Here is a 114964-nt window from a genome sequence, read left to right as displayed (position 1 = left end):
AGCCCAGCCTACTATCAACTAGCTAATGAAACAGGTAAATGCATCGGTACTTTTCATCTCAAAGATATACAAACTAGTAACAAGTTCTAACTCAACAGTTATTATAGTTATTTCAGTTTATGTCCCGCTAGCAAGTAGCGCTGCATAAACTGTGGTGTAGTGGCTGCTTTGCACTCCCCAAACGAATCTGCTTGTTGATCAGCTGCTCTAGTTTAGTTACTGCTTTACCGACCGCGCTGGAAGCCAATTCTTCGTTTATTGCACAGCTGAGGGCATGCGCAACCGAATAGGGCGAATAGAGAGGAAAAAGGTGATAAGATCAGGCCATAGTACCGTTTTAAAATATAATCGCGTGATGTAGAGCTTTTGAAAGCTTCCTTATTTTTTTTGTCGTTGGGAAGTAGTAAAGGTTAAAAGTACAGCTCAGCATGTCAGATATATTTGAAGCGCGTGCGAGTTAAGTTCATAACATTTTTTCTTTCTTTGCAAATAATTCTTGCAAAGACATCAACGACCAAGGCTGCAATTGTGGTACAGTTTGGAAGTGTTCTTTTGGTACGCTAATAGAAACCAAAAACCTTCATAACAACTCGACCCACTAACCTAATTGTGATTCGGGGTGACCCTTAAAGAAAAGGTATTTATATGTGCTAGTGTTGAGACTTGGAACTAATTAAGGCTTCCACAGTTTCCGTGCCTGCTCAGTTGACTAGATTTAGACGTACTAGTCGGCACTACCAGAGGGGGAGATCGGACCAGACAAGGGCAACACCAAGAGCACGTGTCGCACTTAGCAACCCAGCAGAACCAATTTTGTTGCTATTTTACTTATCAGCCGCTGTCTTGCGAAGAACAACATCTGGCATAGCCTCGGAAAACGGCGTCAAGCGGGTGAAACGCTTACTATTTATGCAGCACCATCGGGACCGCATGCACTAAGCATATAGTATAACCTGCAGAGAGTAACAAAGGAGCCGAGTCTGTATTACTTTTGGTGTACCCCTTTCGCTTGCTTAGCAGCATTGCCATATAATTCCATTAATTGTTTAACGTTGCCAAGATGGACGGCTAATAGATCCTTAGTTTTAATTTTTATTTCCTTTAATTTTTTTTTCTTTTACTAATTTCTTTAAAACAAAATGTGCAATGAATATGCCTAAATAAGTTAAAGCGAGAGGAAATTCCTACACCACCGACCTTGACCGTTGCTCATATATATATATATATATATATATATATATATATACATGTGTTTATATACTTATAAATTTCTTTTGTAATATTTAGCAACAGCGATCATAATCGTCGTATACGTTGGGCCCAACGTCTGCTTCGAAGGATATCGCGTGAGTAAGAGTTTAAACCAATGCCTATAGATATATGTAGTTATATACACACATGAACATTTAAATGCAGTTAATTTAGCAAGACGGTAAATTAATTACTATCCGTCAAGTCTCAAGATAATGTTGGTGAATTTCTCCTTCCCCTTAATTTCTTTATGGGATTTAAACTAGTTATTGCACATTCATCATATTAACTTTGGATTCAAATTTTGTTTGGAAACTGTATATTTATTTCTTGTAAATAGAGTTATACTCACCTTGCTATTAATTGGCAACAAAATTGAACAATGCGTGAATAAACGAATTATATTAGCTTATATGATATGATATCCTAATTCCATAATTAATTGTTTTATCTGTCAAGTACCCATGTTAGCCGCTTGCAATTTATAGTGATGGTTTAAGAACCTGAAATAGGGACAAGCATCCACATTCCATTTTTTTTTTTGCTTGTCAAGGTAGGGAGGGTAAAGAGAAAGAGAGACGATCAACACCTTAGTTCTCTCACTTACGCGAAATTGAATAGTTTGAATTTGGGTGTTCGGTCGGAACACATTAATGGTACCCATACTAGAATCCGGTTTTTTTTTGTTTCAATGGATTTACTTAAATCAATAAGTTTTTTTTTATTTTTTTTGATCGCACTTAAACTATGTGTTTATGGTAAGTGCAAAAGGGAAAGGAAAAAACCCCGACCAGTCCGACGAGCTATTGTCCGAGTATTAGCAAGAAGTGCGAACCTCCAATCCCTATGCACCCGGTTAGGCAACAGCCACGGCCGTTTGTTTTTATTTTTGGTAGATGGCCAAACGAAAGGCAAAAACTGAACCCGAACCTCCCCACCATTACACACATCATAAGCACATCCTTATGTAAATCTGTGTGGGTGTGCTCATGTGTTAGTTGATAAACAAAATGTAATTTAGTACAAACGGCCAAAGGACTCGGGCACCTTGCAGCGTCTTTGGGGCAACGTGTTGCGCCTTGCGAGATGCGAATCTGCGAGCTGTGAGTTGACTCTCGACAGCTGCCAGGACATGGCAAGCGGCAGCAGGACCTATGCCCTCCCAGCCGGGCAAAGACAAATGCCTGTCTGCTGCTGCTGCTGCTGCTGCTGCCAGCAGCTCCTTGTCGAGTGGCCTCGACAATGGCAACGGCTGTGCAAAGATGATGATGATGAGTTTGTTTGAGGTTGCTGTTGTTGCTGTTGATGGAAGGACTGCGAGGGGGTTTGGGGCTCGAGGCTTGTCACACATGTCGCCAAATGGCAAACACTTTGGACTGGCTGCTGCTGCTTCTTGCTGCGGCCATGTAAGCGATGTGTTTATTTGCTTTGTTTCCCATTGTTAAAAAACATTTATGCAAACAGAAAGCCGAATGCCGCAAGCTTTGCAACTGACTTTTCAATTCAGTTGTTTCTCATGAAATGTCACTTGCAAACTTTTCAAGCGAAACAAAAGCAAAAGCTTCAACTAAATTGCATTTCTTTTGTTGTTGTTTCCGTAATAGTTTTGCTCACTCTCTTTCTCGCTCTCTCTCTCTCTCTCTCCCTCTCTCTCTCTCTCTCTCTCTCATTCTTTCTCGTTTACGCACTCATTCTCTTTTCCTATTTGGCATTCGCTTGCGCTCGCGCCTGCCTGCTTTCTCTCTCACACACACACACACACACTCAGTCTCACTCTCACTCTCTCTCTATCTCGGTCTCTCTCGCTCTCGCAAAAGCTCCTCCTACATTTATGTGCTTTGTCGCCGCTGCTGCTTTAGGGATTTTTATGACAACAGTAACAACTACAGCAACTACAACAGCAACAACAAACAGAAGACATCGGCTACGAGAGCCGAGCTCGTCCCGTTGGTTTTTGTTGTTCTTGTTCTGGCTCTCACAGTTGATGTTGTTGTTGTTGTTGTTTCTGTAGGGGCGTCGCCATTTTGTATGCGCTGCGATGGCTCCACCCATTTTGCTAGTGAGCTCAAATAACACAATCAAAGCTCAAGTTTGTACATTATGTACAAAGATCTATATACTACACACAGCCACATATGTATATATCTTTTCACATAGCTAGTCAGCCACTCCTTATATGCACATACATAGCACGTTCGTATATACACATACACATACATACATATGCAGTTTAATATGTACTGTGCAAATACTGCATATGCTTTTGGGGTCTTTGGCCCCCGGCATTATTTTTCATGTGCTGCACTTTTTGCATATTTTTCATTTACTTTGCGTTAAACATAGTAAATTATTTATGTTTATTTAACCACAAGGTAAATGCGATAAAAACTGGTACATAAATATTATCCGCAGCAAATTATTGAAAAATAAAACTTTATCGAGCAAATGATTTAAAAATTAAACTAAATTAGAAGAGATTTACTGAATATTTATGTAGAGAAAATTATGGCCTTATGCTTTTTAAAATGGATTTAGTATTACAAAAGTTATAAAAACAGTTTTCGAAACCTAACAAGTAAAGTTATTTGGGCTTTTGACAAAAGAAAGTCTGCTTTTGTTTAACACAAACACTGAGTTGTCAAATAGGTTTCATATGTACATTTTACTTACTTGAAAAAAATAAAATAAAAAATTTATTTTTAATTTTTAACATAAAGAATTATGCTTTAATATAAATTTAATTGATTCAATGACGAAAAAATACTTTATACAAAAAATAAAAATGGTTTGAAACTGTGTTTAAACCTAAATAGAATTTATGATAAAAATTTATATATATAACAAAAATAATTAATTATTAAATGTTAACAAAGAAAATTATGCTAAAAAATTATTGCAATTTATGAGAAGAATTAACATATAAAACATTTGGAAATGTTAACATGTTAAATGTGTGTTAAATGTTAAACACTTACAAAGCTTACTTTGTGGAAATGTTGTACTTAGATTTTTGCGAAATCAATTTTAAATTTCTATGCAATTTCAGTTAACTAATTAGAACTATTTATATAATTTTTATAAATGATGCTGACTTATCATTAGAAAATTATATAGCAGCTTAATAGGAATGAAATTTTGAATAAGTTATGTAACTTGCAAATTAGGAAAGGGAAAAAAAATACACTTGACCTGTTGCGCCTTCTTGGCAATTAGAAAAGCCCATAGAAATTGAGCCAGAATAAATAGGAAAAACATTTGGACAGGCCGTTAAATGAAATTCGTGAGCGTCTCGTCAGAAACAATCGAAGAAATTCAATTAGACACAAAAGTGGCCTCTGTTCTCTCTTGTTTTCTGCTTGTTTTTCCCTTGGTTTTTTTTTGGTGCATAATTGGTAATTGGATTTGTGGCTCAGAGTCTGCTCGTCGACTATTTAACTTGTTAATTTTATTGTTGTTCTTTTGAAATCGTCTGGAGCTTTGGGCCACTCCGCATCCCGATCGGCGTCTCGGCTGGTGTCTCGAGCCCCCCGTCTAATGAGTGGGTAAACAGTAAAATTTTGTAAATTCGGTAAATTTCGGAGGCAACTCGTCAGTTGGGACTTTGATTTGAGGAACAATGACGAGCTGAAAGAAAGTAAAACGAAATCCTTTTGTGCTGAGCCGAGTTCATTTATAATTAAGTTGTCTAATTCATTTCGGCTTTTGTTGATATTACTTCTTTTTCCTTGGCACTTGTTTCTGTTGTTCCCTGTTATTTGTTGTTTTTATTGTTGTTGTTGTTGTTGTTGCTGCTGTTGTTGTTTCTCATTACCACAAAATCCACTCTTGACTCCCCGCCTCGCTAAATCAACAAAAACAAACGCTTTTTTTTCTTCTTCCATTTTGTGTTTTGTTTTTAATGATTCTTATGGCATTCAAGTGGCTTTTTATGTGCACTTCAGTTTCAGCTGGCAAAGCGGAGACCTACCCAGACCCAGACCCAGACGCGGGCCCGGCGGGTCTCCAAGTGCCCAAGTCGACGCGAACGGAAACGGAAATGGAAACGGCAAAGGCAACGCCATGAAGTTAATTTTATTTATGCGCTCACTTTCCGAGCCAGAATTAGCAGGCAGATAAAACAATGGCCAGAGCCAACATGGAAGCCAGAGTCACCTGCTCCGGGCCCCCAGCTCCAGCTACAGCTGCTCAAGGCGTTCGCCGGGAGACATACTTAAAATGCAATAAATACAAATGAAAACGAGCAAAGGATGTGCAATATGAAAAGCACTCAACAATGCCGCACGCTGCCAACCAAGGACACAAACAAAATCCAATGAAATAAAGCAATTTTATTGTGTTTCCAAGTGCAATCGAGAAGCGAGGTAAATATACTTTTGAAATAAGCCTAATTGATTTAATTAAATCTCGCTCTAAATACGATAAGCTTAGGACTTGCTCAATTGTGTTATTTTTGTCCTGCATTCCACGTAGAACGGTTTGTTTAAAAAAGTTTAGCTATTACCTTTGCACTAAGTTCACGCCCGTCAAAAATCTAAATCTATGCATCTTGATCTTCACCGAGTAAGCTTGGATATGGTAAAAGTGTGAAACACGTCTCCAAAACTTGAAAATGAGTTTGGGGCCGATCAGATGATAAGCCAAAAAGTTTCATACAAACGACAAGCGGATGGAATTCCCCGAAACCCTGCCTTAACGTACACCTTCATCACAAAAGGTAGCTACAGTGAGAATTTACAGCATCTTAGCTCTTCCAATTTGGGCTGTGCGTTGATCACCAATCATTGAGGCAATCAGTCAGTCATATATATATGTTAGATTTTCCGCTAAGCCGACATTTAAAATTGTCTAACATTACGAGAAGCGTTTACAAGCTATGAGCACTCGCTTACATTGTATTACACCCTGATGTTAACACTTTAAATATTTACGCAGCATAAAAGATAAGACAGTTTTTAAAGGGTATTAAGCTTACAATCAGTTCTCAGAGCGCTTTTATTTAACAGTCGTAAACTTGATTTGCATGGATTTATTCATATGCGTAGTCTAGGCAAGACCCTTAGTTCGTGGCCCACACAACCCACAGCTGGCGCTTTTCTCGATTTTCCGTCTATTTTATCAAAGTTGTTTTTCAATAAGATGACTGAGAAACGCGCAAAATGTGTCGCCTAATTTGCCATTAGCGCTATAAAGGCAAATTATGAAGTCGTACTGGGTCGACCCCCAGCAATAAGACGACCACCTTTGCTGCTCCCCTTTTGAGCATTTTCTTGAATTTTTTTTTTTTCGTTTTGCCAGCTTATCGCACTCTTCTCGCGCTGCTCTAATTCGCCAAATATGGCCAAATGACACGAGGCACGTTCCTTTGGATGGGCGTTTAGTCGACTGGGCGTGCCATTTTTCACGGCCCCTGTTATGCTTATCCTCATGGCTCATAATAGCTTTTCATTATTGTTATTATGCCGAGAGCTCCACTCGTGAAAATCTCCGTTACAACATTAACAAACGCATAAACAAAAGCGCCAAAGCGAACAACAAGAAGAAGACGACGACGAGGGACAGCAACAAACAGCGAGAAAAGAAATGCCAGGACTTAAGCTCCGCAGGAACAACAGGAACAAGAGCACAAAAAAAAAAAATACCAAGAATCCTTAAGGACAGCAGCAAATATTCAAATGAAGTCGCGCGATAAGCCGACTTCAAATCTGTGAAAAACTGTCGCCCCCGCAGCGCCCAGTCCTTTGCTAGTCCTTCGGTCCTTTTGCTCCTTGCGGCAGCCTGTGCTATGGAATTTCTGTGCGTTCCTCTGTACCGCCTGGCCGCCCCTCCCTTAGTCGAGCTGCAGCCAGGCCGTCCTGTGCGTGTCCTGTGCCGCTGGCTGGGACTAGGCTGGGCGCCCCTCCCCCTACTTGTAATGGGGTGTGATTTGTACACTTTTCTTTGCTTGCTTGTTATTGTTGTTGTTCTTGTTGTTGTTGTCTCTGGCCTTGCCTTTTTGGCCGCGAGTATAAAGATTTTTTGGCCCATCCTTAACTAAGCCATAAAATTCCATTTTACAAACTGTGAATCCTTCATGATCGTTTTAAGTGGTTCGCGCGTATTTTTTTTTTATTTCTTGCGTTTTTTTTTTATATATATTTTTTCCAACCCCTGCCGCCCAGAACCCCCTCCGCGGACAGTTGACGGCAATCATTGCCGGATACTTAAGCGGATTTGCATCTTTGTTTGGTATTCTTTTTGGAAGCAACCGCGAGCGCGCGCGCTTGCCTCCACTGTGCCGGGACGAAGGACGAAGGAAGTCTTTGTCTTGTTTGTTGTCAGAATTTTTTTCTATCCTGCTGTCGTTTGGCTGGTTGCAACTTCTGCGTTTACTTTTGGCGACGTCTTCATCAAAATAGACAATGTTGCCGCCCAGGCGCCCGGCTCTGCCTTCTTCGGTTTGTTTGGCTCTGTCATTTTTATGCGAGTTCTTCAAAACTTTACGCCCAAATGGCGTTTACTTAACGTTTTGCACTCGCCTTGGGCTTGCCCGCGGCCGCGGCCAAATACGATTTGTTATTAGGTTAAGTGCTTTGTCCTGCCATTGCTCCGCCGCCTGCTCCTCTTCGTCTCCTGCTCCTCTTTGTCAGTTTCAGCTGCGGGCCATTTGTTGCTCGATTGCAGTCTTGAGTTGGCGGGAGTCTTGAGAGTGTTCCAAAGAGTGAAACATGAGGGCCAACATAATAAATCATATATACCAGGAATCAATGCTACCAATCATAAAGCTCTATCTGTCCTTCTCCCCTTCTTTCCATAGCTATCTATTAGCTCTTCTCGACAGATCTTTAACTTTGTTCATACTATGAAAATAATCTTCAGTATTCCCATCTCTCTTCATTCATATTGGACTTATTTATTTGCTCTTCCGTACAGATCTATAACTCGTTCATACATATCTGGTAAAACTTCATACCTGCCTTCCCTCTCCTGTCATCAAATATTCTTTGCTTTAAATGATACTTCTCGAATATTTCAGCTTCTCTTCTTTTCTAATACTATATTCTCTGGTAGTTCTTTCCTTCATACAATCTTTCTCCACCCATCCAACTGTTCTTCTATAATCACAATCAGTTCGTAGTGAATCTTTTCGCATGGTGACTCCTCAGATATGGCCAACAGCTGGCCCATCCGATGCATTCGCCCATTCCAGCGCTAAGTTGCCCCGCGAAGTAGACAACAGTTTGCCAACAGTTCCAACTTAGCACTGCCGGCGTCTGCCATGGGCAGAGTAACCGTTGGAGTATCAGTACATTAGCCTAATGACACGAAGGAGAGAGCGGAAGAGGAGCAGCGCGAATGAGTTGGGAAAAAGAAACTGCATGGCCGTGATGTTGACGATGTTACGCAGCACATTTCATAATTCCCGCGCCATGATTAAGTGAGTAGATTGCCGATGGAAGAGAGTGAGCAAGAGAGAGAGAGAGAGAGGAGCACGAGGTGGGCGCTGAGCGGTCTGAGTTGAGCTTTGAGTTTTTCTTTGGCAAAAGTTTTGCAAGTTGTTGCAGTGGCTCTCCCAAAATGGCGGTCGCATAATTAAGTAGCTGTGTGGGGCAGGTGGGCAGCTAAAGGCGCGCTGGTGCGGAAGTGTGAAAGTCCTTGCTTTCTCACTCCCTCGCTTTCTGTTTTCTCCACCTTATAGCTGGCAGCTGGCATTTCGTTCGCAATGGAACTTTAACTGGCGCAAAAGGCTTGCAACAGGGGAGCCCTGGGAAGAATTTTAAAACCTGTATCTTGTGTTCAGCATAATAAGTATTTTATATAATGCTGGCTTTGGGCTGACCATTCTTAAAATCTTTATTTAGCTGGGTCGAGGTGCCGGACTTTGCTGATGCTGATAATAGCATGCTGAAATTATCACTGCAGTTACCTTTTGCGATGAAGGCCCATGTTAAGACGGAGATTCGGGAGGTTCCAACCGCCTGTCTGGAAAAATCGCAAAAAACGTTTGTATGATACTTTTTTGTTCACCATCCGATCGGCCCCAAACTTATATTCAAAGATCTTTGTTCATACGGTTGTATGAAAATAGTTTGTTTTCTGTCCGATCGAGCAAGGCCGCTATTTTTTTTATACAGACATAGATGAACATTTTCTACCCCACAACTCGGTGAAATCTATTCCGATTTTCACGAGGTTTGGATATTTGTTCATGATTTGGCCTAGATTAATTTGGCATCTAAGTCTGGTGACGTTATTTTTGGTCCAAGTTCATTAGAAAATGTATTCTCAATTCCATATAGAGATAGGTCAAAAAGAATGGTGTTGAAGGTATCTTTCTAAAAGTTCTTCTGTTTGATTTATAATATGGCTATATCCAAATTTAAAATTCAGCTCAAATTCCAATAAGATGAAGAGCCATTTGGCTACTTATATACATATGTATATATATGCATTCTGTCTAACTAAATACCAAATTGAATAGGAATTGTTGCAGACACTCGCTTGGGAAAATTGTGTGCAAGCTGCAATTTGATGTAGGAAATATAAAAAGGAATATCTTGGCACTCCATCCAGTCCCGATGTCTGTTTACATGCATCTGCATCTTTTGCTGTGTATTTTATGTTTATTTGCTTTGAAATTCAAAAGCAAATCCAAGTCCAAATCAAAACTAATGAAGTGAAAACGGCACTAAAATGTCTTAATATGTTTTCTACGTAAAATGGGCAACCTGCAAAATGGTTAAACGGCTGCCGCAAGGACAAGCCTGGCACATAATATCCTTGTTGATTTCTTTTCAGGCGATTTACTGCCTACACACACATACACACGTTGTTGTTGTTCTTGTTGTGTTGTTGTTTTTGTTGCTATTGTTGGTTGGCTTTGTGCTTGTGCGTTGTTTATCTCAATGCGGGGATCAGCAACGGCAGCAGCAGCAGCCTTAGTCCTGCTGCTCCCCCGCAGCCCCTTGGCTTATTCTGATCGATAAATTTTCCATTAAAGTTATTTTTAAATGCCGCAAAAAACAAGACAGGAGTCAGACCGGCTGACTGGCTGGCTGGAGTTTGGCAGGACGAACGTGTGCCAGCCTGCGCCAGGATAATGTACTCGTTATGCCTGATAAAGTTATAAACTCGTATGTGCTGGCAGCGAGGGTTGTCCCTGCTGCCTATCGAATTGATTTACTGCCTTCCAAATTTCCAAACTCACACACATCCCCAAAAAAACATGTACAGGGTGATGGGCAGTGGAAAGGGGGCTGGCGTGGGTTTTTTAACGAACAGGTTTTTGAAAGCTTTTAGACGCTCGTGTGTTCTAAACGTGTTTCCGTTTTGATTTCAATTTATTGGCAAGATAACTAGATTCCTAATTAAGCTAAGATCTAAATTATTATCATTTATTTTGTTATATTTTTCTAAAATTATATGACATCCTATTTCAGGTAAGTTGAAATCTGCAATAATCTGGACTTGCCTCAATTTCGCAGTGAGTTAAATACACAATGTTCTGTCCTATTAAATCAGCTAAAAGAACAATAACAAACAGCTCACACACACGCACACGCTAACGCATTCACACACATGTAGATACACCTATCATATTTGTGGCTTGCGGCTGGTGAATTCCTTTGCCTTTGCCCAAAATTATCTGATTGAGTGCGAACTGCCAATGGTCTCAACACTCCCAGCTGGCAGTCAAGCAGCCAGGACATTGCCAGGATGCTTTACTCGCTGTACATGTGTCTAGCTTCGTGTATGTGTGTGTGTGTGTGTGTGTGTGTGTGTGTGTGTGTGTGTGTGTGTGTGTGTGCTTTGCTTGTGTGTTTTTTGTGCGATGATCTAAAACGGAAATCCTGTGGGCAGATAACTGCCGTGCATTAAGGCAACCCCCTTTACATGTGTGTGTGTGTGTGTGCCTTTGCTATTTAGATACAAGCGGCAAACACCCAGCCCTAACCCCAATGCCTAACTTCAAAACCAAAAACCTCAGTGGCAACGTTGTCCTTGTTGTAATTTTTTTTTTTACTGCCTGCCTGACGCTGTTGTTGGTTATTGAATTAGCCCAATAAACCAGAAAAGCAAGACAACATACACAAACACACACACACACACACACGCACGTGGAAGCCATCGCATGCCGCAGAGCAAAGCCCCACAAACCCCCACCCTCCACCCTCCACCAGCCTGGCCAACAACAGAGGCGTCAAAATAACAGAGAAGGAAAACATTTCAGCACTCGCATTTCAACGGCCAACGGCTGCCAGGCAACTCATTAGAATGTTGGCTGTCAGTGGGCGCTAATAGCCCCAGTTACCCAACACCTCTTCGCACCCACCACCCGCCGAACTCTGGTCTCCCTAGCATAATTGCTGGTATTGCCAGTGCGGCAAGGGGACGCTATTTGCGTTTTGTCATTTGTTGACGACCATTTTCAGTGAGTCTGCCAGTGTGTGTGTGCGTATATGTGTGTGTGTGTGTGTGTGTGTATATGTGTGTATGTGTTGGTTACACCTGTGTACCAATTTGTTTGCTAGATCAAAGCAACAGTGCTAAGGCTTCATTATCAGTCGGCAGAGGCAGGCGAAGCTGCATAAAACTGTCTATGATTGACATAATTAATATGTGCTGTTGATGTCTCAAATGTGACAAGAATGCTACTCCCTCTAAATAAAGTCTATATAAGTCTATGCAGACGGTCATCGGGATAAATAAATAAAAATACAAATTAAATGCAAACTGATTCATTCAGCCAGCATAACAATTGAGCTGAGTTGGACTCAGTTTAAGATAACCTTAATGCATTGACAGAAAACCTAAATTTGCTACAAAAGGATCGAAGCCCCAGGCTAAGTGTTGGGTATTTGGAAATCAGTTAATTTATTGTGCAAGGCTTGTTGATATACAGAAACTTTTGAGGAAACTTTAAGAAGAGTTCATCTAAAACGGCAACTGCAGGCTTAAACTGGGAATAATAATAATTTATTCTTCTTCAATAAAAATACAATCAGCAATTCATTTATGTCGTACATATCGAATCTTCAAATATTTATCATCCATCATCAAAATTGTAAATTTAATGTGAGACTTTCCTACGAATTTTGACCACCATCGGAGCAGAGATATTTGCACATCGTTTGGTTTAATCTAGATTGAGACAGCCTCCTTCAGATTCGGATTGATCAGCTTATCCTTACCTATAGCTTTTATCCCGTGCTCAACTCGACCTGGTTAGTGGATGCCTGAACTTTTGCCATTACCTTTTCTAAATTCATATTAAAATTACGCTTCTGACTTGGATACCATTTACCTGTTGGGTACATTGTAAGGCCCATGTCTTTGGCCAGCTGAAAGGGACAACGAATCCGACCTGGCTTAGTTCGAGCGGTTGCCGTTCCTATAATTACTGCATTATTTATGGTCCGTTCCAAATGGGGCATTCTGGGTGGAGGAAAATAAGAGGAAGACAAATGCCCTAATGCCCCTAACAAAGAGGAAAACTGAAATCTTGTTTGACAAATGTAAAAAAAAAAAGAAGTGAAACAAACAAACTTCAAATTCAGTTTCAGCTACTCTTCATTGTCTAGAGTTGTGTACACTTAAAGCTAACATATATGTCTAAGAGAAGTTTTTTTTAAAAAGCAGCTTTGAGGACATCACTAAAGAGCAATCCTGAGAATTGCATAGAAAGGCGCAAGAAAGCAAGTTAAATGGAAGCAAGTTTTTTATATACATATCATGAGCCGTAGTTTTGTTAATAGATTGTTGGCTTAAAAATGGAACTATTAGAGAACGAGCGCTTGGATAAAATTGTAATAGGTGTCACATAGAAGGGAACAAGAGTTTTAAGGACCTCAGATGAACAAATATTAATCAAATTTTTGATAAGTTATCTCAATCACTCAAATTCCCTATATATCTCTTATATTAATGCAGATAGTGTATCAAGGCAATGGCTTTGGTCTCGGGCTTGTTTTTGATTTGTTGGTTCTGTGCAACAAGTTAACCGGCTGGTATACGGCTGTCCTCTGCAGGACATCGCGGACGTTGAGCGTCCGTGCGTTGCGGAAGTAATTTTTATTTTGCCAGACAATTTGCTTATTTTGTGATTTCCGTTTGCCTACCCCAAGTTGGCCAAATATTTCCGGCATTTGGCTTGCTCTCTGTCTGCCCGTTTCATATATACATATATATATATATACATGTTTTTTTTCTTTCCATCTGCTTCGTTCGTCTATATTTTGTTTTTAGCAACGGGGAGTTTCTTAAATCCTTTGGGCGCATTTAGCGCTGGTGGAGTGTATATTTATAAAATTAATTTTTACACAAATTTCGAATGCAAAAAGAAAGGAACATATTTAAAAAATGTGCGTGGTGCCTGCAACAGCTGTTCGTGTTGTTCTTGTTGCCCGCCCAGACGAATATTTACATTATGCGAACGTGTACGACTGGCTGGCACTGTGCGCCGCAGACCGCGGACAGCAGTTGGGGGCATGTCAAACAAAAATATGACCATTACGCTTCATTTGGCCAACAACAGCAACGAGATTCATAAATAGCCGCATTGTTGTTGTCGTTCTCCGAAGTCATTTAACAATAATCGCGCACATATGAAATGGACCATGGCCCATCCACATGACGTTGACGTCGCCGTCGACGTCAATGAGGCTGACGATGGGGATGCATCTGCCCCGATGCCAGCTCCAAATGCGGCTCAATCGATGGCGACACAACCGATCCGGGCATGCGATACATGGCCGGATGTGTAGCCATTGTTGGGCACTCATAAATTGTAAATGGCCAAATACCGTTTAATGGTCACTGGCCACAGCAACAGCAAAATGCAAAATACTGGAGGGTAGAGCTCGAAAGAGTTACATTAACGTTCAGGTCAGGAATGTCAAATCTAACTGTTCACTTTAATTGAATTAATTAAATGATTTAAATTTTAATTGAAATTAATCAAGTATCAATTGAGTCAAGTATAAGTATGCATACTAAATGCAAGTATAACACGTTTACTGCACTTGCATTTTCTGTCAAGTGAATTATTTTGCGATTTGAATTCACCTGAAAACAAGTGAAACAGTGTTAAATTTTAGCGAATTGCCTTTAGTTCTTGCTGAATAGCTTCAAATATCAAGTTTTAATTAGAATTAAATAAATAATCATATACCATATTATCAGAGCTATGTATAAGTATGTATAGATGCACATGCGAATAGTTCGAATATTTCTGAAAGTGTATCCAGAAATGGTTTTAATTATTGTGGCACTTTGAGAGCACACTTGTTGTTGCCTATTTGCTTGCGACGGTTGATGCGGCGGCCGTTATTTTTATTGCCTGGCCGCTGGGCAGGATCTGAGTCCTGGCCACTGTTCGTTGGCCACTGTCACACATGGCCGGAAATCGGCTCCGACACTGCATGAGGCCAAAACATTTGCATAAAATGCCAGAACTGAGCCGCATCGCCCACTGCGGCTGCCAATGAAGCAAGGACCAAACAGCAGCAGCAGCACCCATGCACCATGCCAAGGACGTGAACTGTTCGGGCCGCTTGATTTTCGATTTTTCTCACTGATTTTGCCCATTTTTCAGTGTCGGCCATTTGAGTTTTTTCTTTCGCCTCTACTGTTACTTTTTGCCCCAGTCGGGGCAGCGCGCATGTTGTTTATGTGTTTATAGATTAATCGCTTTTTGGTTAAATGACTTCGATAGTCGACGTCGATGTTGGCCATCGGCGCACGCTCCACTTCCCACTGCACTACCCCTTTGTGCTGCAGTCGTTTAGTATGCGAATGCGTCGCTTTAAAGGTGCCGCATTTTGTTGCAAATTGCTGGCGACAGCTGTGGGAAAGTCCACGACAAACAACGCCGGACAATGGGAGGCTGCTGCAAAAAGAGAAGGCGTCAAGTGGAGCCGACGCAGAAAAAGACCATATAGATTGGTTTTTCATTGGCCTTTGTATAGCTATTCATTTTAAAAATGTTTTTCCCTTTTTTCCTTATAAATATTGATAAAAAAAAGAAGCGCGTGGTTATATGCAGATAATCTGTTCCTATTTCGGAGTAGGAACAGATTATTGTACTTTCTTCTGTTTCTATCTGTCTTAGAAAGAAAAGAAAATAATAAAGTTTAAGAGAGGCAAATAAAACAAAAAGTGCGTACGTTCATAAGTTCAAAACTCTTGCTACCTCTACAAGGTTCTAAGACCGACGCACTCATACAAACGGATGGGTGTACAAGCAGACGGACAGACAGACGGACTTGGCTATATCAAATAGGCTAATGCGGCTGATCATGAATATATACACTTAATGGGGTCGTACATGCTTCCATCTGGCTATTACAACCATTTGAACCCAACAAGTTCAGGGTTTATAAAGATGGATGAGCATGTCACAAAGATAAATGTGCAGACATAAACCATGTCTATTTTTATTATGTATATTAAATATATATATTTTATATTATTTGTTTTAATAATTTTGCTATTTACATAACATGCTGGAATCTTCATTGAACAAGCATTTCTCGTATGCGAAAAACATTCAAGAGTTTCCCTCAAGTTTCGATTTATTCTGTTTTTTATTTATATTTTTTTTTTTATAATTATAAGTATATACTATTTAGATAATTACAGTTATTATTATAATCAGCAATATCTTTAGTTTATTGGGGTATTTTTGCTGCTTGCTGTTTTGTATTTGTTCCAGGTGCATTTGCAGCTGCCTCGTCGCTTGTTTATGCCACACATGCAACATTTGCGAACCCCCCTTTGTCTCTGCCCCCCTCTCTGTAGCCGTCTGTCTCTTGAGCTGACTGTCCTGGTTTTGGCATTAACAAAAATGTTAAATACGTTTTTACAATTCTAATTATGCAGCCGCGTCTACCGCCAAATTACAACAAATGGCGGCAGCAGCAGCAGCAACAACAGCAAAAGCTCGGCTGGCACTTGGCATAATTAAGAGTGTGTCTCCTGCTATGTGTGCGTAGGTGTGTGTGTGTGTGTGTGTGCTGAGATTGTCGCTCTTAACATGCATAAAAAATAAGCAGCAACGACAACGACAACGGCGACGGCGACGGCATTTTAAAAGTTTTACAAATTAAGACATGCGATGAGTGGGCGGGCGGGGCCAGCGAATGACGTAATAGGGTGAGTCTCAAGAAGGGGGCAAACGGGGGCTTTACCAGTGCCAATGACTACTTCCGCCTGTGCCCGCCACTCCCGCCACACACACCAACAAGCTCCCCTGCGCTCACACTCGAGTGAAACACTTGCTGAGCTCATGTTAATCAGGTTATGATAATTATTTGTAACAAATTGTTGGGAAATGGGCGGGTCGAGGGCTGTCAACGAGGGGTGGGTGGGCGTGGTGGTGTGCTTTGCAATTAAAATGTGTAAAATCTACGACGCGACACTGAAAAACTTTATGAAAATGACAAGGCGCAAGCGACATTTTCATTAAAACAATTAAAATTTAAACTGGCGTTAAATTATACAGGCATTAAACGGGCAATGGGGCGAGTCGCCGGATGATAAGGGCGGCTCTTAAGTGCTCAAAGACTATTTCCGGGGGCACATTGAGCTCCTCAGCCGAGTTGCCCTCAATTATTCAGTGGCCCGAAACAGCAACAGCAACAGCAACATCCACAGCAACAGAAACTAAAACCAAAACCAAAGACGAAAACTGAAACTGAAAAGGAAATCGCAACAGAAACTGAAATGGAAATGGAAAACTTTTTTGGCCGCGTGCTGTCAGTTTGCCAGTTTGTCACTTGCTTTTAGTTTGACAAAAATGAGGTGATCGGAGGAGGCACGCATAGAAGTTACATTTGGCCAAAAATTAACTGGCAACTTGATAAACTATCCATGCACGAGCAGCTTACTAACTTGGCCAACTCACACAGCTCAGTCAAAGGCAAACAAACCGCAGCTGATGCCGAGAAGCGCCAAAAGCCAGCCAAGAAGTTGACATTTTCACTCTATCCAAATAGTTTTCCAGCACTCCCGCCCCCAACCGGGCCCCCAGGGCAGACCAGGGGGCCGGCTTACTGGCAGGTGCACGATAAAAGTTTTGAGTTGACAATTAAGAAATTAAGTTGCCACTTAGGCAACTGTCAGTGTCAGTTTGACAAGCAGTCACAGATATTCACGCACGCAACTTGACTCCTTTGAATGCTCTATCCGAAGGATTACTTTGACTTTTACAGTCAGCTTGGGTAATACCTGACATTTACCAATTGACAGTCAGACCAATTTTCAAGCCACTTCTGTATATAATTGTATTTTATCTTAAACGGTTTATGTGCATATTTATCTGTCATTCAGCACATATTAATTAAAAGTACAAAATTAAATGAACCTAACTTTTTTCTTGCGGTTCGTTTTACCTCCAAGAGCCCAAACCGGAGTCGGACAGAACCTAAGCTCCATGGCTTGCTACATTTTGAATATTTTGCAAAAGAACAACCTTATCCAGATCGCCTTTTAAGAATCGAATCTAGATCAAATTTACCTTGAATCATAATTCGCTTGTCAGAGCGAATGTTGACAAAATTTGACAACAGGTGAAAGATGTTGTCAAACAGTCAAACAATCTAATCTAACGTCTCTATATCTCTTTCTCTCTCTCTCTCTCCCTCTCTCTCTCTCTCTCTCTCTCGCTCACTATCTTTCTCTTTTTTGACTACAGCAAGCAGTCAGCTGTTACCTTATTGTGCACGCCCCCCTTTAGGCTGTTTGGAAGGGCATTTAACATTCGTTGAGTATATTGTTTAGTTGAACTTTTGCGTTTCTTATTTGTTGGCGGTTTGTTTGCATTATCAACAGACTAACACCTTGCCAACTGCGAGTGTGTGTGCGTGTGTGTGCTAACTGATAGCTGCTCTTAGCAATAGCTGCCACTCATAATTAAATCAAATGTTTGCCTGTCTTTCACTTTCTCTACACTTCCCCTCTCTCTCTCTCTCCCTCACATAGTCTGGGTAAAACTTTTTGCGTGAAGCTTAAACATTAATTTCCTACATGTTCAGTCCACCCCGACCCCCTCTACTTATGCCCATTTTCTCCTGCTCCTTAGCATAAGAGCATATTCACCTATCGCATTTACTTTATCATTGGCAAAAGGTAAATACACTCGGCAAAGTTATTGCCCCTGGGGAATAGCTTTTCATATGCCAAAACTGCGATGTACTCCTTCCTCCCCCTTCCTCCCATAATGCCCCAGCCCCCTTTGGAAGCGAGAGCTCATTCATAGTTTACTCTAATGAGCGGCAATGTGGCAAGCGTATCATTTTTGGCTGTAAATTTTTAGCATGTTGTGGCTGATGTCTCGAACTCGAACCCCGGAGCTCCCCGATCCCGGTCAGTCATATGCTCACTATAGTTATACCGTTATAGCGTTTGATATGTTTGCGTGTTTGTGCGCGCTTGGCATGCCAAAATGACATTAGTCACACAGCCAGCGAGTCCTGCGAGAGGCAACAAGGACTCACCCGCACACACTTTTGAGTATGAGTGTGTGTGTGTGCGTGTGTGTGTGTGTGTGTGTGTGTGTGTGTGTGTGTGTGTGTGGGCGGGCAGACAGCTTCATTTAGCATCCTATATGGTTACGCTTGCATGTAGCTAGTTTCCCCACCCCACCTCAGTTCTCCACACTCCACTTTCAGACAACATTTCACATCTCCATTGTTTGCTTGACTGTCTCCGCCGACGCGATGGAAGCTGCCGCCGCTGTTGCTGCCACAAATTTTGTCGGCACATTTTTGGTATACCATATGAATTTTGGGTCTTATGCGAGTGGTGAGCATTGTGCCGGGGAGTGGGTGAAGCGGAAAGTGTGTGGCTTACTGCACTTGGCTTTAAAGTGCGCGAGGAGCATAACAATCAGGCAGCAATTAATGGGTTAAGTTGATTCTCACTTAAATCAGGAGCAAACAGCTTCTAATAGCTATTTAACAAGAGGTTAGGCAGCAATTTTGGCTTGTTTTCAGCTAAAGGCCTGTGTATTTGACTAAAATACTTACATACATATCTGACAGCTGGGAAGCTCGAAAGCCCAGCTGGCTGATTGACAGACAGCAAAGACTATTAATTTATAGCCTGATCTATATGTATATCCGAGATACTTCAAAGGAACTTCTAGTCTATAGGTATGATATTTCTTGTTGAACTCTTTAAACTTCGGTTAAAATATGTCTGATTATTATCAGGTGGGGATCACGACTATCGTTTGGCACTCACTTAAAAGTCAGTTACTAAATGTTGTCAAATATTACATACGCAACAAGAACGTTCCCGCATAAATATTTTTATAAAAATAATAAACATATGGTGCTGGTGCTGGATACTGGGTTTTTCTTGTACATAACAGAATTTATCGCCTTAAAGTTAAGTTAAATCTGTTGAAGACTAGACTATTTGACTCACTTGCCCCCGCCTAGCTGCTGGGCAAGACCATTAGCCCATGCTCAAGCCAGAATTGACATGGACAATATTTCACAACAACACAAAAAAAAAAAAATGTTGGAGCAAATGTTTGGCAACATCCGGTTTAAAATGGCAGTCGCTGAGGCATTTTGACAAATCTACCAGTTATTATGCGCCTTTGCGAGCAGCGTACGAAAGGTCAGACGCTGGAAAGGTGCATAATGGATGTGGATGTGGATGTGGGTGGGAATGTGAATGTGAATGTGGCGATAAAAGTGCGGCAAAGGAGGCAACAAAAGGTAGCGGCGTCCATGTAAACGATACCTAATTTCCGTTGCATGTTGCGAGCTGCGTTAAGGGTGGCTAGCCAAGGCAGCCTCGAATGACCCCGAATGCCGCCCAGGCAGCCCGGGCAACTCGCAGTTGCTGCTGTCTTGCATTTTATTAACAGGAGACGCGGGCAACAGGACTGCGGCAAGGACTTGCTGGGACTGTCGAGCTGGCAGGAGCTCTGACAGGCTTTTGAGCGCAGCGAGCCGTGCGCTTTTATAAACTTATCTCATAACATTAATTGTGGTCAACACTTTTGGCCATTTGGCCTGACCAGCACATACAAATGCTGTGGCAGCGGCAGCAGGGCGACGGGCTAAGGGAGCTGGGCATTGAGGCAGACGCATGTTTACATTGTCAGTGATTTATGCAACAGCGCCACATGAGCCATAAATACCAAAATGCCAAAAGTTTCGCACAGGTGAATATGGCCCAGGGGCAGGAGGTGCGCGTGCGTCCATGTGTGTGTATAGTATGTGCGTGTGTGTGTGTGTGTGTGAGTGTGTGCTCCCAAGTGACCAACTAAGCAGCAAAAGGATCAACCACGAACCAGCTTTCCAGCCAACCAGCCAGGCAACAAAAGGCCATGGCCAAAGTTAAATATTTAAGCAGCCGACAAAACAACTCAATTAATTTGAAACGGTTCGCCGCCAGAGGGCGCCACCCATACAAATGGCAATTGAGCAAGTTTTATGGGAAACTTATTTCAGTGCCATTTCCATTTCCATTTCCATTTTCCCCACTCCCGACTAGCTCATGAAATGATATACTATTATATCAATCGCATGACGCGACAAAAAAGTGGCCAACAGGCACATATTATGGCCGGCAGCATTTTTGGCAGCATCAGCACATTCGCCAGTCCAAGTCACACACACACATAGTCACAACCGGAGTCACAGTCACAGTCGCAGTCATAGTCACGGTTTAAGTAACAGTCACATGCTCATTAAACGATTTGCAGCCTGCAGCGGCAAGGGAATGGCGGGCTGGAAAAGTAAGAAAAAGAGCCGTTAATTTCTTTTTATAAACCTGCTGGGAAACATTTCTCGTAGTGCCGCAAGCCAAAAGCAGCGGCAGAAACAAAAAGCACGCAAGACCCAAGTGAAAAGCAGAGGCCATTATGATAATGCGAATGCACGACTCGCATATACCCTGTGGCAGTGCCTACATGTATTGATAGAAACCTATTTGAATATACGCAGGTTTACGGATCGAAGGAATAGCGAAATAAGTAAAGAGTTCAGCGCGAAAAGGTTGCTTTTCTCTCTCTCTCTCTAGGATGTTATCCCTGGTCGAAAAGCAATATAGAAATTTAAATTTATATTCAGAGTACCCATTGATTGGCGTTTGTTTAGGGTATAAAAAGCATTAAGAAAATAAAACTTAGACACAAGATAAATATTATGTACTCCAAGGTTGCCGGCAGTTTTGTGGATGGAGGGGGAGGGGGAGGGGGGTCCTTTGGACCACCACCCCTCAGCATAAGGAAAAAAAACAACAGCCGAGCAGCCGAACAACTGAACAACTGCTGTAATCAGCAGTTAACAAAATATAAAAACAAAAAAGGACAACAGGACGCACAGGACGAGGGCCAATGCTGTACGCTAACGAGCAATTAGATTTCATTCTAAGCTTGGGAATTAATTGCAGCTTCCCAGCCAGCGCCACAGGATGCCACCAAGGCACTGGCCAAGTTCAAGGAGCCAGCCAAAGGGCAGGACTTGGGCTGTGGCAAGTATGTGCCATATGCTGTCCGTTTTGTGATTCATTGAGAAAACGGCCAATTGGCGTGAATTGGCCAGAATGCGGGCCGCCCTGGGGGAGGCACTGGCGAGTGAACCCATCTTCACACTACTTGACAACGTAAGCACCTTTCGGAATTGCACATTAGCACATTAGCTGAGCTGCCATCCTCGAGATAATGAGGTTAGGCGCCGAGCCAAGATGTGGCATTGAATGGTTTCCATTCCATTCGGCGTTATTTTTGGGGTATTTGACCACCGTTTGCGTTGCTCTGTGATTAATTTTTTATTGCAGACAGACTGCGAGGGCTGCGAGGTTGGGAAGTGATTGTTAGTTGTTCTTGCTGGAGGGGGTCGGGCGAGAGGGATGCGATTGCACAGACCCAAATAATTGGGGTATGTCTTAGTTACGCCTGTTTACGAGCGCTACAATGGACAATGGACTTTCGGTAACAGTCGGTAACGAGCTAATAAGCCGCAAAGGACTCTTATATATATGTTAACCGAAATGCTTATGAATGGGCACAAATTACGCTTAAGGATGGCCATCTTGAAATTAGTCCGAGAGGACTTAGCAATGTCACAATGAGTGAAGATCGCGAAGTTTATTAGCTATATTTCATTTAAGGAATGCCTCTTATAAAATATTTCGAGGGGGCTTAAGAATATCAGACTAAATACTGTCGAACTTGATTTGCTGAGTTTGATTAAAGGCATATCCATTCCGAGAAGGAAAGGATTTCGAAAATGATTTGTTTTATTTTGCTAAAGGAATACCTTTCATGAAATATTCCGAGAACTCTTAACAGAGAAGAGGATCTCAAATTTTATATTTCTTAAGGAATAACTCTACTGAAACATTTCCAGAGAGTTTACCAATGTTAGCTTTAGATATGATCTATAATGAAGTAAATTTTAATTTGAAAAACCGTTTTTACGAGAACAAATAATTAATTCTTAAGCAATGATCGTTGCGGAAGTGTAAGAGACCTTTTGGGCATTCTTTTTATTTTGTAGAAAGTTTGTCGCATAAATAACTGCGCTTTTGGTACAATGGAATGGAACACTTTAGAAATACTGTTATACTTACTTTGTATATATATATATATATTTTCTTAATCAAACAGAAATGCAGATATCAGGAGATTGAACTTTACATGAATTCATTTACCTCGAACTTTTATAGTGAATACATCAGTTTTTATTGCCACAATTAGCCAATTTTAAAACTGCTTCCTTGTGTAAGTTGCGAATGCCCATTAACAGTCTGGTAAGATCTAAGTAACTGCCTCGACTGGCTGCCTCAGGCCATCAAGGTAAATCACGCTGCTTAATAAACCCAACACAGGCCCAAATAAGATGAGGCGAAACCAAGTGAACCGCGTCGAATTCGAGTGGAATGCAATATACTGAAGGTAAGCCCGCTGCTCTAGATGGGCAGAGAGTAGGGCGGCTGGAGGCGTGGCCTTATCAATAACCATAATGATGTTCAGATGTTGAAATGTTGAGTACTCGGGCACATTCAAAGCTTGTCTAACGAGCGCGTAAACGGCGCGTGCAATTTCCCAAAGCCATTAAAAAGTCAAAAGATAGATGGAAGAGTGTGTAAAAGAAAGAGTGAGAGAGAGAGGTAAAGAGACAGTGGGGCATGCGGAGGAAAAGAAAAAAATTGGCAACACGAACATTAAGACGGCGCCAGGGCTGCGGGGCGGATTGGGGGCAGGCGTGAAATTAAATTGAACAACTTTTGACAGCTAATCTGAAGAGCGAAACTAGACTAGATGCTGCCTGCTGATCTCTTACACGCATTAAATTTTAATGGGGCACTCAAAAAGTCTGCCACAAGATGCCGTTAAAAGTGCCATCCAGATGGGGAGGCGGGCACTGTTCAGCTGTGGGTGGGGTGGGTCGGAAACTAATGAAGCCAGCTGCTGGCTGGTGGTTGCTTAACCGCAGATGCAAATCAGAGCAAAACCGAAAAAGAGCAAAGATTGCCGTAGACGGGACGGGGGCAGCAGTGGAACAGGACGCAGACCGAGACCCAAACAAAGGCAGGCGGACTGCGGGCTGGAGTAGCTGTTGGAGGGGGACCTTTGGTTGCGTCTGCCAATCGAACCCATGTCCAACTAATCCGCTCTTAATTAAAGATTGCCGCCCCGCACTCGCATGCGGGAAAGTTTTCAACGTTTCAACGACGTCGCCTTCTTGGCAAATAGACTTGTACTTAAAATTTTCCATATTAAGTTGTTTGGGGGAAAACTACGAGCAAAATGTTTTGCCTATGCCTTTTCCTGTGCCTGTGCCTGTGCCTGTGCCTGGCCAGCAGCCGTCGCTTAACCTCAAGAAATAAATCTTTGGCAAAGCTGCGCCGCAAACTTGTTTGTCTAAGCAGCAGTCCGCCAACCACCGACCGACTTGGCCAGCAGAAGGTGTTATTATAATGTACCAATATGTCTGGCCGCCCAGTTACGTTGCCTGCCCCTGCTGCTGCTGCTGCTGCTGCTGCTCCTTGGACGTGATAAGATCATAATCCCATTTATGTCTTTACTCGGGACGCGCAAACTTTTGTGGCCCTCCCCCTCACGAAGGGGGTAACACAAGACGCCACTGTTTATATTTAAACTCAGGTCAGAGAGCACTAAATCAAGTTGCCAGCGTCCACGTCCAGCCCCATCCTCTCGACCACAACCACGACCATGTCCGCGTCCACAGCCTCAACGGGAGGAGGTGGCATGCAAAGAAGCTGTTAAGCAGCTTAAAACTATTCTGGGCCTTCCACTTGGCCAATTGTTGATAAGCGCCCAGCCAAGCGACAGTTTTGCATTGGAACAAATTTGAGACTTTTGTTAAGAAAACTTTTTGCCCAAAGAAGCTGCAAAGATTTTCTGAAATGGGTAACGTCAGCTGCCGAAGAGGCTGTCTGTGTGAGTGTGTGCGGCTGTGGGTGTGTGTCGGTTTCTGTGTGTGATTTTATCAGACGACCACGTACGGCAAATACTTGCAAGCATGAAAAGCAGCCAAATATGTGTGGCCCCCAAACAAAAGTTGTTTGAAAGCACCTGCTAAACGACAGCCGAGGAATCGCCAGTGAAAATGGGCATACTGGAAATTATACTAGAAATAGCACAATAGCTTGCTTCTAAAGCTGTACATTGAGAATCTAGTTCAGTGTTGCAAAACGACGGTCAGTGTGGCAAATGCGACAGGTGGCAGCAACTATCGATTCCGATCGATTTCCAATTCAAAAATAGCTATCGGTACGATCAAACGTTGTCTAAGCTAGCTTTGTTAGCAGATAGTGTCAAAATTTTAAAAATAACTCCACTAAATTATCTGTCGAAAGGAATATTGTTGTTAGTGGGCAGCACTTCCCGTATCAAAGAGCATATGAACTTCAGCATGCAACTAGGTTTAATTGGAATTCGTATCTTTCGAAGTTTCGATTTGGTTTCTTGCCTTTTGTCTGCTGTGGCTCTTCCTGTTTGCCATAACCGCCAGTTGCATGTTGTGTGCGTGTGTATGTGTGTGTGTGTGTGTGTGCAGCTGACAAAACAAATGAGCTTTAATGCGATTTGCTTGAATGGACTCGGCTTGTGCGGGTGTTTGTTTTGGATCTATGCTCGGCCACACAGCTCTCGAGCCCAGTTAACTGTAACTAATTTGTTGCACAATCTGGCAGCTTGCTTCATGCCATGGCATGCTATTTTATGGTTGTGGCATCTAGCGAACAGTTTGTGCTGCAGCTTGAAATCAACTCACAACTTGGCCCTTAAATAACTTGATTACATGTGCATCGCATGCCTTTTGATCCCCTTTTAAAGGAGATCCCCTTCGAGGACCTCTGCACATCTGCAACAAGCTAAAGGCAAGCGAATTTCCTCAATAATTCAATTAATCCCTGTTGTTGAACGAGTCGACTTAAACAATGCAGCTGCACTGATAAGAATATGTTATATAATAGTAATTTCAGCTAATTATTAGAAATAATAATTTAATTTGCTGTAAGCACATTTACCAAAATGCTTAAGATCGATTACTCATAAACATAAATCATATCTAACCGACAAAAACAATATATTTCAAACGTTCAAGATCGATTATATCGAAGAAGTACTTTGCCATATTCAGCCTTGTACTTTGATCCTTTGCTGTTTAGATAATGAAAACTTGTATGGCTTCCGGCTCTTTATGAGTTTTGAATTTTAATTATTTTTACGTTTGTTAAGCTGGCGATGTTTATCAGATGACAGACGACAGCTTTCGTGTGTTTCAAATAGTTGCTTGTCGTGGCTGTTGATTGAGCTATAAACAAAGAGAAGGGCATGGCGCCCTGGCTCGTGGGTTTGTGGACAACAGACACAATTCGGGCACCCGCATGACACATTAGACCAGATCAGAGGAACAGACAAACAGGACACTGAGGACTCCCATACAGGAACTGTTATCAGCTGGCGAAAATGTTTGGCGACGGGTGAGAAATTTGCACGGAAGCTGAAATTGTGCGCCTGTCTGACTGCGTCAAGTGTATGTGTGTTTGTGATTGTGTGTGTGTGCCTGTGTGTGTCTGTGTGTGTGTGTATTTCCAATGAGGTTTTGTTTCAATTTCCTTTCGATAGGCCACAGGCATCCCGAGCACAGGACGCGGGCGTCGACAATTTCATGCATAAATTCATCCCATGTGTGTGTGTATTTGCTATTTGTGTGTGTGTGTGTGTGAGGGTGAGGGGGAGGGGCATGGTCGGGGGGCTGCTTCATGGCTGACTGAGATTCGAGTGAGATACTTCCTTCCGCCGCATTTGTTTGTTTTGACTGTTGCCCTCAGCCCGCAGCTGCCTCCTGATGATGATGATGATGATGATGATGATGATGACTTTGCATCTAAAACAATTAAGTTTCATTTAAAAAATAAAAAACCTTCGAATCGGTGCGGCCAAAACAATTTACATACTGCGCATAACTTGGCTTAAATGAGTTTTGCAACAAATTCCAACAGGACGCACACACAGGACGAAACGGTGACAGCAGCCACAGCAATAAAAAGTGTTGTCCAGCAACGTGGCTGCGATTTGCAGCTAATCCCTTATGGGCATTTTGTCATGCCACATTCCCGCTGACCCCCTGGTCGGATGGCCCACGCGGCCCATCTCGTATGTGGCATGCAGGCTGCAGGAGCAACGGCAGCGACGGCAACGACGGCAACGTCCTGGACAGATCCTTGCCAGCTCTGGCCGCTCATGCAAATTTCATTGGGCACGCAGAAAAAAGCGACACATAAAAAATGTGAAACACATTTCCTGTCGTCTAGTCACTGGGACGGGCGCGGGTGCGGGTGCGGGTGCGGGTGTGGGCACGGGTAAGCAACAGCAGCCAGGACATGGACAGGACAGCGTCGCTCACGTCGACGGCGACGGCGACGACGAAAAGTGCGACAAGTGCGCCCGGCTCTCTCCGGCTGTGGGCGTGGCACATAAATATATGTATGCATGCAACAGCAACAACAAGTTGTAAAAAAGCCATGCACACAATTTATATCCTGGACAAAGGACAGTCGCCGCTTATCCCAACTCCAGATAGTGGCCGAGTCTCATCCACATGCCCCACACACGCGTCTACCGTCAGCTCCTGCCAGCCGAACCAACCCGCCCACCCACAGGCAGGGCCTGGGCAAAAACTTTGCTGCCGAATTTAATCCAATAATAAATGGAATATTGCTGACCTCGGGCATTAAATTAAATGTTGTTATCAGTCGAGTGCAGAGAAATTATCAGGCGGCGGTTTGCCACACACACACACACAGCAGCAGGCAGCGGCAGCTGCATGCAGTAGGCGCAGGGGGCCGGTGAGGGGGAGCGGTGGCATCCGCATGCCACAAATGTGTGCGTCAGTTGAGTTATTTGTGCGCAAACTTGAAATGAAATGCTAAATGCCCAATGATAGTAGCAACAAGTTCAAGTATTCGCTCGACTTGCGTGTACCCTGTACAAAATATACGAAAAATCCTATGCAAATGGGCGAATATTATGGATATGGTGTCGTAAATACTCGTACTTCCTTTTCTTCTTTAAGATCATTTTCATACTCAATATTTAGTTTATAGATGTCAATAGATGAAGGTTTCGGCAAGAGGCTTACTCCAGATTATGGAGTATATGATGCCTGCGATAAAGGAAATGGTGATATTATTAAGTCGAAGTATTGTTTAAAATTATAATTTTGCTAAGCGAACTTACAAAAAGTCGAACTGGTTCCGAAACACAACTAGTTCAGCCTAAATAGGTTCAATTTGAGATCAGTTAAGAGAACATGCAGCTTCCCATTTAGCTCACTTAGTTTCTTATATTTTATTTTATTAAAAAGATAGTTCTAGTTAGGCTCAAACGAACTGAGTTTTAAAACTAAATCATCTTCATCGAAATATATAGGAGTTCACGTGTGGTTCGAGGCAGTAGCTCCACAAAAGTTGATGCGGCTCAGAGTTATGAGTGAGTGGGACGGCGGGTGGGTTGGACTGTGTTTGACTGTGACTGAGTGTGCGTCTGTTTGGCCGGATATTAAGCTCGTTTGCATATAATTTGCGTTGCAGAAACAGAAGCAGAAACAGAAACAGTTGCAACTCGACGCCCGTCGACGATGTTGACGCTTTTTTGGGGCTCGCCGCGATAAGAGCTGAACAGAGCTGAGCAGAGCAAAGAAGGCACGGCAGGAGCTGCTCCACGGCCCGGAGTGGCATTAAGAATCCGACAGTTGTTTTTTGAGGGCGGGCTGCCAGAGTAAAGCAATTAAGTTTTGTGGCCACTCGGTATTATCCGACTGCGGCTGTCCCATTTTCCTGGCCATTGTAATTGAGACTGCAAATTGTTTGCCCACCGAGCAAAATACGAACAGAATTTCATATGCTAAACTTATGCAAGGCAAATACTTTGTTTAATCTGGCAAATGTTGCTGTCCAAGACAGCTGGAGCAGTCACAAGCTTTGGTTTTTTAACTGCTTTTAAAGAATTTAAGATTTAATGAGTATTAAACTCAGTTACAAATTATTAATATTTCTTTTTGAATTTGAAGAACGAGTATCTTAAAGAAGCTTAGCATTCGTTGCTTTATTGATTGAAATATAAATAACTTTCAAGAGAATATACTGAAAGCCAGGATATAATTCATAACGCTATTACTGATAATAAAATGATGCAGTTGAAAGAATGAAGAACTGCTCAACTCTAAATAAGCTTTATATGGTTGTATATCTATGCGATTTTCAACCAATAAGGATGACAATTTTGTAGGCAAAATATTAGCTTCGACTGTCGCTTTGAATTTAAGGAATCTGAAATACAATACAATCTGAATGTTTTATATTCTTATAATCTAGAAAAGTATCGACTATAAATAACAAAATATATATGCGAAGCACATTCTTAGCTAGGTTTACTTTTCGCTTAGCCCTCGGCTAGAATTTCTCAACTCTTCCATATGCAAAGCAACTTTATGGAAAAATCCTCCACCCCAACTGCTTGGCCCAATGTGCTGCCAATCAGCTAAAGTCTTAAAACACTTTTGCATAAGTTAACGCACACATACACGGAGGCTGTGTGAGTGTGTATCTATAAGGATATGTGCATGTGAATGCTTTTTAATCCTTTTTGCGTGACGGCAGCTGCCAAAAGGACTCGCAACACGCTTCGGCAATTGTCTCAGTCGCAGTCTTATAAAGGAGCTGGGGTCCTGGGAGTAAGTCGGCCAGGCGTTGATTATAATTGACTTTGGCTGACTTAAGTGCCAAAATGGAAATACCATGTACCACATACAGTTCATAATTGTCTGAGACGCCTGCCAAAATTTACATAGAGCCCTCACACACGCACACTCACACACGTAAACACACACAGCATCTGCCTTGGGGCACTTTTGTCGCTTTAAGTCAGAGACTTTATAGCCAGACACCATGGTGATATAGTTTGAAAAAAAAGACGCATGATTACACCAAATCAAATCAAATGATGTGCACAAATTTTAATATATGTATTATCATGCTTCTAACGTTGTCCTGGACACTGGTCAGTCCATTCAATCTATTGCCATGGCGTTTAAGTGTTTGCCATTGTACCTTACACCCCCGCGCCATGCACCCTAATGGCCAGCTGAAAGACATTCCGCACTCCAAACAGGCACATGCCAAACATAAAGGCAACACGAATAGTTTCATTTCAGGCAAGGCACAGAAAAAAAATTGATAAACACATTGTCATGGCAGCCCTTATGCCCCGCCCATCATCAGTACCTGCAATGGGCGGGGAGGGGGGCTGGAGGTGTGCCAAACAAAAAGCGATTACAACTTCAACTGCAACTGGAAGTTGCACTTGCAGCACGACTGCAAAGTTTTCGATTGGAGTTTTCTGCCTTTCGCTTTATCCACTATTTGGACAGATAAAACGGGTATATTGATTTGATTGTGTTTAAGCGACCTTTAAGTGACAATAAATTTGTATTTTATTTTCATAAACTTCTACCTAACTGGTAAGTTGAGTTCTTTTTGGGAAATTACAACAAAAATGTGTTTCCGATCTAGTCCACAATTATTTTAAGCGAGATGTTTTTACTAGAATTTCTTCTTATTACTGAGAACACAGCATTGCCCAGTCGGCAGTCTTTCAGTGGGAATTTTTCTTATTTTCATTACATTTGATTTTCCTTTTCCTTTTTCGCACCTTGTTGAAAAAGTGCAGTAAACTGGCATAAAAAATGTGCGAGCTTGCGACGTGTCTCTTGCAACATCATCATCATAGCCATCATCATCATCAGTAGCATCATTATCATTATGCTGATGCCATCAGCATGATTAAAAAACTTTTGCATCAGCTGAAAAATCTGCATTGATCGGGTGGTTGGGCTGGTTGGTTCAACGTCCTTTCTCTTTGGCTTGCGGCAATGCGCCGACAAAATAATTGATCCCCAATGTCTCATTTAGCCTCCACAAACATTCCCGCCCACCACCCCGCCCTGACCTTTATGCCCACTTGCTCCTCTGGCACTCACGCGAAATCAAATTGAAGTCCATAACAAGCGACTGACCGCCTCATAAAGCAATTAAGTGCATGTGGCTGACCAAGCAGCAACGTGTTGGAATACACCCAACAACAACAACAACAACAACAACAACAACAACAACAACAACAACAACAACAACAACAACAGCAACAGCAACAACATGAGAATTATGCCAGCCAAGCCTGGCTGACCCTCGCTGTCCCCATTTGACGCCAGCTCTTGGATTGGGTGTTTGTGTGCGCGCGGTCAGCTTGGCTTAGTGCGGAGCACAAGTAATTCATAGCATTAATTATATTATACGACCCACAGCTGAACGAGCTGGCGCAGTGTGGAGGGCAGCAACATCTAGTGCGGCTAGTCCTGGCATCTGCCTCTTGAGCTGGAAGCTCAACTTGTGCTCGGCGCGCCTCTGCCCGATTGGACATATAAATAACGTTTGCTTACTTTTCGGCAACAGGCAGGAGTTTATTGCCTCATGCTCCAACTGGGCAAATATCTATTTACTTTATAAAACGAACATGTCTGGAATATGCATATTCTAGAATTGAAGCCTGTTAGTGACTCTGAGAACGGATTCCAATAACTTTAATTTTGATTATTACGAAATTCATTATTTTGATCTTATTTATGCTCTTGTATATTTAGAATTATTAGTTTCCCTTTGCTGCTCATACATATGCAAGATCCTATTAACATTGGGCCACTATATCATATCGTCTTTATAGGAAAGATCGATCTACAAGTAGGTTCTCATATGACAAACAATTATCTCTTCTAACATATTTTCACAACGTTCCCATATTTGCAAAAGGGAAATGTAAACAAGGGTATTTAATCTTTAATCTTCGGGACGAAGATATCCTATTGTTGTCGTTTTTTATAGTATGTATGTTTCACAGAATTTCTCCAAATGACATGGGTATGTAAATATGTAGGGAATATTACAATCCAAATATCCCTTGTTTACAAATATACCCTATAGCATAGATTATGCCTAAGGTATATCCAATACTATACTTAGCTTAGTTAATTTCGGCTAAAACTGTCTGTATATTAAGTCAAGCTTGGCATATTTGTAATGAAGTATTCAAGTAGTATAATTATGTCTCAACTCTCGATTGTCTGTAGCAGATCCACTTGCAATGAAAACAATACAAAAAATGAAAGCTAACTCATTGCAGTGAACAACAATTTATAATTGTGCTAAATGAGAGCTCCAAGCCAAGCCAAGCCTGGGTAAACTTTGACTTACAGATCGAACCTATAACGGTTTGTGAACCATCGGACATTTTTGGGTTAGCCCTGGCACTGGCACACTATTTGCTAGTTCAAGTTTACTTTAATTTTGAGTAATTTTGAATATTTATAATCAATTTAAAAACATAAAAACAAAACTACACCAAAAAACCAAACACCAATTGAGAAATTAATTTATGCGCCAAAAGCAAAGTAAAGTGCAACAAAAATAATAATTAATAAATGAATTTGGCCAGGAGCAGGCAAACATGGGGAACAGCTGTTGTTGTTGTAATTGTTATTGTAGTGTGACAATGCGTAGATAAAAGTAATTAACGCCTATTTGGGGCCAAATACACAGTACAGTAGAGTACAGCGGAGAGGGCAGGCAGGCAGGGCTGCTTCGGCTCTGGTCAATAATAGCTGCAATAAAATGTGGCAACAACAACGGCAAAAACGTTTGGCCGTGCAATAATTATTGACTTATTGGCCACAATGGCATTTAAGAGTCCGATGGCACCGAAAAATATTTGCATAAAATTTGCATTGACAACAGTTGAAAGCAATTGAAACAATAATTTCGTCATTAATGTGCGACAATCCGCCCAAACCGGCCACAAATCGCGGCAATGCAGCACCAAACTGCCCAACAATGTGGCAGCGCTCCCTTTCGACCATCCCCCATCCCTCCATCCATCATCCGGCTGATGTCCACCTGCAAATGCGAATTGAAAACGTGCTTATCGGCGCGCATCAGCAGGGTGGCCTGAACCTAGAGACCCGAACCTGAACTCGTGGACCATCAGAAGCAGCAGGACTCTTGGATCGCTGGCCGAGTTGCATTTTAACGCCATTACAGCCACATTGCAATTGTTTAATGCGTTTAATTACATTTGTTGGCTGGCACTTAATGTTTTTATAATTAATAGAATCAATATTGATATTGGAACAGGGTCTGCTGCCCGGGCACCGTCCCCGCCAGCCCCAACACCGCAGCTGGACCAAACAGTTGTGGTTAATTGTAGATTAAAAATGTAGCAATGCGGTCGCATTCAATGCGTTACCCGCTTGGTCATGCAGGCGTTAATTTTCTGGTCAAACTATAGCTTCCAATGAAAATGCATATACAAAATAAATACAAGTTTAAATAAAAATAATATTCAAAAAAAAAGTACAGTGAAACGCATTTAAGTGCAATAAAAGCAGTTGAATTTTATTGTTAAGACATATTTGTTCACAGAAATTCAACATTTATTAAAAGTACGCATACAATATAATGCCAACTCATTTTTCGTCTTACAAATAGCTAAATTTTATAAAGTTAACAGAAGTTTTATATGTCTGATATTTGGTATTTCGTATTTAAGTTAAATCGTGGCAATTAAAAAAAAGGGAAAATGTTGCGTCTGATATCAAGCTGATTAAAATGCACTTTTTTATTTGCATTTAAATTGTTTACCTGTAAACATTTTTATTTGTCTTTGTGCGACGCATTTAATTACAATTTGAAGAAAAAAGCGCGCAACACACATGTAGGAAGGGAGCTAGGGCAGGGACAGGGGGGATGGGTGTTGAGCGCAAGCATGCATGCAAAATGCAGACTGGTACTAAAAGCACCCCACACACCCCCTCGCAATCCGGTAATGTCTCTTCAAAAAGAAAATAAAAAAATATGAGTAGCGGTTTAAAATGCAAGCAGCGTAAAAGATTAGCCCGATTATTTCAGCTTGAAGGCGTTTAACTTTGCGCATTGCAACGCATACGCTGAGAGTTCAAAGGGTTTACAAATGCCACGCCACGCCACGCCATCCCACCCAACAGCCCCACCCTACCGTAACCACACAGCCCACAATGCACAACCCACAGCCCAAGGCACTTGAGTGTTCTGGGCGCTTGGCCCAAAGTCAGAAATTGAAGGGGCTTTAGGCTACGCTTTTCGTTACACGTAAAATGTTGAAAATGTAAACTTAATGCAGCGATTTGAAATTTACACATCGTTATATGAATATGAAATGATATCATATAGACCACACGGTATACCCTACAGAGAGCAGCATTTGCAAGCTGGAGGGTTGTTGCTGCTGTTGCGCTAATCTCTGGTGGTAACTTCTTTGCTAGCCATAAAATAAAAGATAAACGATACATCTTTTTTTTTTTTGGGTTTCCTTTTCATTTTTTTAATGTACGTGTGAGTGAGTGGATGTGGTGTGTGAATGTGAATGTGTATGTGTATGTGTGTATGTGTATGTGTATGTGTGTATGTGTATGTGTATGTATGAGTGTGTGTATGTGTATGTATGAGTGTGTGTATGTGTGTGTGTATGTGTATGTGTGTTTTACAGGTTTATTGTAAGTGCCAAATATTAGCTAATGGTAATTATTATTTTAAATACAATTGTGTTGTGTATTGAATAAGTTGATATTTCAATTCTTGCTACTGTAGATTGATGCTGATTGACACGGATTGATGAATGAATGGATGGATGGATGGATGTGCTTGTGTGCGTGTGTGTGTATGTGTGCATGAGTGTTAGTGTGTGTGTGTGTGTGTGTGTGTGTGTTTTGAGTTTCTTGTTACAATCTCAAAATGCAACAAGAAGAAAGCTCTTGCTTTAATGTTTGCTTGCAAATAATAAGTATATACATATACACATGTACATATGTATGAAGCATTTACGCATGCCATAAACAATTGGTTTGAAATTTAGCTTGACAACGATTGAGGACACGCGACAGAGATATGTATGTGGAAAGTAACAGTAATTGAACAATTAGTTTGAAAGTATTTTTGATAAGATTCGTGTTAAATGTTGACTTCACAGCTGATTGATCGGTCCGAGTAGTCGTCCTGCTGTATCTGATAATTGATGACGATTCATATCGATTGATGGCGAAGCATTTCGAAACGAATATTATTATTATTATAAATGGCAGTGTGTTAGTTTTTTTGTTTATTTTCTCGTTATTTAACTTTCCTCTGGCTGTTGTTGTGCAGCAGATGTGAGCTTGCTGATTGATTCACGCTCATTAGCTGTAAGTTCTTGATTGATGTTAGTCTCCTTGCAGTGATCAGCAGTGTTAAAGACTTCGTTGCTGCTGCACTCATTGATATTGCCATCATTGCTGACCAACAGCTCGTTGTTGGCCATATAGACATTGGGATTTAGCATCGGATTGATATCCTCGAGTGGGATCGCCATTATAGTAGCGTTAGCTGGGGGAAAGTTCTCGTTCATGTTCATGCCATCGTGCATGTCCATCGGGGTGTAAGGCTCATTTGGATTCTTATAGGTGGAATACGGTAATATCATAGCCGTGTTCATCATGGCCACATCTGGCATTAGCTGACAGAAATTGCCGGCCATATCGGTGGACATGACGTGGACATTGGACATTGAATTGCCCATTGGATTGCCAAACATATTCATGTTCATGTTCATGTTCATATTAATGTTGGGCAAAAACTGAGCATAGTTTGTATTCGGGCTGTAATTGTCATTCATATCAAAGATCATCGGAGGCATATCTCCCTGGCCGTTGCCCTGCGCCATTATGAAGTGCATCATCGGCATTGTGGGCATCACCGGGCCGGTGGGCTGCAGGAATATGTTGTTAACCTGCTTCATAACCACCCGATTGGCTGTTGTCGCATCTGCGTTGCCATTCTCATCGGATTGCGGGGACTGAGCTATCGGATTACGGCGCGGATTCTCGATAATTGGAACCTCGTTCTCCCTATCTGCATGTGGCAGTCGCAGATCCGCTGAGGTGCCCACTGCCTGTTCCACATTGCTGGTTTCTGCGTTCACCGTGGTACCGACGGTGTTATCGACATTGTTATCGTTATCGTTGTCGTTATCGTTGTCATCATAGTCATCGGCCTCACTGTCGTTATTGCTTATTATCGACGAGCTGTGACTGGAGGATCGTGGACTCAGCGAACTGGACTGGCTGCCGGAAGAGGTACTGGGCAGGCAACGGCGCGACTGCTGCTCGCCATGAAGCACGGGCGAGCTCGACTGACTGCCGGACGAGCTGCCAGACTGTTGCTGCTGATGCTGTTGCTGTTGATGCTGTTGCTGTTGCTGCTGCTGCTGTTGATGAAGTTGTTGCTGAAGCGGCGACTGATGCGATGAGTGTTGCTGCAGCACATTTTGCATTTGCATCTGGCGCTGCAAGCCAGACGGGTTGGCGTGCAGCAGGGATATGTTGCTCAATGACGTCTGTCCTGTTGCGGGCTGCGGCTGCTGCTGCTGCGGCTGCGGCTGCGGCTGTTCCATATATTGATTGGAGCTCCTGTCCGTGCTGGCATTGTCCTCGCTCTGGTGGCCGCCCGGCGGCTGCATGGCCGCGCCATACATGCCCATGTGGCGCGAACGTCCATTGCCAGCGGGGCCAAAGCGACAGGGCACACTGTACGTATTGATGCGATAGCCATAACGAGAGCCATGCGGGCGTGGCATCTGGTGGGCATGCGGATACGGATGCGGATGCATGGGCACTGCAAATTTAGAGAGAGATAGAAAGCCTCATCAGCTGTTCAAATTGGGCGACAGCTAATTTTTGGGTAGGCAAAACTCACCTATGGGTCTGCCCCAGAAACTTAGAGGCGCTGTGCCACATGGCGCCATCATGCGCGGTCCATTCGGTGTGGCAAAATGTGGACCCGGATTGCCTTGTGCCCGCGGCGGTGGCGGGCCATGCAACGGCGGCGGCGGATACATGCTTATGTGCATGCACCAACAATGGTAATCGGTCTGCGTGCCCACATTCACCAACATGGGACGTGGCTGTGGGCGTGGCGGTAACTAAACCAGGACTACAAACGAATGTCCGAGCATGAGCATACTCACATTTATGCGTGCCAGATCCTGAGGTGTCAGGCTGTGCGGATGACAGGGCGGCAGAAGGCCGCCGTTGCCCATCCAGGGACGAGCCACGCTCTGCGGCAAAGTAGAGTTGAGTATTGACTGGTGAGGCATCGCTGGCATGCTGCTGGCAGTACTTACCGAGGGCAGGAACAGACTCGGATGCAGAGGCGTCACCTCCAGAATTGCGGTCGTGTAGGCGGCCATCTGGACCTGGGTCATGTTGGCGAAACGGCCGCGCAGCAAGGGCAGCATCAGGTTGTGGGCGCGTATCATCAGGTTTCGCAACGTGGCAATATACTCCGAGCTGGACAGGCTGCACTCGCTCACCTGACGGGCAAAGTCCTCAAAGGATGGAAAGTCCGCCGTTTGCGTATCGCTGGTGCTGGTGCTGTTCCTGGCCTTTGGCATAGCTGTCGCTCCAGATTCCACCTTTCTATCCTCGAATGCGGCAGCCATATCCGATTTAGCTTCCGACAATGTGTTGGGCAGATTCAGCACTGACAACGATGCATAGGAGTAGGGCACCCAGTCAACGCTCGAATCAATACTGCGCGGCTGCACAGGCTGCACCGGCTGCTGTGAAGACGTCTGTTCCTGCTGCGGAGTAAATGCCGCCGCCTGCCACCATTCGCGTGGTGCTGCCGATGTTTGTGGCTGTGCCTGCGGCTGCTGCTGCTGCTCCATTTCCGTGAATCCAGAAGCCGAGCCTTGGTGCTGTTCCTTGTCCTGGCAAAGATTGTGAAATAACGGTGTCACCTGCACTGATGACTGCGCCATAGCTGAAGCCGTCTTTTGCTCCAGCTCTGGCCACCATTCGCTTGGCGGTGCTACCGACTGTCCCTGCACAATTGCTTGATGCGACTGCGATTGCGACTGCGGAGGTGTTGGCGGCTGTGTTGCACCAGTTGCCGGCAGGTGCTTCATATCGTTCCAGTATGCACAGGTCGAGGGAACTGGGTGAACGTGTATCTTGGGTTCATTCTCCGGACACCATTCCGGCACGGCAGCCTCGACCAGCTCATTTGCTGGCCACCATTCGCGCAGCGAGGGTATAATAGCACTTGCCTGTGCCGGCTGTGGCGGAAACTTTGGTGCACTACCAGCACCTCTTCCAGCTGGAACGCGCTCTTCCACATCGACTGGCTGATCGACCTTTTGCTCCACTTCTGGCCACCAGTCGGTACGGGACGGTATCGTCTGAGCCGCTGGCTGTGGCGCAGCTCCAGCTAAATGCGCCTCGTTCCTTGGCCACCATATTGGTGGCTGCGGTCCGGGCATCTGTCCCTGCAACTGTGCTTCGCCGCCGGCTGATGGCCCAGCCTGCTTCTCCGCTTCCCTTAAATATTCCCGAGCATGCGTTTGTGGCGTTACTGCAACTTTCTGTTGCTCCATGTCCTGCCAGGAATTGAGAGCTGCTTGGGCCGTCGCTGCTGCTCCTGCTGCTGTTGCTGCCGCTGCTGCTGGCGGCGGTGGAGGTGGTGGAGGTGGTGGTGGCGGTGGCTGTGTCTGTGGCGGCTGTGCGGCAAATGCGGCGATGAGCTGTTCAATGTCCCGCCAATAATCATATGAGGTAGGCTGCTGCGGTGTCTGTGTGTGTGCTGCAAGAGCTGAGCCATTCTGCTCTATATCCCGCCAAATGTCGCGGGTAAACGGCATCATCTGGGACTGCGGCTTGTGTTGATGCTGGTGCTGATGCTGATGCTGCTGCTGCTGCTGCTGCTGCTGTTGCTGTGTTTGCTGCTGTTGCTGTGGTGCAACCGCAGCGACTAGTTGCTCCACACCTCGCCAATATTCGGAGGATGGCGGCAGTGCATGTGCCTCCCGCCAATAGTCACCAGGCAGTGGCATAGCGGACTGCTTGTGGGCCTGTGGTGCCACAGCAGCGTTCTGTTGTTCCATGTCCCGCCAAAAATCGAGATGCAGCGGTGCTGGCTGTGGCTGTGACTGTGATTGGGCTTGCAGCGGTACACCAGCCTCCACATCCCGCCAATACTCACGACCCGGCAGCAGCGGCTGCACGTGCTGTGCCTGCGATCCTGCTGGTGCACCCCGATCGATGTCATGCCAAAAGTCACGGACTTGTGGTTGTATTTCGGGTTGTGGCTGTCCTTGTGTTTCTGCTTGAGATTGGGCGGCTTGCATTGCAGCTGGGACCTGCTGCTCCATATCGGGCAAAAACTGATGGGTTGGCAATATCGATTGCATCTGCTCCCGCTGTCCCATAAAGACCGCCTGCTGTTCCATATCTCGCCAGTAATCATGGTTTGGTGGCGCCTGCTGCACTTGGATCAGCATTTGAGGCTGCATTTGGACTGGCATTTGGACTGGCATCTGGACCGGCATCTGGACGGGCATCTGAACAGGCATCTGGACCGGCATTTGGCCCGGCATATGAGGCATTTGTATATGCATTTGCGGCGGCATTAGCCGCTGCACTGGCACTGGCACGCTTTGCGAATCCACTTCCGACCAGAAATCGCGATTTGGCTGCTCGTGCCAGTTGCCGCGTGGCCGCTGATTGGGAGGATAGGCGCGGGGATTTGGAGCCACCCGAATGGTTAGATCCACTGTGCAGCCGTTCATAACGGCGCCATCGCCGAAATCAGCTGGATACATGTGTGCCTGCATTTGGTGCGGCCCATTGTAGTTAAAGAGCTCCGTTATGGGCGGTCTGTCGTAGTAGTCCTCAAGGTGTGGATCCATCGGACGTGGTGGCGGCGGAGGCAGCGATTGCGGATTGATCTGTGCTGCCTGCTCCAGAGCCAGCAAATGGGACGCATAAGAGCCCATTGGATGAAAGACGGGCGCATAAGGCGACATCTGACCGCTCAAGCTACTCATCAACAGCGGCAGATCCCGTGTCGCCTCCGAGGATGGTCCCGTGGTATTCGTAACTTGGACATTACTTGCCGCTGGCAGCTCACTTACTATTTGACGAGGTAATTTGTCAAATCTAATTTCCAAAATAGAATTATTAATTGCTTACTAAAGGTGGGAATGAGTCCACTTGAGATGAGACTAGCCCAGTTTGGGGATGAAGAGCCAATAGATGGATCAGTCATGGTGTTTCACACTGCTGCTGAATGGAATATTTTTAATGAATGTATATTGGGGCTTTGCGCAATGTATGTCTTGCTATTCGTCTGTGCGTCCAGCCGTCGCTCCGTCCGTCCGTTTGATTGTCAGCCAGAAAAGTGAAAGACATTTGTCAACAAATTTCACAGGCAACAAGCTGAAAACCTTCTCTAAAGATGCACTCGTCTGGCTCACGCCCACCGCGGCCCCCAAGAAAGGGTATTTCGTCAAGTCACAGTTTGACTGTCACTAGTTACAGTTTGAAAGTCACCAGCCGAATAATCAAGTGGACTCCTTTCGATTTTAGCTGTTATGCGAACAGAGTATGGTGCAGTCGGTGACACCCGACTGCCACGTTATTTATTCATTTTTTTCTGCGGATAATACTAACATGTTAGAGTGGAACTGAAGAATCCGATCTGTAAGCTTATTGGCAATTGTGGCCTGTCCTATTCGTTGAACTCCCAATTAGGCGCTTTACAAAGAGCTGTGGGTTAAATATAGTTTACTTATCACGCTGAAAATTAGAAAATTTATCATCCATCTATAATAGGTGAAGACCTTTGGCGTTTTATGTTTTGACTTTTTTCATAATTTATATAAATATTTTTAATTATTCCAAAGTAGCTAAAGGGTTGTGCCGAGAGTTGGAACAACTAGAAACGAGGCCTGTAAATATCTTGGCTTTGTGTTATGTGAGACGTGTCTGCTCCAGTTTAAAAGGCTTTCAACTGCACCAAACGTGCCTGGCATATTGAGGCACAACAACAAGCCGAGCCCAACCTCGAGCCGGAGACTGTTTGGCAAGACGAACAATAATCTCTCCCCCATCCACGCCGTCCCGGCCGGCAACATTTTTGCAATTATTTCAAATATTTTTCAACACGGCTTTGAAATGCGACGTGCCGACGAGCACTATGCAACGAGGACCAAAGAAAAACCCTTTTTTTTTGGCATTGTTTTTCTTTGTCTTGCGCCAAAATATTTTTCCACATTTTATGCTGCGCATATTTTTTGCCGCAGCCTTGGCGCGAAATTAGCGGCAAGTGGCTGAGGAAAGCGTGGAAAAAGGCGGCGGAGATAAACTTTAAATAAAACATGGCACACAACACGCTCGCTGCTAGGGTTGGGGAATTGGGGGGCTGGGCCTGTGACTGAGACTGGGGGAAGCTTGTTTGCGTTTGGGGGGATGAGCCGATGCGGGTGCCGGGGCAAACGTCGAACGCTGGCGCAGACCGCAATTCAAATAAAATCCTTTAGGGCTTTTGACTTTTAACTCATCCGTTTAACGAGCGCTCATGTTCGTGAGACGGCGAATGGCTGGCTAGCCGTATAGAGGATGGCAGGATAAAAAGATTGCCCGGGCAAGGACAATACCCTTGACACCTACTCACACACACACACACACACACACACAGACTGACACACGCAAGTGAGCCCAGCACGTCGTCAGCGCAATTGCAAAACAATGCGCGAAACAGGCAAAGAAATTTGATATGCGGCATATGCGAATAACGAATGCTCTAGACTTCAAAACCAGAGATGATTCAATTAATAGATGTATTAACTCTAAAACTGGGACGAGAGCAGAGAGCAGCTTTCGGGGAATCCATCCCGGAAGAAGTAGATATAAGAAGCTGGGGTATGTTGTGGTATATTTGCTTAATGGAGAGGCACAATAATTCTAGATCTAGGTGGTAACAGTACCTAACAAAAATGGTTTGTTGGGGCATCCTACTACAAAAAACAAATATAAATTTGGTTAGTCTGAATCTGGCATATGAAAATATAGACGACCTGCTATATTTGCAGTAGAACAGGCAATGGTTGATAAAATATTAAATTGTTTATTTGAAGAATATCTATATCAAGGCTTGAACCAAAATTTTCGTTTTGAATGCGGAAAACCAGGAGTTGGTTCGCATGACCATGAATCGAGCTAATAAATATATTTTATTAATTTTCGTTTCTATGCAAATTTATTTATAATTATAAATATCCTTATAAATGACCCATATGGACATATGTAACTAGATCTGTACATCTATTGTATTTTTGATCTTATATTTCCTGTCTAGGCTTAACTACATCTCTTCTAAAGTTTTGGCTGTCTGCAGCACGACGCCTCCCCTTAGAATATTTGTGTTGAGTGTTTGGCAAGTCGACTTTCAACTCTTTGGCACAACAAGCACACCCGCACGCACACACACACACACGTTTTAACATTTTTATGAGCCTTTTTTGACTGGAATATCTCTATAACACTGTTGTGATTGCTTTTGCGCTGCCATTGCGGGCCCCAACACCCGTTCCGACCCGCCCGCTGCCTGCTTGCCCGTTGCCCCGTTCGAGCCATGAGTCGAATCGATTGATGACTGCGTCCCAAGCAGTTGGCAATTGGCAATTGGCAATTGGCAGTTGGCAGTTTGGCAATCGGCTTGTTGCCGTTGCTGCTGTTGCTGGCATTTTAGAATTTGAACAATTGCCACTCGATGCGCATAATAAACGTGGCCGAGTCCTGCCAAAGGATTCGCCTGACTGCTCCTGGCAAAAGGCGTCGATTGAGGCGCGTCTGCTTAAATATGCAATGAGCCAATGCATACACAATGCCCAAATCTCTGGCGGTGTGTACCGGGTCTCCGATTGCGACATTTATTAACTGGCGAAACACACTTGTCGCGCATACGCCCCGTGGCCACGCCCGCCCTCTACGCAAAAGTATGCTTCGTTTAATAAATTGAGCGTTTTATGCAATTTATGCGGCTGATTTGACATTAATGTGGCCCAAACAGACTTCCATGCCCAAGCCACACCACAGCATGTGTGTGCGTGTGTGTGTGTGCGTGCGTGTGTGTGCGTTTCTGTGTTGTGCTGCTTGTGTGTTTATTTACATGTTGCCTTCTTGCGTCTTAACGGGGGAAGCGCGTCTTTAGCTGCCGCTTCCGCTCGCTGCTTTTTATTTATGACAACATCTGTCGCAACAACTTGTGTGTGCGTGTGTGCCGGTGTGTGGGTGTTTCTGTGAGTGTGTTGAGGCGTTAACATCTATGCCACACACACATCATTAATCATTTTAACGGCTCAACTCCTTTATGTGCGCCCGTGTCTTAGTTGTCAGCCACCTTGCGCTTCATTTATTCCCAAACTTTCGCGTTTTATGCCCCAAAACTTGGGCCATAAAAAAAAGCAGACAAACACGTACATATTCTAGGATTTGCTATGCCTCTCTTCGTGTATATGTTTGTATTTTATGCTGTGCCCAGTTCGCTGCACTCACCTGACAAGTTTTCCAATTGTTGCCGCCGTTCACCTGAGGTTATCCTCGGATTTGTTGCCTTCAATTCTTCCAATGTTGTAATTTTTTTTGTTATTTTTATAAATTTTAATGATATTTTTTTGTTTTTGTTTTTCTTTGTGCACTGGGAAATTGTAAATAGAAATAATTTTTAATCCATGCTGCGTGACTATTTGAAGTTCGAACAGGGACTACTAAGATCTACGGGGAAAACAATTGAGGTAAAAGCAGTGTGAGTACTAATTCATGGCACAATTTACCCAGAAAGTATTCCGAATCACTCAACAACTTTCCGAATGTCCTAATTACAGTACTTGCTGAGCTTTGTCAATCTGCGAAAACAGAATATTCAATTGAGCCAAGGTTAGTTCAGTAAATGGCATCAAGTAAAGTCACAATTCTGTGCTACATATTTTTAACACAAACTATACTGCCTTGCTCCATAAATTGCACAGGTAACAACGTCACGTCCATAAATTAATACCTTTACACGAACAGTTGGCCATGCCGCGTCGATAAATAAGTAGCACTCAAATTAAACAGAGATTTCTAACTAGTTATATGTACATATGTGCATTTATTTTTGGATGACTTCTTGCCGCCCATAACCCCACTGGCCCCGTTAGGCAAAACGACGATATCAATTCCCAGATGCCAATCAATGTCAAAGAGTTGGCAAACTCTAGACGACAATAATTCACGTATGCGAGCTAATAAATTAGTGGAAAATTCTGTTGGGGGCCATCAAAAGGATAACATGGATAACTTTTGTGCTCAACTTAATGTCAAACACACACATATACACACACCTAGACAAATAATCAGCTGTAAATATTTTATGGATGAAATAAGCGACAAAACTTTGTGTCGCATTGTAGGGGTAGCTGCAAATATTTAAGGCATCTCTGTCCCCACACTCACTCTCTCTCTCTCTCTCTCTATCTAAAGCTCTCTCTCGTTGTTATGGTGGCGCACCGATGTGGCATGCCACAGAAATTTAGCAAAATCTTTGCTCTGGCTTAGTTTTATATATGGCATAAGCTTTGCTGGTCATTTGCGGGGTCACGGGTCATCCCGCCAACAGGACGAAGCTGATGATTAAGTTGCTGACGACAATGAGGCCGACGATGCGGCTTATGATAGGAGGCAAACAAATAGAAATGAATGTCAATTGATAATAAAAATAAATGCCTAACGGGGCTCAATGAAACTGAAACTAAGAGCTTGACAGATGCACAGATGCGAGCCTGGGGGCAGGTCTGAGGGTGGAATATAAATACAGATTGGTTGAAGATAAGAAGAATACCTTTATAAGAAAGGTGAGGCTAGCTGGCCAGGACAAGTGTCACAAATTGAATAAAATATGAACATAATTTATAAGTAACAAGTAAGAGGTTCTAGTCGGAAGCTCCCGACTAGGGTATACCCTGAACCCTCTTCTTCCAACATCAAATGCATACATATATTCTATTTTAGAAGCAACATAACATGTTTCGTGACTCTAGCTCTTAATATTTACCAAAATTGCCCCATCTTAAAGTTCAAGTCTATAGCTCTTATATATTCTGAGATCTTTGCGTTCATACATACGGACGGACGGACAGACAGACGGACATGGCTAGATCGAGTCGGCTATTGATGCTGATCAAGAATATATATACTTTATGGGGTCGGAGATGCTTCCTTCTGCCTGTTACATACATTTGAATTTTGCACAAATACAATATACCCTTATACCCATTTTTAAAGGGTTCAGGGTATAATCATCGAAAAAGTTTCGATTTTCACACCGACCTCTATTTTGAAAAAAAACGTGATGTAACCCTTGCCATTTTGTCGGTTTGGGTCAAAATTTTGGACATCATTTTTTTTTTATGCCAACCGATAGAACTGATCCTTACGAGTCAAAAATGGTATAAAATTCCTAAATCGGACATTATTTGACCGAAATATTCCAAAATATCATCAACAAGGTTGACTTAACGAACGAATCGGTTTTCTGTCAACAACATTTTTCAGCCCATCGATGATTGAATGTTGTTTGAATGCCAATTGATGGTAGGGATCCGTGCGCATTCAAAAAGGTATAGCATTTCAAAATCAGACATTATTTATCCGAGATATTAAAATAAAATCATCGAAAAAGTTTAGATTTTCGCAAAAAAAAACGTGGTGATTTGGAAGATCATATCTCCGCGGGGAGTTATGTCGTTTTGGAACGTCATATCTCCACGCGGAGTTATGTCGTTTTGGAACGTCATATCTCCACGCGGAGTTATGTCGTTTTGGAACGTCATATCTCCGCGCGGAGCTATGTCGTTTTGGAACGTCATATCTCCGCGGGGAGTTATGTCGTTTTGGAACGTCATATCTCCACGCGGAGCTATGTCGTTTTGGAACGTCATATCTCCGCGCGGAGTTATGTCGTTTTGGAACGTCATATCTCCGCGGGGAGTTATGTCGTTTTGGAACGTCATATCTCCACGCGGAGTTATGTCGTTTTGGAACGTCATATCTCCGCGCGGAGTTATGTCGTTTTGGAACGTCATATCTCCGCGGGGAGTTATGTCGTTTTGGAACGTCATATCTCCGCGCGGAGTTATTACCCGAGATATTAAAAAAAATCATCGAAAAAGTTCGATTTTCGCACCGACCTCGATTTTGAAAAAAAAACGTGATGTAACCCCTTGCCATTTTGTCGATTTCGGTCAAAATTGTGGATTTCCTTTTTTTGATGCCAATCGATAGAACTGATCCTTACGAGTCAAAAATGGTATAAAATTCCTAAATCGGACATTATTTGACCGAAATATTCCAAAATATCATCAAAAAGGTTGTCTTTACGAACTAATGGTTTTTTTGTCTTTAACATTGAACCCATCGATGTTTAATTTGTTTGAATGCCAATTGATGGTAGGGATCCGCACGCATGGTAGCGGAGAGGTGGCGATAGGTATAAAATGAAAGATACTTGACAAATATATAATATTGTAGAAGCAACATATCATGTTCCGTGACTCTAGCTCTTATTATTTACCAAAATTGCCCAAAAAACAGGATATTGATATCGATTTTTATCGATTGCTTGGAAACGGTGTAAGTTATCGATTATCGGAAACAAACTCGATCTGCGCGGGAACTAGGAGCATCTAAATCTATAATTTTAAGTCTCTAGCTCTGATAGGCTCTGAGGTCCTTGCGTTCATACATACGGACGGACAGACAGACGGACATGGCTAGATTGACTCGGCTATTGATGCTGATCAAGAATATATATACTTTATGGGGTCGGAGATGCTTCCTTCTGCCTGTTACATACATTTGGATTTCGCACAAATACAATATACCCTTATACCCATTTTTAATGGGTTCAGGGTATAAAAATGAAAAAATTAAATTATTAAATAAAACTTCGGTGGTTCTCTTTTCTATTGCTATTATAACTTTGTATATAGGGTAAAGAAGTGTCTGAATTAAATTTATATTATGTTATAATTAAAAATGATAGTTCATTTAAAAAATAAGACCTATTTTGTTTATACCCTATACATTTAATACCCTACCCATGATATTTATACCCTATACACGATTATAATTTGGTCAAGATCAAGTGTAACCTGTTCGTAGTAATAGATATCCGCTTTATTGCTATTCGTACTCTTGTATAGGGTGTAAATATAGAGTTCCAAAGCGAGTAACGCATAGAAGAAGAAACTAAGACGACTCCGTAGAGTATAAGTACATGAAGTCTCAAGTCCGTTTCTTGAAAATTTTGTTCTTTTTATTGCAGACAGCGCATATCTCAGAGTCGGTCCAATTGGGCAACTACAAGGATTTTGAAAAATATATAAGCCGAAATGAAGAATTAAGGCTTCAACCAAAGCATAAGTTCATGGATGTGTAAGACCAAGCTCACAAGCCCCGCCGAGAGACAGGTACTCTAAATTAACGCTTAGTGAAGTCCTTAAATTATCTTTAAGATATATTAAGATATTTTCCAAGTATCGCCAATTAACATCCTTGCTTACAGGGTAGTTCTATATTTAGCTCAGGGATGCATAGAAAGTCTGCCCGGCATGGTCTGCCCCTCGAGATATGCTGGAATGCGGAACTATGATTACATGCCGGACGAGCAATGGTTAGAAGCGGGTTAAGTCTGGAGGTGAAGGGCCATGCCAGGGGGCGAGTCCTGGGCCATAAATTCATTTTGGTGTCGGCTGCACATGCAAATGTCTAAATGCCTAAATGCCTAATGAGTGAAGCTGGCAGCAAAAACAGGACACGAATGAGTCCTTAAAGATTAATTAATCTTTGTGGCACATGCGGCCGACGCTGACGTCGACGGCGACGTCAACGCACAGCCAGACGCCGCTGGTGCCACAAACAACAGTTGCCTGGGGCACGCGTAGCATTGTGTTTAGCTGTGTTAGGGGTATGCTGACCATTGTCCTGCGTCCGCTCGGTTTCGGTTTTTAAGCTAATGACACAAAACGCCAAAAAGGATGCGAGTCCAGGGGGTTAATTTGCAGGCTGGGTCGGGCTCGGTCGCCTGGTCCGGCTTATCTTTTGCTTTTGAAGAAATAATTAATGACCTCGTTTTTGCCACTGTGGCCGGACTCGGGTGAGCCAGAGCATCAGGCACAGGAGCTGGAGCTGGAGCAGGACCAGGCGCGGGCACAGGAGCTAAAACTGAAGCTGGCGCTGAAGCAGCAGCTGGAGTATGAAACGGCAGCAGAAACAGGGAGCTGCACACTGCGTGCTGGCCATTAAAAATCGTTTATTTCGATTTGATTTAATCCAAAATAGATTGCCCCTGTCGGGCGATGCGGCCAATTTATGCACTCAATTTACGCGCGCGCACACTGGACGCACCGGACACTGGACAAACTCGACGGAACTCTCCTGAATGCAGGACTTCGTTCCTGCTGCTGCAGCTTACTGTTGGAGTTGGAGCTGGGGCTCTGGCTGTGGCTCGGGGCCTGGGCTCCGTATTTATAAATTTCATTGGTTAATCCTTATTTTCGCATTAAGGGAGCGCACGTGGAGGACACGGCGACGCACAGCTATGCAAATGTATGCATTGTCCTGTTGCGCTAGCACTCGATTTCCCTTCCTCACACCAGCCCCAGCCCCGCTCCAATCGCTCCTCATCCACACCCACTCAACGACTACTCTGGCAATTAAACTAATCGCACGCGAGGCTTAAAATGCGATTTGCGGCGTCGATTGCCAATTGCGGCTCGCATTCGCCATTGAAACATTTCAAATGTTTGTATGGTTTAGTGAGACGGGTAGATTGCGCGGGGGGTGAGATGCCCTTTTGCGCTTTGCCGCGAAATTTATTTAAGCCCAACACGTGGAAATATTCCATTTCCCCATTTGCTAGCAGCGCCGGCAAACGCCACAAATGACATTTAAACTGTTTGCATTTGGCGCCGCTGACTGCTTAGCGGTTTTTGTGGCTGTCCAAAAGCGCCCTGCCGCCCCTTACTTATACTACCCCGCATCGCACCGCCCTACACAAGCCCATCGTACGCCAGAGTTCGCCGACGCCGCCTAATCCAAATGTTTAGTTACGCTTGGACCTGAAATGTGCTCGGACAACGACAACAACAGGGTTCACTGCTGTTTCGGCTCCCCACACAACGCCTCTCGCCAATTTGCTGGCAAATACTCCACCAAATTTAATGTTAACCTCTGATCCACGGTTTAAAGTATATATCTAATGTAGCAACTCTAGATCGTGTTTCCATGCTCCACGGACCTAAATCTACTTGAGGTACCGCTTAAAATGTTGCCCTTGCGTCTTACCTACGGACTAATACTAGCCCAATCACAACTTAAAACAAAATCAATCTTATTATTAATATTATATACACGACTATAAGCCATGTTTTAAATCCAAGACAAATCCAGTAGGGTCTTTCCATAAGAATATTAATTATTATTATTATTAGTATTAGTATTAGTATTAGTATTAGTATTAGTATTAGTATTAGTATTAGTATTAGTATTAGTATTAGTATTAGTATTAGTATTAGTATTAGTATTAGTATTAGTATTAGTATTAGTATTAGTATTAGTATTAGTATTAGTATTAGTATTAGTATTAGTATTAGTATTAGTATTAGTATTAGTATTAGTATTAGTATTAGTATTAGTATTAGTATTAGTATTAGTATTAGTATTAGTATTAGTATTAGTATTAGTATTAGTATTAGTATTAGTATTAGTATTAGTATTAGTATTAGTATTATTATTATTTTTATTATTATTATTATTATTATTATTATTATTATTATTTTTATTTTTATTATTATTATTATTATTTCTTCAAACAAGGGGGATTTTATGACAAATGCGAAAATACTTCCACTTCCTCAAAGATCTTTAAGGGCCGTCAAATGTTGTATATAGCCATTGTCCACCAATTTTTCCCAATCGCTCGCGAAATTCCCCAAAACGCTGTCATATAGTGCAACACTAGTTGCGTCGTACTGCCACACTACCCACATTAAAGTGCCTCAAGTCTGGCAACTCTGGCAGAAGCTTTTCAGCTCAAAAATTGCCTGAAACGATCTGAACAACCCTAACTTCGACTTCTTTGATTAGCAGTCTTTCCAGCTTATGCTTAACCTGACTTCTAATAAATTACAAAAGATGCTAATTTTGTTGTTTTGTTTTCCTTTTGTTAAACTTCCACAAAGAAAGCCACAAAAGTGAAACAATTTGAAAGTCTCCTTTGAAGAGTTGTCACAGGCCACAGCAGGAATACAATTTTCATGTGATTAATGATGTCAACGCGACGCTGGCCACGCAAGTGGTTGCTGTCCCGGCTCATGGCCAATTCCCTGGTCGCTCTTTAGCAGAAGTCAAAAGGGAGATGTGCTTGGCTGGCAAGGCTGGCAAGGCTGGCTGCCTCAAAACGAATCCGTCAAGAATGCGTCAATTTAATTGCGCACGTGACGCGCGCGGTTCATGAATGATAAAGAGAACAAGTCGGCAAGGCCATGCCGAGGGAGACGGTGATGGTGGGGTTGGGAGGGGTTTGAACTGGACTCAAGTCAGGGAATCGCTGCGGCTATGCGCCACGTGACGCTGACATCCACATTGACAGCAAGAGTTCAGGATGTGGGCGCAGTGGATTAGCCCTGGCCTCAAGGAGCCCTTCAAAGCAATGCAGCGGCTAATAACGGCCCAAAATGTTTCCAACATGCTGCGCTCAACATTTGATTTTTCGCAAATTTCATTAAGCAAGATAAATGGTTGGCTATTAACAAAAACAGCATAAGCTTAATAGTAGCAACCACAGTGGTTCCAGGCGTTGCTGTCCTGCTTTGTATTTATGCAAAAATTCGTTATGGATGCCAAACAGCGGAAGCGGAAATCGCACGCACTTTTGTTCTTTCACACACACTACCATCGTTGCGGCATGTTGACTATGTCAGCCGGACTGTTATCAGCAGCAACTTCTCTGAATTGGCGCTTTAACCAATTGGGAATTTAAAACTCACAAAGCACCCAAGCATTGATAAATTCTCATCAGATGTGTGCTACCGGGCTTATTGTAGCCTTCCACTTCATGCTTTGTAAATGGTAAAAACTTTCTTATTGAACTTGGTATGAAGTCACTCGCTATATTTCCCAACATCGATAAATATCGATCAGAGAAAATACACGAGTATCGAATCTCCATTAGCGAAAGCATCAACATTCACAAACGTGCCACAAAACGTTCTAACAATATGCATCCATCAAGAAACCTTTGACATGTCGAGCCCCCAATCGATAAATATCGCTTTTGCACTTGTGTCCTTTTAACAATCACCCAAAATCGATATTTATCGAGCACAGAAAATAAACGTTTATCTTGTGGCCTTTAGCGGAAGCATAAGAATGTGCTACAGGTTGTTTTTTTTTTTGTCACACTCTTCTTTTATTTTGACATCAAGCTATTTATTGCATTTCCTCTACATAATATATTTCATATCGTATATCGTATATCGTATATCAAGTTTCTGTTGACAAATTTTTCTACTAAAAATATACGGAAAGTGCATTCAGAATTCGTTGTTTGACCAATTTGAACTGCGTTTGTGGCTGGCTGTGGCTCTGGTGACATGATAAATTGCATGAAATTATTTTCAAACTGCCAACCCCCGATGCAGGCCATGGACTTGAACAGAAGCGCGGCACGGGGTGGGGTGGGGGAGGGTAGGCTGCATATCTCGACGATATCAGCGGTATCTGTAAAATGGTATACTTAAAAGTTAATTGTAGCTGAGAGCTGAAACTTTTTGGCGGAGCCTCACGAATTTGAAATTTATTCAAATTTCGTATACAAAATGCGACATGTTGTAATTCTCCAAGCAATTGTTTGTTGTTGCTTGTTCGTGTTTGTTGTTTTTGTTGCTGTCGTTGTTTGTCTTGTTGTTGTTGTTGTTATTGTTGTTGTTGATGTCGTTGTGCTTATCTGGCCCGCATTTTGTTTGCTTGCCAATTTTTGGTAACTTTAAGATTTATCGCATTGTAGCTATAGAGTCTGATGAATGCGACGTTGTGTTAACCAAATCCGAAACGCGAATTGCGACAGCTGCTGCTGGCTGGAGAAGCTAACCGACTGGGCTGAGGCTGAGGTTGAGGTTGGCTTTCGACTGGGCCTGGCAAATTGGTCATTAACTGAAGCACGGTCAGACACAGCAACGAGCGAGGCAGACAGATGGAACGCAACGATAGATGATGGCAGGACATGGCGTCAGGACATTTTAATTTGGTCTGTCAACGACAGACGTTGACCGCAGCGTTGCAGTTGCAGCCAAAACTGATTTGTCCAGCCGCACCTGAAGCACAGCAAGCCCCCGACAACCCTCCCCACCAACACACACACCCGCACACCCTCACGCTGTGAAAGGACACGTTGTTGATTTCTAATTTCACGCTGTGTTGTGTGAAAATCAACACCGTTCAACACAGTCACATCAGGGTTCCGGTTTTCCGATTTTCCACGTTTTCACGTCGATGGAAATCGAAAACGCCGCCCGCAGAAAAATGCAGCTAATGAAGCCTAAGCGCTTAGCGCAGCCCACTTTCCGCAGGCTCTCCAAACCAGCCAGAAATGCAAATGGATATGCAATTTGGCTAAACATCTTAGGGATTGGGGGCGCATAATGAAAGGGCGTCTGTTTCACAGAAAAATATTCCAATTTGGCAAAATCCTTTACTCTTAGCCAATATCAAGTGGCATTTAGTCAAGAGCCACAGGGTTCAGGGTAAAGTCAATATGTATATATAGTCGAAAAGGAGGCAGCTGAGCAGCTGGGGGATACATTTTTTTTGAGACTGGAAACCTTCCGTCGAAATACAGTTCCAGTTAATACTGAATATTCAGAATGTCGTGGCATTTGTAAAGCAGCTTTAATAAACAAAATCAGATTTTTAGGTGACATCACAAGTCCTTGCCCTCCCTCCCCCAAACAATATGGAACTGATGCAGCTAATAATAAATAGTGAATGAGAAATAATGGAGCAACAAGGTGCCCGTTCGGCACTCACCCCACAATGCTCCAAGAATATAACAGCAATTATAAGTACGGATGGTCAATCCACCTCGCAGAGCCTTTTGTCAATCAGAAATTCTATGTATATATCCAATAATAATCAACGCACCTACACTTTCACAATTTGTTCGCAAAATTTTTTAAGAAAATTTATGTTTTGAATTTTTTAGATTGATTTTTTTTTGTGATGTGTTCACTATGAGATTGTAACTAAAAGTGAAGTTTTCACGTCGAATTTGCTCTGAAATCATTTCCGAAACACAACGAAAGCCTGCTATGATAGAAGTGAGCACAAAAACAGCAAAGCAATTTGAATCAGCTGATTTGTAGACTTGGTCTTCTGGTTCTAAGAGACTTCTAACCAAATTAGCCGAAAAATATGCGTCTCAATGACAGAGATCTAATCAGTTTTCGAACAAGTAGTTATTTTTCTTCCAACGATACTTTGGCATAGGAATTTAGTGAGCTTGCCTTGTGCAACGTCTCGTTACTTTGTCTTCTTCTTCGACGCACAGTATCGAATCACGGCCAGCGCTCATCTCTAGCGTGCACAAGATGGGCAGCACTGTGTCTTCTTTTGCAGGCTCTATTCCGGAGTTTCGCACGTGCTTCTTGGCAAAAGTCTTTCACGGTGATTATTTCGTGTTCGCTGCCGAGAAATTAAGAGTCTCAAAGCAAAAATGAGCAATATTGAGGAGGAAATTGAGACAGCAACCGAGGCAGCCGAGGAAATCGAACTTATAAATATCCCAGACAGGTAAAGCAAATATCACATGAAAAACTTCGTGTCGTCTACAAATCTACGTGGTGCTTTTTACAGCTCCGAGGAAAGCAACAGCAACAAGAATCTGGAGGATGACTTCGAGATGACATCAAGCGATGAAGAGCTGGAGACCAGCTTGTTGCAGCTTGTGCGCAATAAGAATCAAAATATGGAGGTACGATTGGAAAGCAAATCAAAATGCTGAACCTAACCTCAACAATTGGCCACCATTTTGATTTGCTAAAAGATTGAATTCGTTCAACGCTATCGAAATGCTTTTGATGTTTGTTTTCTCTTTATTTATATAATTTTATTTAGGACATTTGCAGCGAGTGGATTCAGCTCTACGTAACCAAGCCGGAAGCGGCGCTCATTAAGTTCATGCAGTTCGTCTTAGAGGCCAGCGGCAGCGGCTATCAAATACCCGAGGATTCAAATCTTCCATTGAAGAATGCCAAAATTCTAAACGCGGCCAATGGCCAATTCGAAAACGTAAGCTGTTTTACTGCATAACATTGTTCCGTCTAGATAATATTTACTTTTGCTGGAAATATTCTTCTTGAAATTCTTTCATATCTGATAAAAGCTTCATTTAATTAATCAGTTTTTATTACATAGGTTAGCGGGCGATAATTTAGTACTCTAGTTAAAATTTATTAGTAGCAACTATTTAACATGCCTTTTACTAGGGCAATGACATTTAAGCTTTTAATTATTAATGAAACTTGAACCATTTTTTTTAACTTTTCTTAATTGTAGCTGATGAATTCTATCACTTCTTTAAATTTGTATTTATATTAAAAAAAAATTGGAGATTATAATTTTTAAAAAGTTTATATTTTCTTAAATTTGTTTCACTTGTTTTTAGTTGTAAGTAAATTGATCTATATTTGAAGCTATAATTTTGAACGGTTATTAAATTTGTTCACTTAGAAAAAGGATTTACTTTTAAGTTTTTAAAAACCTTATGAAGCTTTCGGCTAAGTCAAATAATTAACTCGTATAGAGTGTAGAGTATCTAATCTGCTGCTGACAATGCTAAATCTTAAAATTTATACTTAGTATAAAATCTTTGTTCTTATATACAGAAGAGCCCTCGTTATCCGCTGAGGATGCGTGCGTCGCCCGCCCTAACCATGGACGTGACCCACTTTGTACAGCAGCTGCTGCACGCTGTGATAAGCACGGCCATCATATTGGATAATTGCTTTCTGAGGCACATTTCTGGCTTTTTGGTGGTCGCATCAGATTCGGACGTGCTACCCTTGCGGCATACCAGCACCTTGATTGGTATGGAGACACGCTTAGATCTATTCAAATACACGATCTTCGGGTACAGTACCATGTCCTTGCAGCACTCAAGATGATGACAACGCTGAGCGATCTGATGACGCTGCAGCAGGACAAGCTACGCACTCTGTGGATGCAGATGTTCGACGAGGTGTTCCTCAAGCGGAGGCGGGATGAGGTCGAGGACATACGTCTTTTGTGCATTACCGAGTGTGGCCTTTGGCTGCACAAGTTTCCGCAGTGCTACATCAATCCGATGCAAGCTCAGCATCTGTTCGAGGCGCTGCAGGATAGCTCCCGGAAGGTGTGCGAGTCCAGCCTGCGGGCGCTCATCAATCTGCAGAAGAAGCCAAAGCTGCGGCTCAATTGCCTCCAGCTGGGCTACAAATTCCGAACGACGCTCCTGAACCTGAGCATGCGGTCCGAGTCCGAACTGTCCGAGATGGCCATACAGCTGCTGGTACGCTACCACAGGGCGATGCCGCAGCTGCTCGATGTGCAGATGATTGAGATCATTGAGCAGTTGGTGTTTGCCACCAAACGGGGCGTAGCCCAGGCATCGGCGGAGCTGCTGCACCATCGCTTTCAGCAGGCGGCCACAGAGCGTGAACGTGTCCAGGCTCTGGTGCAGTTCTTTATGAAGTTCGAGGGACAGGAGCACGCCGCCTATCTGGTCGACTCGTTCTATGGCCGCAGCCAAATCGTACTCGATTGGAGCACCATGGTGGATATGCTGCTGAAGCCGGAAAACCTGACCAGCCAGCAAACCTCTGTGATTATTGAGATCCTGACAATCGGCGTCAAGCAGGCGGTAACCGGCGAAATGCCGCCCGGTCGCTCGACCAACACCCTGCTGCGCCAGCCCATGCCAGATGCCAATAAGCAGGCCTCCGAGATTATATTGCCCGCGCTGGCCACACTGCTGCGGCAGTATCGCATCGATTATGTTGATATCAAGAATCTGCTCGAGTTGCCACCGCACATGACCTGCTCGCAGGCACAGGCCCAGGAGCTGATCGAGCTGATCAAATCGCTCATGTTCAAGCACAGCAATTTTGCGGTGCTGCAGAAGAGCGCCACGGCACTGGAGCAGCTGTTCAGGCAGTGCTCAGCTCTGATACCCAACTATCGCAAGGATCTGCTGGAGAAGGCGGTGGTCAACTACATGAAGGCAGAGAGTGCCTGGCAGCAGGCAATTATCAGTTCACAGCATGCCCGCTTCAAAGTGTGCAACAAGCGTCTACTTGTCGCACTGCGTCTCATCTCGGCACTCTACGAACGATTCGACCTGCACGAGTATCAGCTAACGGACACCGTGCTGGCCAGCCTGAAGCGCGCCATTCGGGATGAGAACAAAGCACCGGAGGTTTCACTGCCCGATGAGGCTGTGCGACTCTGCTTGGAGATATACTATGTGGCCATCTGTTGGGATCTAAAGCGCGTCCAGGAGGCGGTCAGCGCTGGCAAGTATGTGGACGAGGACTGCCTTATGCTGGGCGATCACCTGGAGGAGTTTTTCCTAGCCGCCTTTCATATTATTGAATACTCCAGCGACACGAGCATCAGCTGCGAGGTGAGTATTAATGTTCCGCTTGTCTCTTGCTCACTGACTCCCCTCCCCTCAGGCCTTCGTCTCCACCTGTGATCTTTTGGTTCTGTTCGCGGATACACTGCGTCGCAGCGGCAACAATGCGCTTCGTTCGTTGGAGTACAAGTCGTCGACATGCGAGCTGCAAACGCTGGAGAAATTTGTGCTCCGGTATGTGTTCAACGGAGATGGAAGTGTCGCCAAGACCAGCGATGGACAAATGCTAGCCACACTCCAGAGCAAGCGTCGCGTCCTGGCCGGCTTCTGTAAACTGGCCTTTAACAATATCATACCCGTGCTGCGTGCCTCCGCTGTGTTCCAGTACTACGAGCAGGTGAGCAGATCAGGTTCCATCCACTCACTGTTAAGCCTCCAGTTATCCATATATATAAGTAGTTTCATGCATCCTTCGGTGATATTCTGCATGCCACCCTGGAGCGATGCATGTCCATCAATATGATCAACTTCGGCATGGCCCTGATGCACACATGTTTGATGGTGTACAAGCGCATTCGAGCAGACCATGCAAGCCCTGCCCAGGCGGCTGACTCGGCCCAGTTCACCAAGCTGATCAATATGGCCAGGCTTTTCGGGGATCTTTTGAGCCAGAACCTTATCAAGTCTCGTCCGGCTGTGCTCATTTTGCATCGCGCTGGCATACGTTACGCCACGGAATGGTCGACAGATCCAACTGAGGTGCCTGGGAATCTGCTCTATTTAAAGGTGCTCAGGCAGTTTGTGCCGCAGCTGCTTGCCGAGGATATGTTGGATGTGCTCAATTATCTCGATGGCACCAGCAGTAGGGAGCGACGCACTAGCTGCGCCACTGGATGGGAACCACTGCTTGCCTATCGCAATAGCCTGGAGAGTGCACTAAATCAAAGCTGTCGCCGCGAGCTGGATATGTAGTGTCCAACCTTTGGAATCCCTTTTGTAACCTACTCGTCAACACAATTGGAAGTTGCACCGAAAAACAACGACACGAAATTCAGCACTCAAAAGTAATAAAATCCAGTATTTAAACTGAAACACAAACGAGAAAATCCCTTCATTCTAAACGACCAATACAAGTATTCAAATCTCTTACTAGAAGTGGTTGAGAATGATGTGAAATTGGGTGACATTTAAGAGCATTAAAGCTATTCTTAAGATTTCAATCTTATTCGCAGTGTATTTTTTACGAATTAGAATCCTTAATCTCTTAATGGAAGGAGTAAAATTGAGCTATGTTAGAGTTAATTGAATAACTCTTAAGAACATACTTACTACTTAGTATTGGAGTGTTCAGAATTTCAAATCAACTCGCAGCTTTTTAATTCGAAGCGGAACTCAATCTGGATGATCCTTAAAAGAAGAGTATCCACAATTACCAATCTAAGTAGCTCATACGATTTGCATGCATCGTAGAGTATTGAGAATACGGAACTAACTCTTGCCCTTTACTCGAACCTCCTTGAGCTGCTCTGACTGCTCACCTGGACGTGGCGTTGCCTGCTCTCTTGTGTTCTCGGTGTAATTGTGCGTTGCGGCACGCGAAATTAGACAAGCAACGCGGCGGAGGGCTGTATGAGCTGAATGGGGCGGAGGGGAGGGCTCTGGGCATAGACAATGAGCTAGGGGTTGCGGCAAGTAGATAATGAAGCGTTTGCTGGCTGGAGGCAAATGGAGTTTGAGCTGGCTCCAGGGCTCGCTAAATTACAAAAGAATGACAAACGCCCAGCAGCGGCGTCTGCCACAGCCCCTGCCCCATGGCTCCTTCGGCTGCCTCCTAGCGGCTCTCACGGGACGACAAGAGGTGTTGCGCAAAGTTTTTGCCTTTTACACATTCAGATTGCTGATGAGAGAGAGAGAGAGAGAGAGAGCGCGGGCGGGCAGGGCGTCTATTGTTCCCCAAAGTGTTTTTATTTAGCTTAGCCAAGGCCAAGAAGCGTCCTGATGTATGGAAAGGGATGGTGGCGGGGGCTTTTTCTTGCCAATGGCGCACACAGACATTTCGTTTGTTTTATTATCTTTTATTATTATCTGCGCTTTGTCTTAGTTGTTGTCCTTTATGTGCATCCATTGCTGCAGCTTATCGTTTGTTGTTGTTGTTGTTGCTGCCACCCGCTAAATTGGCCGTTAAGATGCTAAAGATGCGGATTTTGGTGATTTAGCAAGTTGGTCGCCAGCATTTCCATTGTTCCCATTGCCATAGTTTTTGCTCGTTAACGGGGTTTTCCGGCCCCAGAAACTTGCGGCGGAAATCGCGCTAATTTCGCCACCTGACGCCAAACGGCTGGCGACAAAACCCACAAGGCTTGAGTCTGAGGAATAAGGGTTCCCTACTACGCTCTCCGGCGTTTGAGTTTGGATTGAATGCAATGCAATTATAGAAACCAAAGTTGCATCCCCTTTCCCGTTCAATTGCCATTAGATTAGTTAGCTGACGTGGCTTTTTGAATTTGAAATTTAAAAAATGGTCACACTGACTGGTGACTGGTCACAAGACTGACAAGACAGTCTTCCCAACATTTCCAACATCCAAAATGGGTTCTTTCAATTAATTAAATTTTTGTTCTTTAATTTTTAATTTGCCTGGCAATACTGGAGCTTTTTTTCGGAAGCTGGGGTCTGCATCTTGCTCAGGTCTCATTACAATTTTCTGCTTAGTCGGTTGAAGACCTCCGTAAGTTTCCAAATTTGTATTTTATTCTTCTATTTTCATTATTTATTTATACTTATTTTGTTAAATATTTCTCATAAATATATCGAAAATGCGTAGCGCAAATAAAAAATGGACTCGGGTGATAATCCAGATGATCGACAACAAGAACAACAAAAACAAGCAGAACAACAGGCTCCATCGGCCAAGCGTCGACGTCTGCGCCCGACTTTGGCTCAACAAAACGCCGACCTTAAAGAGAAAATGGAGCAGCTGACAGTGGAGTGCAGTGCGCTGAAATCCGAGCTTGGAAATGTGAAGATGGAGTTGTCGAAAACCAATTTGGAGAAGACGCTGTTGGCGGCCTCATTCGAGAAGGTGGAGGGCTATTTCCGCACCCTGCTGGGTGGTGCGCCGTTCGCCAGCTTGAAGACACAGTTGGATCTTCTGCTTGAGCAAGGTCAGCAGATTCACGCCCGCTTGGCGGTGAAGACTGAGCCGCCACAACTGAAGACGATCGCAACATTAGCCGTGTTGCAGAACCAATTGAACAAAAAGGACAAGGTCCGAGAGGAGCTGCGCATCCAGTTGCAGGAAACGGTCGCCACTATTGATGCACTTACTCGAGCATTCAGCAACGACATGGCACAGGAGTCGCAAAAGCGCGTCGATTTGGAGCTAACCCTCGACAGGATGCTGCGCACCATGGATACCGTTATGTCCTGCTCGGTGTGCCTGCTGCAGTGGACCGATGCTGGGGAACATCGGCTCGTCGCACTGCCATGCGGCCACATCTACGGCGAGAGCTGTATACTGAGATCTCTCGAGCATTATCGGCACTGTCCACAATGTCGCACTCCGTGCACCAGCTCCGATGTGTGTCGCCTGTTCATCAATCTATCGGATTAACTACGTGCATACCCAGACATGCACACAATGAGGCATGCAAGCATAAGCTTACACATTCACGCATGTATATACACACCTATTCGTTCACACATGCAGACGTACGCACACATACATAGACACATAGACATACACATACTCTCAGACACTTCAGATACGCACATATGTACATACACGTACATGCACACATAAACCTTTACATACAAATTCTGTAGAAGTACACATACATGCTTGAACATAATGATTGTACATTTGTAAATATATATGGTATATACATCTTTACATATACATATAGAATAGCAATAATATAAAATATAAATTTGGTTTAAGAGTTTAAATATAACATATATGCGATAAGGTTTAGCATATATGGTAAATTATAAAACTAGTTGATTCTTAATTATCTTTTACGATATATGTAATTGTCTTTTACGATATATGTACGTTATAAGTATCAACTTATATTATATTATCCTCAAGTTATTATAAGATTCGTTCAGTTCGTAACTCGGCTAGAAAATGTAGTCTTTGCTTAACGAATGTGTGTCTGGGCTAAGCAGGGATACGCACCTTCAAACTCCTAACTAAAAAAGCTTAGCAAATACACAACCCAAGCTTCAAAGCTCTTTAGCGAATAACCCAACCCTTTAGCTAATTTCAGTTCCTTTTCCAAGTGTAGAATCAGTTCATGTCTTGGATGAAAGTGTAGCGGTCTTTGCTTAACGAATGTGTGCTCGGACTAAGTGGAGAAACGCACCTTACAAAGTGCGCATGACGCAATCCGAAAAAAATTAAGCAAGTACACTAACCGCATATTAAGGTCCTTTAGAAAATTATCAAGCGCTTAAATATGTTTTCAATTGATTTCCGTGTGTCTAAGCATTGATTTTAAAACTTATCAAATTTTATTCTAACTCATTGAAAAGGACATAGACTCCGCAAAGACCTAAAGATTCGTTCAGAGATTTTCGATGTCCTTTAGCAAATTATCCAACACTAAAGCTTACTTCCGTTTCATTCCCACATGTTCCAGCAGTTTGTGTCTTGGCTGACAAGTGTCACGGTCTTTGCTTAACGAATGTGTGCACCGGCTAAGCGGAGACACGCACCGTTCTGCGTCCACGTGACGCCCAACGAAAGAAGCTTAAAAAGTACGCAATCCGAGCCTAAATTGCATAGCGAATCAACAAACACCTGAGCTTACATCTGTTTCGTTTTCGTGATTGCAAACATGGATTTAAAAGCTTCTTGAATCTTGCTCCACAATAATCGATTGCATTTGTATTTGGTAAATATGGGCAGGAATAGCACGAATGCCCAGCCAAAAGAGGAAACTTCCTTAATTCAATTTTAAAGTATATTTCATTATTTATGGTCGATTATAAAGTTTATAAATATGCATAAATGCAAACATTTACTAAATCATTAAATTTATTATAATTATTTATTTATTGCGCAGGAGTATTCATATAACTATTAAATAATAAATTTGAATTGAAATAAATATTGTAGATATATGTATATAAACATATTTTTTTGATCTAGGCGCATTCGAAAGCGTATATCTGGAATTAATACATTTAAATACAATGCAACATATTTTGTTGCCTTTTTTGCCATATTTTAATATATTTTGCATGCCTAATAAACACATTTATTGTTCAGACCAGTTTGGGCTCTCAATTTCACTCGGAACGTGGGAAATTCTAGAATTTCCATTTATTTTAATTGTCCGAGTGGCAGCCAAGCCAATCTAACGATAAGGGTTGAGCACAGGAAGCGCTCGTTGATCATTTCCTGGCGCAGCATCCGTTTCGGGATGCTTCGAATTCGCGCTGTTGCCAACGCGCGTAATGCATTTAAATTGTTTAAACAATTCATGAATAATTATAGACTTTGTGTGATTTAATGATAAAAACAAACCAAAGCCACAGCGCACGGCACATTTTGCAATTCTCGTATTTCCGCCGTGTCGCTCGTTTCTCGGCCAGCGGAAACGCAACGTCCAAAATCGTGAGGCCCAATCGATATGCCAAAGTGTATCAAACGCTGCTGCGCCACCAATTTTGGCAGCGTTGGCTAATTAATAGCCCCCTCCCCTACTCCTTTCACAAAAAGCGAACGCCTGTCGCATTCCAATGTGGCGACGTTTTCGCTTTGTGAATGAAACTCGAAACTAGCCCCCACACCCATATCCACACCCACTGGGCATGGCAGGCGTACGCTCATGGCCAAAACGCTGCTGCCATCAACAATTCCATTCAATAGACGCGTTCTTGGCGCTATTTCGACTACATCAATCGATTGGCAATCACGTTCCACAGCAACAGCAACAGCAACAGCTCGACACGATTTGGATTAATGGGCACGCCCTTGCAGCCCCCTCGGCGACCGCAGCGCAGCAGCTGCACAGCGCTTCAAGTGGTTCTTGTATTTCAATTGCTCGCGCCCGATGTTCACTTCCTTCCGCTTTCGTTTTTTTATGATCCTCCTCCACGCTTTATCAGTTTCAAGTGCAGCCCAGTTGCAGTGGCAGTGGCAGTCAGCATAGCATCTTGGGGCAGCTGTGACAATGCAGCCGCCTTCGTGTCGCATGTTTAAAATACACGAAATGAGTTGTGGCATGTGCCACAATAGCTCAGCACAGCAGCAGCGTCGTGCCACATGCCACATGCCACATGGCAATTGGCATTTGCTGTGCCAGTTCCACCTTCCACTCGAGTCCGGAACGCATAAGCAAGCTGATAAACTGCCTAATGCCCTGTAATCGACCTGTTGCCAAACATGAAATTGACGGTTTTTTCATTGTTAAATAGATCTTTTATTATTTATATTCATTTAACTTAGGAATAAGTACATGTATTTTCAAGGGAAGAATACAAGATAACTGCTCCTTATAATATACGATATTCACATACAGTTGCACACATTTCTAGCTATATAAAGCATACACAAATATTATATTTATCATACTAATATAAATGTAATTACAAATTTAGATTTCATGCATTCAATCTTATGAAATACTATAAAATCTAGAAATCTACGGTGTATATTGTAGTCGGTAACGTTTTACACAAATATATAGGAAAAATTATAATTAAAACTAGGTTGCCAAATGGTTTGGCATGCTGGAATTTCACATTTACTCGAGGAAACCCTGGCTTAGACATTGCTTCTCCCTTACAATTGCCAGAGATACGAGCCCAGCGATAATACAAGGCAATAAGGCTATCAGCTACAAATCAACGAGGCTGCGCTTTCATTTTGTCTTTGGAATTAAATGAGGATTGTCTGTATGATCGCCAGTTGTACGGCCCATGGACTATATAGCATAGAAGACCAGTCGATTCGTGGTTGGTAGCCAGCGTTGGACATGCGGGAGACTACGAGTGTTCGACGCTTCGTATTTGGTTTTCAGTTTTTGCTAATTTATGCCACGTCGCAGCTAATTAATTTCTGTTGGGCAGTCAAGACAAGGGGGCAGCATTGGCAAACCTACAGCAGCAGCAACAGCAACAAAAACCGCGGCAACAACAGCAGTAGCAACAAACAAGAAAGTCTGACAGCTCGTGCATTGAATAGCCAATGGGTGTCGATTGTTGTTGTTGTGGTTGTTGCTGTTGTTGTCTTGGGATTTTCATTAGAAATGTTTTCGCGTTTTTCAGTCGGCGCATCGCCATTTTATTTTTTATTATATTATTATTATGCCTTGGTCAAACCAAACGCGCGCTTTGATGTGCCAACAACAGCAACAACAACAATAATGTTGTTGCCTTTACAAGCATTTAATTGTGTAACTGCACAAGCTGCAAAAGCAACATTAATAAATTCAAAGGCGTTCGTCGCTTGCCATTTCCATTTTCAATGTTAATCAACAAATACAAAATGCAAAATGGAAAAAAATGAAAAATTTCAAATGCATTATGCAAAATGCAAATTTCGCCCATGAGAGCAACTTTGTCAGCTCAGCTGATACCAAAGATAGGGGTAGACGCGCTTGGATTGCCTGGGCCTGGGCATAGTGGGGGCATATCTCTGTCTTGCTGCCCATTTCCATTTTCATTTCCATTTGCATTTCCATTTTCGTTTTCATTTCCATTGAAAGACGTTTCCTGCCTGTCGCGTTCCCGTTGCATGCACATGCCCACTGCGCCCCCATGTTCAATATATATATATATATATGTCGTATATATATATATATATATATATAGGCTGTATGAGGTATGGGCGTGGCAGATCGCGCAATTGTCACAGACTTTATGGTGCCACATAGTAAGAGCGATAAATAGAGAGAGAGGGAGAGTAGCTTCTACTAAAGATGTGTATCTGGCATACTTAAAGATCGGCCTCATATTTTTGAATCAATTGAATCAATATGGCTATATCCCAATTTAACCACAGAGAGTTAAACAAATTAAAATAAATCAAGAAGGATGTTCTAGTCGGGAGCTCCCGACTAGGGGATACCCTGAACCCTCTTCTTCTAACATCAAATGCATACATATATTCTATTTTAGAAGCAACATATCATGTTTCGTGACTCTAGCTCTTAATATTTACCAAAATTGCCCCATCTAAAATTTCAAGTCTATAGCTCTTATATATTCTGAGATCTTTGCGTTCATACATACGGACGTACGGACGGACAGACAGACGGACATGGCTAGATCGACTCGGCTATTGATGCTGATCAAGAATATATATACTTTATGGGGTCGGAGATGCTTCCTTCTGCCTGTTACATACATTTGGATTTTGCACAAATACAATATGCCCTTATACCCATTTTTAAAGGGTTCAGGGTATAATCATTGAAAAAGTTTCGATTTTCACACCGACCTCTATTTTGAAAAAAAACGTGATGTAACCCCATGCCATTTTGTCGGTTTGTGTCAAAATTTTGGACATCATTTTTTTTATGCCAACCGATAGAACTGATCCTTACGAGTCAAAAATGGTATAAAATTCCTAAATCGGACATTATTTGACCGAAATATTCCAAAATATCATCAACAAGGTTGACTTAACGAACGAATCGGTTTTCTGTCAACAACACTTACAAACCCATCGATGATTGATTTGTTTGAATGCCAATTGATGGTAGGGATCCGTATGCATTCAAAAAGGTATAGCATTTTAAAATCAGACATTATTTATCCGAGATATTAAAAAACAATCATCGAAAACGTTTAGATTTTCGCAAAAAAAAACGTGGTGATTTGGAAGGTGATATCTCCGCGGGGAGTTATGTCGTTTTGGAACGTCATATCTCCGCAGGGAGTTATGTCGTTTTGGAACGTCATATCTCCGCGGGTAGTTATGTCGTTTTGGAACGTCATATCTCCGCGCGGAGTTCCGTCGTTTTGGAACGTCATATCTCCGCGGGGAGTTATGTCGTTTTGGAACGTCATATCTCCGCGCGGAGTTCCGTCGTTTTGGAACATCATATCTCCGCGCGGAGTTCCGTCGTTTTGGAACGTTATATCTCCGCGCGGAGCTATTACCCGAGATATTAAAAAACTCATCGAAAAAGTTTCGATTTACGCATCGACCTCGATTTTGAACAAAAAAAAAAATATCATGTAACCCCTTGCCATTTTGTCGATTTGGGTCAAAATTTTGGATTTCTTTTTTTTGATGCCAATCGATAGAACTGATCCTTACGAGTCAAAAATGGTGTAAAATTCCTAAATCGGACATTATTTTACCGAAATGTTCCAAAATATCATCAGAAAGGTTGACTTTACGAACGAATCGGTTTTTTGTCAATAACATTTTTCAACCCATCGATGATTAATTTGTTTGAATGCCAATTGATGGTAGGGATCCGTACGCATTCAAAAAGGTATAACATTTTAAAATCAGACATTATTTATCAGAGATATTAATAAAAAATCATCGAAAAAGTTTAGATTTTCGCAAAAAAAAACGTGGTGATTTGGAAGGTCATATCTCCGCGGGGAGTTATGTCGTTTCGGAACGTCATATCTCCGCGCGGAGTTATGTCGTTTTGGAACTTCATATCTCAGCGGGGAGTTATGTCGTTTTGGAACGTCATATCTCCGCGGGGAGTTATGTCGTTTTGGAACGTCATATCTCCGCGGGGAGTTATGTCGTTTTGGAACGTCATATCTCCGCGCGGAGTTCCGTCGTTTTGGAACGTTATATCTCCGCGCGGAGCTATTACCCGAGATATTAAAAAACTCATCGAAAAAGTTTCGATTTACGCATCGACCTCGATTTTGAACAAAAAAAAATATCATGTAACCCCTTGCCATTTTGTCGATTTGGGGCAAAATTTTGGGTTTCCTTTTTTTGATGCCAATCGATAGAACTGATCCTTACGAGTCCAAAATGGTATAAAATTCCTAAATCGGACATTATTTGACCGAAATGTTTCAAAATATCATCAAAAAGGTTGACTTTACGAACGAATCGGTTTTTTGTCAATAACATTTTTCAACCCATCGATGATTAATTTGTTTGAATGCCAATTGATGGTAGGAATCCGTACGCATTCAAAAAGGTATAACATTTTAAAATCAGACATTATTTACCCGAGATATTAAAAAAAATCATCGAAAAAGTTTAGATTTTCGCAAAAAAAAACGTGGTGATTTGGAAGGTTATATCTCCGCGGGGAGTTGTGTCGTTTTGGAACGTCATATCTCCGCGGGGAGTTATGTCGTTTTGGTACGTCATATCTCCGCGGGGAGTTATGTCGTTTTGGAACGTCATATCTCCGCGGGGAGTTATGTCGTTTTGGAACGTCATATCTCCGCGGGGAGTTATGTCGTTTTGGAACGTCATATCTCCGCGCGGTGTCCGTCGTTTTGGAACGTCATATCTCCGCGCGGAGTTCCGTCGTTTTGGAACGTCATATCTCCGCGCGGAGTTATGTCGCTTTGGAACGTCATATCCCCGCGCGGAGTTATGTCGTTTTGGAACGTCATATCTCCGCGGGGAGTTATGTCGTTTTGGAACGTCATATCTCCGCGCGGAGTTTCGTCGTTTTGGAACGTTATATCTCCGCGCGGACCTATAACCCGAGATATTAAAAAACTCATCGAAAAAGTTTCGATTTACGCATCGACCTCGATTTTGAACAAAAAAAAAATATATTGTAACCCCTTGCCATTTTGTCGATTTGGGTCAAAATTTTGGATTTCCTTGTTGTGATGCCAATCGATAGAACTGATCCTTACGAGTCAAAAATGGTGTAAAATTCCTAAATCGGACATTATTTGACCGAAATATTCCAAAATATCATCAAAAAGGTTGACTTTACGAACGAATCGGTTTTTTGTCAATAACATTTTTCAACCCATCGATGATTAATTTGTTTGAATGCCAATTGATGGTAGGGATCCGTACGCATTCAAAAAGGTATAACATTTTAAAATCAGACATTATTTATCAGAGATATTAAAAAAAAATCATCGAAAAAGTTTAGATTTTCGCAAAAAAAAACGTGGTGATTTGGAAGGTCATATCTCCGCGGGGAGTTATGTCGTTTTGGAACGTCATATCTTCGCGCGGAGTTATGTCGTTTTGGAACGTCATATCTCCGCGGGGAGTTATGTCGTTTCGGAACGTCATATCTCCAAGCGGAGTTATGTCGTTTTGGAACGTCATATCTCCGCGGGGAGCTATGTCGTTTTGGAACGTCATATCTCCGCGCGGAGTTCCGTCGTTTTGGAACGTCATATCTCCGCGCGGAGTTATTACCCGAGATATTAAAAAAAATCATAGAAAAAGTTCGATTTTCGCATCGACCTCGATTTTGAAAAAAAAAAACGTGATGTAACCCCTTGCCATTTTGTCGATTTGGGTCAAAATTGTGGGTTTCCTTTTTTTGATGCCAATCGATAGAACTGATCCTTACGAGTCAAAAATGGTATAAAATTCCTAAATCGGACATTATTTGACCGAAATATTCCAAAATATCATCGAAAAGGCTGTCTTTATGAACTAATGGTTTTTTTGTCTTTAACATTGAACCCATCGATGTTTAATTTGTTTGAATGCCAATTGATGGTAGGGATCCGCACGCATGGTAGCGGAGAGGTGGCGATAGGTATAAAATGAAAGATACTTGACAAATATATAATATTGTAGAAGCAACATATCATGTTCCGTGACTCTAGCTCTTATTATTTACCAAAATCGCCCAAGAAACAGGATATTGATATCGATTTTTATCGATTGCTTGCAAACGGAGTAAGTTATCGATTATCGGAAACAAACTCGATTTGCGTCGCAACAAGTCAAACCGGATCAGGCATATGACTTTATCTGAGTGCCATGTTCATTTAACCATTTTAAGAGCATTCAATTTGTTTGCCAAATCGGATTTCCGAAAGATAAACATATAAGATATCCGTCCTAGGTCAATCGTCAGCTAACATCTACATAAATTTCACAAAACAAATAAATAAATAAATAAAAATGCAAAACATTTGCTTCCATGGAATATAATTAGACACGTTCCCTGGTAGCGCTTGCCATAAATATCGGCCCAAAGATTCAATTCTCAATCTTCAGGGTCGAGTTAGCTCGCACAACCCCCCTCCCCATCCGCCCCCTACATCCACCCACGCAGCCGATACCCGGCCGTAAATCAATTGAAAGCCCTCAATTCACAGAATGAAAATGCCGAGCAACAAATGAAATTAAGTTGAAGCAAGTGAATTAATTCATAAAAGTTTTTATTGTTGCACACTTATAGCACTTAAAATATAAACAATTTTTCCATACAATTTTCTCTTCGATTTTTCACATTTTTATTAATGTTTCTTTTACATTTATATGTGTGTTCGATTTTTCGTTTTTTTTGTTTTTTTTGTTTTTCTACTCTTCTTGTTCTTGTTATTGTTATTGTTAGTTTGTATTTCGTATGCGTTTTAATAATTATGAAATATTAAATATTTATAATCCTAAATGAATATTTTTTGCATTTCGCTAAGAACAAATACAAAAAAAAGTCATAAAATATTTATAATTAATACACGTTAAATATTTTCTCAAATACGCCTACACATAAATATATATATTTATATAATCGTATGCATGTGTGTGTGTGTAAGTGTGTGTATGGGCTATGGGTGAACGATATTATGCATGATATACAATATGCACATATATGACTATATAGTAAGATATAGTAGCTGATATGCTGCCGATATTGCTTGGTTCTGTAGCACTCGTCCAGTTCGCTCGCCTTAATATTTACATTAAGTAGAAATTTGTTAATCATATTTAGATGGGCTTCTATTATAATGCATTCATAGTTTGTAACTCTTCACTCTCACCATTTTTCACACTCTTGCTCAAAAAAAAAAAAAAAAAAAACTCCCTTTTATATATACAAAAACAATTTACCAATTCCGCATATAGAATTAATGTAACGCTCAGTGTGGCAAATGGTTTGGGCAAACAGCTCCGAATAGAAAATCAAGTTCGAGTATCTCTACATATATTCCAGATTTTATGGAGTTCCTTGAGTTTTGAGAAAAGTTTTGCAGACAGTCGGCCCAAAATATTTACGTTTGAAGCAAATCTCTAATTTAGTCCAGCTATTTCACGAAAAGTCTTTTGTGAGTGTTGACAAAAGGCTTTTGAAAAAGTTTGCACAAATTTCCAATTTAGACTAACTCGAATTCATAAACAAATGCTTGTGCAAGCCGTTTGATACAACTATTTGCCAGCATGAACGTGTTGATTAATTAATAATTAAGAATATTAATTAATTGCTGTGCCTTTGCATTACAAACAAGTCAACATAACATTTAAATTAAATATCAGGCAAATATATATTAATCGTACACGTAGATAATTATCAAAATTTTGCAAGTTCTCGAGCTCCCTCAGCGTTCTCTTTGTACAAAATTGTAGTTGCTGTTGTTGTTGCTGCTGTTGTTGCTGTTGTTGCTGTTATTGCTGTTGTTGCTGTTGTACTAGACGACAACGTACACTTAAGTAGTTCCCAACAAGCTGCTGGCCAGGCTGCAGCATCAGCCCTTCGAGCCGGCAAAGACACCAGCTCCTAATCCGTTGCTCTCCTCGATGTAGACGTTGCCCGGTTGCAGGGTTTTCAGAATGCGTCGCTCGTGATGCTTCGCATGCTTTTCCACTAGAGAAGGAGAAAAAAAAACGAGAGAGAATTAGAGAGAGAGAGAGAGAGAGAGAGAGAGATAGAGCAATGCAGAGAGATTGGTGCATGTTTGCATGAGCTGTGTAGCCCACAAGCGTGGCTGTCAAAACTGAGTGACAGCCGTAGGCCCCATTGTATTAAAATTCAGTGCGGGCGCGTTCTCATTTGCATTTGCCATGGAATCAATTGCGATCGCATTGGATGGGCCCATTAAGCGGCTATTGTCGCCGCCAAGAGTCCGCCGCCCACGGGCTCAATGGCCAATTTAAATGCAAATTGGCAAACGCCTTGACCAAAAAGGCGCAAAAAAAAAAAAAACAAAAAAATAAAACGTAGCAAAAAAAAAATTCTTTCGTCTGTGGAATGCCATCCCGCAGCGCCTGCCCTGCCCAGGTCCAGTCCCAGTAAAGTTCCAGCCCGAGCCAGCCCCCTGCCAGGCGCATCATATTGGGCTGGAACGATCTCAAGTGGTTTGACCTTTGACACACTTACCAGGCAGCAGCACATGTTGCGGCTGAAAGATGCCCGACTGTGCAGCTGACGCTGACGCCGACGCCGACGTCATTGCCGAGGCGGGCAGACCGCGCAGCGCATCCGCATTGCCTATGAAGAAGGTGCCACCATCCAGACTCTGCACCTCGGCCAGCTTGGCCATCAGCTTCGTGGACAACTCTTCCACATCTGCAAGCATCAGAGAAAGCAAAAAAATGTATACTTTAAGTACCTTCTGGAATTTGGTTTAGATAAATTATACATATGCTATGCTATGCAAATCAACCGAATACATTTATAAACTAAACTAAATTAATTAACTACTGTTGGTATTATCAACAAGCTCTACATAATATTATGGTGGGATCAGCAGAGTCAATTGAACGAAAACAATTCTTCATTTTAACAGCATGGTTATTGCGACTTTTTTCTGTAATGCTATTTAAGTTCCTTTTTTATCATAAGTGCTTCATTCAAAATTTTTACCCAAATCGACAGAAAGGCAAGGGGTTACATCACGTTTTTTTTTTTTCAAAATCGAGGTCGATGCGAAAATCGAAACTTTTTCGATGATTTTTTTAATATCTCGGGTAATAGCTCCGCGCGGAGATATGACGTTCCAAAACGACATAACTCCGCGCGGAGATATGACGTTCCAAAACGACAAAGCTCCCCGCGGAGATATGACGTTCCAAAACGACATAACTCCGCGAGGAGATATGACGTTCCGAAACGACATAACTCCGCGCGGAGATATGACGTTCCAAAACGACATAACTTCGCGAGGAGATATGACGTTCCAAAACGACATAACTCCGCGCGGAGATATGACGTTCCAAAACGACATAACTCCGCGCGGAGATATGACGTTCCAAAACGACATAACTCCGCGCGGAGATATGACGCTCCAAAACGACATAACTCCGCGCGGAGATATGACGTTCCAAAACGACATAACTCCGCGCGGAGATATGACGCTCCAAAACGACATAACTCCGCGAGGAGATATGACGTTCCAAAACGACATAACTCCGCGCGGAGATATGACGTTCCAAAACGACATAACTCCGCGCGGAGATATGACGCTCCAAAACGACATAACTCCGCGCGGAGATATGACGTTCCAAAACGACATAACTCCCCGCGGAGATATGACCTTCCAAATCACCACGTTTTTTTTGCGAAAATCTAAACTTTTTCGATGATTTTTTTTTTTTATCTCTGATAAATAATGTCTGATTTTAAAATGTTATACCTTTTTGAATGCGTACGGATCCCTACCATCAATTGGCATTCAAACAAATTAATCATCGATGGGTTGAAAAATGTTGTTGACAAAAACCGATTCGTTCGTAATGTCAACCTTGTTGATGATATTTTGGAATATTTCGATCAAATAATGTCCGAATTAGGAATTTTATACCATTTCTCATTCGTAAGGATCAGTTCTATCGACTGGCAACAAAAAAAAGGAAATCCAAAATTTTGACCCAAATCGACATAATGGCAAGGGGTTACATCACGTTTTTTTTTTTTTTTCAAAATCGAGGTAGATGCGAAATCGAACTTTTTCGATGATTTTTTTTAATATCTCGGGTAATAGCTCAGCGCGGAGATATGACGTTCCAAAACGACATAACTCCCCGCGGAGATATGACCTTCCAAATCACCACGTTTTGCGAAAATCTAAACTTTTTCGATGATTTTTTTAATATCTCGGGTAATAGCTCCGCGCGGAGATATGACGTTCCAAAACGACATAACTCCGCGCGGAGATATGACGTTCCAAAACGACATAACTCCCCGCGGAGATATGACGTTCCAAAACGACATAACTCCGCGAGGAGATATGACGTTCCAAAACGACATAACTCCGCGAGGAGATATGACGTTCCAAAACGACATAACTCCGCGAGGAGATATGACGTTCCAAAACGACATAGCTCCGCGCGGAGATATGACGTTCCAAAACGACATAACTCCGCGCGGAGATATGACGTTCCAAAACGACATAACTCCGCGAGGAGATATGACGTTCCAAAACGACATAACTCCGCGCGGAGATATGACGTTCCAAAACGACATAACTACGCGCGAAGATATGACGTTTCAAAACGACATAACTCCCCGCGGAGATATGACGTTCCAAAACGACATAACTCCCCGCGAAGATATGACATTCCAAATCACCACGTTTTTTTGCGAAAATCTAAACTTTTTCGATGGTTTTTTTTAATATCTCGGACAACTAAAGTCTGATTAACTAAAAATCACTTTTTTTTCAAAATCGAGGTCGATGCGAAAATCGAACTTTTTCTATGATTTTTTTTAATATCTCGGGTAATAGCTCCGCGCGGAGATATGACGTTCCAAAACGACATAACTCCCCGCGGAGATATGACGTTCCAAAACGACATAACTCCCCGCGGAGATATGACGTTCCAAAACGACATAACTCCCCTCGGAGATATGACGTTCCAAAACGACATAACTCCCCTGGGAGATATGACGTTCCAAAACGACATAACTCCCCGCGGAGATATGACATTCCAAATCACCACGTTTTTTTGCGAAAATCTAAACTTTTCGATGATTTTTTTTAATATCTCGGATAAATAATTTCTGATTAACTAAACATCACGTTTTTTTTTTCAAAATCGAGGTCGATGCGAAAATCGAACTTTTTCTATGATTTTTTTTAATATCTCGGGTAATAGCTCCGCGCGGAGATATGACGTTCCAAAACGACGGAACTCCCCGCGGAGATATAACGTTCCAAAACGACATAACTCCCCGCGGAGATATGACGTTCCAAAACGACATAACTCCCCGCGGAGATATGATCTTCCAAATCACCACGTTTTTCTGCGAAAATCTAAACTTTTCGATGATTTTTTTTAATATCTCGGATAAATAATGTCTGATTAACTAAACATCACGTTTTTTTTCAAAATCGAGGTCGATGCGAAAATCGAACTTTTTCGATGATTTTTTTTAATATCTCGGGTAATAGCTCCGCGCGGAGATATGACGTTCCAAAACGACATAACTCCGCGCGGAGATATGACATTCCAAAACGACATAATTCCCCGCGGAGATATGACGTTCCAAAACGACATAACTCCCCGCGGAGATATGACGTTCCAAAACGACATAACTCCCCGCGGAGATATGACCTTCCAAATCACCACGTTTTTTTTTGCGAAAATCTAAACTTTTTCGATGATTTTTTTTAATATCTCGGATAAATAATGTCTGATTTTAAAATGTTATGCCTTTTTGAATTCGTACGGATCCCTACCATCAATTGGCATTCAAACAAATTAATCATCGATGGGTTGAAAAATGTTGTTGACAAAAAACCGATTCGTTCGTAATGTCAACCTTGTTGATGATATTTTGGAATATTTCGGTCAAATAATGTCCGATTTAGGAATTTTATACCTTTTTTGGCTCGAAAAGATCAGTTCTATCGATTGGCATCAAAAATAAGGAAATCCAAAATTTTGACCCAAATCACGTTTTTTTTTCAAAATCGAGGTCGATGCGAAAATCGAAATTTTTCGATGATTTTTTTTAATATCTCGGGTAATAGCTCCGCGCGGAGATATGACGTTCCAAAACGACATAACTCCGCGCGGAGATATGACGTTCCAAAACGACATAATTCCCCGCGGAGATATGACGTTCCAAAACGACATAACTCCGCGCGGAGATATGACGTTCCAAAACGACATAACTCCCCGCGGAGATATGACCTTCCAAATCACCACGTTTTTTTGCGAAAATCTAAACTTTTTCGATGATTTTTTTTAATATCTCGGATAAATAATGTCTGATTAACTAAACATAACTTTTATCTCAAAATCGAGGTCGATGCGAAAATCGAACTTTTTCGATGATTTTTTTTAATATCCGGGTAATAGCTCCGCGCGGAGATATGACGTTCCAAAACGACATAACTCCGCGCGGAGATATGACGTTCCAAAACGACATAGCTCCGCGTGGAGATATGACGTTCCAAAACGACATAACTCCCCGCGGAGATATGACGTTCCAAAACGACATAACTCCCCGCGGAGATATGACCTTCCAAATCCCCACGTTTTTTTTTGCGAAAATCTAAACTTTTTCGATGATATTTTTTAATATCTCGGATAAATTATGTCTGATTTTAAAATGTTATACCTATTTGAATGCGTACGGATCCCTACCATCAATTGGCATTCTAACAAATTAATCATCGATAGGTTGAAAAATGTTGTTGACAAAAAACCGATTCGTTCGTTAAGTCAACATTGTTGATGATATTTTGGAATATTTCGATCAAATAATGTCCGATTAGGAATTTTATACCATTTTTGACTCGTAAGGATCAGTTCTATCGATTGGCATCAAAATAAGGAAATCCAAAATTTTGACCCAAATCGACAAAATGGCAAAGGGTTACATCACGTTTTTTTTTTTCAAAATCGAGGTCGATGCGAAAATCGAACTTTATCTAGGATTTTTTTAATATCTCGGGTAATAGCTCCGCGCGGAGATATGACGTTCCAAAACGACGGAACTCCGCGAGGAAATATGACGTTCCAAAACGACGGAACTCCGCGGAGATATGACCTTCCAAATCACCACGTTTTTTTTCGAAAATCTAAACTTTTTCGATGATTTTTTTAATATCTCGGATAAATAATGTCTGATAAGGTATCACTTTTTTCTCAAAATCGAGGTCGATGCGAAAATCGAACTTTTTCGATGATTTCTTTTAATATCCGGGTAATAGCTCCGCGCGGAGATATGACGTTCCAAAACGACATAACTCCGCGCGGAGATATGACGTTCCAAAACGACATAGCTCCGCGTGGAGATATGACCTTCCAAATCCCCACGTTTTTTTTTGCGAAAATCTAAACTTTTTCGATGATATTTTTTAATATCTCGGATAAATTATGTCTGATTTTAAAATGTTATACCTTTTTGAATGCGTACGGATCCCTACCATCAATTGGCATTCAAACAAATTAATCATCGATGGGTTGAAAAATGTTGTTGACAAAAAACCGATTCGTTCGTTAAGTCAACATTGTTGATGATATTTTGGAATATTTCGATCAAATAATGTCCGATTAGGAATTTTATACCATTTTTGACTCGTAAGGATCAGTTCTATCGATTGGCATCAAAATAAGGAAATCCAAAATTTTGACCCAAATCGACAAAATGGCAAAGGGTTACATCACGTTTTTTTTTTTTCAAAATCGAGGTCGATGCGAAAATCGAACTTTATCTAGGATTTTTTTAATATCTCGGGTAATAGCTCCGCGCGGAGATATGACGTTCCAAAACGACGGAACTCCGCGAGGAAATATGACGTTCCAAAACGACGGAACTCCGCGGAGATATGACCTTCCAAATCACCACGTTTTTTTGCGAAAATCTAAACTTTTTCGATGATTTTTTTAATATCTCGGATAAATAATGTCTGATTAAGTATCACTTTTTTCTCAAAATCGAGGTCGATGCGAAAATCGAACTTTTTCGATGATTTTTTTAATATCTCGGGTAATAGCTCCGCGCGGAGATATGACGTTCCAAAACGACATAACTCCCCGCGGAGATATGACGTTCCAAAACGACATAACTCCCCGCGGAGATATGACCTTCCAAATCACCACGTTTTTTTTTGCGAAAATCTAAGCTTTTTCGATGATTTTTTTTAATATCTCGGATAAATAATGTCTGATTTTAAAATGTTATACCAATTTGAATGCGTACGGATCCCTACCATCAATTGGCATTCAAACAAATTAATCATCGATGGGTTGAAAATGTTGTTGACAAAAAACCGATTCGTTCGTTAAGTCAACATTGTTGATGATATTTTGGAATATTTCGATCAAATAATGTCCGAATTAGGAATTTTATACCATTTTTGACTCGAAAGGATCAGTTCTATCGATTGGCATCAAAAAAAAGAATTCCAAAATTTTGACCCAAGTCGACAAAATGGCAAAGGGTTACATCACTTTTTTTTCAAAATCGAGGTCGATGCGAAACTCGAACTTAATCTATGATTTTTTTTAATATCTCCGCGCGGAGATATGACGTTCCAAAACGACGGAACTCCGCGAGGAGATATGACGTTCCAAAACGACATAACTCTCCGCGGAGATATGACCTTCCAAATCACCACGTTTTTTTGCGAAAATCTAAACTTTTTCGATGATGTTTTTTAATATCTCGGATAAATAATGTCTGATTAACTAAACATCACTTTTTTTCAAAATCGAGGTCGATGCGAAAATCGAACTTTTTCGATGATATTTTTTAATATCTCGGGTAATAGCTCCGCGCGGAGATATGACGTTCCAAAACGACATAACTCCGCGCGGAGATATGACGTTCCAAAACGACATAACTTCGCGCGGAGATATGACGTTCCAAAACGACATAACTCCCTGCGGAGATATGACGTTCCAAAACGACATAACTCCCCGCGGAGATATGACCTTCCAAATAACCACTTTTTTTTTTGCGGAAATCCAAACTTTTTCGATGATTTTTTTTTAATATCTCTGATAAATAATGTCTAATTTAAAAATGTTATACCTATTTGAATGCGTACGGATCCCTACCATCAATTGGCATTCAAACAAATTAATCATCGATGGGTTGAAAAATGTTGTTGGCAAAAAACCGATTCGTTCGTTAAGTCAACCTTGTTGATGATATGTTGGAATACTTCGATCAAATAATGTCCAATTTAGGAATTTAATACCATTTTTGACTCGTAAGGATCAGTTCTATCGATTGGCATCAAAAAAAAGGAAATCCAAAATTTTTACCCAAATCGACAAAATGGCAAAGGGTTACATCACGTTTTTTTTCAAAATCGAGGTCGATGCGAAAATCAAAGTTTTTCTATGATTTTTTTTAATATCTCGGGTAATAGCTCCGCGCGGAGATATGACGTTCCAAAACGACATAACTCCGCGCGGAGATATGACGTTTCAAAACGACATAACTCCCCGCGGAGATATGACGTTCCAAAACGACGGAACTCCGCGAGGAGATATGACGTTCCAAAACGACATAACTCTCCGCGGAGATATGACCTTCCAAATCACCACGTTTTTTTGCGAAAATCTAAACTTTTTCGATGATTTTTTTTAATATCTCGGGTAATAGCTCCGCGCGGAGATATGACGTTCCAAAACGACATAACTCCACGCGGAGATATGACGTTCCAAAACGACATAACTCCGCGCGGAGATATGACGTTCCAAAACGACATAACTTCGCGCGGAGATATGACGTTCCAAAACGACATAACTTCGCGCGGAGATATGACGTTCCAAAACGACATAACTCCCCGCGGAGATATGACGCTCCAAAACGACATTACTCCGCGCGGAGATATGACGTTCCAAAACGACATAACTCCGCGCGGAGATATGACGTTCCAAAACGACATAACTCCGCGCGGAGATATGACGTTCCAAAACGACATAACTCCGCGCGGAGATATGACGTTCCAAAACGACATAACTCCGCGCGGAGATATGACGTTCCAAAACGACATAACTCCCCGCGGAGATAGGACCTTCCAAATCACCAAGCTTTTTTGCGAAAATATAAACTTTTTCGATGATTTTTTTTTAATATCTCGGATAAATAATGTCTAATTTTAAAATGTTATACCTTTTTGAATGCGTACGGATCCCTACCATCAATTGGCATTCAAACAAATTAGTCATCGATGGGTTGAAAAATGTTGTTGACAAAAAACCGATTCGTTCGTTAAGTCAATATTTTGGAATACTTCGATCAAATAATGTCCGATTTAGGAATTTTATACCATTTTTGACTCGTAAGGAGCAGTTCTATCGATTGGCATCAAAAAAAAGGAAATCCAAAATTTTGACCCAAATCGACAAAATGGCAAAGGGTTACATCACGTTTTTTTTAAAAATCGAGCTCGATGCGAAAATTGAACTTTTTCTATGATTCTTTTTAATATCTCGGGTAATAGCTCCGCGCGGAGATATGACGTTCCAAAACGACATAACTCCGCGCGGAGATATGACGTTCCAAAACGACATAACTCCCCGCGGAGATATGACGTTCCAAAACGACATAACTCCGCGCGGAGATATGACGTTCCAAAACGACATAACTCCCCGCGGAGATATGACCTTCCAAATCACCACGTTTTTTTGCGACTTTTTTGAACACTTACTTTGAATATCTCAGGTAAACACCGTCCGATTGTAGAATCGTATACCTTTTTGAAATCGTACGGAACCCTATTAACGATTGACAGTTAACCAAATTAACATTCCAATGGGTACATAATAATTTTTGAGAAAAACCGGATCGGTCATGTGTCAATCCTTCCTGATGCATTTTTTAAATATTATGGCCAAATACTGTCCCGTTTTGACATGATATACCATTTTTGACTCGTCAGGATCAGTACTATCGATTGGCATTCACAGATTGAAAATCTAAATTTTCAGAAAATTTGACGAAAAATACAGTTACATCATCTTTTTACCCAAAAACGGGGTCGGCTCGAAATTAAAAACCTTATGATGATTTGTTTAATATCTGGTGCAAATTAAGACTGAATATCAATGAAATCAAAAAGCTGTGTAGATTAACAACAATGAATCTCGCCATGGTTAACGGCGGAGATATTTCGCATCAAAGGAATCTCTTTCTCTTAATATCGCGTTGGACTTAGCCCTGCCGTTGTAGGAGCATATCTCTGTTGATTAAATCTGAGTTGCTTTATTAAGGATTTCAAAAACAAGGCTTAATTCAAAGTGCAAACAGTTTCGTTTGAACGATTTTGTTGATGCCGAGAACATTGATTATTTTGCACCATATCAGACTCTATTGTTTTTTGTAGATCAGGTCCGTTATGCTTGATTTACATTATTAGCTTAAACATTTGGCATTAGCACTCAAATGGAAAAACGTTTGATTGTATTTAGCGAGAAGTAACGAAAGCTTTCCATTTGCACGTGTTCAAGGTTCAAAATTCTCTCGGATCACGTCTGCCTATACTATAGTATAATGTATGTAATTTTCGCAAGCTGTATAATAAACTGTTATGGCCTTCATAAACACGGCCATAAGGTTGTTAAAATATTTATTATATTTTTGTATTCGCGCTGTCAGATCAACAATTATTACTGCCAGCCCATTCTTGATCGATGCCAGGAAATCGAAAGGGGGTCGTTCAGGGGCCTTTTGCTGCAGCATTTCCGACTTGTAAACAAGCCAGCGTGGGCGTAAATGCTGGGCGTGGCCATAACAAACACCCACCCAGCCAGCCAGCAGATAATTTATCATTTATTTTTAAACTGTAGTCAACAAAGAAGAAACAAAAAAAAAAACAAGAAAATTAAAAAGAAAATCGACATGAGCCGAGGAAAAACAGAAAACTGAAATGCGAACGAAAGAGAGAGGAAAAAAATAAGATCTACATGAAAATTAAGTTCCATTGCCCAACAGACGCGACGGCTGCCTTTCGGTTCTTTGCATTTTATTATAAACAATCCCAGCAAATTTTCACACAACAACAACAACAACAACAGCAAGAACAAGAACAAAAACAACAGCAACTAGAACGATGGAAACAGCAGCTACGTTGTACAATTTTTGAGGAAAAGCAGAAGGAAAATACCAAATTTGAAAAAAGCAAAACAAATTTTCAAATTTGCGCAGTTCAATTAGTTTCAAAAATTTTCAATGCGCCAAAGAAAATTAAGCACATATGGATGAGTAGTCTCTAGAGAGGTGCGAGTACGAGAACGGGTACAATGAGTGTGAGTATGAGTGTGAGTGTGAGTGTGAGTGCGAGGACGAGAACTCGCTTGTATCTGTTTATGTACTCGCATTGTATGCGTGCCTGTGTGTGTGTGTGTGTGTGTGTGTGTACATACTCGCTGGGAATATATTGGGAAAAGCGGCACAGTTGAATTTTCCATGGAAAACTGTATGCCAAGAAGATTCTAGCAAACTGATTAGTGAAAGCAGCAAATCCGAGAAAAAACAAAGAGCTCAAAATGAACTATTTGTACAGATCATGTGATTTAAGTGATCTCTAAAAGAATCTATACATACTATATATATGATCTATTATCATGAGTTGGATTGAAGATCTCTTTTGCAGGCTCTTAATAAAAAGACTTTGGCATTGAACAGAGATTTGGTTAATTATTCAAGATATAAATTAAAGATTCTGCATATCATATGTTTGACGTGTTCTCCGAAAGTAACCTCACTAAGATATATACAACCCATAATCATGTTTTTCAGTGAAAATATCTACTAAAGACCTAAGAACATAGATTAAGTTTATCAATAAGGAGTTCAGTTGAAAATTAAACAAATTATTTGACTCAAATTATTTCGAAAGAGAACCTATATAAGATAGGTCTTAATGGAAGCTCATTGACATTGTTAAAGAAGACTAAAAAGAAAAGGTATGGAAGAATATTGAAAAAAGATTTGGTTTATTCATAAACGAAAGATTCTATAGGTAATTCGATTCAAGTGGTCTCCCTTTTACCTAGCATTCACTTTTTGGCCCTGAACTGTCGAGTGGCATTTCTAGCCTTCTATTTATCTCTATCCGTCTCTCTTTGATTTCTCCCTTTCATTATGCATGTGCCAATATTATGTATTCGGGAATTGCAAGTTTGTTTGAGTTGCCACGCGACTCGTCCTATCGCTGGTAGTTAGTGTAGTCTCTGCTTTAGCAGCCTCCCCCTGCCTCCAGTTACCCTACGCCGCCGGCTGGAGAGAGAGAGGGGTGCGGGGCAAGTCAGGAACGGCATCGCTATTTTTGAACAAGCCGTAAAACACAGGGAACATATCGTCGAGTGTGTGACTGCAACATTTCTGCGATCTTCTTGCACTCGTTCACAAACGTATTAAGAGTATATTGGTTTTATGGAAATTGAAACAGATAAACCCCAAATATCTTAAATACTTAGTTTAAGAGCTGATATAAACAAATTTGGATTAAAGACTACTGTTCAGCTCTGCTTAAGATTAATCTAGAAATATTTTGATATTGTTTTATAAAAATGGCTTTTATTACACTGTAAGCGCGTTTTATGCAATTGGTTATACCCGACTGAAAATCTTTGTACACGTTTGGATCTGCATTTGCTCAGCTGGCACATTGAGCGAATTTATCGCCTGCACAATTCCAAGTTGAAGGAAACACTAAGCGCGTGCCAAACGACTGAATATAGAAATGGAAATGGTTATGGCCAGGGAAAAGCCAGAGAGCGGAAGAGAGTGAGCGGTAGAGTGAGAGAGAGCGAGGAGGGGAAAGGGCAACAGACTGGCAATTGTCAATTGAGCGCTTGAATGCGCCCAGTCACACCTTTCCTTGCCGCAGAGGCAACAACAACTTCCTGTACAACCCGCCAGGCAGCTGGTCCAATATTTAATCATCAATTCGCCAACTATTTATAGAAACGCTGCGACGGAAACAGCAGCAGCAACATGAGATGCAGCAACAGCCAGTTGCAACCGAAATCCAATAAGAATTCATTCAAAGGGAAGTACAAAGAAAATGCCTGCGCATGGCATTTTCCAAGTGCAACGCATGCCACATTCGATTACAGCTCGATTTTCCATGCAGTTGACATGATTTTCATCTGTTGCTGATCTACTGCAGTTGCAGTTGCAGTCGACGTCGGCGTCGCAGTCACTGTCGCACGGCATTTCCTGCCCTTCGTCTCTTTTATAGCACTTGGCTGGCTGTGACATGATTTTGGAATTTCATTACATGCCCGCGGAAGTGATTCGACTCTGCGGTCTACAAACATCCGCTTGTCCTTGAGCTAGACACGCCGCGCATGCAACAGGGGCAGCAGGCGGGGACCCTTACTCTTCCACTTGCACGTGTCTTTTACCTGGACAAAGTGGCATATGAATGTGCGTGTGTGTGTGTGTGTGTGTGTGTGTGTGTGTGTGTGTGTGTGTGTGTGTATGTCTGCTTCCGGCCGAGGGCTGAGTATTTGATATAGCTGAAAAATCTCTAAAAATCGCTGGGAAGTACATTTGCTACTCGCTCAGGCTGGGATCGTTAGCAAGTGCTGTTGTTGTTGTTGTTGTTGTTGTTGTAGTTGTTGGTTTCTCTCCGCCTGTCTCGCTTCTCTGTTTACGTTTCGTATCGTTTCGTTGGCGGCTTCATAAATTTTTCACGCTGGACATGGCTGCACTTTTTCCCTGGGCGCTGCGTGGGTCGACGGCGACGGCGACGTCGACACGCGCTGAATTATGATTACAAGAAGAAAAACAAGACGTGAACCTATCAAAGCAAGGCATAAATTTTCACGTTGGCCCCGCAGACACGGCCTGGTGGGTGGAAAGGCGCGAAAAGCGTGGAAAATTCACGCTCTTTACCAATGTTGTTGTTATTCTTTGCCTCTAGTTATTGTTGCGCATCCACACAGCATGTGTATACACATTCTCACAAAGGCATCCAAAATGCTACTACAACTATATACATATGCACATCTTTATGTATATATATATATATATATATATATATATATGTATCTATATTTGTATAGATTAAGATACAAGCGAAGGCATGAAGATCTTGTCAGATTTAGCTTGAGCTAACAAATCTCAATGAATTTCATTAAGTCTTTTGCTCCAATTTTTATTTAGCGAGCGATTTAAAACAAAAACTAATTTCATTTGAACTTCAGATATTTCTCTTGCTTGTCGCATTCAAAGAGGAAAAAATGCCAAATGAATGAATATATCATTGAACAGAAGTTGTGATAATGTGCTTATTATTTTGTTCATGAGCTCATGTATTTATTGATATTTTTGAAGACGTTTTCTGAAATTTGAAAACCTTCGGTGCCTTCTTGTATATTCCATGCTATTCAGCTTTCATAATTTTGGACAGCTCGCTGAATTATGCGCACATATCCATATATAATGAAGGCACAAAGGGTTCTCCATGCTCAATTTCACTGCCACTTAGAAAAAGAAATAAAACTTTATATGCCGAACACTTTATGAAGCTGCTGGCTCATAAAAGTTTAAAGTGAGTCCGCCAAGGAGCAAATCAAATCAGTGAAAAACGCTGACAACTTGGGGACCGAAAACCGAATCCAAAGATTGAAAGAAGTTTCGAGTGTACGTGTGCGTGTGTGTGTGCGGTCGTGTTGCATGCCTCATTTGAGTTGCGACTCTCTCATATGCTACTTTATTATGACATATGAGAGGGAATATACGACATGGCATATGGAGCGAAATAAATGTGCTTAAATGCTGCCGTCTCGGGACGCCAATTGCGCAAATGGCAGCAAAAACAAAGGCAAAGGCAAATATCATTGTCAAGGACAGAGTTCGTCGCTGCGCCCTTTGCCAGCTCCAGAAGGAAACTCGAGACGCGCAGATATATAAAATATGAGTAAGGCATTATGTTAAAACAAAGTTCTTTAAATTGAAATTTAATCCTAATGTCAGATCATGGGATTTATTTAAAAGCCTTAAACTTGACATGATAATAATAATAATCTGCCTAAAACTAAGTTCTTCTGTGATCAGCTTGTATATTTAAGATTCAAGATTTATATACCCAAACTGAATAGTTTTTTCTTCATCTTATACACTAGGAATATCTCATCAAACATATCTACAAATGAGTATTTTATATTATATGGGAGCTATTTGTCAGAAAAAGACATTATAAAGGCGGCTAACCAAAGTTAGATGCAGATTTCGGCTCGACTGAAAAACAACTGAGTACTGAAATAGTTAATATTATACAATTTGTGGTATGCAAATGTTCGAGCACAACTCTTTTGGGCACCTGCTCGTCATATCGATGCAAGCTCTCTGAAATAGTTGTTACCCTTCATGCGCGGCAGTGGTTCGCTCGGTTCCTATATGGAACTCATGTTGCGGTCAGGTAAAACACGAGCGCCATGCGTAAATAATTTATTAAAAAATAAATAAAAATAAATTTAAAGCTGGCGAAAAATATTAATAAAAATCATGACAACTTGCTTGCTGTATGCAAAACGCGTCGCTGTCGACGTTGTCAGAGCGGCGACGTCATGGACGCACATGCGCCAAATATTTGGACGTTTCGTTCTACTTTGGCGCAGGCGCAGCTCAGGGCAGGCAGCAGGCTCATTAATATGCGCCTGATGGCCAGCTCCTGAGAGTGCCACCTCCACTAGCTACCGCCCCTCTAGCTGCCTGCCCCCATCCCTCACTGCAACTTGCAGATCTCGCAGCTCGTGCAGCAATTCGCTGGAAATCTGCGCCAAGGGACGCGCGCGTCTTTGGCGATGCCGGCTCCGGGCTTTGGTTGTGCTGTAGGAGATGCCGCTGGCGATTGTCGGGAGCTCCCATACATCAAAGTGTCGTGTTTTGGCTTATAAATATGTACGCGCTAGTGCGTTGGGCCACGTTTAGGGCCGCAGCAGGTTGTTTCTCAGCTTTCTACTAGAAATCAAACAACACACAATCGCACGCCGGGCATGCTAAGCAGCCGCAGAAGCCGGAGCAGGCAGGCAGTCAGGCCAACAGCAACTGATACTGCTACTGCCACTGCCCCTGGGTTTGGGCAACTGTGCAGTGCGGACAACCTTTGGCAATGCAGCGTGCAACGTGTTGCACATTTAAAGCAGCTCCGCCCCAGCTCTTTAGTGTTGTTGGGTTAAAGGTGCTCACGCTGCATGAACCATGTCGCAGTCGAGGCGTGTGAATGTTATAGCAAAGGCCGCAGCAAGCGGACCGCTAATACAGTTTACAGACACAATCGAAATTGGAAGACTAGTCAAAACTGGTTGCGAATAAGAAGAACAAATTTAGTTTTTTTGTTAGTGGCTCACCTAACAAAGATAGCCGCAAACAGCGGCACAAATATGCGGTTGGTTCTATCAAGTTTTTTTTTCAATCAATGAAATTTTGTTAGAAGTCGTTGCGAATTATAAGTTAAATTTAATTTTAACCTAGCTCTCAACATAAAAGTACTATCACCTTTTTTTCACACGCACATATTTAAGATTTGTATATAATATTGAAACCGAAACTCACCTTGATCCAATCGGCGCTCCATGCGGCGCCACTGGCGCATATGATGGATGAGTATGCAGGCGGCCACCGAGAAGAAGAGCAGGCAGGCGAGCGCCGCGATAAAGAGTGCGCCCGTCTGCCAGTCGAGGGGCAAGGCAGCGGCTGCCTCCTCGTGCAGCTGCTGCAGCTGCTCGTGGGTCAAATGCTGCAGCGGCGTTGGATGATCAAAATGCTCATATTCCGAAAACTTTCGGCGCTGCAATAGTTGCGGAAATCGTATCAATGAGAAGCGAGCACATTCGAGCCATATGTGCCAACAGCTTACCTCCTTCCAGTTTGGCTCCGTTCTGGACACCCTCACCCAATCGATGGGCAGATCGTAAATGGACCTGCAAACGGTATCGATGTGCAGCTGGCACGGGCGATGGGTCATCATCTCGCCCTGGCAACTGGTGCAGGGCGTGCACTTGTGCTGCAGCTGATCCCACCAGTGCTGCGGTGCACAGGGTGAACTGGGCAACACAAAGCCACTGGCGCTGGCGCCATTCGTGGCAGAGGCAGCGGCAGCGGCGACGGCAGCGGCGGCAGCCGAAGCGCTGGCAGCGGATGCGGCGGCAACAGCGCACAAGGAACATGTTGTGGTTAGGAGCAGAAGCGTCAGGTAGGCGCCAGTTCTGCTTAGATATGGGATGCTGCTTCTTCTACGGATTGTTGTTGCTCCTGTTGCTGTTGCTGTTGCTGTTGTTGTGCTGCTGCTGCTGCGCTGTCGCCTTCGTCGACGTTTGTGAAATTTGGAGTTTGCGTTTGTTTTTGTTGTTGCTGTTGCTGTTGCTTTTTTTGTTCGCATTATAGCTAATGTTAAGTTGTTGTTGTTGTTTTTGTTGTTACTATTACATTTACTGCTACTCGTTGTTGCTAATTTCGTTGCGGCTGCTGCTGCTGCTGCTGCTGCTGCTGCTGCTCTGCTGGCTGCGCTGCCGCGTTGTATTAACGGCTGCATCTCTGCGAAACAAAAAGAGATGGCAAATGCAACAAAGATAAGCTTAATAAGGCCTTCAAGTTTCAAAAAGTTGGCTATAATTTAAAATTGTGCAAATATATATAAGCAGGCAGTACGAGATAATGTAAGATAATAATTTTTAGAAGCAAATTCTTGGATGAAACTTCTTTTATTTTTTGTTAAAATTAAGAATCTTTCTCTTTAAGCTTAACTCTTTAACACACAATACAATATATCTTGGTCTCAATAAAGTTCTCAAAAAAAAAATAAATGTTTTAAATCGAAATATACTAAACGTTAAGTACCAAGTCTCAAAAATGATATTTACACAAACAAATATGAGAAACTCGAGAAAAAAGGGAATATTTGGAACTTCAAGTTTCTAGCTTTCGTAGTTTTCGAGTTAGACTCAGCTAATCGTCCTGATCCAGACTATATAAACTTCCAGCTGCCTGTTACATAGACATTAAACCCTTAACCCCAAACTAATTCTATGTTATATATATGTCATATATATATCAGGAGTACCCTTGTACTCTAACATTCAATTAGAGCCAAAGATTCCCTTGTGCGCTGTAGAGTTCTGTTTGTTGTGAATCACGTTCCGTTAATTGCACATTTACTTTAGATTACTTTTCTAGGGTATAGCCTTGATATTGGCTTAAAAATGACATCTGTCGCCAGAAGTTTTTCATTTGCTGTTTTCCCAGGCGCGCGCTTTTCACACACTCATCACGGCAATCGCTGCGAAATCGCAGCTATATTTTGCTGTTTTATTGATATAGAGTTGCAAACTAATGGAAAATGGCAGCACAGTGGGGCGCTGTGCGTCATTGAGACATGGGCAGGGTGCCACTCTACCGGTACAACAACCCACCCGCTACCTCGCACTCCGCCCACTCATCCGCCGTTGTCCCGCTGCATTATCGCCCATAAAAGCGCGAGCAATGGCAAACTAATAAGCCGACCGGCGGCCAATGATGTTGATAATGCGACGCCATCATCATAATCATCATCATCATCGCCGTCATCATCATCATCATCGTCATCATCATCATCAACACAATCGTGATCATAAATGCGTACAGTTTGCAATCAACTTTAATGTCAACGGGGTGCTTAGGCGTTTCGCCAAAGCTAAACCCCCTTCTCCCCGAACCCCCCTCATGCACCACCGATGTTGCAACAGCTCTGGTCTGGTTCATTGCTCAGCCGCCGTCCGTCGTCCGCCGTCGGCCGTCGGCCGGCTGCAGTTCTGGCAGTGCCTCCGATTCCTTTGCATCAGCGACAACGACAGCGACAACGACAACGAAACTATTATAAATGGCATACAATTATTATTTATGCAGCTGCCGTCAGTCAATGGAGTAATTGAGAGAGGGGTAAGGTGCGGTGAGGAGCCGAGGGTAAACACTGGTTCCACATCCACTCAGCCAGTGGCTTCACTTCCGCTGCAGCAGCGCAGAGACTGTGCCCAAGGGAAACCAGGAGGAGCCAGGCGAAAACATACAAATCGAACAGCTAAGACGAGCCTCAATTCTGGGTGGCCAGCATATCGAATACCTGCCGCTCTATGGTCGATGAGCTATCCAGTATTTAAGTATTTAATGTGTAGCATTTCATTGCGAAAAGTAAGCGTACATACTAAAATCTAGACCTGACTCGCTAACTATTCTATTAAGACTTGAACTCTCCCTGAACTGTTTAAGGTTTGTCCAACTATATCTGGCGAAGTATTTAAAAGATGAATACAAAAGTTTATTCATATGATTCTTAAATGCAAGATACAAAACAAAAGAGAGCTATATCTCAAAGAGAAGAATTTGGGTTCTAGTATTTCTTCAGCCAAACAGATGGAAAAGCCAGCGTAAGTCTGCAACTGAAGCGTAAGCTCTATTTGTACTCTGGAATTTCTTAATTTCTAAATTTATGAACTTGAAAACACGTCTGAAATGCCTGCTATCAATTTTTATAATCAATTTTTTGAAGAACTACATTTGTTTTTGTTCTGCACATGGATTGGATCCCTAAACTTCGTGTGCTCGTCGATGCACTACGCGATACTCAAGCGAGGGAATAGCTATAATATGAATATGAATAACTATAATATGAATATGAACTATATTATTAATAAAGACCTATGAATATTCCAATAATCCAACCAGATATTGTCATACATATATAAATAGAGACAGAGAGAGAGAGAGAGAAATGTGCTAACCTGAGCCAAATGTCCGCTACAGAATTTGAAATGTTGCTAAATAAAAGATAAAATCATATCATAACCGAACGCACTTGTTGCTGGGGCACTATGGAAATTGTGGAAAGTGTGGATGGGCAAGAGCGGCTCAATGGGCGGTATTAAAGCGTTTCGGTATCGCAAAGCCGCACAAGTCACAAGTCACATAGAGCAATGACAACAGCGTATAAAATGGAAACAGCAACAGGAAGAAGATATATTTAATTAAAATCAACCATAACTCGTATGGCCACCGGCAACGTGAACCGACGCACTGAGCTGGGCTGAGCTGCGAACACCGAAAGGGCACAGCACAGGGGTACGGGTTAGGGGTAGCGGTAGGGGTAGGGGATGAGCACAGCTCACTAAGGGGGTACATGTGCATGAACATACAGTATATAGATAATGCCCAGCAACTGTCAGTCCACAGCCTAAGCCACATCGCCGGGGCAGAGCCCAACGATCGATGTTTGTTGAAAGACAAGTGAAAATCAATCGGATGGCAATTGGAAAGCTGAAAAGGGGCCAGCTCTGTGATGGGTTGAGGGGTGGGGTGGTGCACGGTAGACGGTATACCCTCTCATTAGCTGTGCGGTTCGATTTACAAACATTTTGTGTCGCTACCATAAAGCGAGTCAATGTGATCCGGTCAACAATTTTAATTTCTAATGAAATTCAAATCGGAAATGGCCCATAAGGCAATGGCATTTCCTCAGTCGTATGTCTGTCTCTCTCCCGCTCTCTCCATCTCTCTCTCTCTCGCTCTCTCTCTCTCTGTATGTGTGTGTGTCTGGCACCTGTTTTCCACTCGACTATTAAAAATGCATTTCAACGCAAATTGAATAATTATTAGTTGTATTTGATTTCTGTTGATTGCGCCAAGTGGTTCCGGTTTTCCATATAGATACTGCATACCGTATATACGCCCATAACAAATGATTCGAATTGTATCTGTAAGATACTTTGCCTTGATCTTTGGCCAACTTAACAAATGCGCCAATTTGCGTCCTCTTCATTATCTGTTGGCCTAGTGCCATTTGTCTGTCGGTCGCCCAATTAGACAGTCGTTCAATCAGTCATTTTTGCCGGGCAACTCGTCGGCAAATCGTCTCTGGCCTGTCGCAGCAATTAAACCATACAAATATCGAAACATTAATCATAAATCAATCATAATGTTTGCTAGTTAAAGCACTTTCCTCATATGCTGCACACAAATATCATATCTTATTCCAACTGCTTTGTCCCTGTACTTATGACTCTTCCAAAATGAGTTCATCTCGAAGATTTCCACTTCCATTTGATTTGAGATTCGCGCCCTGAATCTGAATCTAGCTTACTTTAAATTAACTCCAAAGTAATAGATTAATCAAGTATCAATAAAATACTATTATCGATAAAAATAAGAAGTCTATCAAAGATTCCGTATAATCTTAATTCACTGATCTAATCCATCTATCGTTCATTGCAATATCTAAATCCATATGAAATACTTTTGTATCGATAAAAACTTTATCCTCTTCTACCATCCCTCCATTCCTCCATTATTTATGATAATTTTGTCTGTCATGCCGAATTTTGAAGGGTTTCCCGATAGCAGAGTTGCGCCCTACTCAGACTGTGCCACTCGAGTATTCGCATTGTCCCTGACCTAGCATGGTTTCTTGATCCGATCCATTGTTGCTGGCGTAGATGCTGCTCCTGAAATTGGCCAGAAACTAGCTACGTGCAAGTCGAGCAGCTGTGTCTGCGGCAACAGCGGGCAGTTAAGGCGTCAACAGCAAGAAAATCAAGTGTAGCGTATTTTTAGCGATATGCATATATATATATATATATACATATATATTTACATATAGAGAAAAGTATTCGAAGATCTGTCAGTGCGCCAACACGTAGTACCCAAAAACTTCCAAGCCGTCCGCGACACATGCCAGGAGAGCGGCAATGGAGGCCAAAGGCTGCCCGTATGGCAACTGCGGAGACATTGAGGCAGCAGCAACAAAAGCAACAGCAACAACGGCAGCAACAGCAACAACAAGCGCCAGTCGCACAATGTGCGCGGAGATTATTATGTCAGAGACATGTATCTATAAGATACATTTTGGTGCGACTGACTGAGGCGTGCTGCGCCCTGTCGTTGCCGCTGTCGCTGTTGTTATCGCTCTTGTCTGACAACTGACAGCGACAGCAATTTAAATCATGTTGCATTTTCAGCTCAGTGCTAATTGAAACCGAAAAGACACAAAGGGTAGCGGGAGAGGGGGCGGGGGGGGGGGGGGGGAGGGGATTGGGAGAGATAGTGGGGATGAGATACTGCCAAGACAATCCTAAAAAAAAATCGGGTCAGTCAGCTGAGCTTGCGCTTAAAACAGGCCCCCAGATAACTCGCATATATCGGAGCTTTGGCTAGGCTCTGGGGCGGATCCTGAACAACTTTGTGTATGCCTAAGATAGCTCTACGTTTAAATTTAAAATCCAAATACGCTCTATATATACTCTCCTTAGCGCTCTTCTCTTGTAATTAATAGTATTGTTTAAATATAATATGAATGTATTTAAGTTTATCTTATATGAATTATGCAACAACTCTCATTACAAAACACTTATGTTATAGGGTATTTCCTAGTCGAGCTCGACTTTGGGACATTTTTATCAAAGGCAACCCTTTCGCGTTTCGCATTTTTAGGCCAACAGCTGGCGGCTGTCGCCAGAAATGTTTGCCAAAAAAAATGAAAGCTGCAATATGGTTTATCTATTATAATGAAAATACGCAGACGTGCACTCAGCAAAAGTTTTGCCCTAAATTTCAGAAAATTGCTACAAAAATAAAATGTTTTTTGGTTGCAAATGAAAAAATCTTTCTTAATGGGAGCATGTACATACACATTTTTTTTCTCTGTAATTTTGGCGTTTTTGCTTGCATGTAGTGCAATCATTTTTTTTGAGTGTACAAATCTTCGGGTTGGCTAAACTGTGCTGAATTATGGCTACAAATATTTGTAAAATATTCAAATCTCAAATCAATTGAAATGGATCGCAATTAAACGAAAGTTAGGCAATAATTTATTGCTCTCAATTTTACAGGGCAACTCGTAGTCGTGACTGCGCTCAAGCGAACATTTCTGAAAGTAATTGCGCAAAATGAATGCCAAAAATAACATTAAGAAATTCTATTTGAAATCTTCGACTTTTTGAAATGTTGTACAACAATTTGAGAAATACCTCGCTCAGCTACAACAACAACAACAACAACAACAACAACAAGCAGGCAGAGTGCAATCGGCAGAGACATTTATTAAAATGTCAACTGAAAGCTCACAGTTTTTATTATTATTATTTATTATTCTTTCTTTTTTTTATGATTGTTTTTGTTGTTGTTGATTAGTATAACTTTGTATGTTGTTTGCTTTTGCCTTTGTTTTTATCTCATCCCCTCTCCCTCTCTCTCTCTCTCTCTCTCTCTCTCGCAGTCACTCTTTCCCATTGCTGTGTAAATTCCAAGCGCGACAAACCATTAAAACGTTTCCATGAGCAGAAAGCAACAATTTAATGAAACGCGCCATGAGCAGCAACAACAACAACAACAACAACAACAACAACAAGAAAAAGAAGAAGAAGAAGAAGAGCAACAACAACAAGCAGAACGCCGACTGATTAGCGGCATTTCAACAACAATTTAGTGGAATTGTTTAGAGTTTTGCAGTTAGTTGTCTCACATTTGTCTATCCGTGTGTGTGTGTGTGTGTGTGTGTGTGTGTGCCATCAGCTGTGCTTGCGAAATTTCAGTGTAAAATCAATAAAAATCAAGAAGAGTTTTGCAATCGGGTGCAACCGACTGCGCAATACTCATGCGCAGCCTAATAACAGCTTAAATCTAGCTAAACGCATACATACATACATATGTATATGGATTGTGCCACGCCCATAGTGGGCGTAGGCAAACAATATAAGGCATGATCCTTGCAAGGGCTCACCAATAATGAAATGACCCTAAAATTAAATATATATGTATGTATATATGTATATAATGCAACTGCAAACAGTTGTTTTGTTCAGACAAACATTCGGGCAACGGCAAATTGATAGGCGCTGGTTCGAACCGCAGCCTCTAATGCACGATAACATTTAGAACGAAATAATAATAATAATAATGAGAAACTATTGCGATAGCTTTTCTACACTTGGCTGGAAAAGCTAATCGTATTTATGAGACCCAATCATAGCCTCTAAATAAACAATAAAAGCAGCTAAAAATGCTTTTGGCCTGCGCTGACAGCTGTTCTTTGACTGGTTCGATTTATTTGCATTTACCAGCATATGGAATACCCCGAATGCAAAGTCCGCTTTTGCAATGAGCAACAAATTTGTTGTTTATATTTTTTTAAGCTTTTTAGAATGGCAAGAGCTGTTCAACTGCGAAGCGCAATATTTAAGGAAAACAAACAAATTTCAAACAATTTGCAAATCATTTATCAAAAGTTGCACATAAAGATTAACAGAAGCAAATGGCTAATTGCAAGTGCACGACTATCAAATGCCCTGTAAAACAATAATACAATATAATTTTGTACGCATTTCTATATCAATATAAGAATTATATATACATATATGTATAATTAATATAAGAGAAAGAGTAATAAAAGTTTCTAATTCTTATCTAAGCTAAGATTTTGGAATCTTTTTTTAATAGTCTAATAAGAGGTTTTGATATCACGATAAGAGCGATATGTTTATCAAGGTTGCGAATTGTTTGAAACCAATTCTGAGTAGAGGTCGATGTTACTCCGCAACTTCTATGTTGCAAATTCTATGCATGGAAACTGTGTATAAGAACTTTAATTGCTTACCTAAAATCTAAAGAGTTGAATCAAAAGGAAAAGTAGTTGGTTCGAACCGATCACCAAGCCATCGACTTTCTGAGTTGGCTGTTTTCAAAAAAATCATAAGTAGCACTTATATAAAACTATCTTTTGAAATACCTAACGTACAGCTGGCTTTACAGGGTATGAGAATTGTGTGATCTTTAACCGCAATATCAAACGAAGATTTGCTGAACTCTGGCCAAGGCAAACAAAAGATCTGAAGATGTTCACCCAGCAGTCTGCTTATGTGTAGGTGTTATAGGTGTTAGATACATTTATACATATATATATTCCAAGGTATATGCATATGTATGTTTGCATCATGTTTTGCATATTTTGACAAATGCCAATCGATTGGCTTTGGCTTTGGGTTAACGAGTACAGTCGATGGCGGATGCTGTCTATAACAATACAGCTAAAGATACAGCTACAGCTACAGATACAGATACAGATACAGATACAGACAAATGCAGATACGGATACAGATGCAGTTTTGGAGGGCAGGCGACTTATTTTTACACTGACAGATTTTTGACAGATATTCGAAATGAAGAAGGGGTCCGTCCGTCCGCTTGTTATGTAAGCAATGCCGGGCAACAGAAGAGTTCAATGTATTATTTCCATTTATTTATGGACTGATCGCAACCAGTTGCAGGCTCTGGGCACAACAAGTGCCGACTCTAGGTTCTAGTCTACCCGGGCCAGAGTTGGATCTGCTCGTGCTGCTGCTGCTGCTGCTGCTGCTGCTGCTTCTGGCGATGTTTACCCTTCGGATATTCCTTCCGCTCTTTGGGTCTTTAAAGCATGTGTGTGCACGTTAATAGCACGGCGAGCATATATCCATTAGTTTTGCGTGCGTCTATGAGCATGAGCACGAGTACACTCACACTCCCACACTCACACACACACTCGTAGGCCCCCTAATGGCCGTGCATCAATGCAACAGTTTGTCAGTTATTCAGTTGTCGGAATCTGGGGGTTTCTCATTCTCATTCAGATTCAGATTCAGATTCTGATTCCGATTGTTTTTGTTTTGTTTTTGTTTTTGCGCTGCCTGTACAGAGGGCTGCTACTGTTTCTACACTCGATTTATATTTTTTATCATTTGATTTAATTTAATTCCATTCCATTTTGGGCTGCAGACCCAGCCCCAGCCCCAGCCGCAGCCGCAGCCGCAGACCCAGGCTGAATCCAGAGCTGCTGCTCAAAGCCCCGCCACCTTTCCCCCGCGCGCACCAAACTGGGATCGGCAATGCGATAGAGCGGGATACAGACAGAGAGCCAGAGGGAGTCAGAGCATCATGATGATCATCAGCGGCAACTGGCGGGCGGCTGCTGTTGCTGCTGCTGCTGCTGCTGCGGTTGTTGCTTCCGAAAGCGGGCATAACCATAATCATAACCGTAGCAAAGCTCATGAGTGGCGGGGTCTGCCCCCGGTCCATGGATCCGTGCCATGTTCTGTCCGGTCTGTCGTCCGTTTGTATATAGTATATAGTCAAATGTGATCATGATACTCTACCTACAGATGTGTGTGTGCCTTATAAATACATATATATATATATATATATATACTTATTAAATAAATCACTCACTTGTTTTCGTTTTTTTCTCTTTCGCTCGTTTGTTTGCGGTTTTTCTTAATTTTGACTATGTACACATACACATACACATACACATACACATATATGTATATGCATATGTATACTATGTTGTTGTATTTGTTGTGTTTGTTGTTGTTGTTGTTGTTGTTCTCCTCGTTGGCTTTTTAATTAGCTTCTGGCATCTGTTACACTGTTGTTTCACTTCGATCATCAATCAATCATTCAATCAATTAGTCGCCATGCACTCACAATTTCTTAAACTTTTCCTTGGCATTTCGCTGACACTTTTGCGTAACTTTTTTCTCTTGAAGTGCATTTAAAAAACAACCAAAAAAAATATAACATATAACACTCGCGACTCACTAAGCTAACGCATCGGGCGTATAAATCACATTCTATGCAAAACTATATGCATAGATGTGCGTGTGTGTGTGTGTGTGTGTGTGTGTGTGTGTGTGTGTGTGTGTATAATCGTATGTATTTAAGCATCTAGGTAAGTATACAACCAGGCATGGCAATGGCATCGTTTCAAGTGCCGTCGCGTTTTCCACATGCGATTGTACAAATTTTGAAAACGGCAAACAAAAAAAAAATAAATAATTACAAACAAAACAAAAAAAAAATATAGTACGGCAAAATACGTTTCTTTAATGCTAGTTTATTTAAGAACCACTTGGAACGAACGACGATCGCAGCGATGATCCGCAGCTCGTCGCGTGCGTGGAGAGACTGAGGCATGCAACGGCAGCGATGCTCGTGTTTAAGCGACGCCGCACGCCAGTGTTGGCAAGCTAGCCGTTTTTACGCTACATCTAGCAGTGGCAGAACAATAGCTATAGCCAGTTAGTGATATAGTTAATTGTAAGTGTTGTTAAGATTCAAATGCAGTTAATGCTGGCTCACATAAGAAACTATGCTATGCAGTATAAAATTAAAGCAATATAATCTCTACAACATTTATCTATTATAGTGTGTAAAAAACAATTGAAAAAAAAATATATATAGATCTCTGGCTTTTCTTCTGCAACACATATATATTAATTTTTTGCTTTCTTTTGAATTAGCTTCTGATTGCCTTTCAGTAGTTGACAACACTGTTGCGCTGTCTCTCAACGTTGAGTGTGACCAGAAGAGAGGTAAAAAGAGCGAGAGAGTGAGAGGAAGAGCGCACGGTTAAGCGAGCAAGCGTAGTGAACTTTGCTGTTGGGGGTGGCTCAGCTCTCGCGATTTCCCTTCGAGCCCAGCCAGTTGCTGTTCGCACTTTACCTTCTAATTTTCACTTTCGACCGGAAGAGGTCAACATGAATCCTCTGCTTGGATTATCCCAAGGAATTTACACTGTCGAAGCTGCTGAGATATGACGTTCCAAAACGACATTACTCCGCGCGGTATGATGGGTAATAGCTCCGCGGGGAGATATGACGTTCCAAAACGACATAACTCCAGGCGCTATGATGGGTAATAGCTTCGCGGGGAGATATGACGTTCCAAAACGACATAGCATCGCGCGGTATGATGGATAATAGCTCCGCGGGAAGATATGACGTTCCAAAACGACATAACTTCCTCCGCTCGGATGGAAATAGCTCCGCGGGGAGATATGACGTTCCAAAACGACATAACTCCAGGCGGTATGATGGGTAATAGCTCCGCGGGGAGATATGACGTTCCAAAACGACATAGCTCCGCGGGGAGATATGACATTCCAAAACGACATAGCTCCGCGGGGAGATATGACGTTCCAAAACGACATAACTCCGCGCGGTATGATGGGCAATAGCTCCGCGGGGAGATATGACGTTCCAAAACGACATAACTTCGCGCGGTATGATGGATAATAGCTCCGCGGGGAGATATGACGTTCCAAAACGACATAACTCCAGGCGGTATGATGGGTAATAGCTCCGCGGGGAGATATGACATTCCAAAACGACATAGCTCCGCGGGGAGATATGACGTTCCAAAACGACATAGCTCCGCGCGGTATGATGGATAATAGCTCCGCGGGGAGATATGACAGTCCAAAACGACATAACTCCGCGCGGTATGATGGATAATAGCTACGCGGGGAGATATGACGTTCCAAAACGACATAACTCCCTCCGCTCGGATGGAAATAGCTCCGCGGGGAGATATGACGTTGGAACGTCGTTTTGGAAAACGACATAACTCCGCGCGGTATGATGGGTAATAGCTCCGCGGGGAGATATGACGTTCCAAAACGACATAACTCCAGGCGGTATGATGGCGGGTAATAGCTCCGCGGGGAGATATGACGTTCCAAAACGACATAGCTCCGCGCGGTATGATGGATAATAGCTCCGCGGGGAGATATGACGTTCCAAAACGACATAACTCCCTCCGCTCGGATGGAAATAGCTCCGCGGGGAGATATGACGTTCCAAAACGACATAACTCCGCGCGGTATGATGGGCAATAGCTCCGCGGGAAGATATGACGTTCCAAAACGACATAACTCCGCGCGGTATGATGGATAATAGCTCCGCGGGGAGATATGACGTTCCAAAACGACATAACTCCCTCCGCTCGGATGGAAATAGCTCCGCGGGGAGATATGACGTTCCAAAACGACATAACTCCGCGCGGTATGATGGGCAATAGCTCCGCGGGAAGATATGACGTTCCAAAACGACATAACTCCAGGCGGTATGATGGGTGGTAACAGCTCCGCGGGGAGATATGACGTTCCAAAACGACATAACTCCCTCCGCTCGGATGGAAATAGCTCCGCGGGGAGATATGACGTTCCAAAACGACATAACTCCGCGCGGTATGATGGATAATAGCTACGCGGGGAGATATGACGTTCCAAAACGACATAACTCCAGGCGGTATGATGGGTAATAGCTTCGCGGGGAGATATGACGTTTCAAAACGACATAGCTTCGCGCGGTATGATGGATAATAGCTCCGCGGGGAGATATGACGTTCCAAAACGACATAACTCCCTCCGCTCGGATGGAAATAGCTCCGCGGGGAGATATGACGTTCCAAAACGACATAGCTCCGCGCGGTATGATGGATAATAGCTACGCGGGGAGATATGACGTTCCAAAACGACATAACTCCGCGCGGTATGATGGATAATAGCTCCGCGGGGAGATATGACGTTTCAAAACGACATAGCTCCGCGCGGTATGATGGATAATAGCTACGCGGGGAGATATGACGTTCCAAAACGACATAACTCCGCGCGGTATGATGGATAATAGCTCCGCGGGGAGATATAACGTTTCAAAACGACATAGCTCCGCGCGGTATGATGGATAATAGCTCCGCGGGAAGATATGACGTTCCAAAACGACATAACTCCAGGCGGTATGATGGGGGGTAATAGCTCCGCGGGGAGATATGACGTTCCAAAACGACATAACTCCGCGCGGTATGATAGGCAATAGCTCCGCGGGGAGATATGACGTTCCAAAACGACATAACTCCAGGCGGTATGATGGATAATAGCTCCGCGGGGAGATATGACGTTCCAAAACGACATAACTCCCTCCGCTCGGATGGAAATAGCTCCGCGGGGAGATATGACGTTCCAAAACGACATAACTCCCTCCGCTCGGATGGAAATAGCTCCGCGGGGAGATATGACGTTCCAAAACGACATAACTCCAGGCGGTATGATGGGTAATAGCTTCGCGGGTAGATATGACGCTCCAAAACGACATAATCAGAGATCAGTTTCTGACTGAAAGAATGGCACAACATGAGCCGAATATATATATATACCTATAATGGAAATTTCAGTATTTGGTAAATAAATCATTTAAGAAACCTCAAAGCGAGGCCAAAAACAGTTTGAGGATGCGTCTTCAGTCAACTTAGCATCATTGGCAGCATACTTCTAGGCTGGCACAAAGAGACCAAAATTAAGTGTTGGTAACAGATATTTCAGTCAACAGCAGTGCTGCCCATTCAGCCATTTTCTAGTCAGCCGTAGAGAGATGAAATTTTATAGTGGGCTTGGCAGCACTGGTCACCAGGCATATCCGTGGATAAAGTTGCTCTTGGTATATCTTTAGAGCATTGAAGAAGATTTGATGAATCCCATTAGGTGCGATATTATTCTCAATAATTCTTAATCGGATAAGCTAACTGACATAGTATATTGATCAAACCGTTCTTGAACTTTCTTAACTCAAAATATGCCCTTACTTTTTCATAGATGATATATAAAACTGTTTGTCCTGATTGACTTACTGATTGATTGATTTGAAGGCTGACATTTTTACTTTTTTCAAAGATTTTTGCAAAAAAGTTTCGCTTGCAAAGTTCCTTTAGAAAATTCATTTGAGACATATTTCTCGTCTTTGGTAAAGTTTCATGTTCAAATTAATTTTCAAGGAACTAAATATACATGGAAATTTCGTAAAGTCCAACACGAGTCAAAGATCTTTGTAAAAACTGATTTATCACATATTGCAAAATCCTTGCCATCCATTTCTCGTGGTTAGAAAATGCGGGTTAAAGGACATTTAAACGAAAGTTTATTTTACAACATCAAGATTCTCAACACGTGAGTAAAGTGAGCGGAACGCGTTAATTCCAATTTTTGGCTCTAAATTCGTGGTACTTCAAATACATTTTCAAATATCTATGTAAAAGATTACTTTAGACGTGGAGTTCACGATAGCACAGGTAGACATTTATAATCCACGCCAAAAATGGGTGGTTGTTAAAGGCCGGAAAACACCAGCTAGACGTATACAAATGGCAAAGCAAGTTCTTAGACAGTTTATGGAATTCAATCAATGATTTGTTTCGTTTGGATTCTCGATTCAATTTGTTCGGTACATTCGATCTTGAGTTGTGTATTCTTTCAAGTAATCCGTTTATCGGAATATTTTGTGTGCTTTTATGCAGATATGTGTCTTAAGAGTTATATTATAATATCGTTAGTACTTGAGTTACTGTGGCTCGTCTCAATATTTGATCAAAACTTGATATGGGGCAACAGCCGAGGCAAGTTCTCGGTGGCCAAAATACATTTAAAATACATCGTTAAACTTATTGTCTTGAAGGTTGAGCGAGGCGCGTCCGGTGGCTGTTAGGCTGGCAGCCGGATTACTTGATGTAACCCTGGTCAATGGCATGCTTGAAGATTTCGGCAATACGCTGCTGTTTGGCGGGCTGCTCGAAGGGTTTTATGTTCCAGACGTCGGTGAGGACAGCGTTCTCGACAATGGCATCCAGATCGGCCACCTCGTCGTCCTCGATGAGCGACATGGGCAGCGACTCGATGCCCATGCCGCAGCCGAAGCGACCAAATTGCTTCAGCTCATCCTGCAGCGTTTCCCAGGAGATGACCGCCTCTGCATCGCCACCCAGATCTGTGATAAGTGCCTGGGCACTCTCCAAATAAGCGCGCAACAACTTCTCGTAGTGCTCCTCGCGCAACTGCTGGCTGGTGCAGGAGTATATGAAGAAGCTGACATCCAGCGCCACGGAGGCGCAGCGCGCCAGCTGATAATCAATGATGATGATTTCCTGCGGTGCACCGTCATCGCTGTAGCGGGTCAGGAAGTTGGGCGTCCAGCAATCGCCATGTCCAAAGACACTCAGCTTGGAGCGTGTGGACACCAAGTTGATCAAATCGTCGAACAGCTGAGGCTGCAGAAAATTGGTGGCCAACGTCTCGTACTTGGTGTTTGGGAATGTCTTATTCACAGCATCCAGAGCCACCTTCTGGGCCAGCTGCAAGAAGTCCTTGTACCACTCGCGCGTATGCTCGCCATAGTAGGTCTCCTCCAAGGCGCCGGCGGCCTTCTCAAAGTTGTCCGCATCCAGAGCCTTGAATGCCAGAGCCACGCCATGATAGCGGCCCATGGTGCGCATGGTTAAAAGTGCGTCCTCCAGAGAGATGTAGTTCTGGCTAAAATGGTAAAATTGAATGATTCTCAAAAAAAAAAAAAAGAATAATATGTGCTCCACTTACCGATTGGGTGAACGATAGCCACGGAAGCCCACATCCTCGAGAGCTATGAAATCGTTGACGCCATCACACAAGGATGCATAGCACTTGGGATACTCCGTGAATGGCTTCTTGGGCTTGGGCTGACGCGAGGCCTGGAAAGCCTCAATGGCCGGTATGACCTTGGTGTAAAAATGAATCTCGTTGCGGAAAAAGTCCGTAGAGCGGAACAGTCGACGCCTGTGCAAATTGTCCGGCATGCCCTTGATAACGACATTCACCTCCAGCTGTTTGCCCTCCGGCTCTTTGACGCCGTAAACGCACAGCCGGTATACGCGACTCAAGTAGGAGTCGCCCTTCTTGCCGCCCTCCCCAAACTTGTATGAGGTGTGCTTGGTGCCGCCGGCGTTCTGAATGATCTCATCCAATGTCGCCTCAGTGAACTTGGCGGATATATCTGCAAATGCTGGTTCGGCCATTCTGACTGCTCGATTCCTACTGTGCCTGTTGCTGGAATTCGTTGAGATTTATAAAATTAATTGATAACAATAACCGGTGCGGAAAGTTGCGTTGCGTTGCGTTTGGTACACGTCAGACAATGCACGCACGCACGCATGTATATATGCATGTATGTATGTGTGTAGGTATGTGTGTAGGTATGTGTGTAGGTATGTGTGTAGGTATGTGTGTGTGTATACCTACAGAAACTATTTGTATCTGTGATAAGATCAATTTATTGGCAACTATGTCTGACGTGGTCAACACTTCGCGAGAGACTGTGGAGTGCTTTGAGAGCACACTGCTGATTAAATTGATTTCAGCCACTCAAATGCTGCACTTCAAATTTGCCGCCAAGCAATTTTTTCGCTCAGTGCGAATATAGAGAGAAAACAAGAGCACGCCCACACAGCACAGATAAGAAAACTTTACTGTACAGCCAGGCAGGTGTGTATGTATTATTTGCGGCAGCCAGTTATCTCTTGTGGTCGTATCGTGTGTGGGCCGTCCAACAGCTGATTAACAGTCACTGCTTAACAGCACTGTGAATTGTAGCATTAATAGGCAATCATAACTTTACAGCTGGTGTATGTGTGTGCGTTGTAAAATTTTATTTAATATGCAGTGCAATTGTTCGTAGTTGCATGTACTGCAGGAGTACAGTTAATGTATTGCAGTCGTAACGTGTGTGGCTCCATCGAACAGCTGATTACAAACATTTGCAGCAATTGCGGCACAGTGTTGAATAATCGCTTTTCAAACGTTTAGCTCGTTTTTAGTGCTGTGTACCGCCAACAGCGTGCACGTGTTGAAATTGGAATTTTGTTTTCGTTGCGGTACCGTAGTACTTGGAAGTGTTTGCGCCATGGCTGCGCAGGAACCTGGAATGAAGAAGAAACGGATTTCAAAGAAAAACAAATCCGCTTGGCGCAAAACAGACATACAAGATGTCGAACAGTTTTTGGAGGATCAGCGCCAGGAAGAGCGCATTGGGTAAGTCCCAACAATTTGTAAACAATGCATCCCGCATGACTTAACGAGGATAACGCATCGCTTGCAGCACCTTCACAGACAAACAGAACGAGGATCTGTTTGTGGTGGATGCCTCGCCGCTTAAGACTGTGCCCAGCCAGCTCTCCGTGAAGAAGAAGCGCAAGCTGAACGCCCTAAAGCCGATGCGCTCACATCAGGCACTGGAGAACACATCCAAGGTGCAGGATCCGATTGTCAAGCGGTAAGCAGCTGTCCCCCCCAATGCATGGTTATTTGTAGTTATTGTTATTGTTGCTGTTGTCGCAGAAATCATGTGCGACAGAAGAAGAACGGACGCAACATTGAGCTGGAGGTGCGCAACCCAACTAAGGCGCGTCATCGCCAGGCGAACAGCGATCGCGGGCTCTACTACGAAAAGCTGGATCAGCGTCTGACGGCCAGGGAGAGCGGCAAGAAGGATAATAAAGTTGATAAGGACATTTGGCAGGAGGTGGACTTCCGTGACAAAATACCCGGGCTCAAGGATGAGAAGGGCTGGATCAGTCGTGATCTGGCCGTGCATATTGCCGGCAACATCGGTCGCAAAGTGGTCAAAACGCACGCCAGCCTGCACCACAAAACAACCAAGGCCAAGTAAGTGGCAAATGCCCAACCAAACCTGGCATTAGTCAAAATAATAATGCTTCATTTGTAAATGCAGAAAGTTTGAGGCACCGCATCCGGGCATGAGCTACAATCCCTCGCTGAAGGCGCACCAGGAGCTGCTGGCGCAGGTGGTGGACCGCGAGGAGGGTATCATCAAGAAGGAGCAGCATCTGAAGCGTGTCACCACCAGCATGTTTAGCAAGGTGACGCCCGAGGAGCGCGACAGGCGCCGCTTAAACGAAATGAGTGAGGGCATTAAGGAGGAAGGCGAGCCTGCATCGGCATCTGAAGATGAAGAGGGGGCTGAGCAAAAGCCGGCTGACAACAGCTATTCCACAGTCAATGCGCCCGTCGAGAACAAGAAGAAGAGCAAGCAATCGCGCAACAAGGAGCTTAAGCAAAAGGAGCTGCAGCGCCTGCACGAGGCCAAAAAGGCGCTCAAGAAACAGACTGCAGATCTGATTAGGTAAGCGAGACAGAGCGAACTCGAACAACTGGCTTAAGCTAACGATGCGCCTCCTTTGCAGAATCAAATCCATACGTGCCGAGGTAAAGGAGGAGGCCGAGGAGCTAAATGAGGTGAAGAAACGCCGCAAAGCGAAAGCGGAGCGTAAAAAGTTCGAGCCAAAACGTTTGGGTCGTCACAAGTTTGTGGAGCCCGATGTGGATGTGAACATGCCCGAGGATCTGGCTGGCAATCTGCGCAACGTAAAGCCGGAAAGCAACCTGCTCACCGATCGCTTCAAGCTGCTCCAGAAACGCAACATACTGCCCACAACGGTTGCCGTCACACGCAAACGTTCCAAGGTGAAGCGTTTTCCGCGCAATTCCCACAAGGAGGCCGGCGTCAGTTTTCAGGATCTGCGCGCGCAGCGCAAAGCGGCCGCTGCAGCGTCCAAGGCCAACAATGATACCATCAAGATTTAGATTACGTCAAAGCCCTCCAATTTTATTGAAGAAACACTTATAAATATAGATTGTACCCCATTTTGTGCCCACATAAGATCAGATTAGCGATTTGCCAGAGCCCTTTTTCAATTTCGGATTTTTCTTACTCTTTTTGTTCTTTGGTGGTCCCAAATTTGGTTCCGGCTCCACAACAGCATCCAACCTCTTGACACCGCTGCAGAAAATAGCAAAGGGAATTGGCATTTGTTTTGACATGAACAAGAGCGAGAGAGATAAAGAGAGAGGAGAGAAAGGGAGAGACAGCCAAAAGTGAGAGAGGGAGAGAAGTTCTTGCTGTCTCTCTCTCTGGGCAATAACTACCTTACCTCTTCACAGAGAGCAGACCGCTGCCTGCGCCAGCACCGACGCCCTTGCCATTGCTCTCCAGCGCTTTGGACCAGTCGTCCTCGCTGCCCTTGATTTGGTATTCGTCTAAGGTCATTTCGGCCTGGAGGCGTTTCAGCTCCTTGCGCTGCTGTTTGGTCAGCTTTTGGGCCGACTTCTCCAGCTCCTTGTCGATGGACAGTGAGAGCGGCTGCAGTTCCTCGCCACGTGGCAGCTCCGACTCCTGCAGCATGCCGCCTTCAATGTGCTGCTCGAGCACCGAACGGAAACACTGATTGCACTTTTTCATGGCATCAAAGAATTTGGCCAGCAGCTGATTGCCCGGCATGTTAAGCTCGGCGGCAATTGCGTCTACCGACTTGCCCTGCACGCCCAGGCCCAAGAGCACGCTCTGCTGCACCAGATCCAGCTGGAGGCCCTCGATGCGACCCTGGAAGTACAGCTGAGCAATGTCCCCGAGCAGATCGATAATCAAACGAAACTCGGACTGCTGGCGCGCATAGCTCTCCAGGCGCTGCAGGTCGTGCGGAAGAAAATATACGTCCAGCGTGGATTTGTCCAGAGTAGCAATCGTTGTATCAGACTCCTCAATGGTCTTGTTCTTGAGCAGTGCGAGGCACAACTTGATATTGAACTCGCGGAAGGTCTTGGCCATCAGCTTGAGGACGCGACGCCGAAAGTCCTGATAGTAGAGTGGCAGCCAGTTGCCGGGTGCCCGCTTCAGTGTCTGGAGCATGATGCAGCTGTGCTCGCCGGTCAGCTCGTTGGCCTTTTGGCTGAGGTAGACGGGCACGTAGCCGACGCTCTTCCAGAACTTGAGCAGCTCCGCGGTTAGGCCGTACGAGGTGCCTATGTAATCTATACGCTCCGGTATGCGCTCATGCAGGCGCTGAAGCAGCGTGGGAATGCGTTTGCGCGGTCGGATCTGCTCCTTGAGCAGGCTCAGCTCCTCCTCCTCGACCTCCTCGATGCCAGCTGAGTGGGGGGCCAAGCAAAAGATTAGCTCCACATAAACAAATTGAGTTCAAGCGCCCCTTCACTCACCCTTCTCGTTGTCCATGGTCTCATCGTTGACATCGGCAAAGCAACCCTCGTAGTAGTCTTTTAGTAACATGATTGCCCGCTTGCCATAGCCCATGCGCTGGTAGTTTGGATGTGTTGCTACACGCACGATGCGAACGCCCGAGAGCTTGGGAAAATCTCGGTCGCCGTATTGCTCGGCCACGTTCCATGGTATCAAATCGCCGGCAGCCTTCTTGCCGCGTCCCAGGGATTCGCTGATGCTCTGTGCCGAGATTTGTCCCTCGAGTGCCACCTGAATGACCACCAAAATTTCGGGCAGCTGGTCCATGCGCTGCACTGGCGCCAGCATGCAAAACAAATGATGGGCGGGCGCATCGCTCATCATCTGCAAGTCATTGGGCGTGTTCTTATAGTGCGATGACACATAGATGGACATCAGGCGATTCAGAAAGGTCTCCGCGGCCTTGTGGTATGAGAACAAGGCATCGCGATTAATGTAATAGAGTTCGCAGAGGTTGGGCAGCGGGCAGCCGGAGTTGACGACGGCCACAGTACTCGTGTCCAGGCAGAGCAGATTGATAAGCCAGCGCTCGATGTCATCATTGGGCTTGTAGCGTATGGACTCCTCCAGCGTTATCGGCGGATGAGCATTGTTATCCTTTTGTATCTGTGCGATCAGCTTCAGGCTGAGCGACCGACCCGTGCCCTCATAGCCATTGATGGTGCTGGCCATGAATATCAAGTAGGGGCCGATCATCTTCTTGACCAGCGGCAAGGGTATGGCAGCCGCCTCATCGATCATCAGCAGATCGGCGGCATTCAGCAGATGCGTATCGCTGGGCGCTATATACTGTATGGTCTGGCGGCTATTGCGCGTTATATTGATGCGTATGATGGCCTTCTTGAAGTCCGGATTGGTGCTGCGTATGATGGTGTAGTCGGCGTGCTCCTGATACTCCAGCGCATCGAAACCCTTCAGTATGAACTCAAAGAGCGTTATCAAATTCTCGGGATGCGGCGATGTCACATACACATTCACGTAGCCAAACGAAATGGCACCAGCTATGGCCAGGCCCATGGCAGCCGATTTGCCACGTCCACGTGCCGCCGTCAGCGATATTGGCGGCTTCAGCTGCTTATCGACCAGCGCGTCCATGAACTGAGCCACAGCATGTCCTTGGTCGAATGTCTTGCAGAGACTAACCAGTGCGCCGGCGGGAGGTGAGTTCATTAGGTTCTTCTGTATGGCCTTTAGGTTGTTGTCGTTCTCCGACTTCCCGATCTCCGCTGGCTGTCAAAAACAAAACTTTCAACAAAATGCATAACAATAAATGCTCGCAGCTTAATTACAACTCAATGCACGTCTCGTAAATGAAGTTATAATAATGCGAATCCTTGGCTGCTGCACTTACATTCACTGGCTCCACATTGATTGTCTTGGAGCTGAGTGGCAGCACGGTCAGGTCGTCGTTGACCACCAGGCAGCGCTTGCAGTCGGCCAGCGAGAGGATGAGGCGCTCGTTAAATCGGCAGGTGACTGTCTGATGTGCCTCGGTGCGGAAACGCTTGTGCACATCCATGCCCATGGTGTAGAGCTGTTTGAGAGACTGCATCGTCTTCAATAGCAATATGATCAAACCGCCGCCCTCGACGGTTTCTACGGTGCGCGCCAGCAGATTGGGTGTCAGTGCTTCGAAATCTTGGAGCACGCACACGCCATAGGTGCGACCCAGTATGGCATGGGTCTCGGAGTAGTAGCGACCATGTATGGTGGTGGCCACACGGAACGCATCAAACAAGTCCACCTCATTCACATCTACCTTGCCGTGGGCAATCTTCTTGGCACGCTTCTTGCCGTGACTTCAAGTAATTGATTAACATATTTAATTGCCATATTAAGAAGAGGTACAGGTGTGACTTACTTGGAAATGGCCTCGTCCTTGTTCTTGTAGCACCAGAGCACAGTGGGACGTGCCTTCACCGTCGATTTGATCAAAATGTCGTACAGAATCGGCACTTGATCGCGCGCCTTGTCGCCAATGATGACGAACATGGTGCGATGGCCCAGCTTGACGCCATTCTCGATCATGACGCGTATGCGATTGTCAATCTTTTTCTTCACCATCTTGCTTTGGCACACTGTCAATTGATAATTCCAAAGTTATATTCAATTTTAGCTTCGCGATTCTGAATGGTTCCTTCAGCTTTCGGTTTAAACGCACGTGCGACTTGCAGCTGACAACCGTGGAGTTATCGATAACAGTTAACAGAAACTCCTCCGCTTTACAGAGGCGCCACCGCTGTTACCACACACAACAGCTGCCAGTACAAAGCTATCGATACACAACTAACACCGACTGCAGCTAGAATATGCAGACTGAAACTTCGTCATCGGATGATGTACGTAACAGAAAACATAATAATCAATATAAAATGACGTCAATGTTAGAAGCGCGTAGCACAAATCAGCTTAAGCGAGCTATCGATATACAGCTAACAGATAACGCAATTTGGAGCTCTTCCATTTCTGTTAACGCGCTGTTGAGCTTCTGAGCCGATAGGCTGCACGTTTTTAGTTGATTTTTTTTTTTTTTGTTAATAAACAATTGCTAGCTGCACTTTTCAACATGTCGTCCTGGAAAAAGGCTTCGAAAAGCAATCAGAAGGTGCATCGTGAACGTCACCAGCCCGAGGCGCGCAAGCATCTCGGCCTGCTCGAGAAGAAGAAAGACTACAAGAAACGCGCCAACGATGCACAGCGCAAGGAGAAGACCCTGAAGCTACTCCACAAGCGGGCCCTCAACAAGAATCCCGATGAGTTCTATCACCACATGATCAACTCCAAGCTAACGGATGATGTGCACCACGAAAAGGAGGCCAAAGATGAGCACACGCCCGAGCAGTTGGCCCTCATGCAGACCCAGGATCTCAAGTACGTGCTGATGAAGCTAACTGTGGAGCGGCGCAAGCTGGAGCGGCTGCGCGCCACGCTCGTCGATGTGGATGCCGCGTCCGCGCAAAACAAGCGCTACACCTTCGACGAGCAGGGCCTCCCACGGCCAGCGACAACAGCCACGTTGGGCGAGCGTCTCGAATCGGCAGATAATCCCGTGAGTACCTTCCCGCTTATGCTTTATATAGATCCATAAATGAACCAGTCCTTTCTCCAGGACACGCCCAGCCGCACGCACAGGCAGCAGCTGCTCAGCGAGCTGAAGAAACGCGAGCAGCGCGAACGCGAGCTCAGCATTGTTAAGCAGAAGCTGGAGATGAAGCGCGCCATTAAGCAGCCACGCCTACTCAAGCCAAAAAGGGTGCAGCCAGGTACCAAGGAGAGCGCGCCCGTCTATGTGTTCCCCTACGAGCGCAAGAAATGAAATCTGCCAAATCGAAAGAGCCTCTTAGTTCATACATCTATAGATATATTATTATTAAGAAAGCAGAAATAAACCTCGCTTGTATAGTAGTAGAAGCGTGTGTATTATAAATATCAGTTGTCATATAAATATCTAGAGGGGTCAGTCCCCTAATTTATAGCATACCCCACCTGATTCCTTATAGCTTTGCCAAAGCTGAACTCCATACACACATATATATATATATAGAATGGGTCTATGACTTCTTCTTCGGCTTATGCAGCTAAAGTTGCTATCACTTTGAGTGTATGATTGTTTCTTAATTATTTCGGATTTGAGCTCATTTCACCTTTGTGGCAGCAATCCTGCAGAGCAACCAATTCCTGGACTGCTGAGTGCAACAGCTCTGTAAATCACTTGTCGCTTGTAACATGACTGTTAATTGTTAACATTAGCAAGGATGTGAACCGGCTGTTGCTTGAACTGACTTACGATATTCGCGCCATTAACTTTTAGCTTAAACCAGCAGATGGCGCTCTTGTGAAAAGAAGCAAACTAAAGATTAAAAAAAGATCTTGCAATATGCATAGGAAAAGGGGGGGTTGGGCGGTTGGACTTAAGAATATATTTATTGTTTTGTGCCAAGCTTGCAACTTAAGGCTTATCGAAAAATATTCAATAAAAAGCACAACTGAAATATCTGCAGTTTTTTTTTGTTTGATATAAAAACTTTAAATTCAAGCAACTCTTTTGGGCAGGCTCACGGCGCGAACCACTGGTTCATTTTCGATAGCTTATCGAGAGGTTCGAAAACTGAAAAATTCTGTTGATTTAAGGCATAACTTCTAAATATTATGGCTTAGTACAAATATGCAACCTGCCTAAAATTACAATTTAATTTTTGAATGTAAACCAAAATTCATAAAAACCAGTTCACTAAAACCGGTGCGAACCAGTAAACGAATCGGAAACCGAACCAGAAAACAAGCTCGAAAACAAACCATAAACTGAACCAAAAAACAAACCAGAAACTGACAAAGAAAACGAACCACAAATTGAACCAGAAATCGAATCGGAGATCGAACCAAAAAAAAAGAGAAAGAAAGAGCGAACCATAAATCGCGAAAGAAAAAACCAAACTAAGGTCTTGCTTGTATTCACAAATGTTTTGGTTAGCAATTTCAAAGGGGATTCATTCTATGAGACTGTAGGATTTGAGCCTGCATTTATCGCCAGGTTAACGAGTTGAACTTTAAAGCAGGGCGCTGGTTCGAACCACGAGCCATTTGCGTTGCTTTGCAGCCCTGGTTCAGCACTTGCTTTGGAAAATACTTTAGGTTTATGCGCCGATTAGCTGTCGTTAGGGCGTGGCTATAACTGTGTTAGACGTGCGATCCTGATCATGCCCTGATCCGTGGCACTCGAAGGCTGCAGCCGGAGCGGAGCAGTTGCTGCGCCGTGCAAGGCCCGCGCCCAGCCCCTGGCCAGCCAGGCAGCCGGGTTGAGCCCAGTTTCGAATTACAAACCCAATTGCAGCTAGTTAAAAGAGATTTATTTTTCATTCTTCTATTTTAGTTTTTTTTTTTTTTTTTTTTTTTGTTGAACCCGATTTCGATGCTGGTTCTGACAATTGGCCTTTGTGTGCGCGGGGCGCAACCCTCCGATGATGTTGTGATGACCACATGACAAGTCCGATTAGGTGTAGATTCTACCCCGTCGCACACACCACTAGAAGCTAAAGTGTCAACACACACACACACACACACACACACACACAGCAATCTATTTTATGCATAATTTGTTGTGCCGAAACGAGGTCCATCAAAATGGTGTCATATGTTTTTATGGTTTTTGCGATTCCCTCTCTCTCTCTCTCTCACTCGCTTGCCCTGTCTCACTCTGCTTTGATTTACTCGCACTCGCTGCAATTGGAAATTTTGACTGGCATTTGTTAGTCAGCCTGCAATTAGCTTGCAAATGAGATTTCCAGTTGCCAACTTGGCCACTTGTCTTTGGGTGTGCGTGTGTGTGTGTGTCCGTGTGTGGCGTGGGCTGCCTGGTTGGCAGCCACGCCCACATCCGCATCCGTGACACGACAGCGCTGTTGTTGCACGTGTAACACGTCGGTCACGTGTCCGCACGTGCCGCCGGCCGCGATCCGTTTGCCATCCGGTTGCCCGGCTGCCCGGCTGCCCGGCTGCCTGGCTGCCTGGCTGCTGCGATAAGCGCAACTTCTGGCAATCGCGTGCCGCTGGGAGAGATGTCAAAGAGCAGAAAGGTAACCTGGGCACAGGGCAGCGCCAGGCATTGGGTTTCAGCAGCTCTGACGCTCTGACGCTCTCCGCTATCTTGATTCAGCCAAGACCCCCGCCTCAAGCTTCTGGCTGGATGGGATAACGGGGCGGTTGATGTCGCGGCGTCAACTGCAGACTCCGGCTTCGGTGACAGCTTCAGCAACAGCAAGAGGAACAGCCTCTAAATCGATGGCTTTGTTAGCGTAAATATCTTAATTCGCCGCTTCACCGCCCTCGACACGCGTTAATCGTGTGCTTTTGACATGAGAATTTTTAAATGAAATGCGACAGCCCAAAGCTGAGAACAAAGCAACCAAAAACCCAACAATTTCTCACACCAAAAACACATTTTGGCATTGGGAATAAAAGGCAACGCGCACATCAACTGCTTTATACGATATAAATATATGAATACCTGAGGTGTGCACGATGTGTGCGTGTGTGTGTGTATGTGTGTGAGAGAGAGTGGTAGGGGGGGTAGGGGGGGGGGGGGGGGTAGATTGACAGAACATGTCAGTTATGGGTCATGCCTTAAAAGACTACTATTATTAATAATAATGATAATAAAAATTATAATAATATTATTAATAATAATGATAATAATAATATTCATACTGATAGAACAATTAATTAATATGATTAATTTTCATCAAAATTAATCATTATTTGGAAACCTTTTTGAAAAAGTGCTGGTTCAAACCCGGCTTGTTAAGAACTTGTTTCGCTTCAATTGAGAACATTTTTCATCAAGTTAAATTCCCATTATTGCATTCATCGCAACATCATTGACGAATGCCAATTTTGAGTTCATATAATTAGTTATTTATTAAATTAAATTAATAAATAAATTAAAAAAATTGATGACAAGCCAAAGTTGAAGCCAGAAATTGAAACTCATCTTCATTTCTCATATATTCTGATTATTATAACCTAAAATGTTTTTCAACTTTTTATACTCTTGATTTGCCAGAAAATGTGTGAAACATAGAAGGAGGCACCTCAAACCCCATGGGGAATATATATTCGTGATCAACATCATCGGACCACTATATATTAAGGGTGCCATAGGAACGATCGCTCGGTCGAAAAGTAGATTCTTGTCTGAAACTCGTTTTTGCATATTTCAATATGCTCGCCCAGCCACCCTTCCACATCGAATAACTATATTATATAGCTGCATTGGAAGAGATCGGCCTGAAGGTAAGCTCTTAGCAAATGTAAATATTATTATTAATGTTGTTGCTGTTGTTTTAACCTGATCCTCCCCTGATCCTCGACAGGGTCTCAGCTAGCTCAGCCTGCTTTAACATTATTTATTTCCGATTGTCATTTTGCAATGCATTTGGATTCTCATAATTTGACACTCCAAGTGACAATTGTTTCGGCTAGTTGGGCACCTGGTCGCGCCTCGCCCTCTCCCGTGGTCAAAGCACGCAGCAAGGAATCCACACACACACACACACACACGAGTTGCCTGAGCCATTAATATAAACGGCAACTAGAAGTCAACAGGCGCACTGTAAGCTGTAAGCAAATGCCTCCGCCTCCGCCTCATCCTCTGCCCCATGCTCTGCTCCATGTTCTGCCTCATCCTCTGCCTCTGCCAGGCACAGTGGTGCAGCGGTGCAGCGGTGCTCGAGTGCAACCCCTTTGCGACATGTATAAAAAAGCCAAAACTTAAGCGCACTTTTGTTTTTTTTTTTTTTCATACCTTTTTCAAACGGTTACGAATGTGTTACACATATTTATATATATATGTGTGTGCATGTGTGTGTGTGAGAAATCGTACAAGTATTTTTTATTGTGCGAGTTAACTTTGAAGTGTCGCTGTTTATGGGCTGCGCAACTGCCCGTCTGTGCCCCCTTCCCGTCCACATCTCTTACCCGTTCGGCAGGCTGTCTGTCAGGCAGTTTGTAACCACGACAGGCGCACAGACTAACCCCTAAATTGACCTTTAAAACTCCCAAATGCGCAATTTATCATTTCCTCACCAAGACCGTGGCAAGAACCGTGAGGGGTTGGTGCGGGGTCAGCGGAAATGATGGGTTGATGGGCTGCTGCTGCTGCCGCGTGGGCATGTGTGCTCGGTTCTGGATTCTGACAGGAGCTGCTGCCTGCTGCCATCAATCGTTTAGAATGAAGAGACCCTGGGCACAGGCTCTGCCGCACAGGGTGGGCTGCTAGCCCAAAGGCGGGAAGGGGATTGGGGTTTGTGCAGCAGGAGCGCACACATTTGGCGATAGCGATAGCGATAGGCACAGTGACACGGCGACAAATCTGATATCAGATGCGTCCCGAGACGAGGCTTAAGCGCACATAAAGCGCACACCCACAAAAAAACCCGCTCCCTCCCCCGCACGGCCCACGCTCTGGGCGTGCCCTTAACCCACACATGACACAGAATTTGACCCTTTTCTGTGGCATTTCGGCATTCGTTATGCTTTATAAGTTTCTCGTTGTGGTCCCGGCCAACAAATAATAACAATAAGTCGATGTGACCAAAAAAGGAATTGAATTGACTGAAACTTGGCTGAGCTTAACCCCAAACTGCCAGATTGAAATTGAATAGAAGAAGAGCGTGGAAAAGTGCCCATCATTGCAGTTGAGCTAAGAAATTAAGTACACTCATATTTCTAGAGTTCTCGTTATGTTATGCTTCATAAGTCGATAGGGTCACACTGTTTTGAGCTACATGCCCAGGAGCATTACTCGATCAGTCTTCTAGGTAGAGGCATACACATAGGCAAGCATATTTTATATTTTTATTAAATTACAAAATGATTAACAATATGAAACAATGTTGGGGTCACACTGTCAGCACTGTCAGTCATACGATAACTATCCAGGACACACAAACACGCAGCTGGTCACACTGTTTGCCACAATGGGCAGCACTCTTTACAGAATCAGCTTGTTGGAGTCCTTTAGCTCAGCTCAACAGCTTAAGCAGCATCCATTTCAATGTCGAGCACAATCTTTGATCCTATTAAAATCTGCTCAGCCATAGCCCAGGCGGCCAATGTTGGTTTTTCGGCCAGGGAAATGCGGCAGGTGGAGTACAACATGTGCAAGCATGTAACCCATTTGGTACACCATCTTGCAACAGCAGCAACAACAACAACAACAACAACAACAACAACAACAGACACCCTTGAGGTTGGCTCTAACCCCAGGCCCAGGCGCTCGAATGTTGCGAAAGGAAAGTGTGAACAACATTTTTCATAAATTTAACCGGCAACAGTCGCCGGTGGGTGGGGCGACAGGTCGGCAGGACGAAGGACGAAGGACGAACAATGAAAACAATAGAGCGAACAAGAGCAATAACAATAAACGATAGATATTTACCACAGCAGGCAAGCGAGAGCATTAGAGAGGGCGAGAGCAGGGGAAGAGAAAACTAGAGTCGAAATGCGAAACACAGGGAAGCGAACCCTCGGGAAGCGATGCAGAAAAAGTCTCCTGAGGTTTCTGCAGCTCCGCATGCTACGTAGCCGGGAGACAAT

At 43.1% G+C, this 114964-nt stretch overlaps 8 protein-coding genes and 1 long non-coding RNA gene across 17 annotated transcripts in view; 5 read left to right on the top strand and 4 right to left on the bottom strand.

Moving 5' to 3' along the window:
* The window catches only part of LOC138911032 (uncharacterized), a 3673-nt gene extending 2010 nt beyond the window's left edge, over positions 1-1663 (top strand). Inside the window, exons 1-2 of the long non-coding RNA XR_011416337.1 lie at positions 1-978; positions 1288-1663. The exon at positions 1-978 is cut by the window's left edge and continues 2010 nt beyond it. This is a non-coding gene — a long non-coding RNA (uncharacterized lncRNA). The remainder of the gene's footprint in view (positions 979-1287) is intronic.
* Positions 1664-34305: 32642 nt separating this feature from the next.
* Positions 34306-52944, bottom strand: LOC6635492 (uncharacterized). Of its 5 annotated transcripts, none has more exons than XM_032439673.2 (9): positions 52803-52944; positions 43511-43582; positions 43233-43451; positions 40347-40442; positions 39867-39959; positions 37019-39807; positions 36863-36952; positions 36592-36817; positions 34306-36510 (listed from the first exon to the last, which is right to left on the bottom strand). In XM_032439673.2, the coding sequence occupies exons 5-9, from the start codon at positions 39940-39942 to the stop codon at positions 34976-34978; spliced, it is 4716 nt and encodes a 1571-aa protein (XP_032295564.1). In that variant the 5' UTR covers positions 39943-39959; positions 40347-40442; positions 43233-43451; positions 43511-43582; positions 52803-52944; the 3' UTR covers positions 34306-34975. The 5 variants fall into 5 exon arrangements, with proteins under 5 accessions (XP_032295564.1, XP_032295563.1, XP_015024575.1 ...); XM_032439672.2 differs by having other exon boundaries at positions 39867-39956; XM_015169089.3 differs by having other exon boundaries at positions 36592-36799; positions 39867-39956.
* A 477-nt stretch (positions 52945-53421) lies between these two features.
* LOC6635494 (cohesin subunit SA-2) lies at positions 53422-57592 on the top strand. Its single transcript, XM_032439675.2, has 7 exons — positions 53422-53564; positions 53628-53745; positions 53889-54062; positions 54659-54860; positions 54926-56433; positions 56486-56782; positions 56845-57592. The coding sequence occupies exons 1-7, from the start codon at positions 53488-53490 to the stop codon at positions 57355-57357; spliced, it is 2889 nt and encodes a 962-aa protein (XP_032295566.1). The 5' UTR covers positions 53422-53487; the 3' UTR covers positions 57358-57592.
* A 1338-nt stretch (positions 57593-58930) lies between these two features.
* Positions 58931-60287, top strand: LOC6635495 (uncharacterized). The gene is made up of 2 exons (XM_002059048.4): positions 58931-59113; positions 59210-60287. The coding sequence occupies exon 2, from the start codon at positions 59222-59224 to the stop codon at positions 59996-59998; it is 777 nt and encodes a 258-aa protein (XP_002059084.1). The 5' UTR covers positions 58931-59113; positions 59210-59221; the 3' UTR covers positions 59999-60287.
* A 9042-nt stretch (positions 60288-69329) lies between these two features.
* On the bottom strand, positions 69330-96135 carry wgn (Tumor necrosis factor receptor superfamily member wengen). 4 transcript variants are annotated; one of them, XM_070209147.1, is made up of 6 exons: positions 96062-96135; positions 95412-95724; positions 86047-86723; positions 85743-85977; positions 70644-70832; positions 69330-70130 (listed from the first exon to the last, which is right to left on the bottom strand). In XM_070209147.1, exons 3-6 carry the CDS (start codon positions 86719-86721, stop codon positions 70012-70014), a joined length of 1218 nt encoding a protein of 405 aa, XP_070065248.1. In that variant the 5' UTR covers positions 86722-86723; positions 95412-95724; positions 96062-96135; the 3' UTR covers positions 69330-70011. The 4 variants fall into 4 exon arrangements, with proteins under 4 accessions (XP_070065248.1, XP_070065254.1, XP_070065252.1 ...); XM_070209153.1 differs by having other exon boundaries at positions 96105-96119; XM_070209151.1 differs by having other exon boundaries at positions 96091-96107.
* A 3782-nt stretch (positions 96136-99917) lies between these two features.
* LOC6635497 (uncharacterized) lies at positions 99918-102297 on the bottom strand. Of its 2 annotated transcripts, none has more exons than XM_002059050.4 (3): positions 102057-102297; positions 101383-101868; positions 99918-101319 (listed from the first exon to the last, which is right to left on the bottom strand). In XM_002059050.4, exons 2-3 carry the CDS (start codon positions 101835-101837, stop codon positions 100512-100514), a joined length of 1263 nt encoding a protein of 420 aa, XP_002059086.1. In that variant the 5' UTR covers positions 101838-101868; positions 102057-102297; the 3' UTR covers positions 99918-100511. The 2 variants fall into 2 exon arrangements, with proteins under 2 accessions (XP_002059086.1, XP_032296262.1); XM_032440371.2 differs by having other exon boundaries at positions 102061-102296.
* A 334-nt stretch (positions 102298-102631) lies between these two features.
* On the top strand, positions 102632-104497 carry LOC6635540 (ribosome biogenesis protein NOP53). Its single transcript, XM_002059051.4, has 5 exons — positions 102632-102849; positions 102917-103090; positions 103156-103482; positions 103550-103960; positions 104022-104497. The coding sequence occupies exons 1-5, from the start codon at positions 102722-102724 to the stop codon at positions 104419-104421; spliced, it is 1440 nt and encodes a 479-aa protein (XP_002059087.1). The 5' UTR covers positions 102632-102721; the 3' UTR covers positions 104422-104497.
* l(1)G0020 (RNA cytidine acetyltransferase l(1)G0020) lies at positions 104417-108055 on the bottom strand. Its single transcript, XM_002059052.4, has 5 exons — positions 107733-108055; positions 107223-107670; positions 105832-107101; positions 104769-105762; positions 104417-104617 (listed from the first exon to the last, which is right to left on the bottom strand). The coding sequence occupies exons 1-5, from the start codon at positions 107933-107935 to the stop codon at positions 104500-104502; spliced, it is 3033 nt and encodes a 1010-aa protein (XP_002059088.1). The 5' UTR covers positions 107936-108055; the 3' UTR covers positions 104417-104499.
* Positions 108056-108359: 304 nt separating this feature from the next.
* LOC6635542 (probable U3 small nucleolar RNA-associated protein 11) lies at positions 108360-109298 on the top strand. Its single transcript, XM_032440372.2, has 2 exons — positions 108360-108920; positions 108981-109298. Exons 1-2 carry the CDS (start codon positions 108438-108440, stop codon positions 109185-109187), a joined length of 690 nt encoding a protein of 229 aa, XP_032296263.1. The 5' UTR covers positions 108360-108437; the 3' UTR covers positions 109188-109298.
* The last annotated feature ends 5666 nt before the right edge of the window (positions 109299-114964 follow it).

This window comes from Drosophila virilis, chromosome X (genome assembly GCF_030788295.1).
Source record: "Drosophila virilis strain 15010-1051.87 chromosome X, Dvir_AGI_RSII-ME, whole genome shotgun sequence".
In the NCBI taxonomy this organism is placed as follows: Eukaryota; Metazoa; Arthropoda; class Insecta; order Diptera; family Drosophilidae; genus Drosophila; species Drosophila virilis.
Note: the sequence above shows the minus strand (reverse complement) of the source record. Positions and strands in the feature narration are given on the sequence as shown.

Coding starts and splice junctions, on each gene's coding strand:
- LOC6635542 (XM_032440372.2), top strand. CDS start 108,438: ATGTCGTCCTGGAAAAAGGCTTCGAAAAGCAATCAGAAGGTGCATCGT. Junction 108,921..108,980: donor TCGAATCGGCAGATAATCCC/GTGAGTACCTTC, acceptor TCCTTTCTCCAG/GACACGCCCAGCCGCACGCA.
- LOC6635494 (XM_032439675.2), top strand. CDS start 53,488: ATGAGCAATATTGAGGAGGAAATTGAGACAGCAACCGAGGCAGCCGAG. Junction 53,746..53,888: donor ATAAGAATCAAAATATGGAG/GTACGATTGGAA, acceptor AATTTTATTTAG/GACATTTGCAGCGAGTGGAT. Junction 54,861..54,925: donor GCATACCAGCACCTTGATTG/GTATGGAGACAC, acceptor ATGTCCTTGCAG/CACTCAAGATGATGACAACG.
- LOC6635492 (XM_032439673.2), bottom strand. CDS start 39,942: ATGACTGATCCATCTATTGGCTCTTCATCCCCAAACTGGGCTAGTCTC. Junction 36,953..37,018: donor CGAGTCTGTTCCTGCCCTCG/GTAAGTACTGCC, acceptor ACTTTGCCGCAG/AGCGTGGCTCGTCCCTGGAT. Junction 36,818..36,862: donor AGGATCTGGCACGCATAAAT/GTGAGTATGCTC, acceptor GTCCTGGTTTAG/TTACCGCCACGCCCACAGCC.
- wgn (XM_002059049.4), bottom strand. CDS start 86,721: ATGCAGCCGTTAATACAACGCGGCAGCGCAGCCAGCAGAGCAGCAGCA. Junction 85,978..86,046: donor CGGAGCCAAACTGGAAGGAG/GTAAGCTGTTGG, acceptor CAACTATTGCAG/CGCCGAAAGTTTTCGGAATA. Junction 70,131..70,643: donor GCAACATGTGCTGCTGCCTG/GTAAGTGTGTCA, acceptor CTCCTTCTCTAG/TGGAAAAGCATGCGAAGCAT.
- LOC6635495 (XM_002059048.4), top strand. CDS start 59,222: ATGGACTCGGGTGATAATCCAGATGATCGACAACAAGAACAACAAAAA.
- LOC6635540 (XM_002059051.4), top strand. CDS start 102,722: ATGGCTGCGCAGGAACCTGGAATGAAGAAGAAACGGATTTCAAAGAAA. Junction 102,850..102,916: donor CGCCAGGAAGAGCGCATTGG/GTAAGTCCCAAC, acceptor CATCGCTTGCAG/CACCTTCACAGACAAACAGA. Junction 103,483..103,549: donor CACAAAACAACCAAGGCCAA/GTAAGTGGCAAA, acceptor TTGTAAATGCAG/AAAGTTTGAGGCACCGCATC.
- LOC6635497 (XM_002059050.4), bottom strand. CDS start 101,837: ATGGCCGAACCAGCATTTGCAGATATATCCGCCAAGTTCACTGAGGCG. Junction 101,320..101,382: donor GGCTATCGTTCACCCAATCG/GTAAGTGGAGCA, acceptor TTACCATTTTAG/CCAGAACTACATCTCTCTGG.